General features: G+C 41.2%; 2 protein-coding genes and 1 non-coding gene across 8 annotated transcripts; all 3 read right to left on the reverse strand.

The window, feature by feature from the left end:
* Positions 1-32,298: 32,298 nt before the first annotated feature.
* Positions 32,299-84,617, reverse strand: LOC112581374 (pyrin domain-containing protein 3-like). Of its 5 annotated transcripts, none has more exons than XM_044934492.2 (4): positions 84,263-84,616; positions 81,551-81,610; positions 79,261-79,521; positions 32,299-32,529 (listed from the first exon to the last, which is right to left on the reverse strand). In XM_044934492.2, exons 1-3 carry the CDS (start codon positions 84,315-84,317, stop codon positions 79,346-79,348), a joined length of 291 nt encoding a protein of 96 aa, XP_044790427.2. In that variant the 5' UTR covers positions 84,318-84,616; the 3' UTR covers positions 32,299-32,529; positions 79,261-79,345. The 5 variants fall into 5 exon arrangements, with proteins under 5 accessions (XP_044790427.2, XP_044790428.2, XP_044790425.2 ...); XM_044934493.2 differs by lacking the exon at positions 32,299-32,529 and adding an exon at positions 77,186-77,613 and having other exon boundaries at positions 84,263-84,617; XM_044934491.2 differs by lacking the exon at positions 32,299-32,529 and adding an exon at positions 78,234-79,017 and having other exon boundaries at positions 84,263-84,613.
* On the reverse strand, positions 72,369-72,475 carry LOC112581474. Its single transcript, XR_003106057.2, has one exon. It is a non-coding gene; the product is annotated as a U6 spliceosomal RNA (small nuclear RNA).
* A 6,420-nt stretch (positions 84,618-91,037) lies between the features above and the next one.
* LOC102401100 lies at positions 91,038-110,594 on the reverse strand. 2 transcript variants are annotated; one of them, XM_044934856.2, is made up of 9 exons: positions 108,812-110,594; positions 105,868-106,089; positions 104,894-105,100; positions 103,133-103,363; positions 100,367-100,520; positions 98,272-98,381; positions 97,604-97,717; positions 96,198-96,344; positions 91,038-93,454 (listed from the first exon to the last, which is right to left on the reverse strand). In XM_044934856.2, the coding sequence occupies exons 1-9, from the start codon at positions 108,890-108,892 to the stop codon at positions 93,320-93,322; spliced, it is 1,401 nt and encodes a 466-aa protein (XP_044790791.2). In that variant the 5' UTR covers positions 108,893-110,594; the 3' UTR covers positions 91,038-93,319. The 2 variants fall into 2 exon arrangements, with proteins under 2 accessions (XP_044790791.2, XP_044790792.2); XM_044934857.2 differs by lacking the exon at positions 105,868-106,089 and having other exon boundaries at positions 108,812-110,591.
* Between the last annotated feature and the right edge of the window lie 15,576 nt (positions 110,595-126,170).

Here is a 126,170-nt window from a genome sequence, read left to right on the forward strand (position 1 = left end):
TCTTTGTGACCCTATGGACTACAGCACGCCAGGCCTCCCTGCCCATCACCAACTCCCAAAGTCCACCCAAACCCATGTCCATTGAGTCGGTGATGCCATCCAACCATCTCATCCATTGTCATCCCCTTCTCCACCTTCAATCTTTACCAGCATCAAGGTCTTTTCAAATGAGTCAGCTCTTCGCATCAGGTGGCCAAAGTATTGGAATTTCAGCTTCAACATCAGTCCTTCCGATGAACACCCAGGACTGATCTTCTTTACGATGGACTGGTTAGAACTTCTTGCAGTCCAAGGTGCTCTCAGGTGCTCAGCTTTCTTTATAGTCCAACTCTCACATCCATACATGACTACTGGAAAAACCATAGCCTTGACTACATGGACCTTTGTTGGCAAAATAATGTCTCTGCTTTTTAACATGCTGTCTAGGTTGGTCATAACTTTCCTTCCAAGCAGTAAGTGTCTTTTAATCTCATGGCTGCAGTCACCATCTGCAGTGATTTTGGAGCCCCCCCAAAAAAGTCTGACACTGTTTCCACTGTTTCCCCATCTAATTCCCATGAAGTGATGGGACCAGATGCCATGATCTTCGTCTTCTGAAGGTTGAGCTTTAAGCCAACTTTTCACTTTCCTCTTTCACTTTCATCAAGAGGCTTTTGAGTTCCTCTTCAATTTCTGCCATAAGGGTGGTGTCATCTGCATATCTGAGGTGATTGATATTTTTCCCGGCAATCTTGATTCCAGTTTGTGCTTCATCCAGCCCAGTGTTTCTCATGAAGTACTCTCAGTTGAGTTGAGTTCAGTTCAGTCCCTCAGTCGTGTCCAACTCATTGCAACCCCATGAATTGCAGCACACCAGGCCTCCCTGTCCATCACCAACTCCCAGAGTTCACTCAGACTCACGTCCTTCGAGTTGGTGATGCCATCCAGCCATCTCATCCTCTGTCGTACCCTTCTCCTCCTGCTCCCAATCCCTCCCAGCATCAGAGTCTTTCCAATGAGTCAACTCTTCGCATGAGGTGGCCAAAGTACTGGAGTTTCAGCTTTAGCATCATTCCCTCCAAAGAACACCCAGGACCAATCTCCTTTAGAATGGACTAGTTGGATCTCCTTGCAGTCCAAGGGACTCTCAAGAGTCTTCTCCAACACCACAGTTCAAAAGCATCAATTCTTCGGCGCTCAGCCTTCTTCACAGTCCAACTCTCACATCCATACATGACCACTGGAAAAACCATAGCCTTGACTAGATGAAACTGTTGGCAAAGTAATGTCTCTGCTTTTGAATATGCTATCTAGGTTGGTCATAACTTTCCTTCCAAGGAGTAAGCGTCTTTTAATTTCATGGCTGCAGTCACCATCTGCAGTGATTTTGGAGCCCCCCAAAAAAGTCTGACACTGTTTCCACTGTTTCCCCATCTAATTCCCATGAAGTGATGGGACCAGATGCCATGATCTTAGTTTCCTGAATGTTGAGCTTTAAGCCAACTTTTTCACTTTCCTCTTTCACTTTCATCAAGAGGCTTTTGAGATCCTCTTCACTTTCTGCCATAAGGGTGGTGTCATCTGCATATCTGAGGTGATTGATATTTCTCCCAGAAATCTTGATTCCAGCTTGTGCTTAATCCAGCCCAGTGTTTCTCATGAAGTACTCTCAGTTGAGTTGAGTTCAGTTCAGTCCCTCAGTCGTGTCCGACTCATTGCAACCCCATGAATTGCAGCACACCAGGCCAGTGTTTCTCATGATGTATTCTGCATATAAGTTAAATAAGCAGGGTGACAATATACAGCCTTGACGTACTCCTTTTCCTATTTGGAAGCAGTCTGTTGTTCCATGTCCAGTTCTAACTGTTGCTTCCTGGCCTGCATACAGGTTTCTCAAGAGGCAGATCAGGTGGTCTGGTATTCCCATCTCTTAAAGAATTTTCCACAGTTTATTGTCATCCACACAGTCAAAGGTTTTGGCATAGTCAATAAAGCAGAAATAGATGTTTTTCTGGAACTCTCTTGCTTCTCGATGATCCAGTGGATGTTGGCAATTTGATCTCTGGTTCCTCTGCCTTTGCTAAAACCAGCTTGAACATCTGGAAGTTCACGCTTCATGTATTGTTGAAGCCTGGCTTGGAGAATTTTGAGCATTACTTTACTAGCATGTGAGATGAGTGCAATTGTGCGGTAGTTTGAGCATTCTTTGGCATTGCCTTTCTTTAGGATTGGAATGAAAACTGACCTTTTCCAGTCCTGTGGCCACTACTGAGTTCTCCAAATTTGCTGGCATATTAAGTCCAGCACTTTCACGGCATCATCTTTCAGGATTCGAAATAGCTCAACTGGAATTCCATCACCTCCACTAGGTTTGTTCATAGTGATGCTTCCTAAGGCCCACTTGACTTCACATTCCAGGATGTCTGGCTCTAGGTGTGTGATCACACCATCATGATTATCTTGGTCATGAAGATCTTTTTTGTACAGCTCTTCTGTGTATTCTCTGCCTTTTCTAAAACCAGCTTGAACATCAGGAAGTTCACAGTTCACATATTTCTGAAGCCTGGCTTGGAGAATTTTGAGCATTCCTTTACTAGCGTGTGAGATGAATGCAATTGTGCAGTAGTTTGAGCATTCTTTGGCATTGCCTTTCTTTGGTATTGGAATGAAAACTGGATTTTCCAGTCCTGTGGCCACTGCTGAGTTTTCCAAATTTGCTGGCATATTGACTGCAGCACCTTCAGAGCATCATCTTTCAGGATTTGGAATAGCTCAACTGGAATTCCATCACCTCCACTAGCTTTGTTTGTAGTGATGCTTTTTAAGGCCCACTTGACTTCACATTCCAGGATGAAAAAGTTGGCTTAAAGCTCAACATTCAGAAAACGAAGATCATGGCATCCAGTCCCATCACTACATGGGAAATAGATGGGGAAACAGTGTCAAACTTTATTTTTCTGGCTCCAAAATCACTACAGATGGTGACTGCAGCCATGAAATTAAAAGACGCTTACTCCTTGGAAGGAAAGTTATGACCAACCTAGATAGCATATTCAAAAGCAGAGACATTACTTTGCCAACAAAGGTCCGTCTAGTCAAGGCTATGGTTTTTCCAGTGGTCATGTATGGATGTGAGAGTTGGACTGTGAAGAAGGCTGAGCACCGAAGAATTGATGCTTTTGAACTGTGGTGTTGGAGAAGACTCTTGAGAGTCCCTTGGACTGCAAGGAGATCCAACCAGTCCATTCTGAAGGAGATCAGCCCTGGGATTTCTTTGGAAGGAATGATGCTAAAGCTGAAACTCCAGTACTTTGGCTACCTCATGCGAAGAGTTGACTCATTGGAAAAGACTCTGATGCTGGGAGGGATTGGGGGCAAAAGGAGAAGGGGACGACAGAGGATGAGATGGCTGGATGGCATCACCGACTTGATGGATGCGAGTCTGAGTGAACTCTGGGAGTTGGTGATGGACAGGGAGGCCTGGTGTGCTGCGATTCATGGGGTCGCAAAGAGTTGGACACGACTGAGCGACTGATCTGATCTGACCTGTGTATTCTTGCCACCTCTTTTTAATATCTTCTGCTTCTTTTAGGTCCATACCATTTCTGTCCTTTATTGACCACATCTTTGCATGAAATATTCCCTTGGTATCTCTAATTTTCTTGAAGAGATTTCTTGTCTTTCCTAGTCTATTGTTTTCCTCTATTTATTTGCACTAATCACTGAGGAAAGCTTTCTTACCTCTTCTTGCTATTCTTTGGAACTCTGCATTCAAATGGGTATATGTTTCCTTTCCTTCTTTGCTTTTCACTTCTCTTCTTCTCACAGCTATTTGTAAGGCCTCCTCAGATAGCCATTTTGCTTTTTTGCATTTCTTTTTCTTGGGGATGGTTTTGATCCGTGTCTCTTATACAATGTCATGAACCTGTCCATAGTTCATCAAGAACTCTGTCTATCAGATCTAGTCCCTTAAATTTCTACTGTATAATCATTATTTCTACTGTATAATCATAAGGGAAATGATTTAGGTCATACCTGAATGGTCTAGTGGTTTTCCCTACTTTCTTCCATTAAGTTTGAATTTGGCAATAAGGAGTTCATGATCTGAGCCACAGTCAACTCCCGATCTTATTTTGGCTGACTGTATAGAGCTTCTTCATCTTTGGCTGCAAAGAATATTATCAGTCTGATTTTGGTATTGACTATCTGGTGATGTCCATGTGTAGAGTCTTCTCTTGTGTTGTTGGAAGAGGGTGTTTGTTATGACCAGTGGGTTCTCTTGGCAAAACTCTATTAGCCTTTGCCCTGCTTCATTCTGTACTCCAAGGCCAAATTTGCCTGTTACTCCAGGTGTTTCTTGACTTCCTACTTTTGTATTCCAGTCCCCTATAATGAAAAGGATATCTTTTTTGGGTGTCAGTTCTAGAAGGTCTTGTAGGTCTTCATAGAACCATTCAACTTCAGCTTCTTCAGCATTACTGGTCGGGGCATAGATTTGGATTACCGTGATATTGAATGGCTTGCCTTGGGAACGAACAGAGATCATTCTGTTGTTTTCGAGATTGCTTCCAAGTACTGCATTTCAGACTCCTGTTGACTATGATGGCTACTCCATTTCTTCTAAGGGATTCTTGCCCACAGTAGTAGATATAATGGTCATCTTAGTTAAATTCATCCATTCCAGTCCATTTTAGTTCACTGATTCCTAAAACGTCAATGTTCACTCTTGCCATCTCCTGTTTGACCACTTCCAATTTGCCTTTATTCATGGACCTAACATTCCAGGTTCCTATGCAATATTGCTCTTTACAGCATTTGGACCTTGCTTCTATCACCAGTCACATCCACAACTGGGTGTTGTTTTTGCTTTGGCTCTGTCTCTTCATTGTTTCTGGAGTTATTTCTCCACTGATCTCCAATAACATATTGGTCACCTACTGACCTGGGGAGTTCATCTTTCAGTGTCCTATCTTTTTGCCTTTTCATACTGTTCATGGGGTTCTCAAGGCAAGAACACTGGAGTGGTTTGCCATTCCCTTCTCCAGTGGACCACATTTTGTCAGAACTCTCCATCATGACCCATCTGTCTTGGGTGGCCCTACACAGCATGGCTTAGTTTCATTGAGTTAGACAAGGCTGTGGTCCATGTGATAAGACTGGTTAGCCTTCTGTGATCGTGGTTTCAGTCTGTCTGCCCTCTGATGCCCTCTCTTAGAGCCTACCGTCTTACTGGGATTTCTCCTATGTTGGACATAGGGTACCTCCTCTCAGCCACTCACCGCTCACCGCTCCAGTTGGTGAGGTGTATACACTGTTGGGACTTCCCAGGTGGCTCAGTGATAAAGAATCTGCATGTCAATGCAGGAGATGCAGACTCAAGCCCTGGGTTGGGAAGATCCCCTGCAGAAGGAAATGGCAACCCATTCCAGCATTCTGGCCTGTAAAATCCCATGAACAGGGGAACCTGGCAGGTATAGTTCATGGGGTCACAGAGTCAGATGCAACTGAGTACACACTATACACTAATCAATTTGTGAATAGTTAATAATTTTTGCATCCCTGGGAATAATCCCACTTGATCCTAGTGTATGATCCTTTTAATGTATTGTTGGATTTTGTTTGCTAGTGTTTTGCTGAATCTTCTTGCATCTATGTTCCTCAGTGATCAGTTCTGTTCAGTTCAATTGCTCAGTCACATCTGACTCTTTGCAATCCCATGGACTGCAGCACACTAGGCTTCCCTGTCCATCACCAACTCCTGGAGCTTACTCAAACTCATGTCCATCAAGTTGGTGATACCATCCAACAACCTCATCTTCTGTTGTCCCCTTCTCCTCCTGCCTTCAAACTTTCCCAGCATCAGGGTCTTTTCCAATGAGTCAGTTCTTCACATCAGGTGGCCAAAGGATTGGAGTTTCAGCTTCATCATCAGTCCTTCCAATGAATATTCAGGACTGATTTCCTTTAGGATTGACTTTTAGGATTGACTGATGATTGACAGTATCATCAGTGATATTGGCCTGTAATTCTCTTTTTTGATATCTTTGTCTGGTTTTAGTATCAGCGTGATGGTCCCACATTCTCATTTTTATAGTAACCATTTCCCTGCTTTTCTTTGTAGCTTTATACATGCATGCGCTGCTGCTAAATCACTTCAGTCGTGTCTGACTCTGTGTGACCCCATAGATAGCACCCCACCAGTCTCCTCTGTCCCTAGGATTCTCCAGGCAAGAACACTGGAGTTGGTTGCCATTTCCTTCTCCAATGCATGAAAGTGAAAAGTGAAAGTGAAGTCACTCAGTCGTGTCTGACTCTTCGAAACCCCATGGACTGTAGCCTACCAGGCTCCTCTGTCCATGGGATTTTCCAGGCAAGAGTACTGGAGTGGGTTGCCATTTCCTTCTCCGTATACATGCATATGCAAGTCTAAACAACTTAATCCCTCCAATTTTTCTTTCCACAAGTTTGAAATTTTAATATTTATCCTGGAATTTACAACTTTTCAAAATCTAAGCTTATTCAAACACTTACCATTCTCTAAGAAAAGGCAAGAATGTTGAACCCATTAATTCCATTTCACCTCCTCTTGGCATGTGTTCTATTGTTTCCCAGTATTTTAATTCTTTTCTGTTGAGGTGTTTCTTAATCTCACTGTATATTACTGTCACTGGTTTTACACAATTAATATTTATTTACATTTGCTTCTCTGTTTACCACTTTCTTTCTTATTCATTCTTGTGCCTCGAACTTTCCCTGTAGAATCACTTTCCTTCTGCCTGAAGTATATCCTTCAGAGTTTGCTTTTATGAGGTTCTGAGAGTGATCAATTCTCTTAGTTTTAGTCTCTCTTCAGTGTTGTTATTTGCCATATTTTTCCCTCTGACTGCTTTTAAGATTCTCATCTCACCTTTGAATTTTGATAGTTTCACTATAATAAGTGTAGGTATGGATTTGTCTTTATTTAAATGGCCTACACACTTCTGGGTGTCCTAAAGCTCTGGATTTATCAGTAAAATTTGTTGTTGTTCAGTCACTAAGTCATGTCCAACTCTTTGCAACACCATTGACTGTAGCACACCAGGCTCCTCTGTCCTCCACTATTTCCTAGAGTTTGCTCAAATTCATGTCCATTGAGTTGGTGATGCCATCCAACCATCTCATCCTCTGCCATCCCCTTCTCCTCCTGCCTTCAATCTTTCCCAGCATCAGGGTCTTTTCCAATGAGTCAGCTCTTCACATTAAATGGCCAAAGTATTGGAGCCTCAGCTTTAGTGAATAGGGACTATTCTGTTTCTTTTTATCTGTGTCATAGTTTTCAAGTATCGAATGAGGCAACACATGAAAAGTATTCAGTAAATGCTTGATGATAGAAAGTAATTAATAGGAACTTCCCTGGCAGTCTAGAGGTAAGGATTCCACATTTCAATGCAGGGGGCAGGGGTTCGATCCCTGGTTGGGGAACTAGGATTCCACATGCAACATGGTGCAAACAAAGAAATTTTTTAAAAAGAAAGTAATAAATAAATGTTCCGCCATTATATTATTATTATTTTCCTACTATCACTGCTTGTCAATTCACTTGTCTTGCTTCATCTACTTCTAGGACTTTGGGGGTAATTCTGTTTAATTTCCTAGCAATTAATATATTCCTTTATTATTTCCTCTCCCAAATCTTCTTTAACTTTTTTATTTTTTATTTGTTCTTCAGTTATAAAAGAAAAGTGTGCTGGATGCGAAGAAGTCACACAGAAGGTGAAAATCTTGCTCTGATCCCAACTGTGGCAATAGCACATTTCAGTTCAGTTCAGCTCAGTTCAGTCGCTCAGTCATGTGCGACTCTTTGCGACCCCATGAATCACAGCACGCCAGGCCTCCCTGTCCATCACCAACTCCCGGAGTTCACTCAGACTCACGTCCATCAAGTCAGTGATGCCATCCACCCATCTCATCCTCTGTCGTCCCCTTCTGCTTCTGCCCCCAATCCCTCCCAGCATCAGAGTCTTTTCCAATGAGTCAACTCTTCACATGAGGTGGCCAAAGTACTGGAGTTTCAGCTTTAGCATCAGTCCTTCCAAAGAACACCCAGGACTGATCTCCTTTAGAATGGACTGGTTGGATCTCCTTGCAGTCCAAGGGACTCTCAAGCGTCTTCTCCAACATCGCAGTTCAAAAGCATCAATTCTTCGGCGCTTAGCCTTCTTCACAGTCCAACTCTCACATCCATACATGACCACAGGAAAAACCACAGCCTTGACTAGACGGACCTTTGTTGGCAAAGTAATGTCTCTGCTTTTGAATATGCTGTCTAGGTTGGTCGTAACTTTCCTTCCAAGGAGTAAGCGTCTTTTAATTTCATGGCTGCAGTCGCCATCTGCAGTGATTTTGGAGCCCCCCAAAAAAAGTCTGACACTGTTTCCACTGTTTCCCCATCTATTTCCCAGTAACTGATGGGACCAGATGCCATGATCTTCGTTTTCTGAATGTTGAGCTTTAAGCCAACTTTTTCACTCTCCTCTTTCACTTTCATCAAGAGGCTTTTGAGTTCCTCTTCACTTTCTGCCATAAGGGTGGTGTCATCTGCATATCTGAAGTGATTGATATTTCTCTCAGCAATCTTGATTCCAGCTGATGCTTCTTCCAGCCCAGCGTTTCTCATGATGTACTCTGCATAGAAGTTAAATAAGCAGGGTTACAATATACAGCCTTGACGTACTCCTTTTCCTGTTTGGAACCAGTCTGTTGTTCCATGTCCAGTTCTAACTGTTGCTTCCTGACCTGCTTATCAAATATGCCATTGGAGATTTTTGCACAATTATAGTAATATAACCTCAGTATCAGAATTCCTCAGAAGAAATGGAATAGCCATCATGGTCAACAAAAGAGTTCGAAATGCAGTACTTGGATGCAATCTCAAAAATGACAGAATGATCTCTGTTTGTTTCCAAGGCAAACCATTCTATATCACAGTAATCCAAGTCTATGCTCCAACCAGTAACACTGAAGAAGCTGAAGTTGAACGGTTCTATGAAGACCTACAAGACCTTTTAGAACTAACACCCCAAAAAGATGTCCTTTTCATTATAGGGGACTGGAATACAAAAGTAGGAAGTCAAGAAACACCTGGAGTAACAGGCAAATTTGGCCTTGGAGTACGGAATGAAGCAGGGCAAAGACTAATAGAGTTTTGCCAAGAAAATGCACTGGTCATAACAAACACCCTCTTCCAACAACACAAGAGAAGGCTCTACACATGGACATCACCAGATAGTCAATACCAAAATCAGACTGATAATATTCTTTGCAGCCAAAGATGGAGAAGCTCTATACAGTCAGCAAAAACAAGACCAGGAGCTGACTGTGGCTCAGATCATGAACTCCTTATTGCCAAATTCAGACTTAAATGGAAGAAAGTAGGGAAAACCACTAGACCATTCAGGTATGACCTAAATCAAATCCCTTACGATTATACAGTGGAAGTGAGAAATAGATTCAAGGGCCTAGATCTGATAGATAGAGTGCCTGATGAACTATGGAATGAGGTTTGCTACACTGTACAGGAGACAGGGATCAAGACCATCCCCATGAAAAAGAAATGCAAAAAAGCAAAATGGCTGTCTGGGGAGGCCTTACAAATACCTGTGAAAAGGAGAGAAGTGAAAAGCAAAGGAGCAAAGGAAAGATATAAGCATCTGAATGCAGAGTTCCAAAGAATAGCAAGGAGAGATAAGAAAACCTTCTTCAGCGATCAATGCAAAGAAATAGAGGAAAACAACAGAATGGGAAAGACTAGGGATCTCTTCAAGAAAATTACAGATACCAAGGGAACATTTCAGGCAAAGATGGGCTCGATAAAGGACAGAAATGGTATGGACCTAACAGAAGCAGAAGATATTAATAAGAGGTGGCAAGAATACACAGAAGAATGGTACAAAAAAGATCTTCATGACCAAGATAATCATGATGGTGTGATTACTGACCTAGAGCCAGACATCCTAAAATGTGAAGTCAAGTGGGCCTTAGAAAGCATCACTATGAACAAAGCTAGTGGAGGTGATGGAATTCCAGTTGAGCAATTTCAAGTCCTGAAAGATGATGCTGTGAAAGTGCTGCACTCAATATGCCAGCAAATTTGGAAAACTCAGCAGTGGCCACAGGACTGGAAAAGGTCAGTTTTCATTCCAATCCTAAAGAAAGGCAATGCCAAAGAATGCTCAAACTACCGCACAATTGCACTCATCTCACATGCTAGTAAAGTAATGCTCAAAATTCTCCAAGCCAGGCTTCAGCAATACATGAACTGTGAACTTCCTGATGTTCAAGCTGGTTTTAGAAAAGGCAGAGGAACCAGAGATCAAATTGCCAACATCCGCTGGATCATGGAAAAAGCAAGAGAGTTCCAGAAAAACATCTATTTCTGCTTTATTGACTATGCCAAAGCCTTCGACTATGTGGATCACAATAAACTGTGGAAAATTCTTCAAGAGATGGGAATACCAGACCTCCTGACCTGCCTCTTGATAAATTTGTATGCACGTCAGGAAGCAACAGTTAGAACTGGACATGGAACAACAGACTGCTTCCAAATAGGAAAAGGAGTACATCAAGGCTATATATTGTCACCCTGCTTATTTAACTTATATGCACAGTACATCATGAGAAACGCTGGACTGGAAGAAACACAGCTGGAGTCAAGATTGCCAAATATCAATCACCTCAGATATGCAGATGACACCACCCTTATGGCAGAAAGTGAAGAGGAACTCAAAAGCCTCTTGATGAAAGTGAAAGTGGAGAGTGAAAAAGTTGGCTTAAAGCTCAACATTCAGAAAATGAAGATCATGGCATCTGGTCCCATCACTTCATGGGAAATAGATGGGGAAACAGTGTCAGACTTTATTTTTTGGGACTCCAAAATCACTGCAGATGGTGACTGCAGCCATGAAATTAAAATACGCTTACTCCTTGGAAGGAAAGTTATGACCAACCTAGATAGCATATTCAAAAGCAGAGACATTATTTTGCCAACAAAGGTTCATCTAGTCAAGGCTATGGTTTTTCCAGTGGTCATGCATGGATGTGAGAGTTGGACTGTGAAGAAGGCTGAGTGCTGAAGAATTGATGCTTTTGAACTGTGGTGTTGGAGAAGACTCTTGAGAGTCCCTTGGACTGCAAGAAGATCCAACCAGTCCATTCTGAAGGAGATCAGCCCTGGGATTTCTTTGGAAGGAATGATGCTAAAGCTGAAACTCCAGTACTTTGGCCACCTCATGCAAAGAGTTGACTCATTGGAAAAGACTCTGATGCTGGGAGGGATGGGGGCAGGAGGAGAAGGGGACAACAGAGGATGAGATGTCTGGGTGGCATCACTGACTTGATGGACGTGAGTCTGAGTGAACTCCAGGAGTTTGTGATGTACAGGGAGGCCTGGCATGCTATGATTTATGGGGTTTCAAAGAGTCGGACACGACTAAGCGACTGAACTGAACTGAATCTCAGTATGCTACTGCTGCTAAGTCGCTTCAGTCGTGTCTGACTCTGCGCGACCCCATAGATGGCAGCCCACCAGGCTCCCCCGTCCCTGGGATTCTCCAGGCAAGAACACTGGAGTGGGTTGCCATTTCCTTCTCCGAATCTCAGTATACTGATGCTATTTACCCAGAAGCATCTTACATGGCCATTACCTCAATTATGTCTCTTAATAGAGCTAGAACAATTCCCTGTAATAGAATATATGTCTACTTCATTCTTTCTAGTAGTTCATGCTGCTAAGTCACTTTAGTCGTGTCCAACTCTGTGCGACCCCATAGACGGCAGCCCACCAGGCTTCCCCGTCCCTGGGATTCTCCAGGCAAGAGTACTGGAGTGGGTTGCCATTTCCTTCTCCAATGCATGAAAGTGAAAAGTGAAAGTGAAGTCACTCAGTCGTGTCCAACCCTCAGCGACCCCATGGACTGCAGCCTTCCAGGCTCCTCCGTCCATGGGATTTTCCAGGCAAGATTACTAGAGTGGGGTGCCATTGCCTTCTCCAACCTTTTCAAAACTGCTAAGGACAACCAACCAACAGCCATCAGCTAGGCTTCCAGCTGTAGCCAATCAAATCATTTCTTCTTTTGTTTCTGCACTTTTTCTACCACAGTCTACCCTACCTCCTGTCTGCAGAGGGCTCCTAACTACTTCTGCTTTGGTGCTGCCCTGTTGGAATTGGTTTTTGACCAAACTTTTAAAATTTATAATATGCTTCAGTTTATCATTTAACTGTTCTGATGTGTGGGTTGTTATTTCAATAAATGGTCATGGTACATCAGATCATAGTGCTTTAAATTAAGAATCTGGCTGGAACTGACATAAACTGTGATTTATAAGTCAGAGAACCAGCATAAGTTTTTCTTTGCCCCACAGGCTGGTTTGTGGGGTCTTAGCTCAAACCGACTCCAGCATTCTTGCTTGGAAAATCCCACGGACAGAGGGGCCTGGAGATCTACAGTCCATGGGGTTGCAGGAGTCGGACACGACTTAGTGACTAAACCACAACCACAAGTTCCCTAAGTAGGGATTGAAACCGGACCACTGCAGGAAAAAAAAGTGAATCCTAACCTCTAGATCGCCAGGGAGCTCTCGCAGCATAAATCTTGTATTTGTTGGAGCAAAAGAGAAGCATGGGCAAGCCTTGAATCCTAGTAGTTCATAGGATTTCATTATTGGATAGTATATAGTTGAGTCTTTCTAGATTTTTGCTGTTATAAGAAAGCAGTAGTATAATGAAAATTAGTTAAGCATGTATCTTTGGAAGCATGCATGAGATATTAGGTTAACTATCTATAAAATGGATTTTCTGGGTTCAAAGGTGACATACTATTTTCATTTCAAAAGCAATGCTAACCTGCCCTCAAGAAGGTATCACATATTATACATATCCTAAGTGCACTTAAAATACAAAAGCATTGATCTCAGTAGTGATATTAGCTCTGTTTCTTTTTATCTTTTATTATGAAAAGAATATGTTTGTTATATAAAATTTGGAAATGAGAAAAAAGACAACAACCAAAATGATTCTTCTAAATCTGCTTTATTTTCTTTTCATTTGTTTACTGAAGAATATAGAAATTGAAAGTCACCCTTTTTTTACTTATTTCCTCCTTTTAATAACCACTGATAATAGTTGCAGAGATATCTTTCCAAACATCTCTGTATGCTCATGAGGTCACAGAGAGAAAGGTAAGGAGACTTAGCAAATAGCTTATTTGCTGCTGCTGCTGCTGCTAAGTCACTTTAGTCGTGTCCGACTCTGTGAGAACCCATAGACGGCAGCCCACCAGGCTTCCACGTCCCTGGGATTCTCCAGGCAAGGACACTGGAGTGGGTTGCCATTTCCTTCTCCAATGCATGAAAGTGAAAAGTGAAAGTGAAGTCGCTCAGTCGTGTCCGACTCTAGCGACCCCATGGACTGCAGCCTTCCAGGCTCCTCCATCCATGGGATTTTCCAGGCAAAAGTACTGGAGTGGGGTGCCATTGCCTTCTCCGAGCTTATTTATTTCACCTTAAATAATTTAACAGACAACTTTCTAATACTGTCCATAAAAATACTTACTAAACTATTTCTATGCTGATGAGTATTTAGATTGACCTGCATACAAATTTACAAAACATGGATGACGCTTTAATTTTCTCAAGTAGATATTCCAGAAGGGTGTTAGGACTGGCTCTAGGCATTGTTGACAAGATGTTAAATCCTGAGTCATTCGAGAATGTCCTCGCATCCAACATCTTGTCTCATAGCCTGCTCTCCCTGGTCCAGCACCCTCAGGTTCCATTCCCAAACATGTTCTCCCAGTTCTGCTGACACCTATTAGCCAGGCCCTGCAGCTCGTTGAGTGAATAATCCCTTCTATCCAATACAGGGACACATTACTCAACTGGGCCATGCTGAGACTTGACCTTGGTTATTGACCCATAAGCAGTGACAGATGGTTAGAACTGACCTTGTGGAGGAAAAGTACCGCTTTACAAGGCCATTACCTCAACAAGGCCTTTGCACAGTCTTTGGGAAATGGAAGGCTGCTTCCTCTAGCAAGCCAGCCCTTGAAATTCAGTGAAATCTGGAGTTTGATGTTTCTAAGTACATCCTCAGATTGCTGCTGCTGCTACTGCTGCTAAGTCACTTCAGTCATGTCCAACTCTGTGCAACCCCATAGATGGCAGCCCACCAGGCTCCCCCATCCCTGGGATTCTCCAGGCAAAAATACCGGAGTGGATCCCTTCCAAATCTAAGAGTCCTATTCCTTGTGTCTCAGATCCCTGACTTTCAATAGGAGATTGTTTCAGCCTCCTTTATAACTCTACCCCTCTCATATTGAAATCTGACTGACATCAGATCACTAACTGAAGGCTACTGTTGGAACCAAATATTCAGCAAAATCTATTGTGTTCAGGAGATGAATGTCTGTTAAAACAGAGCCATGGAGGCCTTCTGGTTTTCACAGAGTATCCCAAATTGATATGTGGCTTTCCCAACTCTGTCATTTTCTTTCTTTAAGGCTACTATGGCTTTTCATAACAACCGACCATCTTCACATGCTTTAGAGTTATCATTGTCTTAATATATTTCAAGCATAAGAGTTTATATAAGTCAGTGCATCTCATTCCACCTACATCCCATTACAATTCACTAGAGGTGAGGCTCCTAGTACCTATGATGCTACAGAGTGCTGGGGGATGTCACTGCCACACTTGTACAGCAATGAGGTCCTCATGGCCTTCTAGGTCCTTGATGTTGTCCTTGTTTTCAGAATCCCATCCTGAGGTTCCGCTTGATAGGATCACTTCTGATATCAAGTATCCTAGCTTGGGTTTCCGCAGAAGTAGACACTGAGATAAGAATTTGACAAGCAGCCTATGTAGGAAGCTATCGCAAATAGCACCAATAGAGCGTGAGAGAGTGAAGTCAGAAAGGGGGAAAAAGTAAATATGATGCCTAAAGTGAGCACGTTACCACATGTTGTGGGCCTGTTGTTGTTGTTCGGTTGCTAAGTTGTGTCTAACACTTTTGCGATTTCATGGGCTATAGCCAAGCTCCTCTGTCCGGGAGATTCCCCAGGCAAGAATACTGGAGTGGGTTGCCATTTTCTTCTCCAGGGGATCTTCACGACCCAAGCATTAAACCCACGTATCCTGCATTGCAGGCAGATTCTGTACCGCTGAGTCACCAGGACAGCCTATATTGTGGGCATCTGGGTCCTAATATTGTCAAAAATTTCTGGGGAACTATGTAGAAAGGGCTCTACAAACTACAGCTAAGGGCCAAAATCAACCACAGTTTATTTTTATAAGTGTTTTATTGGAACACGGGGGCACTCATCTTCTAGGTGCCATCTATGGCTATGTGTGCACGGCAACAGCAGGGTGGAGTAGTTGCAACAGAGACCACATTGCCCACAAGACCTAAGCTATTTACTATCTGCCCTCTTACCAAAAAAGTTTACCTACCTCTCATATAAGACTGCCCTCTGCCAAAACAAGGACTGAGGAAGCTGGGATATTACTCATCAAAGCTTGTCCATCCTTTACTGGGAGCTATTATTTAAACCATACTCTCCCCAGCACTTCCAGTCTGCCCCACACATATTCCAGGAACCAGAGGTAGCCCTCAGGTAGAGCCTCAGTTGCATATACTAAGAAACTATTGAAATGTAGGGGAACAGTTAATACTATAGAGGTTTAGATAGGACACAAAAGTGCCTCCCTACACCTTATATTTCTGATTTTATGAGAGCTACTTTTCAATCAAAATAGATGGTGAATTCCATCCAGTGCTTTGTCTACATCTATTGTTACAACTATAGGTTATTTTTCCCTTTAGCCCAGTAATATAAATTAATATAATGTTGGATGCTAAAGCATCCTTGGAAAAAGCAAGAGAGTTTCAGAAAAACATCTATTTCTGCTTTATTGACTATGCCAAAGCCTTCAACTGTGTGGATGACAATAAACTGTGGAAAATTCTGAAAGAGATGGGAATACCAGACCACCTGATCTGCCTCTTGAGAATTTGTATGCAGGTCAGGAAGCAACAATTAGAACTGGACATGGAACAACAGACTGCTTCCAAATAGGAAAAGGAGTACATCAAGGCTGTATATTGTCACCCTGTTTATTTAACTTCTATGCAGAGTACATTATGAGAAACACTGGGTTGGAAGAAGCACAAGCTGGAATCAAGATTTCTGGGAGAAATATCAATCACCTCAGATATGCAGATGACACCACCCTTATGGCAGAAAGTGAAGAGGAACTCAAAAGCCTCTTGATGAAAGTGAAAGTGGAGAGTGAAAAAGCTGGCTTAAAGCTCAACATTCAGAAAACTAAGATCATAGCATCTGGTCCCATCACTTCATGGGAAATAGGTGGGAAACAGTGGAAACAGTGTCAGACTTTATTTTTCTGGGCTCCAAAATCACTGCAGATGGTGACTGCAGCCATGAAATTAAAAGACCCTTACTCCTTGGAAGGAAAGTTATGACCAACCTAGATAGCATATTCAAAAGCAGAGACATTATTTTGCCAACAAAGGTTCATCTAGTCAAGGCTATGGTTTTTCCTGTGGTCATGTATGGATGTGAGAGTTGGACTGTGAAGAAGGCTGAGTGCCAAAGAATTGATGTTTTTGAACTGTGGTGTTGGAGAAGACTCTTGAGAGTCCCTCAGACTGCAAGGAGATCCAACCAGTCCATTCTGAAGGAGATCAGCCCTGGGATTTCTTTGGAAGGCATGATGCTAAAGCTGAAACTCCTGTACTTTGGCCACCTCATGCGAAGAGTTGACTCATTGGAAAAGACTCTGATGCTGGGAGGGATTGGGGGCAAGAGGAGAAGGGGACGACAGAGGATGAGATGGCTGGATGGCATCACTGACTCAATGGACGTGAGTCTGAGTGAACTCTGGGAGTTGGTGATGGACAGGGAGGCCTGGCGTGCTGCGATTCATGGGGTCGCAAAGAGTCGGACACGACTGAGCGACTGATCTGATCTATCTGATTGTGTTGGTTTCTAACAAACATCAAGGTTTTAGCATCTATGTTTGTAAGTGAGATTGTCAAATAATTTATCTTGCAGATATCATCTTTACTGGTTTGAAATTTAAGGTTCCAATAAAATTAGTTGGGCAGGTTTCTTCTTTTACTATTTACTGGAATAAACTTACAATAAAGTGTATTTTATTGTCTCTTCTCCTTCCTGACAAGTTGTAACATATAACTCTCTAGGAAACCTAATTATATGTAATTACATGCAGTATATGGAAAAACAGGACCAATGTTCAACAATGCTGTTATCCTAGAGGGTGGAATAGTGGAGAAGACAACTCTGGAGTCACACAGAGCTTGAACTAAATTATACTTCTGCCATTTGTGAGCTCTGTAACTTTGGCATAGTTCTTAGTTTCCATTTTATTTTTACATTATACTCTTCCTTTATTATGCACATTATTATGGGATATGATCATTATTTTATATAAATGATGTGAAATTTGGAACATAAAGAAGGCTGAATGCCAAAGAACTGAGGCTTTCCAATTCTGGCACTGGAAAGGACTCTTGAGAGTCCCTTGGGCAGCAAGGAGAACAAACCATTCACTCCTAAAGGAAATCAACCCTGAATATTCATTGGAAGGATTGTTGCTAAAGCTGAAGCTCCAATACTTTGGCCACCTGATGCAAAGAACTGACTCACTGGAAAAGACCCTGATGCTGGGAAAGACTAAAGGCAAAAGGAGAAGGGTACCGCAGAAGATAAGATGGTTAGATAGCATCACTGACTCAATGGACATGAATTTGAGCAAACCCCATGAGACAATTGAGGACAGAAGAGCCTGGCGTGCTGCAGTCCATGGGATCACAGAGTCGGACATGACTTAGCAACTGAACAACAACACGAATATTATATCATTATATATTAAATAATATCAAGGTGTTATTAAGTAAATTCAAAATTTTTCTCATTATAAATTTCCATCCATGAATACTCCTAAAAATAACTGTTAATAATTTATGTATTTCTTTCCTGTCTTTTTTCTATAAATACACAAATACAAAAGGTAAATAAATGTATTTTTACCAAAAAAATTCTACCAAATACATAATATAATGCAACTTGATTTTCACCATGAACAGACTTCTCTATATAACATGTCATAAAGATCTACTTCACTCCTGTATTTCGAGTGTTACAAAATATTCAACAGCATTAAAAATCTATAATTTATCAAAAACATTCCTCTTTTTTGGTTGTTTTCAATTTTTCACTTTTGTACAAATAATGATACAATGAACATCTCTGCACAAATATATATATGTGTACATATATATTTGTGTGAATAATTCTTTAAAATATATTTCTATAAGCTAAATTGCTAGACCAAAGGGTATGTGCATTTCTCATCTTTAATAGGTACCACTGAATTGACTTCTATAGAGGTTATACCAACAGCAGTATCAATCTTTTCACATTTTTCAAATCTGATAGGTAAAAAAATTATACATCATTGTAATGTTAATTTGTGTATCTTTTTTAGGAAACTGGCAACAAGAATATCATATGGATATATTGGCCATTTGTTATTTCTTCCACTGTAAATTATCTGTTTATATATTTTGCCTACATGTCTGTCATTTATTTCTTTCATTGTTTATTATAAGTAACCTTTTTACATGGCTGTGAATCCCTTGTTTTCTTTCAGCATTGTACTTGAGAACAAGGATTCTGGAATTAAACTGATGGGATAAAACCTGACTTCTGACACTTTTTAATGATGCACTCTTATACAAGTTACTTAATCTCCCTGTACCTATGTTCCTTCCTATGCAAATACTGATAGGAAGACTACCCACCTCCTAGAATGTTGTGAGAACTGAGACACTACAGTTTACAGTGATTGAACAGTGGGCACACAACTATCAATAAGCACTAGTTGTCATTTTGTTTCAAAGGGCATGATTGTGAGTCTCAATTAAATCTCAGTTTCCTCATCTATAAAATGAGATGATGAAATCTACATTCCTGGTTTAGAAATTACATAAAATAATGGGTTTAGGACAGTAATAGACCCTCATAATATAAAACAGTTCTTTTAATCATCTTGCCTAAAAATTGTTAAATAACAAATGAATGTCACAACACAGTGTCTGGCTGGATGTATTTGCAGGTGCTGCTTAAATAATCGTGGCAGAAAGTGAAGAGGAACCAAAGAGAATCTTGATGAAAGTGAAAGAGGAGAGTGAAAAAGCTGACTTAAAACTCAACATTCAAAAAACTAAGATCATGCCATCCAGTCCCATCATTTCATGGTAAATAGATGGGGAAAATGTGGAAATAGTGACAGATTTTATTTTGGGAGGCTCCAAAATCACTGCATCAGTGACTGCAGCCACAAAATTAAAATATGCATGCTCCTTGGAAGAAAAGCTATGATGAGCCCAGAGTATTAAAAAGAAGAGACATCATTTTGCCAACAAAGGTCCATCTAGTCAAAGCTATGGTTTTTCCACTAGTCATGTATGGACGTGAGAGTCGGACTACAAAAAAGTTGAGTGCCAAAGAACTGATGCTTTTGAACTGTGGTGTTGGAGAAGACTCCTGAGAGTCCCTTGGACTGCAAGGAGATCAAACTAGTCAATCCTAAAGGAGATCAAACCTGAATATTCATTGGAAGGACTGACACTGAAGTTGAAGCTCCAATACTTTGGCCACCTGATGTGAAGAGCCGACTCATCAGAAAAGACCCTGATGCTGGGAAAGACTGAGGGCAGGAGGAGAAAGGGACAACAGAGGATGAGGCAGTTGGATGGCATCACCAACTCAATGAACTTGAGTTTGAGCAAACTTTGGGAGATGGTGAAGGACAGGGAAGCCTGGCATGCTGCAGTTCATCAAGTCAAAAGAGTCAGACATGACTTAGAGACTGAACAACAACTTAAATAATGGTGTGGACTTATACTTCTTGAACATTTCATATGTCCCAGAGATTAAATTAACTGCTTCAGGCATATGGTCTCATGTAATTCTCAACACATATTAGGCAAGTACTGATATTACATCTATTTTATAGATGAAGATATTGAGACATGTATAAATGTAAAACTTGCCTAAGGTCACATGTTGGTAAGTGGCAGAAAAGAAATCCTGGATAATCTGATTCCAGAGCTCATGACCTTTACCACTACACTGTGTTGACTACTTGGCAGTGAAAGAACCTAGGACAGTTTTTACCTTTGCTTTTAGAATAATTGGGAAATAATTGTGTTGGGAAGATCCCCTGGAGAAGGGAAAGGTTATCAACTCTACTATTCTGGCCTGGAGAATTCCAAGGACTGTATAGTCCAAGGGGTCGCAAAGAGTCTACAACTGAGCGACTTTCACTTAGAATAATAGATGAAGTCTCCAATTTTATATGTAATTTAAAAAGAGGAATAAAACGTGACATATTACTAGGTTTAAGTTTTCTGTGGTGATTGGTTTCCAATACAGAAATATAACAACTGTATTTTCGATTTCTATTTCCATTAATTTGAGGCCCATTATAAAATCTTACATGGTTATCAATTATCTTTCCTATGATGACAAGTCTACCAAAAAACAAAAAGGGAAAATAGGAAATCAAAAAATTTTCATATAATTCATATTTATTTATAAATCAATTTTTACAAGTAAATTCTGCGTTTGAAATGAATTATCAAAATAATCTGCCTGTGTGTAGGATCTGAGGAGTCTTATGTTGTGTTAAAGTGCCATCTGCAGCAAACATTGAAATATCTACACAAAATGTGTCTGCGGAACATTCCTCTCCATGTTGATTTCAATAGCAGCTAAGACCTTAACATTAAGTCTCCCTCCATCAGTCATAGTCCATTTGTACTCTGCAGTTATTTCCATTCATTATTAACAGCTTTTGGAATGCAGGGACTATTTTTGAAAGGAAATGAGCCAGTCAGACATATCTGGAGGCTTCACAGATGGCATTTTTTAGAATAGTTTTGTTTTCATTTTGCTATTGAAAAGTCCTTTTAGACCCCTTTGCAACATGCAATAATGCACTCACATTAACTGATACATGATGTGTGCTTCTGCTGTTTTTCCTGTGCTTCACTTGGCAATTAAACACATGATTTCCCTGCAAATGACTATAATTTTTTGCTTCCATAATATTTATGTCAACTCCAGAGGAGCTGGGAGTTGGCATCCTGAAAACCTGACCATCTGAGGCAATGGCAGCAGCTTGTAATTTCAACTGTATCCACTAATTACTGGATGATCAGAACACCAGAAATAAAAAAATCATATGCTGAAAAACCGTAATACATGCCCTCAGCTGGCTAACTCAGTAATTTGAAGCCATGTGCAAATGAGCACATAACTTTCTGAGTGATTTATTGCTGTTTGGGGAATACACATTGAGCCTTGAAAATATTTCATTTGACCTGAACTCCAAGCTTCAAGTTGAATATGACTGAAAGCAGCACACAGATCTTGTCAAGGGGTCTGAAGAAGCGATTCTTTCTGTGTCAGAAGGTGTGATCGGAACGCATGTTCTACAGAACTTGTCAACGGGATTGTCAGAACAAGTGCATTTGGTTGAATGCAGAATTCAGACACTGAAACATCTGTGATTATCTGTATTTCTGCATTTGGGCATTATGGAAAGACTCTGAGGTGGGGTTTAAGCTTTCATTGCATTCCAGTGCCATCTCCCTCTCTTCGTATTCCAAATCCACTGGACATGAAACAGTAACCTAGCCCAACGACCTCATTTTACTTTTAAGAAAACTGAGATAGAATGATAACTTATTCTAAGTTACACATTTCAAGCAGTACAACCCAGCCAAGAGCCCCACCGCTTCATTCCTGACCCATTTCCACCTGAGTGTCCAGAGTCTGTGCAGTGCACCCAGTGTGCCTTCCCTGAGTAGCCAAGGCTTGGCTCCTTGCCTCACCAGGGAGGAGTCACCCGGCTAGTTGCACAGCGCCACCCTGACATGCAGTGATTGCTCCAACTAACAAACGGATCCCCAGGCTGTGGCCTAACAGGGCTCTTCCCTGTTCTGCACCTTGTCCCACATCCCTAGGTTTCACTGACTTGGCAAATATTTGGAAACTACTGACTATTCCAATAACCTCAGATAGGTAGATGACACCACCTTTATGGCAGATAGCAAAGAGGAACTAAAGAGCCTCTTGATGAAAGTGAAAGAGGAGACTGAAAAAGCTGGCTTAAAACTGAACATTCAAAAAACAAAGATCATGGCATCTGGTCCCATCACTTCATGGTAAATAGATGAGGAAACAATGGAAACAGTGACAGACTTTATTTTTGGGGCTCCAAAATCACTGTGGATGGTGACTGCAGCCATAAAATTAAAATGCACTTGCTCCTTGGAAGAAAAGCTATGACAAACCTAGACAGCATATTAAAAAGCAGAGACATCACTTGGCCAACAAAGGTCCAACTCATCAAAGCTATGGTTTTTCCAGTAGTCATGTACAGATGTGAGAGTTGGGCCATATAGAAAGCTAAGCACTGAAGAAATGATGCTTTGAACTGTGGTGTTAGAGAAGACTCTTGAGAGTCCCTTGGACAGCAAGGAGATCAAACCAGTCCATCCTAAAGGAAATCAGTCCTCAATATTCATTGAAGGACTGATGCTGAAGCTGAAGCTCCAATACTTTTGGCCACCTGATGCGAAGAACTGAAACTCATTGGAACTCATTGGAAAAGACCCTGACACTGGAAAAGATTGAAGGCAGGAGGAGAGGGGGACAACAGAGGATGAGATGGTTGGATGTCATCACCCATTCGATGGACATGAGTCTGAGCAAGCTCCAGGAGTTGGAGATGAACAGGGAAGCCTGGTGTGCTGCAGTCCATGAGGTCACAAAGAGTCAGACACAACTGAGCGACTGAACTGACTGATTGACTATTCCACTAAATAAGCATACATTGAGATTTACATTCTTCAGGTCCCGGAAAAACAATAATATACAGTTAATTATTGTTATTCACAGTAATAATGGCCTATAAAGTCACTGCGGAGAAGGCAATGGCACCCCACTCCAGTACTCTTGCCTGGAAAATCCTATGGATGGAGGAGCCTGGTGGGCTGCAGTCCTTGGGGTCGCTAAGAGTCAGACACGACTGAGCGACTTCACTTTCACTTTTCACTTTCATGCATTGGAGGAGGAAATGGCAACCCACTCCAGTGTTCTTGCTTGGAGAATCCCAGGGTCGGTCGGGGGAGCCTGGTGGGCTGCCGTCTATGGGGTCACACTGAGTCGGACACAACTGAAGCGACTTAGCAGCAGCAGCAGCATAAAGTCACTGCAATCACTGAATTAGAAAATACTGAACCACTGCTCCTAGAAGAAATAAAGGGTTAGGTTTCTACAAGTCTCTGGCCACAACATTTTCATCAACCTATCAATATGTAACTTTGTTTTATGTGTGTTTCTGTTTAAAGATATCTTCAGTTCAGTTCATTTCAGTCACTCAGTCGTGTCCGACTCTTTGCGACCCCATGAATCGCAGCACGCCAGGCCTCCCTGTCCATCACCAACTCCTGGAGTTCACTCAGACTCACGTCCATCAAGTCAGTGATGCCATCCAGCCATCTCATCCTCTGTCGTCCCCTTCTCCTCCTGCCCTCAATGCCTCCCAGCATCAGAATCTTTTCCAATAAGTCAACTCTTCGCATCAGGTGGCCAAAGTACTGGAGTTTCAGCTTCAGCATCATTCCCTCCAAAGAAATCCCAGGGCTGATCTCCTTCAGAATGGACTGGTTGGATCTCCTTGCAGTCTGAGGGACTCTCAAGAGTCTACTCCAACACCACAGTTCAAAAGCATCAATTCTTCGGCGCTCAGCCTTCTTCACAGTCCAACTCTTACATTCATACACGACCACTGGAAAAACCATAGCCTTGATTAGACGGACCTTTGTTGGCAAAGTAATGTCTCTGCTTTTGAATATGCTATCTAGGTTGGTCATAACTTTCCTTCCAAGGAGTAAGGGTCTTTTAATTTCATGGCTGCAGTCACCATCTGTAGTGATTTTGGAGCCCAGAAAAATAAAGTCTGACACTGTTTCCACTGTTTCCCATCTATTTCCCATGAAGTGATGGGACCGGATGCCATGATCTTCGTTTTCTGAATGTTGAGCTTTAAGCCAACTTGTTCACTCTCCACTTTCACTTTCATCAAGAGGCTTTTGAGTTCCTCTTCACTTTCTGCCATAAGGGTGGTGTCATCTGCATATCTTACATAATATATATTGTAGATTCATTAACATTGAATTTGCAGCCAATGGCACCCATGCCTAAACAAAGCATATCTAACACATGTATTTTCTCCATAAAGCACATCACAGCCTTCTTGAGCTTAAGAACACTAGATAGCACTTCAGCACTGCACTGGGGGTTATTTTAAACACTGTAAACAAAAGTGCAAAAAAAGCACAAAAGTGCAAAAAAAGAGCATGGCACTAAATAGACTATGAAAAGCACAGAAAGTATGAGAGATGAAACAGGAAGGAGAGGTGTCTCTTTGTTCAATCTCAGCTACAAACATGCATGATGACAGACTCAACTAGCTCAGTCGGTACAGAATCTGCCTGCAGTGCAGGAGACCCGGGTTCAATCCCTGGGTCAGGAAGATCCCCTGGAGAAGGAAAAGGCAACCCACTCCAGTATCCTTGCCTAGAAAATCTCATGGACAGAGGAGCCTGGTGGGCTGTAGTCCATGGAGTCACAAAGAGTCGGGCACCACTGAGCGACTAACGCTTACTTACCATTCTGCTCATGTTCACAGATGACTGCAAGAAACGCTGCCAGTACTGACACTGCTGAGTAGGTAAGTTTGAAAATATAGAGCCCAGCAATAATGAGGATCTACTGTGGCCCCTACGCCTGATGAATCCCTGGAACTGAATGCTGTGAGTGTCAGAGGAGAGGAGACACACCTGAGTGGGAAGCCAAGGAAAACGCCAGCGGGGTGGGGGAGACGACGGCAACAGGTTCTAAAGAACTGACGAGATCTAAAAGAGCAAAGAAAGGATCTTCAACTTGATCCTTCCATTTTCCTTCATTCTCTAGTACAGTAAGAGGATAATGTTTTTTTCTCTCCCGAAAATCTTTCTGTTTTAAGGGTCTTGCCACCTTCTTATGAATAAGTAAGAGTAACTAAGGTGGGGTCAGTGGAGGATGAAGTTTAAACACCTTGCATTTCTCTTACACAAGGGACAGAACAATAATATTCCCTTTAATGTCAAACACAATGTAGGACCATAGAATAACCTTCAATGGAACAACAGACATGTTCCCCATCAGCAGCTGCACTTCTGGGATGGAGTGAAGGAGCATAGCCTCGTGGTTATTGTCTGAGAGTAAAACAACAAAAGGGTGAGTATTTGGTACTTCAGAATGCTCCTGGACAGCCTGGGGCGTATCATAAGCTGCCGCAGAGGGGCCCTACAAGCCTCATTCATGAGTTAAAAATCAGATTCACACACACAATCATTTCCCAAGAAACAACTTCTGCCATATTAACTACCAGAAGGCCTCCATTGGTTATCAACATCAAATCTATAATCGATCCTTTGACCGAAAGCCTGTTCTCTTATGAAGACGGCTGTCACTGGTGCACTAGTAAAGAGCAGTCACAAGCCCATCACCCTAGATCCTAAAACCCTGGCAACAGTGAATTCTTTATAATTCCGGGTCAGCTGCCCAGACTGATGACTGCTCAGACACTTCCACAGTTCCCCTTCTCCCCCACGAAAAAGAGAGGGAAAAGAAGAGACTGCAATATTAGTATCAGTCACATATATTATTTAAAAGCTGCTTTGGTAGGCTGCAGTCCATGCGGTCACTAAGAGTCAGACAGGACTGAGCGACTTCACTTTTACTTTTCGCTTTCCTGCATTGGAGAAGGAAATGGCAACCCACTCCAGTGTTCTTGCCTGGAGAATCCCAGGGACGGGGCAGTCTGGTGGGCTGCCGTCTATGGGGTCACGCAGAGTCAGACACGACTGAAGTGACTTGGCAGCAGCATCAGCAGGACTAAAATTAGATAGTGAAAGTTGGAGTTAGAAGCCACATCAACCAAAGGTGATATTTCCTTCCCTGCCATGCCCTTCCCTCCTCCTCTATTCCTTCTAATCTTTACACTAAACAAAACCAACACTTTACAATTAAACAGAAGGTGCAGAAAACCCATTTTACATCCTTGCAAAACTTCTCTACTACCTGGTGACTCTGGGTTAAGCTAACTAAAAAGTATTATCTGTAAAATAATCGCTTAGCGTATATGTTCCAGTAGGTGTGGGCGCGCTCAGTCACCCAGTTGTGTCCGACTCTTTGCAGCCCCATGGACTGTATAGCCAGCCAGGCTCCTCTGACCAGGGAATTTTCCAGGCGAGAATACTGGAGTGGGTTGCCATTTCCTCCTGCCGGGGATCTTCCCTTCATCTCGACTCTCCTGTTTTGGCAGGCAGATTCTTTACTACTGAGCCACCTAGGAATCCTGGCTCAGATAGTAAAGAATCTGCCTGCAATGCAGGAGACAGAGGAGACATGGGTTCGATCCCTGGGTTAGGAAGATCCCCTAGAGCAGGAAATAGCAACCCACTCCAGTATTCTTGCCTGGAAAATCCCACGGACAGAGAAGCCTGGCAGGCTACAGTCCACAGGGTTGCAAAGAATCAGACATGACTAAGTGACTAACACACCTGAGAAACCCAGACTAGTCATTTACATCCCTCCTTTTGTCATCCAGTGATATAGCCAAGGATCTTATTATCTTTATAAGGATAGGTGAAGAGACAATTAAAATTTATCGAAAGGCCACCAGAGTTAACAAGGAGCACTGACTTTCTTTTCTTCTTCTTCTTTTCTTTCATTTAGATTCCCACAAAGAATAAGGCCTTAGGCCAGACCTTTAATCAAATATGCAGCCCTGAAGCAGTTTCCTCCTGAGAGCCTTCTGTTCATTTCATTCTTGAAGGCAATTTTTAAAATGATTTGGAAGCATATGAAGGGTTAGATCTTAATATCATGTACTATGTTTGATTTATGCTTCTTTATTTAAAGAAAGCATAAAGAAACTTCTTTATGGTTTCTTCTACTCCTGTTAGAATCTATCTAAGCTAAAAATTATTTTGTGGGTCCCCAAACTGCTCTATTCTCAGCACTTTCATTTTAACCTAAATGGTCATAATTGTTTCTAATAATAACTGTAATTATCCTTCATACTTATATTATTTTTTCACACATATTCTCTTGCTTGATCCTCAGAGCAATCTCATAAAGTAAATCCAGTTTATGGGGAAGGAGATTGTGACGCCCATAAGGTTCAGGGGCTTAACAAGGTCATACAGCATGTAAAGTGGGGAAAAAATCAGAACTGAAACGTGACACTAAGATCTTCTTAAGGCGAATTTTCAGATATTTTTGGTGCTGGTTTTACTTTTTGTAGAGACGTGATTCATTATTTATACATCTCTGAGACTTAGGCTGCAAGAGGATTTTTCCCATGAAATTTTCTCAGGTTTAAGTAGTTTTGTATGCTTACCAAACAAACCACCTTTTAAGTCTCTCTGTCTATAAGTTGGCAAAGGCAAGGATTGGGGATTATTCAGGAGTGTCTAGTTAAATTTCTGGGACACAGTAAATATATGACATACTTTGATGAATGAATAAATGAATGCAAATTTGTTTCCAGCCTTTCATAATACCTTTATGTGGAGGCAATATAAAAGGGACATGCTGTAGAAATTATTTGTCTTATTTTATTGAAGAGGAAATTTATGCACTAAAGGAGTCACCTTGGGTCAGCACCGTTCAACAGAGATATAACCCAAGCCCAATAAACAATCTTAGATGTTTTAGTAACCACATTTTAAAAAAGATAATTAAAAACCATGAAATTAAACAATATATTTATCTGACCAGAGATCAAACTGCCAACATCCATTGGATTATAGAAAAAGGAAGGGAATTCCAAAAAACATCTATTTCTGCTTCATTGACTACGCTAAAGCCTTTGGCTATGTGTATCACAACAATCTGTGGAAAACTCTTAAAGAGATGGGAATACCAGACCACCTTACCTGAGAAACCTGTATGCAAGTCAAGAAGTAACAGTTACAACCAGACATGGAAAAACAGACTAGTTCCAAATTGGGAAAGGAGTCCATCAAGGCTGTATACTATCACCCTGCTTATTTAACTTATATGCTGGGCTGGATGAATCACAAGCTGGAATCAAGATTACCAGGAGAAATATCAACAACCTCAGATATACAGATGATACCACTGTATAATGACAGAAAGTAAAGAGTAACTAAACAGCCACTTGATGAGTGTGAAAAAGGAGAGTAAAAAAAGCTGGCTTAAAACTCAACAGTCAAAAAACAAAGATCATGGCATCTGATCCCATCACTTCATGGCAAATACATGGGGGAACAATGGAAACAGTGACAGACTTTATTTTCTTGGGCTCCAAAATCACTGCAGATGGTGACTGTAGCCATGAAACTAAAATGCATTTGCTCTGTGGAAGAAAAGCAATGACAAACCTAGACAGTGTATTAAAAAACAGAGATAATTCTTTGCCTACAAAGGTCCATATAGTCAAAGCTATGGTTTTTCTGACAATCATGTACAGATGTTAAAGCTGGACAATAAAAAAGGCTGAGTGCTGAAAAACTGATGCCTTCAAACTGTGGTGCTGGAGAAGACTCTTGAGAATCCCTGGACTGCAAAGAGATCAAAACAGTCAACCCTAAAGGAAATCAGTCCTGAATATTCATTGGAAGGACTGAAGCTGAAGCTCCAAAATTTCGGCCACCTGATGCAAAGAGCCAACTCACTGGAAAAACACAGATGCTGGGAAAGATTGAGGACAGGAGAAGAAGGGAGCAACAGAGGATGAGAGGGTTGGATGGCATCATGGACTCAATGAACATGTGTTTGAGCAAAGTCCAAGAGATGGTGAAGAACAGGGAAGCCTGGCGTGCTATAGCCCATGGGATCACAAAGAGTTGGACACAACTGGGTGACTGAACAACAACATTTTATTTCAAATGAACACTCCCAAATGGTTTCCAGCACTCTTTCAGCAAGAGATAAAAGAAAGGAAACAAAAATGTTTTCTATGAAATAAAATAACTATGGCTCAATCAAGGGTAGTTTAAATAACTGTTCTCCAATTTTATGTTTATTAATAACCATTTCATCCAGGCAAACAACTTTACCAAGTTTTCATTGAATTAAATCTGAATTAACTTTCATTCACTGCTGAATTTAAGATAGTTCAAAAGCCGGAATCCAGAGTGTTTTCTTCTCTCTACTTGGGTACCTACTAAAATTTCACTAAGATCATTTTGTAAATCTTGGAAAACTACATCAACTTACATTTTACACTTATTTGAGTGCTGTGTGTTTTTAAACTGTTCTCTCATTAAAGTACTTCAATTTATATGGATTTTCTTCAGCTAAGAAAAATAGATAATTAACTGGACTATTTGGTAAAATAATATATGAAGTATTCTGAGATCTGGATCCTATAACTAGATGCATCCAACTTAATTCACCTTCATAACAGGTTAAGCAATTTACTTGAGAAATTACTTCAAAAATTTCTCAATTATTAATGATATATATGCTCTTACTATCTTTTTGTTGCTTGTATCCTTGGAATTCTGATATCTTACTCACCTAACATCATAAAATCCAGGATCATCCAGCCAATTTGAAGTGATGGTATAACAGCATGTCTACTGATTTCACTTAATGATACAAAGTCGAGCTTACCTTTGAAGACCCTTATTTAAATAGTGCAGATATTTTAATTGCATATTTTATAAAATTCTAATATGCATTATCAAAATGAATATTCTAAAACTGTATATTTATCAAAATAAAACTGAAAAATAAAAGTCTTTGAATTCTTTAAACTGAAGTAACATCGAACACCAAGATGTTATTATTTTTCTGAATTTCTGGATAACTGCAATAGAAGTTACACTCCAAGCAATAACTATCTGAAGAGTCAGTATTCTTTTATATTATACGATGCAAAAAGTAAATTTTCATTCAGAGTTTGGCCACAAATCAGATACCTCTTTGTCCCTGTGGGTTCAGATAATTTTATAGTCCTTGAAAATCATTCCATTTTTCTAAAGTAACACAACCCATCACCAATGAACAGAAAACAATAATCCTTTCTTAGTTTACCGGTTCAAAGAACAATTCACACCACACCTGTGTAAATCACCGTTCTAAGTGCAAGGGCTTCCCAGAATAAAAAGACCATCTTTCCTGATTGTCTGGCTGACTGTCTGGGTCTCGCACAATCTAAAAAGGCTTTCCTCAACTGGGCCTGAAGAGCAAATTCCTGGAGATCTGGGATAAGAGAGCACAAAGTTCAGACACAAGTATAGCTGTTCATCCAGAGAACAGCTACGGAAGGAACCCGAGCACTCTCAAAGGGCTGCCCACAGAGTCTACACACAGCACCCCACACGGCCCTGTCCAGGCTCCCTGTTTTCTCGCTCTTCTCATAAAGGTTTCTCAAGGATGCCTCTTCCTGGAATTTGGATCATAAATTCAGGAGACACTCATCCTCTCCATCAGTATGGAGTTCAGTTATTCCTTCCTCCCCCTCATTTACTTAATCCTCAGTCAGGCTCTTACCGAGACCCTTCAATCTGTAAGTCTCTGTTCTTTTCCTCTCTCAGTGTCTATCATCACACATGTATCTTACCTTGTTTCGCATTCTTTTTCTATGTATTTTGTCTCCCATATTGGCCCAGGAACAGGGACAACCACTGTACATTTAGCTGTTACACACAAGAAACCAAAAATACTTGAGGTGGTAAAAGTCATCCAAAAGAATGTTTCCTAAAGCCAGGAAAGGGGAAGATTTTGCATGGGTTTACAACGTAGAATTTAAACTATTAATTCTACTATGCATGAGTGCATGCTAAGTCGATTCAGTTGTGTCCAACTCTTTGTGATACTATGAACTGTAGCCCACCAGGCTCCCCTGTCCAAGGGATTTCCCAGGCAAGAATACTGGAGTGGGTTGCCATTTCCTTCTCCAGGGAATCTTCCCAACCCAGGGATCAAACCCACATCTCTTAAGTCTCCTGCATTGGCAGGTGGGTTCTTTACCACTAGCGCCACTTGTGAAGCCCAAATTCTACTATATAAATTAACTAAATTATAAAAAAAACTGTATCATAAAAATGTGTAATGGATTAATTAGCCACAAAGCTCTAATCCTCTAAACAGCACCTTGTTCGTAAAAAAAAATGTATTACCTGGAGTTCTAATACATGCATTAGTTGATAGTTCTATTATAAATCATATAAAAAACTTGGTCATTTGGACTATTTGAAACTTTCAAGAGGCAATGCAACAAGTCCAAGATCTTATATAAATCTTTGCCTCTTAAATATGTTGAGCTCTTCTTAACTAGGAGTCATAGCTCTCTACTAATGTTTGATCAAAGTGAGAGGAACAGTCTTTAATCTCTTTTCAAACTGTGAAGTACACTATGAAGTCTCAGCAAACATCAAAGATTTACACAGTCCAATCAGAGAAAAAGACAGTTTAAAACACCAGAAAATACTTCCAAATATATAGGGTAGACCAAGAGTTAATATCCTAAAGTATAAGAAGGAAGACTGAGGTTTCCTTGATGGTAGACACATAGATGGTATTGGTGTGAATATAAATTGATAAAAATTTTCTGGAAAGTCACTTGAAATAATAGATCAAAAGTCTCTTTTAAAGGTGTGTAATCTTTGACCCAGCAATTCAACTTCTAGGTATTTCTCCTAAGGAAATATCTGACAAGTAACCAAAGATATATGTATGAGACAACATTTATGTTAGCAAACATCTGGAAAACATTCCAATCACTCACAAATGGTTAAGTAAGTTACAACATATCCATTAATATAAGTATTAGTAGTCAGCCATTAAATATAAAGTTATGAGTCTGTATTTATTAAGCTGAAAAGCTTTCACAGCTGTATTTACTGAAAAACAAATAAGTTTTTTTAATCCCAATCTTTTTTATTTTTTAATACCTATATATATTTATGTGTATGTGTGTGTGTGTGTGTGTGCATGAGTGCTCAGTCATGTCTGACTCTTCGTGACACCATGGGCTGTAGCCCACAAGGGTCCTCTGTCCATGGAATTTTCCAGGCAAGAATACTGGAGTGGGTTGCCATTTCCTTCTCCAGGGGATCTTCCTGACTCAGGGATCAAACCCATGTCTCCTGCACTGGCAGGTGGATTCTTTACCCCTGGAAACCCCATTTATGTGTATAGTTATATATGTATATGTCTACATATATGTGTGTGTATGAGTAGTATACTCACATACAAACCTATATGCTCAATTTTCTGATCATCATCTTCCCGTCTTGCTTCTGGACGATGCACAGCTGACCACCCTGTGGTCCCACTCCAGTCTGCATTCCAGAGTCTGCTTCCATCCCACCTTCAGAGGAAGACAAACACAGATATTCTCCTCGGAGTCTGGGGCTGACCTGACATGTTTCACAAACCCCCGAGAAGGCAATGAAGGCACCAACGATAACCCAAACATCTCCCAAAGAAACATAACTGGTTCACCCAACACATGCTGCATGGGAGGATGAGCAAGCCAGATAGAGAAGACAAGGCTTCTGCTGTCATCCTGTAATTGACTTTACCTAAATGTATACTTCTTCCAAAATCATTGCAAATCAATGAGAAATTTTTGTAACACATTATAATGTATTGATAGTTGGGGGGAAACAGGTTGAATTTACTCTGCACTGTCATACACATACAGGCATTTGAGCCTCACGAGCCAGTGAGGTAGGGAGGAAAAGGATGCCCTTTTTTCATTTGAGGAAACTGAGGTTCCTAGAAGTTATGCTGCTCACACAGAACCTCTCAATAAGTGAGCACTGAAGCCCTGATTCAGACTCAGACTTTCTCATTTCCAGCTGTGAGCCCTTCGAGGCACAACAGGGCATCCTAAACTGGACTGATTTTAAGAATCCCCAGAGAAGCTTAGGAAAAAAATTCTAAACTTCAGATCGGCCTTTTCCCTGATGATTCTGATCCTGCAGGTCTGTCTGAGATGTAGCCTGGAAATCTGGATCTCTATAGAAACCTCCCCTGGTCAGGTTGAGGAATGCTACACTATTGCACACATCCCTTACAGAGAGAAGTATTTATTCTCAGTCACTACTCAGATACTAAGATGAACCAAGGGCAGGGCTTCTGCCTGGGGAGTGGTCTATTCTACTCCAAACGTGGGCTTCCTTGGACATTTTTTTGGTGTACATTTGACTACCTTTGTTCGACTGTCCTCACCAAAGGCAGCAGAAATCACATCTTTGTCCTGACAGTGTCCCTTCCTCAGCGGATCTCCCCTCCCCTGTGGTTGAGTCTGCTTTATGCACTGGCCTCATTTTCTGGTCTCTTCCATCTCTCCTGGGACTCTAGTGTATGAATCTCCCTCACCACCTTTTCCTCAGAGGCTAATCCACAAGCTGACTCAGCTTCCTGTCCAGATCGGCAACAGTTTAGCCACTGAGCAGTGCCTCCTTGTCAGGAGAGCAGCTTTCTTACAACTGAGGTTTCATGACCTGAGCCCCACCTCACCACACACTGAGTTACTACTTCCTTTCTTCTAAAGAAATGAGGCTGCACCAGGACATGGAAGCACCCTAAATGTCCATCAACAGAGGAATGGATAAAGAGATGTGGTACGCATGTTCAGTGGAATATTACTCAGCCAGAAAAAGGAAAGAAACTGTGCCATTTGCAAAAACATGGAGAAACCTAGAGACTGTCACACAGAGTGAAGTCAGAAAGAGAAAAACAAATATCATATATTAATACATATATATGGAATCTAGAAAAATGGTAGAGATGAACTTATCTGCAAAGCAGAAATAGAGACACAGAAAGTGAAAGTGAAATCACTCAGTCGTGTCCGACTCTTTGCAACCCCACTGTAGCCTACCAGGCTTCTCTGTCCACGGGGTTTTCCAGGCAAGAATACTGGAGTGGGTTGCCATTTCCTTCTCCAGGAGATCTTCCTGACCAGGGGATTGAACCCGGGTCTCCTGCATAGAGACACAGATGTAGAGAACAAATGTATAGACACCGGGGGGTGGGGGATGGATTGGGAGACTGGGATTGACATGTATACTCTGCTGCTGCTGCTAAGTCTACGTATAAAATAACTAATGAGAACCAAGTGTACAGCACAGGGAACTCTACTCAGTGCTCTGTGGTGATCTAAATGGGAAGGAAATCCAAAAAAGAGGGGATATGTGTATATAAAGGCTTCCCAGGTGGTGCTAGGAGTAAAGAACCTGGCTGCCAAGGCAGGAAACATAAGAGACATGGGTTCAATCCCTGGGTTGGGAAGATCCCCAGGAGAAGGAAATGGCAACCCACTCCAATATTCTTGCCTTGAGAATCCCATGGACAGAGGAGCCTGATGGGTTACAGTCCATAGGGCCACAAAGAGTCAGACACAACTGAAGTGACTTAGCACTCACTCATGTACACGTATAACTCGTTCACTATGCTGTTCAGCAGAAACTAACACAACATGATAAAGCAAAACTATATTCCAGTTTGAAAAAAAATACCAATGAAGCTGTTGACAGGATTGCGCACTGTGCGTGACTGGCTGAAAGGGCTAATGGGAGGCCAGTAATCCGTGGAACAAAAGACCCCCTCAGGGCTCTGAGGCAGCCTACCCGCTGGCGTGTCGAGGGGCCTCGCCGTGACTGCCCCGGTGGGGCAGGTCGTCTGAAGTCGCTTCCCCTCGGTCCTTGACCAGGCTGTGTCGTGGGAAAGCTGTCCTCTGGGCCAATCCTCAAGGCTCCACCATTGTGTCAGTCATACCCAGCTGCTTTACAAATCTGAGGAGCTCGTGAGAGGTACAAACCAAGTGCCTTGGACGTTACAAGAAGGGAGTGATTCACTCTACTCAAGAATTTAGAAAAGCTACCTTGGCTGCATTTGATCTGGACCTTAAATTCTGAGTTCAATTTGGACATGTGATAATGTCTAGAATATATGAATGGAGGAAGAAAGCATAAGGAACCACAGTGGAAAAAAAAAAGTAGGGGGTGGTGACGAGCTTTTATTATTCTGTGACTCCAAATTAAGTCTTAGCTAGTTGGTTTTTAGTATAGTCTGATAGCTGCAGTTCTTTTTGGAAATCCAAGATTGTGAGGAACTTTACCAAAAAAACTAGGTTAATGAGGGAGAGGGAAGGAACTAATAGTTATAGAATACCTTCTATGTGCCAGGTATCCTAAATAATCTCACTAATCCTCAAAACATCTGGGAGGGTGGTATTACCCACCTACCCATTTTACAGATGAGAAAAATAAGGCTTAAAAAATTAACTTGTCTAAGGTCACAGTGCTTACAGGGCAAAAAAAATCAGAGCAGGTATGTAGACTGAGGTTTGATTGCCCCTAAATCCCACATGGTATCCACTAGACCACACTCCTCCTTAGGATGACATAAAGAGGGTCACAGCATTATTGTAGAGCATTCCTCAGCCAAGATCTATGCACCTGGGGTTGAAAGTTCCTGTTGCAAGAGGCAATTTAATTTCAGTAATACATTATCCACCACATGAAATCAATCATGCTCATTTGGATTTTGTTGGTTTTAAAGTACTGGTTTTATTTTATTTGTAAATCTATTTTGGTTTTATACTTGTTTTAATAGCTAAGAGTATAAAGAGAATACAATAGTGTCATACTTATACATTTTTATAAAGTTTTTAAAGGATACACTTCCTTTTCACTTTTCACTTTCATGCATTGGAGAAGGCAATGGCACCCCACTCCAGTACTCTTGCCTGGAAAATCCCATGGACGGAGGAGCCTGGTGGGCTACAGTCCATGGGGTCACTAAGAGTCGGACACGACTGAGCGACTTCACTTTCACTTTTCTCTTTCATGCATGGAGAAGGAAACGGCAACCCACTCCAGTATTCTTACCTGGAGAATCCCAGGGACGGGGGGAGCCTTGTGGGCTGCAGTTTATGGGGTCTCACAGAGTCGGACATGACTGAAGTGACTTAGCAGCAGCAGCAGCATTTATAGTTATTACAAAATACTGGCTATATTCCCCATATTGTATAATAATCCTTACATATCTATACATTTCAAGTAACATTATAATAAAAATATTTTTTCAACATTCAAAGGATTGGAATTTTTTCCACTAAAAAGACTCCATGTATGTCTCAGTTCTGAGAAAAGACTGTATTAATACATGGCTCAAACATAACCATCAGCCATAACATAGACTCTTCATGTTGACAAGTCTGTGGAGGAACAATATGATGGTGTGATACAAGAGCTGAGGCTTTCCTATAGCTTCACCTTAGTCTTTGCAGAAAAAAAAGCCCAGGATGGTGTGTCATGTGAAACTGTGAGTATTCCACTCATGTCCTGATGAACTGAAATCAAAACTAATTGGGGAAGAAATTCCTTTTTTATATTTATCACCTATACATTTCAAAATTTTACAGATGGTGAAAGACACTGAATTTTTTCTAGTTCTTCGTCCCGATTAAAGTAGTAGAAATTTAATTCCTGTCTTTTAAGTACCACAAACACTATAAATGTAAGATACTTAAGTCACTTTAGTTATCTGGGGGATATTCTCCCAATACATGTTTTATATTTTTGTGACACATTTTATAATGCACATATTTTAATATTTGTCATTTATATCCCCCCTTTTCTTCTTATTCTCTTTCTCATTTCCAGTCTGTTTCATCTATTATGATAAATGGAACTGAATATTTAAGAGAAGATTCCTTTTTTAAAAAAGGAACACATGTATACCTGTAGCGGATTCATTTCGATATTTGGCAAAACTAATACAATATTGTAAAGTTTAAAAATAAAATAAAATTAAAACAAACAAAAAAATAAAGCCATCAGACCATAGCATATATATATATATATATATATATATATATATATATATATATATAAACACATAAAACAAAAAAAATAAATAAAAATAAAAAACAAGTCATATCCTGACTGGCAAATTTTCAAAAGTAGGAGACACAGAAGGAACTGATTTCATCACTAGATTAGGATGAATAGCTTTAATTACTCAGCAGGTATAAAATTTGACACATGCTTTAAATCCCTTGTGTGCAGGTGCTAAGTCACTTCAGTGGTGACCGGCTCTTTGCAACCCTATGGACTGTAGCCCACCAGGCTCCTCTGCACACGGGATTCTCCAGGCAAGAATACTGGAGTGGGTTGCCATGCCCTCCTCCAGGGGATCTTCCCGACCAGGGATCGAAACCAAGGTTCTTACGCCTCCTGCACTGGCAGATGGTTTCTTTACCACGAGTGCCACCTGGGAAGCCCCTTAAATCCCTTATTCAGATCCTTAAACAATGCACCTCCTTTTTATTATTTTTTACTCATTTTTTTATTCAACTATAGTTAATTTACAACATTGTATTAGTTTTAGGTGTACAGCAAAGTGATTCAGTTATATATACATGTGTGTGTGTGTGTGTTCAGTAGCTAAGTCATGTCCAACTCTGCAATCCATGGACTGCAGCATGCCAGATTTCCCTGTTCTTCACTATCTCCAGAGTTTGCTCAAATTCACGTCCATTGAGTCAGAGATAACTACGTCATCCTCTGCTGCCCTCGTCTCCTGTTGCCTTCAATCTTTCCCAGCATCGGGGTCTCTTCCAATGAGTTGGCTCTTTGCATCAGTGGCCAAAGTGTACATGTGTGTGTGTGTATATATATATATATATATATATATATATATATATTAGGCTTCCCTGGTGGCTCAGTGGTAAAGGATATGCAAGGAAATGGCAACCCACTCAAGTATTCTTGCTTGGAAAATTCCATGGACAGAGGAGCCAGGAGGGCAACAGTCCATGGGGTAGCATGAGTCAGACACAACTAAACAACTAAACCGTCACCACCGTGTGTGTGTGTGTGTGTGTGTGTGCTCACCTGTACGTGTGTATACTGTTTCAGATTCTTTTCCATTAAAGGTTATTAAAAGATATTAAATAGTTTCCTGTGCTATACAGTAGGTCCTTGTTTACCCATTTCATATACAGTAGTGTGTACATGTGAATACCAAACTAAACCCTGTGCCTTCTGACCCAAATGACACACACATACATCACACAGTCAACACCCAACTCTACTTATGATCCATGTCTTGACCTGTCATCTCATTTCTGTTTTATGTTTTTTTTCTAGTTATAGAACTCTAGAAAGTTCCCCACATTTGCCCCCCTCTCCACCATCCCACTCCTCTGACAACCAAATTGGCAAATCTAGTTTTGATACTAGATGTCTTCTTCAAATATGGTTTTGTCTTTTGGCTCCATCTTTCTGGCTATTGAGGATGACTTGTAGCCAAAGTGCTGCCCATGTCCCTGTGTGACCCCAACAAGAGCAGCAGCCTAGTTTCCTTTGACGAGAGATCACAAACATTCACACTTGAAATCTGAAGTAAAAAAAAAAATGTTTAAACATGAGCCAGCATAAAATACCACCTTAACGTTTGATAGGGCAGAAATAACAGAATGTGTATAGAACAGACACTGCCAGACAGGCCTTTATATTATTAAGTCTGAACATAAGAATGACGGGCAGAGGGGGCATCTGCTGCCACTTGCACGGGCCCCACAAAAAAATACCCCAGCCCAAAACCAGAACAGAGTGACGTGACTGCCTCACTTACCACTGTTTTCCTAGTGCCTAGAAGCCTTCTCTAAACAATCAAAAAGGAAGTTATGGAAATTTCCGTCTTGACCAATTCCACTGTATTTAAACATTCTGGAGGACATTATTATGACCTAAATCAAATCCCGTATGATTATACAGTGGAAGGGACAAATAGATTCAACAGATTAGATCTGATAGATAGAGTGCCTGAAAAACTATGGATGGAGGTTCACAACATTGTACAGAATGCAGTGATCAAAACCATCCCCAAGAAGAAGAAATGCGAAAAGGCAAAATGGTTGTCCGAGGAGGCCTCACAAATAGCTGAGAAAAGAAGAGAGGTTAAAGGCAAAGGAGAAAAGGAAAGATACACTCATCTGAATGCAGAGTTCCAAAGAATAGCAAGGAGCAATAAGAAAGTCTTCCTCAGTGATCAATGCAAAGAAATAAAGGAAAACAATAGAATGGGAAAGACTAGAGATCTCTTCAAGAAAATTAGAGATACCAAGGGACCATTTCATCCCTTGGTATGAACATTTTATCTTGTGCCCCAAAATGGGTACAATAAAGGGCAGAAATGACATGGATCAAACAGAAGCAGAAGATATTAAGAAGAGGTGGCAAGAATACACAGAAGAACTATACAAAAAGATCTTCATGACCCAGATAACCACAATGGTGTGATCACTCACCTAGAGCCAGACATCCTGGAGTGTAAAGTCAAGTGGGCCTTAGGAAGCATCGCTATGAACACAGCTAGTGGAGGTGTTGGAATTCCAGTTGAGCTATTTCAAATTCTCAAAGATGATCCTGTGAAAGTGCTGCACTCAATATGCCAGCAAATTTGGAAAACTCATCAGTGGCCACAGGACTGGAAAAGGTCAGTTTTCATTCCAATCCCAAAGAAAGGCAATGACAAAGAATGTTCAAACTACCACACAATTGCACTCATCTTACACGCTAGCAAAGTAATGCTCAAAATTCTCCAAGCTAGGCTTTAACAGTATGTGAACCAAGAACTTCCAGATGTTCAAGTTAGATTTAGAAAAGGCAGAGGAGCCAGAGATCAAATTGCCAACATCCGTTGGATCAAAGAAAAAGCAAGAGGATTCCACAAAAACATCTACTTCTGCTTCATTGACTACAGTAAAGCCTTTGACTGTATGGATCACAACATACTGTGGAAAATTCTTAAAGAGATAGGAATACCAGACCACCTGATCTGCCTCCTGAGAAATCTGTATGCAGGTCAGATCAGATCAGTCGCTCAGTCGTGTCCGACTCTTTGCGATCCCATGAACTGCAGCACGCCAGGCCTCCCTGTCCATCACCAACTCCCGGAGTTCACTCAGACTCATGTCCATCGAGTCAGTGATGCCATCTAGCCATCTCATCCTCTGTCGTCCCCTTCTCCTCTTGCCCCCAATCCCTCCCAGCATCAGCAACAATTAGAACTGGACATGGAACAATGGACTAGTTCCAAATTGGGAAAGGAGTACATCAAGGCTGTGTATTGTCACCCTACTTATTTAACTTATATCCAGAGTACATCATGCAAAATGCCAGGCTGGATGAAGGACAAGCTGGAATCAAGATTGCAGGAAGAAATATCAATAACCTCAGATATGCAGATGACACCACCCTTATGGCAGAAAGCAAAAAGAAACTAAAGAGTCTCTTGATGAAAGTGAAAGAGGAGTGTGAAAAAGCTGGCTTACAACTCAACATTTATAAAATGAAGATCATGGCATCTGGTCCCATCACTTCACGGCAAATAGACTGGGAAACAATGGAAACAGTGATAGACTTTATTTTCTTGGGCTCCAAAATCACTGCAGATGGTGACTGCAGCCATGAAATTAAAAGATGCTTGCTCCTTGGAAGGAAAGCTGTGACAAACCTAGACAGCATATTAAAAGGCAGAGACATTACTTTACTGACAAAGGTCCATATAGTCAAAGCTATGGTTTTTCCAGTAGTCATGTATGGGTGTGAGAGTTGGACCATGAAGAGAGCTGAGCGCCCAAGAATTGATGCTTTTGAACAGTTCAGTTCAGTTCAGTTCAGTCGCTCAGTTGTGTCTGACTCTTCAAGACCCCATAAATTGCAGCATGCCAGGCCTCCCTGTCCGTCACCAACTCCCGGAGTTCACCCAGACTCACGTCCATCGAGTCAGTGATGCCATCCAGCCATCTCATCCTCTGTCATCCCCTTCTCCTCCTGCCCCCCGTCCCTCCCAGCATCAGAGTCTCTTCCAATGAGTCAACTCTTCACATGAGGTGGCCAAATTACTGGAGTTTCAGCTTTAGCATCATTCCTTCCAAAGACACTTGCGAGTCCCTTGAACTGCAAAAAGATCAAACCAGTCAACCCTAAAGGAAATCAGTCCTGGATATTCATTGGAAGAACTGATGTTGAAGCTGAAGCTCTAATACTTGGCTACCTGATGCAAAGAATTGACTCACTGGAAAAGACCCTGATGATGAGAAAGATTGAAGGCGGGAGAAGGGGACGACAGGATGAGATGGTTGGATGGCTCACCAACTCTATGGACATGAGCTTGAGTAAGCTCCAGGAGATGGTGATGGACAAGGAAGCCTGGTGTGCTGCAGTCTATGTGGCCACAAGGAGTCAGACACAACTGAGCTACTGAACTGAACTGAGAGGACGTTATTCTCCAAGAACTTTTACTTGCGTTCCACCTCCTATAGAATTAATATGTTTCTTCTCATGGAGAAGACAGAAAATAAGGAATCATTATTCATACAGTGTCTACTGCTTTTTGTGAAGGAAGTTATTTCCTTCTTCAGATTTCAATCTGAATCTATGTAACAAACTTTGCTAACTAGTCCTTGTCTTCCATTAGTTTCTCATGTATTTGCTGTTCCACAATATGCTGTCCCTAGAAACTCAAGGCCCTTTTCCTTTGTCTTGTCACTCCTCTAAAAATGTTTAGTTCCTCTGCTAAAATGCTACCAAAACCTGCAAGTTCTTCACCTCTAGTACTCCATGTGATATATGCATGGCACCCATGTTAATAAACATTGTGTGTCTTTCCCTGGCTAATCTGCCTTTGGTCAGTGTAATTATAAGTCTTAGCTGGAGAACCTGAGATGGGTAGAAGAGATTTTTCCTTCTCTATTTACATCAACTATGTAGAAATTAAAATGGAATTTGTGGCAAACCCCCAGTATTTTTGTGTCCGCTACAACTGATATTTTGCATTCTTATTAGGTTTATGCATAAAATAATTATTCACAAGTTTTTTTTTTTGTTTGGTTTGTATGTTTTCAATTTAATCCTCACTTCCAATCATTAAGACAGTATGGCTGGGGACTTCCCTGGTGGTCCAGTGGTAAAGAATCTGCCTGTCAACGCAGGCGACACGGGTTGGATCCCTGGCCCCGGAAGATTTCATGTGCTGCAGAGCAACTGGCCCGTGAGCCACGGCTACTGCAGCCCGCTCATCTTAGAACCCATTCTCTGGAAGAAACTCCAGTGTGATGAGAGGCCAGTGTGCTGCAACTAGAGAGCAGCCCCCTCGCACAGCAACGAAGACCCAGCACAGTCAATAAATAAATATTGTTTTAAATAAAGAAAGTACAGCTGAGAGTAATATGCTCAGGAAGAACAGAGTATGTGGGAAGGTAAGAAAATAACAATAAGAAGACTACTCTGGACAAAGACAGTGACAGTCCACCATCCACTGTTGATTTTTGGGATCAAGTCATGGAACAGCCATTAAAATGCTTGAATTGTTATAGCTAGATAACTCTTCAAAAACACACAAAATTGAAGCACTCCTTGAAAGGGTATTGGAATTTTATAGTAAAATAAGTTTGCTATAAAAATAGGATACAACTGAATTTTTTCTGTCCACTCCATATCAACTTATTGGTGAGCTGAACAGTGTTCCCTGGACAAATAAATAGTATGGCCTGTTTTATATGCATTGCTTTAGAAAGGAGTAGTTCCAAGGATTATCCTTCTCATAAGGCCCTGTGCTGTAGAGATAGGCATGCCACTTAAATTCTGTCATTTTCTTTGTCAGTTCTAATGATGTGTCTAGACATGCAGAAGGAAGTAAAAAAAAATTGAAGCAATCAACTACATAATTTGGATGGAAAATCACATACAGCTGAAATATTGAGTTGACTGGGTAAAATAAAATAAACTTCCTGCCAGTCCTCACTTTTTACTGCCTGCTCAGACACAATTCTTATCTGGAATGCAATAACTGGGCTCAAAATTGGCATAAACAGATATTTGAAAATGTATGCAATCCATCTAAATTGTTGGTAATCAGTTCATCCTCACTATAGAAGTAGTACCACTAGTCATAACAAAATAAACCAGCAGTTCTCTGTGGTCACAATACTTAGCCATAACCTAAATTTGCAAGTACATGACCCCCAAATAATTGGATAGGAATCAATGTTTTGACTAAATATGCAGATCTGATGAACATGAAGATACACTATCTGATCTTTGGATATTCAGTTTCTCTATACATTTACAACAGATCTACTAACTAAATCTTTTTCTACAAATACAGAAGCAAGACTGTAACTACAACTTTTCCAGTGTGTTTGATGGGGGAGACAGGAAGTAAAGAAGGTTCCTAGAATCCAACATGTAAGTTGTTTCACATAATCCTCACAAAAATCCTTCACTCTTCCATTCAACAGAAAATGACTGAATGCCCACTATGGCAATGCAGTTAAAATAAAAAGAGAGATGGCCCCTCCTCTTGTAGAGCTCACAGGGAGATTGGCACAGCAGATAATCACCATTAAGCTCCGTGCTCTCATGAAAAGAAATTTAATTCTCTGAGAGTGTATGACAAAGGAAAATGATTTCGACTAAACATCTCTCATTTCAGAGGTGAGACCATAGAGGTTAAGCAACTTGATCGAGGTTACACAGCCAAGGATTCCTTCCCAGTCCTGTCTGACTCCAGAACCCTGACTCTTTGCCCTGTTTCTCTCGCACTCATTAAGACAACTGCACAAGAAACAAGAGGCAGTCACAAAACCAGGAAGATGCTTTGCAGTAGATTATACTTCCTTTTCTTCCAGCCTTTTCTAGTTTAATATTTCCTTAAAACATCCCTCTACGTTTGAGGAGAAGGTTTACAAATCCTTGCAGTATTAATTAACTGCTTTCATTTAGATGTTGCACCTTTATGGCTCCATGCTGGAATCTGATGTGGCAGCAGAGTTGGTCCACAAAGTCTTGGTTATCACTCACTGTTGTATGTTATAAATACCAGGCAGAGGATAATAATGAAAATAGTCCTGAGACCTAGGGCAACCACAGGTCTTATGGTAGAGAGCATAGCTACTGCTCTTTCGTATAAATTAACATCAGTATTTAACATTCAGTTGATTTCACACTTCCCATACTAGTATTGAAGGTGGAACATATTCACCAACTTTTTCACATCTCGTTATGTCACCAGTAAGATGGCCGACTCGTCGAGCTTTTCTGGAACTTTCTTGATCTTAAGACTGGAAGTCCAGGGTGGGATGACTTAGGAGAATGGCATTGAAACATTTATAATATCATATAAAAAAATACAAACAAATATTTAATCATTATACTATTAAAAAAAAAGACTGGAAGTCCTGATCTTGAGAAACTCCTTAGGCTCGGGCAAACAACGATGGTTGGTCACCCAAGTCCCTGTGCTGTTCAGGGATCAGAGAGCTATACAGGGTTACCATTTATTTTGAAAACACGGCCAAATATATATTTATTTGATGATACAGCATAGAAGTACATGAGGTGCTTAATGCATACATGAAAGTTTAATGCATATTTCACTACAGTAGGGAAAACAGCAGTGAAAGTAGTACATTAAATGCAGCATTTCCATCGATCCCTGCATACAAAAACACACATCCATAATGCACTGCCTCGGGTGATCTGTACCTCTAGTGTTCACTATATAAAGCTGTGCTTTTAGCCTACCTGGGAAGAAATAAGCATGGGCTTCCTGTCTGAGAAGCATGTATCCCACTCCACAGTCACACAGTCCAGTACAGTTTGATAGACTTCGTCTCACCAGTCCCTTAAACACTCCAGGGAACTTCCCCCAGCAGGTCAATGCAGTCATTACTGGGTGTCTTGCCAGAGTCCATGAAGTGTTTCTAAACTTCATAGTTACACTAAAAAGTTTACCATTGGCAGGTAAAGTTTTTGTTTGTTTTTATATTAAGAGCCAGCTCATTGGAAAAGAACCTGATGCTGGGAAAGATTGAAGGCAGGAGGAGAAGGGGATGACAGAGGATAAGATGGTTGGATGGCATCACTGACTTGATAGACATGAGTCTGAGCAAGTTCCAGGAGTTGGTGATGGAGGCCTGGCGTGCTGCAGTCCACGGGGTCACAAACAGTGGGACACAACTGAGTGACCGAACAACAACAAGAGAGAACAAAGTTAAAGGTTCAAACCCGATATACATTTAATTCATGATTCTCTGCTTAGTTCAATTTTACCAATAGAAAAAGCTGCAAAAATGTTAAACACCAAAGCCAAATTGTTACATTAGTGGACCTCTACAGCTTTGACAAATTGATAATCACATTATCAGTTTCTTCCAGAGCAAAAAATGTATTTAATTATGGCATCAGGAGCTCTAAATGACAAAAAGGCATGTACATGACTACATGTAGTTGTGTTATAGTTCACCATCTGAGTCAGCATCTATTTTCCAACAGGTACAATTTCCAGATTCAACTGGGATATTATGTTATGGGGAAAATTCAGCCTTTTGGAATCTAAGCACACCTCTAAGGTAATCAACAGAAATTGTATGCAATTAACCAAAAACAGATTTGGGGCAAAAGTAAATAATTATTTCAGGGTGTTACAGGAAATAAGCCAATGGCCTGAAAAACATGTTCATCATGATTATTATAAGTGATTAAGATATTTTTTTCTCTTCCTTATACAATGTTATTTTCTTAATGTTAACTTACTTTTGATGCTTGATATAAGCAAAAAACAATACTTAATAACTCTTGCTATTAAAAATAGAGTTCAGTTCAGTTGCTCAGTCGTGTTCGACTCTTTGCGACCCCATGAATCGCAGCATGCCAGGCCTCCCTGTCTATCACCAACTCCCAGAGTTCACTCAAACTCACGTCCATCGGGTCAGTGATGCCATCCAGCCATCTCATCCTCTGTTGTCCCCTTCTACTCCTGCCCCCAAACGTTCCCAGCGTCAGAGTCTTTTCCAATGAGTCAACTCATGACATGAGGTGGCCAAAGTACTGGAGCTTCAGCTTTAGCATCACTTCTTCCAAAGAAATCCCAGGGCTGATCTCCTTTAGAATGGATAACTACAACCAACTTCATCAAGAAGAGAAAAAGTCAGTCAACCAAGAATCTCCTTAGAAGAAAGAGCCAGCCTGGTTTGCTGTCAGTATTACTCTGCTTGCTCAATGCAGTTTACCAAAGGTCCTTTGAGGATTCGTGTTCTGCACACTTTTAGGCTAGCAGAGGCATATGTTATTGGTTTTGCTATTAATACAACAGCCACCATTTACAGAATATTTAATGGGTCCCAGATTTTGTCTCAGGCTAGCTGCATACTGTCATAAATCTTTACAACTATGTATGGTAGGGTTTTTGTTTTTTTTTTAATTTTACAGACAGAAAAGAGGCACAGAGGGTTGATTAACTCTGCAAAGATCACCCAGCAGGAAGCAGCAGCAACTGGATGAGAGCATGAGTGTGTGGGATCCTGTCCATATATCCATGTACAAAGCACGATGCTTTAAAGCGTTATAACACAGAATAAATTAATATTTTGCTTCTCTCAGAATTCTCTTTAGAAAATAGACAAGTTCTAAATTTTATAAAACACCAGTTTAAGTGGGGCATGAATCAGTCATCTAGCTATTTTTCCTGTGATATTTTAAATACTCAACACTACAATAAAAAACAGAAAGTATACCTATTATTGGCGTCTCGTTGGATTTTATTTTTATGACATAAAAATAAAGTCACTTTGTTTGAATGCATTCTAATCTCAGGAGTTGAAGGCTTACAGCATTCTTTCTTGTTTTGTTTTCATTATCCTCATCTCCTTCTAAAAACCACTTGAAGGTGATCAGAATGCTAAAACCCAAATAAAGCAAGACATCTAATTTTTTACCATTGTAAAATGACTGGAAATAGGTGTGTTAAGTATCTAGAATAAGATGATTACTGAAGCTAAGCACTAAATTTAGCTTTGAGTTTCTATCAGTTATATACAACAAGTAAACAACTGAGAATATGTAATTCTCATCATTCATTTTATTAAAAAGCAACAAGTTTCCTAGAAGAGTCAAATATTTTTTTGACAATAAATCTTAGAAGAGATTGTTTTAATTACTACCATTTAGTTAGTGTTCACTCTATACTAGGCCCTGAACTTGGCAGAATACGTATATTTCCTTTTAAGAACAAACATTATTTCAACACTTAATAGTCTTACAGCATAAAATAAAATATCTTTGACTAAAGTTTTGTAATTCTGAGTCATCTTCAAATGAGTATTTTTTATCTGCCTTCCTTTTAAAAAAAATAAAATAGAGAGAGACAATATTGCATTAACTATTTATTAATGCAGGAACAGCGTTTCTGGAAATTGAGACAAAAGGTTCTGATTTTTTATTTCAGAGGAGCTGGCCTAGTGCAGGAATAGAGTGAAGGAAATGAGAGAAAGGAAGAAAGCTCATCCTTTCTCCAGTTCTGTGAAATATCAAACACCTTAAGTTAGTGTTTGACATTTGCAAGACTACAGTCAGTTTATAAATGAATTCCTTAATATGTTCCTATCTCATGATGCTCTTTGTTGCCAAAAAAATCTTTGATATGCAAAAAGTAGTGTTAGAATTCTGTGGTATTGCTAAAAATTCTCATGAGTAGAATCTGTCATCCTGCTTTTGTTTTAAATAAGTTGATGCATATTTTATAACTTCAAATAGGTAACATTCACTTTAGAAATTGAAAATATATACTGACTGACCTAAAATGGGAGATCGCATTACTTAGGATGCAATTTACATCATTGCTATAGATAAACTTGAAATTTGCTTTTATATTTTATACTCCCCTTCAGTTTTCTGCTTTCAGTATTTAAAAATCCTACTTTAGGTGATTTCTTTTCCTTTGTGCTTTTAAAAATAAAGTGAAGTAATTATTAATAAGGCATTTTTACTTTTGTATTTTTTGTATCGGAGAAGGCGATGGCACCCCACTCCATTTTTATGTTGACTCACTCAATCCTTCAAATACTTGAAGGAACTCAAACTCAAAGCTTCTGAGGACCACAAACGATTATATAGAAATAATTAGAAAATATACTATTCTAGAATACTAAATACACACATTTACACAGTAGTACATATACTAGACATACGTATATTATTAAAGTGATTCAGAGTGTCAAGTTTCTGGTGAGAACTAAGACATCTTTGCTTCTGGGCCTCTTGCCCCACCCCTTCCTTGGTTCTGTAAATGTTTTCCTGCTGTGTGGCTCAGTTCTGAACGTGGGCATTTTGATCTTATATTGGAACGCTTCTTACAACAGGCAAAAACCACTTAGCTTTTCATGAATTTGCTCAAGGCTCATTTGGAGGCACTATTTGTAATTGATTTGGGGGAAAGTTTACATCCTCCAGGAATCACACTCAGATACCTCCCACCAGTTATTCAGAGCCAAGGTGGACCGTTCTCTCTTTAAACAGAAAACAATGAATCCTCCCTGTGTGGGCGTCTTTTGTGGACCGGGGAAACAGTCCCTCCCAGATCTCCTGCAGGTGGGGTCTGAGCTGATACTGGGTTCTCTCTTGGCAGGAACGTGGAATCCTAACATATCTAGGTAACCTAGTTAAGTCTACTTCTCAACTGCTCTTCAGCTCAGGACACTCTTTTATAATCATTTCAAGCCCTCTCTATTGTGAGCTATCCCTTATCTGCCCATTTGAGAAGTGAGTTCTTCACTTGGCAATGAACTCCTCTTGGTGAGGCCCATAACTGATTTCTATACACACATATGTGAGTATACACACTCACGTATCCTATTAGTTCTATATCTCTGGAGAATCCTGACAAGTACAGAGGCCTTAAGTAACAAGCCAGGTCACAGAACTTTTCTTTTGTAGGTGACAGGAAGACTTTGAAGAATTCTGAGCCAGGTGTGGCGTGACCAGGGCCAAACTGAACTGTAGGAATCTGAGAGCAGAAAAGAGGATCCTTTAGAAAGAAGAGACCAGAAAAGAATGATCAGTTAGGAAGTTACTATGAGAGTTTTGAGTGGTGACATTAAGAGATAGATGGAAAATTTCAAAAGTAGAGTCAACAGAATGTTGGTCGCTCAGTCGTGTCTGCCTCTTTGTGACCTCATGGACTGTAGCCTACCAGGCTCCTCTGTCCATAGGATTCTCTAGGCAAGAATACTGGAGTGGGTTGCCATTTCCTTCTCCAGGGGATGTTACCAATCCAGGATCGAACCCAGGTCTCCTGCATTGCAGGCAGACTCTTTACCATCTGAGCCACTAGAGAAGCCTCTCAGAACTTGGTGGCTAATTAGAGATGACATCTGAGCAAGAGTGAGGGCATAGATTTGACATGGATCTTGAAAAATGGTGACGCCAGACTTCCCTGGTGGTGCTGCAGATAAGAGTCTACCTGTCAACGCAGGGGACACAGGTTCGATCCCTGGTCCAGGAAGAATCCACGTGACAAGAAGCATTTAAGCCTCTATGCCACAAGTGCTGAACTTGCCCACTGCAACTACTGAAGGCCGCCCACCCTAGCGCCCGTGCTCCCCAACAAGAGACGCCACTGCAATGAGAAGCCTGAGCATCGCAACAAAGAGTAGCCCCTGCTCACAGCAACTAGAGAAAAGCCCACACAACAAGGGAAACCCAGGGCAGCCAAAAATAAATAAAGGGTTACTACTTGGTGAGGAAAATAGATTATCCTCCCACTGGGGTTTTTAAAAAACAGAAAGCTGGTGATGTCCTTCACCTGAGTAGGAGTGCCAAGAAAAATAAGTGGTTTGTTAGGAAGCATTTATGAGTTCAGGTTGGAAATACCAAATTCAATCTGCCAGGGAGACATGAAGGACATGTGGAGAATTGAGAGTAGTAATAAAAGACAAACAATGTTAAAAAATTATTAATAAATTGCTGTAGGCTAGGCACAAGGCACAATACAAGCCTTAATCCATTATAATCTCCGCAAGCAATGTGAGACAGAAACTCTCAACTACACAAATATCCCCTTCAAACAATGGAACCAAAGCAGCTTCAGGAGGTTAAGTTGCTTGGGAGACAGTGAGTCAGAGGGGCAGTAAGAAGGCCAGCGTGCTAGAGAGTTTTGAGCAAGAGGTGACAGGGTAGAAAATGAGGCTAAACACACACCAGGAGCCGGGGCAGGGAGGGGCCCCTGCAAGGTGTTTGCCTTGTTTCTAAAGAAGATAGATAACTGGAGAAGCCAAGGACTTAGGTTCTTAGTGTCACTTAATGTTTCAGAAGAATCACTCTGCTATGTGGAAATAGACTATAGCAGGCAAGAGAAGCAAAATGTCAAGGAACAAGGCTCCTGGGGGAAACCCAGGCCACAGAAGGTGATGTTTGGACCAGAGATTAGGAGAGATAGGTGCGATAGGGATACGTTTTGAAATGAGAGCCCCCGGGCTTTATTTAGGAACTCAGAATGGATAACAGTGAAAGAAAGAAGTCAAGGACGATGCCAGGGTCTCTTAACTCCGCTAGTTAATTTCTTAACACTGCCTGGCAGTGTCATTTACCAGTGGGGGTGGCAGGAGGCAATAGGGAGGAGAAATCATAAGTTCTTTTTTAGGCATGTAAAGTTATCATGCAATTTAGTAAAAAGAACAATATCCTGCTTTGCTGTTTGGTTTCTCCCTGTTAAGTTGTTTGGAACAATATCCTATACTGTTATAAAGGGTGAGCACTGGCTAACAGAGTAGAATTTGAAATACTCAAAGGTGATCTGGACTAAGATTTTCTTCCTATTGTTACCCCAGTGATTATCACTTTGGGAACTGAATCACTTTTTTGTGTGTATCACAAAACTAACCTGACCCTCACTATCCCACAAACTGTGAACCAAACAGACCTGCCTAATGGGTTATATGTCAGACTCTAAACAAAATCTTGAAGGCGTGCAATTGATGGATGCGAAACTAACTTTTCCCTCCTAGATAGGGAGAAGCCAATGGAGGCTCTAGAATAACAGCAGGATCCAATATTTAATGGGAACTTAACCAACATTGAACAGGAACTTACTGTGCTAAGTCTTTACCTGCATTTAACCATATGATCATATTCTGGTCTTCACTCTGCGAAAAAATTCAAATAAGCAACATACTATTAATACAAAGATTTATTTGTTTGTAATTTGCCAAACAGAATAAGGAAAGAAAGTTGAAACTAGGAAATACATCTGGCTACAATAGCCCACATTTATTAATGAGGGATGGCAGTGAAAATGAGAAAAATGGGAACAGCATGGAAGAGATACTGTAAGTCCCAGGAGGGCAGGAACCTCATCTCTCCTGATCACATCTGTCTTGCTGCACTCTGAGCGGGAACAACATCTGGAATATAGTAGCTATTGTTGTTTAATCGCTAAGTCATGTTCAACTTAATTTTGAGATGCTATGCACTGTAGCCTGACAGGCTCCTCTGTCCGTGGGATTTACCAGGCAAGAATACTGGAGTGGGAACAAAGTCTGAAACACTCTGAGCAGGAACAATGACTGGAATGTAGTAGACACCCAATAAATATGTGAGAAAGAATGAAAGGAGAGAAGAAAAAAAAAAAAGGGAGGCCTTTGAAGGAAAGAAGGAGAAAGGAAAGGAGATAAAACCTTTTTTACATGTGTGTTTACAAAGTAATATTATGAAGCAATAATTTTGAGAATTCTGGGAATTTTTAATGCCTGATTTCTCAAATTTTCTGAATGTCCGTCTCATTCTTAAGTTCCAGTTTCTCCATTTAATCTTGCCACCTAGTATCATGTGTGTTTTTTTCAGTATTACAATCAAATAGGTGTTGGTGATTTAATGCAATTATCATTAATTGTATTAAATTGTTTCCTAATTTCTTCCTCATTCCTCAGAAGTGCCCTAAGTGTCTGAAGGTATGTAAGGCTTAATGTAGAAATAAAACACCCAAACCAATTGTCCATCACAACTGTAAAATCTTATTATTGTTTCTCATATAATAGCTTTACTATAGCTATCCGTATTTTAAAAGATGATTTATATAATTTTACATGTGCATTTGTTAACAAATAGGAATTAAGCATGAACAGACCCCTCTGCCTGGAGACCTAATATTTTTATTCAACAACGTTTGCAATACAAATGATTTATTTCTTAAGGACACACGTAACTAATTTGGTCCTAAAGGTAAGTATCTGGACATGCAGATACATAGCTTTAAATTAAAATTAAAGGATGTACCAAAATATTCTCTGGGAATTCAAAAATCTCAATCAAAACTGTTCACAATATGCACTGAATTCAAGTGAGTTGTATTAAAATAAATCTGACATATGTTGTTTTTCTAGTCTGTCTTTTCAAGACCTCATTCTGTTTCCCTCTTTGTCTCCGTTTTTTTTTTTTTTCTTTTTCTTTTTCTCTTCTGCCACTTTTGTGTGAGTGTAGGACTCACAGTTCCAGTATCATCACTCTATAGAATCCCTAGCACAAAGGAAAGTACTGATCTTCCTGGGATAGTGTCTTCACCGATGGCGCCAACAATGAACAAACCAACTGTCACAGATACTCTCACTTTAAATGAAATAAGACAATGTTTCCCGAAAAACTCTCTTTGAGAACTTTCGGTATTCCACACTCTACTGGATACAAATTTCATTGTTAGCAAAAAAGTTTAGAAATCAGAGATGTTTCTGTTTCAGCAGCAGCATAGAATACTGGTTAATACGGAATACTGGCCCTGGAATCAGGCTGCCCAGGTTCACAGGTTCAGGCTCAACTGTTTCCAGTCCCTCTGTGCCTCAGCCTCCTCTCTACAGAGCAGGGATACTGGTGGTCCTGATGGGGCCTAACTCACTGGACTGTTGTGAGGCTTAAATAGGCTGATTTACGCCAAAAATGGTGACTTCTAGCGTTTACTATTATTCCTTTCAGAAACACTCACTTTCAAGAAATCAAAAAGCTAAGAATCCTAACTGATCAAGGATTTAACACGCGTGGAGATTCTCACTCAGAGAAGTTATATGCGTTTTCTGACTAGGATGTGGACTGTTTCCTGCTATGATGATATATAAAGTTCCAGGGGGAAAAAAAAATAAAATTTTTAAAAATGGAAGATCATCTGGGTTTATTGTGGCAGATTTTAGAAGGCTTGGCAAATAATTTATTTAATGTCATAATTTTTTAATACTATGCCCCAGCTCTTTTTTTTTCTGTCCTGCCCCAGTAAGACTTGTTGTTTGAAAGTTCTCTTTTGCTCAGTGTCTGCTGATCGTTTTTTGTCCTCAACTGAACAAAAAGTCCACTGAGACCCAGAATCATCTTTGGCTCCTCTCATCTCTCTTCTAGATCCAACCACCATATTTCAGGCCTCAAAAATCTATATTGATTGATTGCTAACAAGGCAATTTGCACAATACTTTACAATTTACAAAGCACTCCAGCATACACTATTTCATTTCATCATCTCTCTCCGTATCTCTCTCTCTCTCTCTCACACACACACACACATACACACTGAGAAAAATCAAATAATTTGCCAAAAGTCATAGAAACTAGTAAGTATTAAAAGTCAAACTTTGAGTTTTGGTCCTCAGAGAAAGTCTGTTGTTCCTCACTCCACACATTTCCCCACAAGCGACTCCCCGTCCTCGACCATTGCAACTGGGGGCTCTTGTGTACGCCAAGCCCCTTGGTTTCACTATTTAGGAGTAAAATGGCTCACCCAAGGTCAAGCTTTGGAATTCAGGGTCCTGGTTCCCAGTCTAGCGTTCTTTTCACAGATGAGAAAGTGCATTAGTTGGACAGGAAAGGGAAAGGACAACCACCTGAGAAATAAGTCAATGACTCCCTCTCCAGTCACACCTAAAACTTGCCCCAAATGACTGCAAAGTCCTAGAATTTAAAATGTATATATTCTGTAAAAGAAACTCTGACTAGGGTTTTTGAACCCTGAGTTTTTATAGAAAAACAAACCCTATACACTTATGCTTTTTCCTTCTCCCTTAATACGTGAAATTAACACAGTTCCTACTTTTGTGGGGCTTACTCAAATGTTTGCCTTTGGTGTGAAAGATCAATATTTTCCCCTCGAATCAATTAGCCATGTACTAATTCTAGTGTAGCAGATATGAATCTCAGTCCACAAGCTCAGGTGTTCAAGAAATATTGCTGTTTTATTGCCTTTTAATCAACTTAATACGGCACTAAGCCCACATTTCATCCCAGTCATGATGAGCATCCCCTTCACTCCCAGGTGGCACCAGATCAGTGGGGTCACTGGGAATGCAGCAAAGGCAGGAGGCACTCTGGGTGAACACCCTCCCAGCCCAGAGAGGTCCTGTAAGGGCAGGAGACTTGGCCCCTTGCTATGCGTGGGCAGTAGGGATCTCCCCCTGAACTGGCAACCCTCACGTTCAGTCTCTTCTCCCCTAGGTGCCACTTTCCTGGGGTCTTCTCAACTCCTCAGCTATTGCCCCTAAGCAATGTGTTTATTCTCCCCATGATACCTCAAACCTCTTACTTACGAATTTGGGGAGAATCTTCAGCCTCAATTTCCCCAAGCCATTAAAGGCTTTTATTTATCTCCCTTTTCCTCAGAGGACATTACCATTAGCTCTTTCTTTTTTAACTGAAATATAGTTGATTTATAATATTATATTAGTTTCAGGTATACAACATAACGATTCAGTATTTTTATAGATTATACTCCATTTGGCGCTACTACAAAATAATGGCGATACTTCCCTGTTCTGGCAATTAGCTAAAAAAGAAAAGAAGGAAGGGGAAAGGAAAGAAGGAAGGATTGCTTCTCCTTTCCATCCAACAAAAATCTCTGAACCAATTAAAAAGAAAAAAAACTAGACCAAGCTATAGTCCTCAAGTACAGAAAAAAGGAAAATAACCAGAGAAAATAATCAGCTGATATTTCACTAATTTATCCCATCACACTTTTTTGCTCCTGGGTCTTTGACATAAAGAAGGGATTGATGCTAAACTATTTCTCATGAAACAAGATTTAACAAGACTGGTTCCTCAAAAGTATGAAGGTGAGCTCTGTTGAAAGCACTCATTAAGAAGCATTATGCAAATACAAACTTCCAACAGGCCCTGCAGACACGGTGCAAAGCTGCTAGATCTCTGTTGGGAAGGAGGCAGGTTGCAGGTGGTGCTGGCTGAAGCCTTGCTTAACAAAATCCCTGACACACCTACCGCCTTCTTCTCCCAGATCCTCTCCTGATCCCTTTCACGCCTTCACATACACTCATCTCTTCTAGGGCTGTCCGAAAGGGAAACAGACACAAACTCTGGAGAATAGGTAACACATACTTTTCATTTTTCCAAAAATATTTTCTTTAGCTACAGGAAGAGTTGATGAATAGCCATAAAATAATATTCTGCTGGGCAGGAGAGGGTGGGGGATGGAGAGAAAGGGAAGGGATGACGTTGTCAAAGTCTACTCTCTTTGACATCAGAAAACAGAACTACTCCAGCCTCGTTTTTCTAAATGAAAAGGAAAAATAAAGGCTCTAAAGGATTAGCCAACACTGTATTACAGGAATGCAAGTTTAAAAGTCACTTAAACGTGAAAAATTTCGGGTTTTGTAAGAAATCACCGTAACGTGGAAAAAACTTTCGGTCTTGCAAAATAGAAAATTATCAATGTTTTTATAGTATTTGAAGAGAGAATGTTTCCCCTCCAACATTCCTGACTTTTCCATATTTAACTTGTTTTCATTAGGTATTAAGATTTCTGGAGGATATCCCAAGGTTTGTTCGTTTTTCAAATGAATGTTTGTTTTGTTTACCATCAGACACTTCAGACCTGGGGTTGAAAAATGCATTAGCCTTGGGAATTATTTGCAATTCTTCTGCACAGATTTGCTTAGTCTCCCTCCATTTATTAACAAATCATGTATCAATATTTATGTCAGTATTGATATTTTACTTATTTTATACTTTGAGTTTTAGTGCAGTATTATTTTATATGTTGTTGCCCAAATTGTTCCAGCATTGTAAAACAGGTTTTTGTAAAAACCAAATAATACTAATAATTTTTAAAGTAGCAATAAAGAAGGCAACCCTATAAAATAAAGACTATTATTATCCCCACTTCACAAAAGAGAAACTGAGGCTCAGAAATCTTAACTAATTTATCAGAGAGTTAACCCCTAACTCTTTGATAAATTTGATAGTTAACCCCTAACTCTTTGATAAACTCTTTGATGATTTGAACCCCTAATTACAGGGATCCAAGACAAGAATAAATTTTACACACCGTTTCCTCTAGTGTCCACCAGAAAAAACTGGAGAAAAGCCAAACTCAATGCTTATACTGCACTTAAATGAAAAATCTAATGTCCTAGGAAAGCAGACTATTATAAGACAGAAATATGATATGAGGCAAAACATAGTCACTTAATATTATCCTCCTGTCTGGACATAATCAGATCTTACCCACTATCGAAGAGCAACTAGATGCAGAAAAACACCAAGCAAATGTCTACAAAGAGCAAAAATGACTTTGGGGAGTAAAGTGAAGCCAGGCTATTACTGTTCATCCAGGCATTACCAGCTAGCTCCAGGTCTTCAAACGTTAACAGGTCAAAAGTGACCAATTTGAATTTTCTCTCCTATTCCTCAACTTCTTCTACCTATCCCATTTTTAAAAGCTCGCTTTAAAACTCCTGGATTGCAGAGATGAATGACTGGGCAAAACAGTAAATAGGGATTTAGGAGATTTTCCAATTCCAAGTCAAAACTTGTCTGAGTAGGAACTGTCCGTTACCTCCTGCTCTCAGTAGGAATTGTCCACGGTCCCCTGGCGGAAAAGCCTGGAGAGAAGGGAGGGAAAGGTGGGTGTGTCCAACCTTCATTTTCTCAGCCCCTCAGTGCACACAGGACCAGCCCAGCAGCTCTGAAAGAGGGGTGCTTGACAGAGGGGAACTCTAATTCCACTCTCGCCCCTGGGATTCCTGCTTGCCTCTGCACTGTTCCAAAGTCCAGAGTCAATCTAAATCCTCCAGTTTAGAATTCACCTCCGAAGGCTGGAGAAGCGGAGCCCAGCCCTTCACCCTTTCCCTCCTGTGTCTGCCTCCCTGATGTGTGTCCTCGCTCTTATCTTGCTGGGGTCAGCCACCTTGCCTCCCACCCAGAGCACACCTGTGTCTCACTTCACTCTGGATCCAGAGGACTCGGCATCTCAACTTTATTTCTAATTCTACCCAATCCTCAATGCTGCTCACCAGTTTGTTCTCTCTACCAGCCAAGCCTAAGTGCTCTTAGAACCATTTTAAAATAAGTCACTAACTCTGAATTGCATCCTCTGGGAAATATCCCTGTGAAAAGATGGACAGCAGATTTCCAACAGCAGCTCTGCACTAAAACCACCTATTAAATCCTGGGGCCCAGGCCATGATCAGGACCAATTAACTTAGAAGCCCTGGAAGAGACACTTAGGCACTGACATTGCTAAACATCCCCCTGGGGTTCCCAATCAATGACTTCTGTGTGGAGACTCAGAACCTGCCGGCAGAAGTTGAGCAAGGTAGACATTCACTTCTACTTTGTTTCTGGGGGAAAAAACAAACAAAACAAAACACCAATGATGTGAAGCAAAAAGCTACATGTGGCTGCATTTGCAACACTCTTCTAGAACATCTGGGGTGTTCTGCTTATGTGGCATATGGGTAACTCTAGATAGAAAAACCCAGAATTTGGCAAAGGTATGGCTGCAGGTTGTCATGTCTAAGGATGATGGTGGAGGAGGTCCAAGGGTGAGATCTACTTCTTGGAAGGAGGAGCACCCAGAATCCTTTAAAGGAATGAAGGTGCATGTTAGGACCTCTCTCTCTCTCTGTCTCTGTCTATCTGAAAGAAGGCACAGCTGAGAGCCAAGAGTGTCCCTAGACAACATCTATTAGAGGATTGCCTCCCTTTCCAAGCCAAGGATTTTAACAGTTTGGTCTTTTCACACTTTGTCTCCTTTTTTAATCATTCCCTCTGTGGCAGAGATTGCTAACTCTTCCTCAATACTCATTCTCCTCTTCTCATGAGAACCTTTGAGTTTCAGCTGGCCATATGATAGATTAAATTAAATGATGTCTCTTTAAAAAAAAAAAAACTCCAGGAAAAAAAAAATCATTACATTACCTCAAAAAACAGATATCATTAGCTCCTGCTTTGGGTCACAAAATATCTCCAATCCTGAAGGAATCTCTTCTTCCCCTCCCTGCAGTTCAAGCCCACACAGAATCCTATCTTCCTCATCAGGCCTTAGTTGATCATCCTCTCCTTTCTCTGAACTCTGTAGACGTACCATCTTGTCTATATCACTCCCTGCCACTTAATCCCACACTATTTTTCATTATAACACAAGACTTGCAAGTTTATCAGGTCTGTCTTCCATTAGAGTCTAAATACCAGAGTTCTTTTCTTTTAGTTCACACATCCTATTTAGCCCAACATGGTGTGCTCCTAAAATACTCATTAAAAGGATAAATGATATCCTTCAAATAAGTGTGCATGTGTAGCTCACAGAGAGCCAAGCAGAATAAATGTCATTCTATTCATACACTGAGTAACCAAATGGCAGAATACCTTAAACTTTAAAAATCAAATTAATGGAATTTTGACATTTGCAATCATGCACGAAGCCAACATCACGTACTTTAAATTTTGCCTTGACAGGAATAGATGTTTTCCTTGACTCACCTCGCTAACAATAAGTAAGTTCTAGCTGCAAACTCAGCTCCCCGCACAGCTGTTTCCCCTGCCATTTCAAAGCCCATCATGATCCTGTATTTTATTGGGCTTCATTGAAATAATATTCATTATTTTTCAAACATTTGTATGCTAAATGATAACCTGGAGTATCACAAATAAATAATTCTAGGAATTTCCAATCTAGTATAGTTAGATGGTTCACCTACTAGGTGAGCTTTAATATTTGTGCCTTATATCCCAAGAACAAATCCGAGAGGACAAAAGACATCTGCTTCTGTTATGGGTCTAACTTCATGAGAAGGTATGAAGTGTCACTCAGCACAGGAATTGACAATAGAATGAATGTTTTGAGTGCCTGAGTCAATCTGTGTAAATCACTTAGAAAAATCCCCAGCAACACAGTAAGTATTTGACAAGTGTTAGCTACTATTAGTAGTATTATTCATATTATTTACATATAAAATCATAATATTCAAGGTAATGTCAAAAAAAATTCAATCCCAGCTGTAAGTATTGACAACATTTGAAACCTAGATGAGTGTGGGGGTAAAAAGCAGAGTGTGATGAACTTGGTGCAGTTGTTCATAACTGGGAATTTACCAATTAAACTTTCAGGAGCATTAATGAGGAATGCAAAAATTAAAGTGTAATGAATTTATTATGTAAATATATTCCTTATCCGTATTTTCACTGTTATCACAAAAGAGCTAAAAGGAAACAACAATGATCCAATAGGACACATTTAATGAAAAATATATGGAACTCTATACATTTATGAAATATTACAAATGTAAAAGGAAATAAATGTACTCAGTTTATTTATCTCAAAGTCTTGGAGATTTTTTTTAAATAGACAAATGGTTAGGATGGTAAATTATATGTTATACATATTTCATGAGAAAAAAATTTTAAGTGTACATAAAACAATGCAATATTCTTAAAAGTAGCAACAACCATGCTGATACTTTGAAATTTTGTAACTTCTAGATAAACTACATTTATGAAAAAGTGTTAGGAGTCCATCAGAAGAGGAACTAATTTTTAAGCAAAATGGCATTAGGAAGAATGACTTGCTGACAAGTTTGAAAGGAGAGAAATTTACAGGTGCACGATCAAGATTTCCTTGGCTTTAAAAGGAAGCCCTACCCTAAATGTATAGTTAACTAGACTCTTCTGTTTGAGAAAAGGGGTACTGAGTTGAATTTGAAGAGATATAAAATATGATGTCATAATATGAAACCATCCCACCAGGTCAACCATCAGCTATTCAAAAAGCAACGTCTGCTCACTAGTGAAATGAGTGGTGCAGATCTTAAGCACTACAGGAGTCTGACATGAAGGCGATGGGGCTGGTGGCAGGGGAGGCTTTTTAGAGGCAGGCTGTGAGCCACGTCCTGAAGGACGACAGAGGGGCAGGAAAGGAGGTGGAAGATGCAAGACTTTGAGGGACAGTGAGCATGCAGAGAATTAACAGATGAAAGCTCACAATGGTGTGGCTGAATTTATCCACCCCTTTCCATTTCCTTTTCCATTTCTAGTGGCTGTAATCAGGTCCATGCGGTCCTGGGAGATGTACTAGTGTCTTGAGATTTCCACCCTGCCTCAACCCCTGCCGCCGACCCAGAGAACAACAGAGGCTGAGAGAGAAAAGCAAGAGCATAAAGTGAGACTGTACCCGTGGGATCCTGCCAAGTTTTACAAATGCAAACGGCGCTCATTGCTTCAATCAGTGCTTTATTATCATATTACTTTTAAAAGAATTAAAAACTGTATTACCAAAGTAGCCTCAGTGGCACGACATGCCTTAACAGCAAAGCAAGTTGGTGAGTAAGAAAAGAGGTGTTTTTTCATGTTCTGATTGTTGGTGACTAAGCTATGGCTCCAGAGTTCCTGCCTCGTGCCTGGTGATGGGTTCCCAGCTCCTCCAGGCAGTCGGATCCAGGAGCCCTCTCCGTATTTCCCCTTCCATCGCAGGCCTATTGGACTCTAGTTCATCTTTTTACATTTGTGTTCCCCCTCTCCGCCCCCGCCCCTCCTACTAGGTGAGGAGCTTAGATCAGGGACCCTGTTAAGACCCAGGTTCCGGAGTCAGAATGCCGCTATTCTCTAGCAGTGTGACCTCAGGTTAAATCACCCAACTTCTCTGGACCTCACTTTTCTGATTTATCAACAGAGATTGTGAGTCTATAAGTTAACTCATTAAAAGCACTTTAGATAGTTAGTGCATGCTTATAGTGAACATTCAAAATGTTAACTGTTTGACCCAGAGCCTAGCACAGGGTCTGGCATATAACGTGTGCTCAGGAAATACTACTGGAAGAAAGGAAGGAAAGAAGAAAGAAAAGGAAGGAAGAAGGAAGACAGGAAGGAAAAAAATTTTTTACTGAGTAGAAAAAACTTGTATTCCTCTTTGCATCTCTCCCAGAACCTAGCACAGCAATGAGTAGACCTGTGTTCAAAGAAAGGCTTCAAGGCAAAGATTCTACATAAAATGAAGAAACAAAGCCATTGATGGGGTGGAATTCCAGGTCCCCCTGAGAGATTTTTTTTGACCAGAGATCTTATCTTCAAGAAGTTCTATTCAGGCACCAACACAGGAGATACCCTTGAGAGCTCCCTGAACTTCACCTCCTGCAGGGGTGGGGTGAATATAAACGGGAACATGAAGAGCTGCACTCGGATTCCCGAAATATGGACCTCCTACAGTATGCACAATGCTGCTGTCACACCCTTCCTGAAATTTTGGACTCGTCCTTTCATAACAATTCACAGAAGCATTAGAATTTTGGAGCTAATCACTGGCTTGTGAAACACACCCAAGAATCAGCAATTGGCAGGTGTAAACCTGTCCAAGATTTTATGGGTGGAAAATAGGTGGTATGGATAACTTCACTTGGATTAACACCAGTGTTATCGAAAAACAACTTATTCCCCACAAGACTGCACTGGTTTTCCATCAGACATATGGACTGTATCTCACCTAAACTCTCCAACATATTGAAGAGAACTTTTATAAACATAAAGATGAGACTTTAATTTTAAAGACTGAAATATTTTAAAATTTTTGGGGGCAAAAGTCAGGGTTCTAGTTCTAGTTCCATTACTTTCTGAACCCTAAGGCCAAGGACAAGTCAGTCAACATCTCTGAAACGGAGCAGGAAGCCCTGCTGTGCCTACACTGGGTGGGGGACTGTTGCAACCATTTATTCATGCAACAAACATTTATTGGTTACCGACTATGGGCTTCCCTCGTGGCTCAGACGGTAAAGAATCTGTCTGCAATGCAGGAAACCCGGGTTTGATCCCTGGGTCAGGAAGATCCCCTGGAGGAGGAAATGGCAACCCACTCCAGGATTCTTGCCTGGAGAATTCCCTGGACAGAGGAGCCTGGAAGGCCACAGCCCATGGGGTCACAAAGAGTGGGACACAACCAAGATCTGAAAGCACTGAGGCTATGTTCTCTCCCTCTAAGAAGAAACAGGTTTGCTCAGGGCAAGTGATGTGTCCAAAGTACTTGCACTCTGGGTTTCCCTATAGGTCAGCACTGATTCTCGTTCCCAGATAATACTCTCTTTCTCTAGCTCTCTTTCTCTGCTTTTCTGCTGGTCTTTTCCTTCTCTGTAATAAAGCTGTTTAAAAGGCACAAAGACCAAGCAAGAAGAGACAGTGTCACTACGTTGACAGAAACAGGATTTGACCTTCAACGCAGCCTGAGCTGGATGCTTTACAATCAGGTGTGTGTGTGTGTGTGTGTGTGTGTGTGTATTAAGCCTGCCTTTGGAGAACTGAGCTCTGGCCCAGACATCTGAAAGAAATCAATTTGCCGTAGAATTGTGCAGACAACCACAGCTCTCCGCTTTGGTGAAAGAAACCAGACTGAGGCAGTTTGTAAAAACTTCTCTAATGGTGTGTGAGCGCCATCTGATGCCCAGAGGCAGGGGTGGCTTCAGTCTTTAGTTTCAGGCTCAACATACTAACCACAGAATGTGGTTATCAAAATAAGGAGCCACGCTCTAAGATCCATGAATTTTCTTGTCAATTTTCTTGTCAATAATGCATAGCTAGTAGCAGCCATTATGACTGCTAAAAACCTCGGTTGTAAGTGGGGTGTTCATATTTTTAAGTCTTTATTGAATTTATTATAATATTGCTTCTGCTCTATGTTTTGATTTTTTGGCCATGAAGCATGTGAGATCTTAGTTCCCTGACCAAGGATGAAACCCGCTGCCCTTGCATTGGAAGGTGAAGTCTTAACCACTAGACAGCCAGGGAGGTTCCCCCGTAGTTTTATCTGTATCAATTTTATGCTATACTTGTGGCCTGAGTCTTATCAAGATATAGATCATATACTTCTATGTATATTATATCACCTCCAATTTCACTGATTGAACTAACTTGCTAAGTACCTACTATGTGAGACACCCTTTCTTGGTACTTCGAGGAAACACAAATGAATAAGGAGAAAAAAACCTTGCCCCTAGGAGTTTCCCTGCTTGCAAAGGAGATAAAACATCTTGACAACTTAGGAGGAAAAAGCAATATTACCAGTGTTATGAGAGGGAATTGAAGGAAGCTCGGGGAACACTCAGACAGTGATCCACTCTCTTGTAGCTGAGAGGCTGAGAGGGTCTGGGGAGGTTTTTTGAAAGGTGGGTATGAGATCGTTTGGGGTGAGTGCTGCCCTGTGGTAGGGGGCATTCCTCTCCTTGAGACCCTGGTGGGCTCGGCCAGGGGAGAACTGTGGCAGGTATAGATCAGCCCACTACACTGAACCCTGGGGCTGGGGGTGGAGGGGCTCCTGATAACAGACGCAAGGGTAAAGCAGGAGAGTGTGCCTTGGGCACAGGAAGAAAGCTCAGGCGCTACTGACCACCCGTTCCCTGCCAATCCAAATGCCTATGGCCCTCAGCTCTGGACTCATCATCCAGCAGATTGATCCCTGCCCCCCAGGTGGGCTGAGACCACTGAACGTGGGCTTTGAATTCAGGAGTGCCTCCAGAGAAAGAACAAAGGTTGGGAGCCACTGCCTGGAGCCTGAACTTAATCAAACGCGCCTTCTTTTCACTACCCTCTGGTGAGCTCACCAGTGGGGTTTTAACTGCATACAAGTACGCTAGGACCTAGAAAGGCTTTCGGGGACATGCGGGCATGGACACTAGACCCTCAATTTCCGTGTGCTTCCCTAAAAGTGACTGCCCTGCACAGGCTCCGGGCTGGAGCAGGGTCACCCCCACCTCCCCTCCCACAGTCCTACCCCCTCACAAAGGAGAGATGTGGCCTTCAGCCCGGCGGACTGGAGCACTGCCCCAGGTTACCAGACTGGTGGACAATGTGAGAAAGCACCTCCTCTGAGGGCAAAGCAGAGCGAGTGAGGCAGGAAATCCTGAAGGATTTTGTCTTCTATGGCTGCGTGCATGTTCCCTCCACTCTATGACAAGAATTTAGACGTGGAATGCTGTCAAAGGAATGCATCTGAATGGCACTGAGAAAGAAAACCACTGTGTGTTAGAAAGATTTGGCTGCGTGGGGTGAAAATGAGGAAGAGTTTTGTCCATTGATTACATGGTGGGCATATTTTATGACTAGATAACTCAAAGCAATAGTTTCAAAAAGACATTTGAAGCACACATGCGATAATCTGGTAACTGCATATTTATAACTACTGAGCTTATATTTAAATATCAAGTATGTATGTGAGAGGGGAGATATAGATTTTCACATAATTTGGAGGCAATGAAATCAGAAAGAAAGGAAGGGGAAAGGAAGAAGAGAGAAAGACAAGGGCTCTGGAGGGCAGGAGCAATTCAGAATCTCTTTCCACTCACCTCACCCCTATTTGGGATTTTTTTTTTTAATTATTGGCTGCTCTGGGTCTTCATTGCATCGCAAGGGCTCTATAGTGGGCGGGCTCGGCAGCTGTAGCAGGCAGGTTCTCCAGTTGCATTCAAGGGCTTAGTTATCCCAAGGAATGTGGGACATTAGTTTCACGACCAGGGATTGAACCTACATCCCCTGGGTTCAAAGGTGGGCTCTTAACCACAGACCACCATGGAAGTCCCTATTTGGGCTTTATTGCGCAATTAGGAACCTTTTCTATGATGTGTATTGTTTCTTTGTTTCAACTTGTTTAATGTCCTTTAGTCAGAGACCAAATAGCCATACCTCACCCTTCCCAGCTGTCCTTCCACTTCTTTTCCTTTGGTATTTCAGTATCCCAAGCATGAAAGGTGTTAAAGGTATTCCTCCAGAAAGGATTCATGGCATGAGTCTGGGGAACGCTGAACACTCCCCTCTCTCCTAGAGAGTCATAATGCACAGCAGCTCTGTCTCCCCGTCTAGGCTGCAGGGGCCATGTCTATGGTGCTCACCACTGTGCCTACTTCACAGAGACCGAGTAGGCAGCCAGTGAATATGATGCGAATGGATCAGGGTACCAGAGGCCCTTAATAAAAGGGTATATATACGAAAACCTCGGCAATGTTCTTTAACCCCATGTTTTCCTGAGTATTTCACCCTAGAACTCGTGCGTGTGTGTCCTGCTAGAACACTTTTCCTGCAGAGACAGTCCCAGCAACAGTGGCAAATGGTTGTCTTATTAGACCTATTTAGAGACAGTTTCTTCACCTGGTAACACATGTTGCCTCAGGTACAGCCTAGCTCTTGGGTGCACAAGGGAACATAGGAATACTCACCACCCACATTTTGCTGGCTCTTACATTTAACTGCCACGCAAGACCTTAAACCCCTTGAGGCCCCTTCGTGTATTTCTGAGAATCCCCCAAGCCCCGTCTTAAACATAATCACAGGAGAGCCTGGTCAGGTATCAGGTGGAGCCCCCGGCCATCTCCTCTGGTGACATAAGATACCACCGCACCCTGGGAAGCTGCCTTCTCTGGAAGGCACCAGTGTCATCCCCTCCAGGCTGTCCCTGAGCATCATAACCACACCTGTTTCTTCTGCCAGCTACTGCCCCATTTGCCAAGCACTGCAGCCTGATAAACACCTTGTCCACTCTGCTGATGTTCTGGAATGACTGAGAAGCCAAAACTACTCTGCATTCTTTGGAATCTTCAGTGTGCCAATGCCACCTTGCATTCCATATCCGACTGGGGAGATCCTTGGTGGGGGTTATACTCTGCCTGCCAGGAAGTGCCTCATCCCCCAACAGAAGTAGGCTAAGATGTGGTCACCCAGAGAAGAATTTCCCAGAGATATATCTGAACATGGATACTGTGTGGGTTTGAGCTATGAACCACCCACCAAGTCAACAGACAGCACGGTGTTCAGCTCTATCCTCCCTGCAGAGCTGCTCTCTGCCTTCTCACCTCCCACTGGCCCAGCAATCAGCCCTCCTCTCACCCTCCTGTGGTGGAGCCTCTCCTCAGAGAGCACCAGAGGCCTTCTAATTGCTGACATCAGGGCACTTTTCATTCCCAGCTCAATAGACCACTCTGTGGCGTTCACCTCTGCTGATAACATTCTCAACCCTTGAGCTGTCTCCATTCTGGTGGCTTTCCACCTACAGTTTAGCTTCATATGTATTTCCCCTCCAATCCACCCCCCGCCACCCCCCCCCCCAAAAAAAACCCTCTTTATTGTGGCCAGAGTGATTTGTCTGAGTCTTGAAACATTAAGAACATAAGTAGCATATTCACACATTTAAATCTCTCTGAATTTCAGATCTGTATACTTAATGATCCAACATATAAGTCTATTTAAAGTTCCACAGACATTTTCAACTCAGTATGTTCAAATCTGAGCCTGTGTTCTCCCCCATCCACCAAAGCTCTTCTTGTATTTCCTGTTCCTGTTCATTTATTCAGAAATTCTTCAAAATGCTCTTATACATATATTATCTAATCTCTCCAAGAAACTCATAAGAGGTTGACTATTAATTTCCAGATATTCAGGAGAATAAACTGGAAATTTAGAAAGGTGATGTAAATTTTTCAAAGTCCCACAACAGGCAGGACATAAAGCCAAGGTTTGTTTTTATCCAACTCCAAAGTCTGTACAATATAAATGGACTTGCTGCTGCTGTGTCACTTCAGCCGTGTTCAACTCTGTGTGACCCCAGAGACGGCAGCCCACCAGGCTCCCCCGTCCCTGGGATTCTCCAGGCAAGAACACTGGAGTGGGTTGCCATTTCCTTCTCCAATAAATGGACTTAAAGGGCCCTAAAGCTGGGGATCAGGGTTTCCCTGCTGGCTCAGTGGTAAACAATCCGCCTGCCAATGCAGGAGATGCAGGTTTGATCACCAGGTCAAGAAGTTTCCCTGAAGAAGGAAACGGCAACCCACTCCAGTATTCTCACCTGGGAAACCCACAGACAGAGGAGCCTGGTGGGCTACAGTCCATGGAGAGGCAAGAGTCAGACACGACGTAGTGACTAAAACATGAACAACAATAACAAAGCTGGGGAACCTTATCTTAATCTTTGCACCACAGTTCCCTTTACAGTGTCCAACACAAAGAAGGTCTACAATAAGTATTTGGCCCTTAAATTACTAAATATTTCTTTATTGCCAAATATAAGCAAGCATTGTGCTAAGAATCAAGGGAGAAAGAATAAAAGAACAAGACATGGAACCTGCTCTCAAAGAGTTATTTTCTTGTTTAAAAAAAACAATACAGGCAAGAGTCAGAAAAGGGTGAACCATCACCACTATTCTTTAACATTACTCTGAAAGTGCTAACCAAAGTAATAAGATGCAACAATAAAATAAAGAGGAAAACACTGGAAAGGAGAAAAAGTCACCATTACTTGCAATGATATGATTTGCATAGCTGAAAAATCCAGTTTAAAAAAAAACAATTTTAAACAATTTTCTAGAAACAGAGAGTTCAGTTAGGTGGTCAGTTAAAAAATTAATATATTGAGATGGATAGTTTTCTTAAAAATCTAAAGTAATCATATAAAATATAATGAAAAAATCTTCCTTTTACTGTAAAATACAAATACCCAAGCATCAATTTAATAAGAACTATGAGAAAGCTACACAAGGAAAACTATAAAGTTCTTCTGAAATATATAAAATATGACAATTATTCAAAATATTATATTTCTAGATAGCTCAATATTTTTAATTCAATACTTTTCAAAGTTTATGTTTCATAACACTCCATTCAAAAGCCCAACATATATATTTTTGCAAAATGAAACAATAAAACCAAATTCATCCAGAAGAATAAAAATATAAGAGTAGTTAAGAATTGTAGGAGATAAGAGAGACCTATCCTTCCAGATACTGAAGCGTATCATTGAGCGAATCTATTACACAAAGGACAGACAAATCAATAGAATTTAATGGATAACTTAGAGGCAGAATCAAGATAAAATATTTGGGAGAAGATGAACTATTAAGTAATGCTATTAGGCCACAGGCTAACTCTTGGATAAATAAAATAGAATTCCCTACTTCATATATCAGCTACCTTTTGCTATACAACCAGGAAAACTCCAAAGCTTAGGGGCTTAAAAACAGCTTCCAATTATTTAGTTCACTTTTCTGTGGGACAGCAATTCAGGCTAGACCCAGCAGAGCAGCTCTTCTTCAAGTCTTGATGCTCTTGATGTCAGCTACTGCTCAGCTGATACCTTGGCTAGGGACCAACTGTTCTAAGATAACCGCACTGACATTTCTGGAAGTCAGCTGGAGTGATGGAGAGCAATAAGGCCACATGCTCACCCAGCAGGCTTGATCACCTGGTGGCCCTGGAGAGTTCTCAGAGAGCTAGGAGAAGCACCAAGGATCTCATAAGTTCTAGCCTTAGAAGCACATGCTGTCATTGCCACTGATTCTATTGGTCAAAGCAAGTCACAAGGCCAGACTTAAGTGCCGGGTAAACAGATTCCACCTTTTCATGGGTAGAGCTGCACCCTGACACTGCAGAAAGGAGTGGTCCTGAGAAGGATGGAGAATTGAAGATTGTAGCCATTTTTGCAACCTATCACAACTATTAAACCTGAATAAACATAGAACATATAATGATTTCGGTGAAACAATAAAATCACAGAAAACTTAGATGAAAATACGGAGAAATATTGATGGGAAGAGAACTGAGAGACAGTTTTTAAGCAAAACAACAAAACTAGATCCCATAAAAGAAAAGATGGATGGTTAATTCTCTAAACATTTAACATTTTCAGAAAAACACCATAAAAATATAAAAAGTAAACAAGGAGAGAAAAATTAAAATGCTAGGAAAGGGTTAATGCATAAAGAGTTTTCATAATTTTCCAATGTTAAAAAACATACATAAAAGTAAAAAATGTAAATTATCAATAATGATGTAAAAATATGTCCACCCTCAATAGTAATCAAAGGTATATAAACTAAACCGGTAATAACATATAATTGTTGGCCTGTATCGCAGTAAAGAATCCACCTGCCAATGCAGGAGAAGCAGGTTTGATCCTTCCCTGGATCAGAAAGATCCCCTGGAGAAGGAAATAGCAACCCACTCCAGTATTCTTGCCTGGAAATTCAATGAACAGAGGAGTCTGGAGGGCCATGGGGTCCCAAAGAGTCAGACACGACTTAGTGACTTAAACAATAAGAATCAGCAAAGATGTTTCTTTCTAATAAGACAGTGTTATCAAAGGTTTGGAACAAGGAATGAACACATGGTTGATGAAAATGTGAAGTAGAAGAATCTGGATAGTGGTTTGGCAATAGCTGGCAAAAAATTAAGGACATATATTTGATATTAAGAAGAGGTGGCAAGAATACACAGAACTGTACAAAAAAGATCTTCACGACCAAGATAATCACAATGGTGTGATCACTCACCTAGAGCCAGACATCCTGGAATGTGAAGTTAATTGGGCCTTAGAAAGCATCTCTATGAACAAAGCTAGTGGAGATGATGGAATTCCAGTAGAGCTATTTCAAATCCTAAAGATGATGCTGTGAAAGTGCTCCACTCGATATGTCAGCAAATTTGGAAAACTCAGCAGTGGCCATAGGACTGGAAAAGGTCAGTTTTCATTCCAATCCCAAAGAAAGGCAATGACAAAGAATGCTCAAACAAACTACCACACAATTGCACTCATCTCACACGCTAGTAAAGTAATGCTCAAAATTCTCCAAGCCAGGCTTCAGCAATACATGAACCGTGAACTTCCAGATGTTCAAGCTGGTTTTAGCAAAGGCAGAGGAACCAGAGATCAAATTGCCAACATCTGCTGGATCATCAAAAAAGTAAGAGAGTTCCAGAAAAACATCTATTTCTGCTTTATTGCCTATGCCAAAGCCTTCGACTGTGTGGATCACAATAAACTGTGGACAATTCTTCAAGAGATGGGAATACCAGACCACCTGATCTGCCTCTTAAGAAACCTATATGCAGGTCAGGAAGCAATAGTTAGAACTGGACATGGAACAACAGACTGGTTCCAAATAGGAAAAAGAGTACGTCAAGGCTGTATATTGTCACCCTGTTTATTTAACTTCTATGCAGAGTACATCATGAGAAACGCTGGACTGGAAGAAACACAAGCTGGAATCAAGACTGCCGGGAGAAATATCAATCACCTCAGATATGCAGATGACACCACCCTTATGGCAGAAAGTGAAGAGGAACTACAAAGCCTCTTGATTAAAGTGAAAGAAGAGAGTGAAAAAGTTGGCTTAAAGCTCAACATTCAGAAAACGAAGATCATGGCATCTGGTCCCATCAGTTACTGGAAAATAGATGGGGAAACAGTGGAAACAGTGTCAGACTTTATTTTTGGGGGTTCCAAAATCACTGCAGATGGTGATTGCAGCCATGAAATTAAAAGACGCTTACTCCTTGGAAGGAAAGTTATGACCAACCTAGATAGCATATTCAAAAGCTGAGACATTACTTTGCCAGCAAAGGTCCGTCTAGTCAAGCCTATGGTTTTTCCAGTGGTCATGTATGGATGTGAGTGTTGGACTGTGAAGAAAGCTGAGTGCTGAAGAATTGATGCTTTTGAACCGTGGTGTTGAAGAAGACTCTTGAGAGTCCCTTGTACTGCAAGGAGATCCAACCAGTCCATTCTAAAGGAGATCAGTCCTGGGTGTTCTTTGGAAGGACTGATGCTAAAGCTGAAACTCCAGTACTTTGGCCACTTCATGCAAAGAGTTGACTCATTGGAAAAGACTCTGATGCTGGGAGGGATTGGGGGCAGGAGGAGAAGGGGACGACAGAGGATGAGATGGCTGGATGGCATCACCGACTCGATGGACCTGAGTTTGAGTGAACTCCGGGAGTTGGTGATGGATAGGGAGGCCTGGTGTGCTGCAATTCATGGGGTTGTAGAGTCAGACACGACTGAGCGGCTGAACTGAACTGAACTGAACTGATTTGAACCCAGTTGTTCCTTTTTTCCTTTTTTAAAAAAATAAATTCTTTTTTTTTTTTTAATTTAACGAGTGAGGCAATTTACTAACCCAGCATCACTTGCTCGAACGCTCCTTGCTGTCAGCCATCACCTGTCCGGCGATGCCATCTGGACCCTCCCTCCATGAGGTGTCAGCCTGTGGGCCCCTCTCAGAGCTTTCCCGCCTTTTTCAGAGGGCCCTGCGCTCCCGCCTGCACTGAGGAGGCAGGATGCCGGGTCCCTGTGCACCGCTATGTCTCAGTCACCAAGCCTCTCCAGGTGTAAGGGACAGGGACAGGTGTAAAACTGGTTCTCATGGTCCAGAGCAAGTGCTTGAAGCCAGCTGGCTAACACTGCCTACCTGTTCAGTGATTTCGGCCTCTCAGATCCTCTAAGCAAGGCTGCCGGGTGCTGACAGACTCCCAGGGGCCTCTCCCCATCACTTGGTTTCTAGCTGCCTTCGCCCCCTGCCAGGGCACCGGGAGCAACAGCGTTTCCCACGCAGCTTCCGGGCATTGGGGGTCTCAAGAGAGTTCCCCGTGTTCTACCGCTGGTCTCTCTCTGGACACACTGCTGTGCTTATCCACAGACAGGAATGGGTAGGGAGAGACATTTGTGGGTGGCAGGATTTTTCCTGTTTAGCTAGAATTATTTATTTTCTTTTTAAATTTTTTTAATTTTTTTAAATTTTATTTTATTTTTAAACTTTACATAATTGTATTAGTTTTGCCAAAAATCAAAATGAATCCGCCACATATTTTTTCAATTGAAGTATGGCAAAAGAGTCGGACAGGACTGAGCAACTGAACTGAACTGATAACTGCTGTTGAATATATATATCACAGGGGTATAATGTAATGTGGTATTGGAGAAAACTCCTGATAGTCCCTTGAACAGCAAGGAGATCAAAGCAGTCAATCTTAAAGGAAATCAACCTTGAACATTCATTGGAAGGACTGATGCTGAAACTGAAGCTCCAATACTTTGGCCACCTGATGCAAAGAGCCAACTCCTTAGAAAAGACCTTGATGCTGTGAAAGATGGAGGGCAGGAGGAGAAGGAGGCAACAGAGGATGAGATGGTTGGATGGCATCACTGACTCAATGGACATGAGTTTGAGCAAACTCTGGGAGATGGTGACAGACAGGGAAGCCTGGCAAGCCGAAGTCCATGGGTTCTCAAAGAGTCGGACATGACTGAGCAACTGAACAACAACAAATAATATGAGTCACAATTTTTTTTTTTTAAAATATGGAACACTTCACGAATTTGCGTGTCATCCTTGCGCAGGGGCCATGCTAATCTTCTCTGTATCGTTCCAATTGGTTATATCCCATTTTTAGTTATATGAATGTTGGCTGTATTCCCTGCAATGTACAATATATCCTCATAGATTATTTTATACCTAATAGCTTTTATCTCTTACTCTCCTTTCTTCTCCCCACTAATAATCACTAGTTGTCTATATCTGTGTCTGCTTTTTTGTTAATATTCATTAGTTAGCTGTATTTTTTTGATTCTCTATAAAAGTGATAGTGTACAGTATTGGTTCTTCTCTGTATGACCTACTTCACTTGGCATAGTGCCCTCCGAGTCCATTTATGTTGCTGCAAACCGCATATTTTTGTTCCTTTTCATGGTTGAGTAGTATTCCTTTGAATATATACCATATCTTCTTTGTACGTTCATCTGTTGATGGACTCTTAGTTTGCTTCCAAATCTTGGAGGTTTGTAAATCACGCTGCTATGAACATTTGGCCACCTGATGCAAAGGGCTGACTCATTGGAAAAGACTCTGATGCTGGGAAAGATTGAAGATGAGAGGAGAAGGGGACAACAGAGGATGAGATGGTTGGATGGATCACCAACTCCATGGACATGAGTTTGAGTAAACTCCAGGAATTGGTGATGGACAGGGAGGCCTGGTGTGCCACGGTTCACAGAGTTGCAAAGAGTCAGACATGACTGAGCGACTGAACTGACCTGAACTGATGAACACATTGGGGTAGTATCTTTTCAAGTTAGTGTTTTGTTGGGGCGGGGGCATTTCTAAGTGATACGGTAGTTTCATTTTTAGTTTTTTGGGAAACGTCCATACTGTTTTTCACAGTGGCTGCACCAATTTACACTCACCAACAGTGTAGAGGGTTCCGTTTTCTCCACATCTTCACCAACATTTGTTGTGTCCTTTTTGGTGATAGCCATTCTGACAGGTATGAGGTGATATCTCATTGTGGTTTTTATTTGCAGTTCCCTGATGATTTAGCAAGGATGATTACTGAGAAAGGGACATTGGAACAAAGCCCTGAAGTTGTGAGGGAGTTAGAAATCTGACTGGAGCAACCCATGCAGAGGGGACCACCAGTAAATGGTCTAATTCTGAAGCATGCCAAAAGTGTTTGAGGCTCGGCCCAGAGGCTGGTGTGGCTGGAGTGGAGTGACCAGGAGGAGCAAGAGTAGTGGAGCCATAAGGCCAGAAAAGTTACGGGGATGAGGCACAGAAGCAGTGACCATGGAAAAGGAAAGGTATGGAGGGACTTGGGGGCAGCTTGGACAGGTGTAGCTTGGAGAAGTGGGATATGGAAGAGGGTAGGGGTTGGAGGAGGAAGATCTTTTAACTTCTGAGTGAGATGGGGAGTGTCTTGAAGAAAGGATGACGTGACCTGCCTTACTTATAAAAAGGACCTCTCTGACCACTCCAAGAATAGACTGAAAGCAAGAGTCATAGTCAGAAAGAAAGTCAAGTTAAGAAACTCAAGCTAAACAGGAAAGGAAATGATAGCGGCTTAGTCCGAGGCGATAGCAGTGGAGGGAGTGAGAACTCGTCAGATATAGAGTGGACAGAGGATGTGAGACAGGAGCAAGATGACTCTGAGCATCTTGGCCTGAGTAAGCAGAAGGACAGAGTTGCCACTGTGACATGATGTATGACATGTGCTCAGTCGCTCAGTTGTGTTGGACTCTCTGCAGCCCCATGGACCACAGCCTGCCAGGCTCCTCTGCCCAAGGACTTTTCCAGGCAAGAATACTGAAGTGTGGTGCCATTTCCTACTTTAGGCGATCTTCCTGACCTAGGGATCAAACCTGGGTCTCTTGAGTCTTTTGCATTGGCAAGCATGTTCTTTACCATGAGCGCCACTTGGGAAGCCTGGCAAAGTTGCCATTAACCAAGATGAAAAATGTTCAAATGGAATTGACTTGGGAGAGAAGACCAGAAATTCACCTTTTGTCATGTGAATTTGAGATGTTTCCTAGACAAGCAAATAGAAATGTCAGGCAGACTGTTGATAAGTCTAGGGTTGAAGAGGGAGGGTCTAAAGGAGAGATGAGTTTAGGCAGGGGGAGGGGTGACAGCAGATTTCCAGCACCATCACAAGTCAAGCTGCCATCTAGGAACTAGGGACGTGGATTAGGCATGCTTATCATTTCATCGGACTTCCCTGGTGGCTCAGACGGTAAACCGTCTGCCTAAAATGTGGGAGACCCGGGTTTGATCCCTGGGTTGGGAAGATCTCCTGTTGAAGGAAATGGCAACCCACTCCAGTACTCTTGCCTGGAAAATTCCATGGATGAAAGGGCCTTGTAGGCTACAGTCCATGGGGTCGCAAAGAGTTGGACACGACTGAGCAACTTCAATGTCAAAAAAAAATGTCAGTATCATTTCATCACAGCCTTCTCTAAAGTGTGAAAAAGAAGCTTTACACTAAAGATAGGCCTAAAGTCACAGTCTTTGCCATAGTAGCCCATGTTTAGCCTCACATTGCCAGGAGAAGCACTAGTTTAAAGTTGCTATTGAATTTTTTCCTGAAACAGCATGTACAATTCTCTAAGGTTGTGTTCCCAAAACAGAGAATCCAAAGAAGGTGGCAAGCATATCCTTCAGTTAAGTTCAGTTCAATCTCTCAGTCATGTCCGACTCTTTGCGACCCCATGAATTACAGCACGCCAGGCCTCCCTGTCCATCACCAACTCCCGGTGTTCACCCAGACTCACATCCATCAAGTCAGTGATGCCATTCAGCCATCTCATCCTCTGTCATCCCCTTTTCCTCCTGCCCCCAATCCCTCCCAGCATCAGAGTCTTTTCAGGTGAGTCAGCTCTTCACATCAGGTTGCCAAAGTATTGGAGTTTCAGTTTCAGCATCAGTCCTTCCAATGAACACCCAGGACTGATCTCCTTTAGAATGGACTGGTTGGATCTCCTTGCAGTCCAAGGGACTCTCAAGAGTCTTCTCCAACATCACAGTTCAAAAGCATCTGTTCTTTGGTGCTCAGCTTTCTTCACAGTCCAACTCTCACATCCATGCATGACCACTGGAAAAACCATAGCCTTGACTAGACAGACTTTTGTTGGCAAAGTAATGTCTCTGCTTTCGAATATGCTATCTAGGTTGGTCATAACTTTCCTTCCAAGGAGTAAGCGTCTTTTAATTTCATGGCTGCAGTCACCATCTGCAGTGATTTTGGAGCCCCCCAAAATAAAGTCTGACACTGTTTCCACTGTTTCCCCATCTATTTCCCATGAAGTGATGGGACCGGATGCCATGATCTTCGTTTTCTGAATGTTGAGCTTTAAGCTAACTTTTTCACTCTCTTCTTTCACTTTAATCAAGAGGCTTTGTAGTTCCTCTTCACTTTCTGCCATAAGGGTGGTGTCATCTGCATATCTGAGGTGATTGATATTTCTCCTGGCAATCTTGATTCCAACATGTGTTTCTTCCAGTCCAGCGTTTCTCATGATGTACTCTGCATAGAAGTTAAATAAACAGGGTGACAATATACAGCCTTGACGTACTCTTTTTCCTATTTGGAACCAGTCTGTTGTTCCATGTCCAGTTCTAACTATTGCTTCCTGACCTGCATATAGGTTTCTCAAGAGGCAGATCAGGTGGTCTGGTATTCCCATCTCTTGAAGAATTGTCCACAGTTTATTGTGATCCACACAGTCGAAGGCTTTGGCATAGGCAATAAAGCAGAAATAGATGTTTTTCTGGAACTCTCTTACTTTTTCGATGATCCAGCGGATGTTTGGCAATTTGGTTCCTCTGCCTTTTCTAAAACCAGCTTGAATATCTGGAAGTTCACGGTTCACATATTGCTGAAGCCTGGCTTGGAGAATTTTGAGCATTACTTTACTAGCCTGTGAGATGAGTGCAATTGTGCGGTAGTTTGAGCATTCTTTGGCATTGCCTTTCTTTGGGACTGGAATGAAAACTGACCTTCTCCAGTCCTGTGGCCACTGCTGAGTTTTCCAAATTTACTGGCATATTGAGTGCAGCACTTTCACAGCATCATCTTTTAGGATTTGAAATAGCTCTACTGGAATTCCATCACCTCCACTAGCTTTGTTCATAGTGATGGTTTCTAAGGCCCACTTGACTTCACATTCCAGGATATCTGGCTCTAGGTGAGTGATCACAACATCGTGATTATCTTGGTTGTGAAGATCTTTTTTGTACAGTTCTTCTGTGTATTCTTGCCACCTCTTCTTAATATTTTCTGCTTCTGTTAGGTCCATACCAAAGGTTAAAATCTCCAAAGGAAACCAAAACTTTACAAAGTTACCTTTTAACTCACTCCTTCATTAGCGAGGGCTGGACTTCCAGTTCCTAGAAATTACCCATTTCTAAAACAGTTCTGTCACTACCACACTCCAGCGCTTTGTATCTAGGAAGTCAGCTCTTCAAGCTCCAATTTCCTTACCTGGAAAGGAAAGCAACTGGCCTAGCTCACTGAGTTTCAAACCTTGTACTGATTTGTTTGAAGCGGGGCAGGTGAAAGCTGGTACGGGCTTTGAGCAGACCCCAGTTTGGCTCACCTCTGCTCTGAGTCCCAACTCTGTGCAGATGCTTAGGCACCACAGGAGCACAGCTTGCAATTACTGGACTAGCTGGTCCCTTCCCAGCTCTGAAGTTCTCTTTCTCTCTTACAACCTTCCTGAATATGGCTGTAGGGTGAAGTCAAGCAATAGTGAGGATCAGGAAGGCAGAGAGTATAGCAGTGTTGGGGATTTTCTCCCCGGGACTTGGAAGCAACGAACCTGAATGACACTTGGACAGTATCTTGCAAGGACTGACCAGTTTATTTCTGCAGTCAAGCCTTTTTATAGAAGCAGGAACAAAGAGCTTAGAGTATACAGCCAGCAGAGCGTGTACAGGGTTAACACCTAATCAGTAAAAATATTTCAAGGACAGCGCACTCTAAGTGACCCATGTGCTTATCCCATAACCCGTTTTCTCAAGCAACATCCTTAATATTTATTATTAAATCTTGGCGCCAGGCATAACCAAAGGCAGGAGATGTTTTTCTGCCCGCAGCACCAAGCTGGAGTACTTCTGGCCCTTCGCCATTTTCCCAAGGACTTCCTCCAACCGGCTATTTTGTACTGGGCTTCCCAACATATCCTCCTTTTGTTTTTAATTTAAGCATGGCAGCTGCTAGTTAGACTCCGTTGTGAGAGGCATGGAGTCTTGAGTAGAGACATCTATGTCCTATAAGCAATGACAGAAAAAGCAGGGTGATTAATTCATATATAAAAATGTTGCTTCCTGAAAACCAAGTTTTAGGGTCTAGAGACGATAGGGTTTTGGTTAAAGTATCATAAAATTGAGTGCTGTACAATTCCTTAGGTACCTTAACTTGAAAATTAGCAACTTGTTGTTTCAACAAGTTGATGTCTAACCTTGAGTTATCTGTGAGATCCTGCAAATGTGCTTTAACTTTATCCCAAGGATATTCAGTGCTATTATAGGGCATGTTAGTCAGACAAAAAGAAGTAAAATTCCAGTGACAACGTATACGTGTTTGGAAAGTCAGTTGCTGCACTTGATCTCCTAAGTGGATAACCACAGTTCGTAACTCATTAATTCATGTTTGTAATTGCTGATCTACTTGAGCTTGTCGAGTCCAAAGATCATGAGAGTCTTTGTGCCAAGCAGTGATAAAATCATGATTTTGTATAGAATTATGTAAAGCCATACGGGACAAAGTTCCTACAGTCACAATGGAGATAAGGCTTAGGATGCCTGCAACAATCCACCCAATGATGCGTTTAGATCGCCTAAGTCCAGTTTTCAACAATACAGAAAGAAATACAGGATCAGTCCAAGGCTCAGTTAAGTTTACGGGAAGCCGTAACTCAGATCTTTGTTTAACTAGTGCAATGCTAGCATTGTGATATGAAATGGTGTGATTAAGGCAGGTATACAATGCACATGCAGTACAATTGACAATCTTGGTCGATAAGTCAATATCAAAATCCCTACAATAAACAAGTACGGAAGATGAACACATGATTGAATATAGCCAGTACTATTGTATAGGAAGGTATAATTAGAAGGACAAAACATACCCACAGTCCCATAAACACTAGTGAAGTGCTCTAAGGCTGCTGGAATTTTCCAAATGTGCCATTGCTCTGGCCCCACAATGGGGACGACAATCCTGGGTCATGGGGGTGATAAGCCCCCATTATACCAATTCAGCAATATGTCCTTATTAGTCCAGAAACTTGTCTTAGATTTATGAAAACCTCCAATGCTTGATCTATTAAACCAGGAGCAGTTATGATGTTCCTCCTGCTCTTCAGAACAGTTTACAAACAACCCGTGAGGTCCCCAGTCAACAAATTTAAATGTATGATTAGTATGATTTTGCTGAATTACAGAAACTTTCCCAAATTGGCCTCAACAATCAGACCTATGTAACAGTTGTATCTCCTGTTTTCTTCTCCAAGATACAGTATGACATGAAGGTTCCTCTGGTTGAAAAAGCGAGTTCGAATAGTTGGCTATCTGGCCTGGATGATGTCACTCAGAGCCATCGAGTAAGAAAGATGCCGTAGCAAACATTCCCAGACGCAAAGCAGTCCCACTGTTGGCAGAGTATGCCCAGCACTGTGGGAAGACAGTCATGCAAAGGGGGTGAGATCCGAAACAGATAGGCAAGGTTTTGAATTCCATGGAAATGTTGATTGGTTTTCCCTCATCTTCTTCATGAATTGGTTGCTTTATGGACCAGGGACTTGGAAAATGCATGCTATCATTAGTAAAGATCATAGGGGTTTTATCTACCCAATCCACTATGGAGAGAAGTGGTGGGTTGGGTATGTATGCCCAATAAACATATTCTGCACTTACCCCAGAGGAAGAGGAAAGAACAGCTAACATTGCCAGAAACAGCTTATCTGGAGTCATAGGAGTTCCAGTACTCTTCAGTGTCTGCTCAGCCTGACAAGTCATGTTTTTCACTTGAGCCCGTGTCGGGTAAGGATTCAGACGATGGCGTTTCCTCATTGACAAGACCCTTCTCATCAACTTCGTCACTTCCCGAGGGAGTCCGGTCTTGGGGTCCCTCTCGGTAACGGACATGGCAAAGGGGAACCCAGATTTCCTCTCCATCTGCAATGACAAGACCATAACCCTTGCCTAGGAGTCATAAGATTCCTGGCAGCCACTGATTAAATTGCTTATACCATATTAGTGTATTGATTTCTAATTTGCTGTTTTTGTCTCCTGCAAAATGTCTATCTGCACGACTGTCAGAATTTTTTTTGTTAAGTTTAACAAATTTAGGGAATAAAGAGTTAAAGATAATAATAATTGAGGGTTCATAGGATAAGAAGTGTATCTCCTCTTCCATATTCCCCCTTTCTGTTATTAAATGAGTTTTTAGGGTGTGGTGGGCTCTTTCAATAATGGCTTGACCCTGAGGATTATAGGGTATTCCTGTAATGTGTGTTATGTTCCATTCTGATAAAAATGAATGAAACGAGTGTGAGGTAAATGCAGGCCCATTGTCTGTTTTCAGGACTGAAGGAATCCCCATAACAGGGAAGGTGAGTAAGAGTGCAGAAATGGCGTGTTTGCTGGATTCTGAAGAGATAGGTATTGTCCAGATAAAGTCGGAAAATGTATCAACTGAGACAAAAAGCAAAGAAAACTTTCCTAAGGAGCAGTGATGAAGTCAGATTGCTGAAGGAAATTAGGTTGTTGCCCCCGGGGGATTAATTCTTGAAATAGTAGTCCGTAAATGCAGAGGGGCGCAGACATCACAGGTTTTAATAATATGCCGTGCTTCAGCAAGAGGAATATGGTATTTAGAGTGCAATCTGTTAGCATTGGTATGAAGATTAGCATGTTCGTCACTGGCAGACGTAAAAATGGGAGCTATGAGCCTGTCAATAGCATCATTTCCTGTAACCAGAGGGCCAGGTAAACCTGAATGAGCACGTATATGTGCAATAAAGAAAGTTCCGTATGTGAGCGAATTAAAGCTTGAGTCTGTGAAAAGAGAGTATATAATTCTTCATCTAGGTTATATAAAAAGGCAGTAACAAAATCAGGAAAAAGGGAAGCAAGGTATTTGGAATCAGTATATACATTGAAGGATAATTGTTGAAGCAACAAAAGAGCATATAAAGCATACAACTCAACTCTTTGTATTGAAGAATAGGTGGCGGGTAATTTCTCTTTGATATCAGGGCCGACAATCCCTGCTATGCCTTTCTTGTTGCCATCAATGAAATAGGTGGGTGCATTGGAAATAGGCTGGGATGCAATATTAGTTACAATGAATTTAGTACATTGTAGAAAGTCCCATAATTTTCCTTTCGGCAAATGAAATGAGATAACATTTTGAAAATCATTTCATGCCATTTGCATGGTCAAGTTATATTGTAAGGCAATTTGCAATTCCTTTTTTGTCAAGGGAATGTGTATTGCATATGGATCAAATCCAGTCAAAGTTTGTATATGGCTTCTTCCTGACACAATTAAGTGCCCTATTTCCTCAATATATGATACAATTTTTTTAGACTGTTTAGTATGTAAATATACCCATTCTATTGGGCTATGTTGAGCTATAACTGCAGCGGGCTAATGTTCAGTGGGGAATATATATATAAAGAAACTGGTTGATCATAATCTAACCGAGTTGAAAAAGATTGTTGAATGCGTTTCTCCACTAAGGCCAGTTCTTCTTTGGCCTCTTTTGTTAGTTGCCTAGGGCTATTAGGGTCAGGGGATCCCTCTAAAATTTTAAATAGATTTTGTAAGGCATAGGTGGGGATGCCAATAGATGGCTGCAGCCAATTAATATCTCCTAGCAATTTTTGAAAATCATTCAGTGTGTGTAGAGATTGCACAGAAATTTGAATTTTTTGAGGTTTGATTTTAGATTCTTCCATAACATGTCCTAAATAATTAAAGGGTGCTTTCCATTGAATTTTATCTGGCGCAACAAGCAGGCCATGATTTTGAAGAGTAGTAGTAACTTCATTGTATAACTGTTGCAAACAGAGTTCAGATTCCATAGAAAGAAGTATATCATCCATGTAATGAATTATAAACACAGTAGGACATTTATCTCTAATAGGTTGTAATAAAACAGATATGAGATATTGGAAAATGGTAGGAGAGTTCATCATACCCTGAGGTAGCACCTTCCATTGAAATCTTTTAACAGGAGCCATGTGATTTATAGAAGGAACTGAAAAGGCAAAACATTTTCTATCTTTAGGGTGCAGAGGTATAGTAAAAAAGCAGTCTTGTAAGTCAATGATAACTACAGACCATCCTTTTGGTACCATAGAAGGGGAGGGCAATCCGGGTTGTAAGGGCCCCATAGGTAACATGGTATTATTAACATTTCTTAAATCTATCAACATTTGCCATTTTCCTGATTTCTTTTTTATTACAAAAATAGGGGAATTCCACGGGGAAAATGAAGGTTCTATATGAGCTTTTTGTAATTGTTCATTTACTAATTGCGTAAGAGCTGCCAATTTTTCTTTAGTTAGGGGCCATTGAGGTGTCCATACTGGGGTATCAGATTCCCAATCAAGAGGCAGTGGTGTTAACTCAATGGCCCCCATTAAAAAGGTTCATTTAAAGAAATTGTGGCTTTCGTTTGTTCAAGAAAATCCCATCCTCATAAATTGATAGGGATATTAGTAATATATGGTTTAAGATAAACTACAATTTGATCAGGGCCATACACTTGTAAATAGGATGCATTGACAAAAGTTTGTGTGGCATCAGTTTCACCCACTCCTAATAGTCTAGAAGGAGCCACAACCTTACCCCAATCAAGGGGCCATTCTGCAGCTCTAATGATTGAAATGTTAGCTCCGGTATCTAACATGCCTGTGAATATTTTTCCCCGTATGCATAAAGTAAGCATGGGTTTCTGATGTTCCTTTAATAAGGTGGATAGTGCAGCTGTAAGGTTGGTACTGCCAAGGCCTCCCTGCCGAACTTTATCAGATGCCTTCATTGGTTTGACATATGGCAAAAGTAATAATTGTGCAAAACGTTCCCCTTTTTGTAAGTATACATTTCCCATTTTCACAACATTTACCATAACATGTATTTCCCCTTCATAATCTTCATCCACAACACCAGTCAATACCACTAAACCTCTCATTGTGCAGCTACTACGTCCCAAAATTAGTCTCACAGTCCCAGGTGGAATCAGGCCATAATATCCAGTGGGAACTTTGTGGGGGTTGTATAATTCTATTAGTTCCATATCATAAGGACTAGGTATATCAATGCAAGCACTTTTAGATGTAGCTGCTTGTAGCGTCGTAACGTTAGGTCCTCCTTTTGTAGTGGGGCTAGAGGACGGCCCCTTTATCAGTTTCCCTGTCGTTTTTGTTGTGCACCAGGGTTCAAAGTGTTTCCATCCTTATCAAATTTAGAACGACATTCATTCAGCCAATGGAACCCCTTTTTACATCTTGGACATACTCCTGGGGGTCTCTTCTTATTAGTAGTAGTATTATTTTTTCCAGCCTGTGTTGGCATGCGACATTGTTTTTTCATATGGCCGGGCTTCCCACAGTTAAAACATTTGGCATTAGCAGCTTTCTGTACATTAAAGGTTTCCAATGCTGCCAATTTTGCTCTATGGGACACAGATCTGATATCCCTACATGCTTTCAAATATTCCATAAGAGAGCCAGTCTCTCGAATTGGTCTGAGCACGGATCGACATTCCTCATTAGCATTTTCAAAAGCAAGTTGTTTTAAAATAATATTTTGTAAAGTCACATCCTTAATTGATTTCTCAACTGCACCCTTTAATTTTCCTATAAATTGAGAATATTCCTCCTCATGTCCTTGAATAATCTTAACAAATGAACCATCAGAGTTAGCGCTATCAACTTTTGCCCATGCCCTGCAGGCAGTTTTTTTAATGAAATGTAACATCTGAGAGGTAATATTAGCTAATTGCGCAATCATATTCGCCATGGCTCTTGTTCCGGTGAGTCTATCATAGGTTAAATTGGCAGGGTTACCATGAGATTGCTGGTCAATCAGCATTTGTTGGGCCTCATCATTAACCCATATTTGCCACTGAAGTAATTGTTGAGGATTCTGAATTATCTTTGCTATTTGAAAAAAATCATATGACATCCAATGGTCAGCCCATCCTCTGAGAAATTCTATACAGTAAGGAGAAGTAGGTCCATACAGAGTGCATGCTTTCTTAAAGCTAGACAACATGCCAAAATCTAGATTAGCCCAAGTATTTTGGCCTTGGGCAGGTTGATTAAATTGCATTGGGAAAGCGAAAGCACAAGCAGGCATCTCCGGAGGAGGAGTGAAATGATTAGTACGAGCAAAGTTAGCAATTGCTGTTACAGGCGGAGCAGAAGGAAAAACCTCAGATTTGGGCTGTCCGTTGAATGAAATGACCTCCATTCTAAGTGGCTTCAGTTTTGACACATCCTTATATATGTCTCTAAGTTGTTTTTCTAAGGATTGTGTCTGATTGAGCATAACATTCTTATATTTCAAAGCACCTTGCATATCTTGCTCCTTATGCTCATATTCATGTAAAGATTGAATAGTTTTTTACTTCCAAATCAACGTTATGCCCTTCAATTTGTTCTATGATAGCCCGTATGAGTGACCATGTAACCCTTGCCGATATGCTTGCAAAACATTATTTTTAACCCTTTTCTATATGTCTAGATTGAGTGTCCCCTCTTCTGGGAACCATGAATTGTTCCAGTAAAATATGATAGCAGTCGTTCAACTGATCTCTTGAAACATTAACACTGCTTTGTTTCAAAAAATGATGCATTATGGAAATGAAAGGAATTTTACTGCTATGTTGTCCCATCCTGCTTACCTCTTTCTGCAGGGCTCGTCGCTTTGTTCAGCCTTCCTTTCAAGTCCCTGTTCATGGCGCCACTTGTTGGGGATTTTCTCCCCTGGACTTGGAAGCGACGAACCTGAATGACACTTGGACAGTCTCTTGCAAGGACTGACCAGTTTATTTCTGCAGTCAAGCCTTTTTATAGAAGCAGGAACAAAGAGCTTAGAGTATACAGCCAGCAGAGCGCGTACGGGGTTAACACCTAATCAGTAAAAATATTTCAAGGACAGCACGCTCTAAGTGACCCATGTGCTTATCCCATAACCCGTTTTCTCAAGCAACATCCTTAATATTTATTCTTAAATCTTGGCGCCGGGCATAACCAAAGGCAGGAGATGTTTTTCTGCCCGCAGCACCAAGCTGGGGTACTTCTGGCCCTTTGCCATTTTCCCAAGGACTTCCTCCAACCGGTTATTTTGTACTGGGCTTCCCAGCAAGCAGCACATGGGAAGGGGCTTTGATGAAGGAAGTGGGGTCACCACAAGCAAGAATTTTCCAAAACACAGTATAAGCCATGTGGCACTCCAGACAGTTGTGGTGATGCCATTGCAGGTGACAGATTAATCTGATCCATGACACTTAATGGAGGGGGATTTTCACTCCGTTAAACAAAGGTACTTTGGGGAAAGGCTTCAGATACTAATTTGAGTTCATATTGATTTCTTAGATGCCTATTGTGGATGTGTGACTGGTGTTTGGACCCCAGCCCTACATCTAATCCATCGTTCAGATCATGATATCCTTATTAGGAACTGTCCCTAAACCCGTCGTACAAAACAAATTCAAATTTTCCACACATATTTTATAGCAAGGCCTCAAAAGGTGACTCTCTATTCTATTTGACCTTCACATCTTGGGTTTGGGGAATTTTTAGTGCCCACAGATGCAGGATTCTCAACATTTCATTTTACAAATGGAAATGGTTCTCATGCCCCAAGCAGAGGCACGTGGAGGGACCTCTCCAGATGAGCTCTGCCTCTGCAGTCACTTTTCCAATCAGGCAGCCCCAGGGTCAAGGACTGTGAGGAGGGACTTGCCAGAAGGCTTCAGCAGCCCCTGCACCATAATCCACCTCCCGGACAGCCCTCCTTGCAGTCACTGCAGAGTTACAGGAGGGTCTGCATCTCCCTTAGCGTCTAAAACCACAGCAACCATTACACTCTTCCTCCCACTTCCTCCTCCATTTCTCCCTGTCCTGCAAACCCTGATAATAAATATAAAAAGAAATATCAGAAAACAAATGCACAATTCTCTTGTCTTTGTTATATAACCACTTTGACTGCAACCTAAGAATCTAAGTTGACTTGATTCCAGTGAATCAGTTCAGTTCAGTTGTTTAGTCATGTCTGACTCTTTTTGACCCCATGGACTGCAGCACGCCAGGCCTCCCTGTCCATCACCAACTCTCAGAGCTTGCTCAAACTCATGTCCATCGAGTCGGTGATGCCATCCAACCATCTCATCCTCTGTCGTCCCCTTCTTCTCCTGCCTTTAATCTTTCCCAGCATCAGGGTCTTTTCAAATGAGTCAGTTCTTTGCATCAGGTGGCCAAAGTATTGGGGCTTCAGCTTCAGCATCATCCTCTGCCTTTTAGGTCAGAAGAATAAGTTGGAAGAGTGTTGAAATATCCTATTGATTTTCTTGATACTGCATTAGTAATTGAAGTAGACACATTCAGACAGCTATTGGCTTTACTTCTGCACTATGCATTAAAATGAATGAACTGACACATATTTAGTAAAAAGAGGACCTTCAAAACTACAGAGCTACTATTATAAATTTCATTCTGCAAAGAGCCCAGGGGAAAAACTCTTGATAAAATCAATTGCTCAAACTTGAAAGGGTTATTTCATCTAAGCTATATGTTTGTGAAGTTTAAATCTCTCTCTCTTAAAAATAGCTGCTGTTAAATTTATTTTTATGAAGTACTAGCTCATTTCTCATGGACAAGGAAACCAGGAGAGGGAAAACAGTTATGAACAACTTGCCAACCAAACAAGAATGATGTTTTTTTATGAAAGCTGGTAATAGGTCACCTTCCTTTATTTCTAGGTCACCTTCCTTTACTTCTCCCTCCCTAATTAAAGAAAAAGGACTTCTGTTTGGGGGAAAGTGTCACCATGGAATTGAACCTGGCTGGTGTAGCCAGCATTGATCACATTCCTCCCACCTGATGGACTGGGGTGGAAAGAGTTGGAGTAAGGAGAGTGTTAAAGGAAAAGAAACTTCAGACAGAAAGTGCTAAGTTTTTAGCACTTCTCTCTTCTTAGATCTCAGTTCTGCCCAGATAACAACCATGTAGAAGAAAAAAAAAAGCAGGGACAGCCCCAGCGATGAAGGCCACCAAGAGGACCTGACTTCGAGTCACTCCACTTATACACATGTCATGGCTCGCTACACTGAATCAAGGAGGTGACACATGAAAGCAACATGTCTATCTGAAGAAAAAGAAAAAAAAAAAACTAAGTGAAGAGGAGGAGCAACAACATGAATGAGTTTTGAAAACATAATCTTATGGAAAATAAATCAAGTCCCAAAAAGCACACAGACTATGATCCCATGCATACAAAGTTCAAAAACTGCTTATCATATTGGGGGTGGTGACGGAAGCTGGCCCACAAGAGGACTTGCAGGTAATATAATATTTCTTGATCAAAGTGCTAGATGAATGCACATGTTCTGTTTGTAGAAATCACCAAGCTGTACACTTGCAATTGGACATTTTGCTTCTGTATGCTTTATCTAAATGAGGAACTAAAAGTTAAAGACCTAAGGGGTAGTAGCTAAACATATAGGCCAAAGTAGATTATATCTGGCTAGAAAAGTTTTCCAGTCAAAAGCAAATATTTTAAAAGAAAACTGAACATGTCTCATGGAAAGGAAATTCAAGATTTCTACTCCAGCCCTTAAAACTATAGCTTTCCCTTTTCTTGTATGTGTTCCTGCTTCTCTCTGTTCTGGAACTATCTGTGTATTTAAGAAAGCCTTCCCATACCCAGGCGAGGTGGGAGCTCAGAACTATATAAACTTGTAAACTCATCTCCAATGGTTTATTTTACATTAGAGAAAGTACATTTGAAAGGACAATCCATCCTGGTTGACAGAAATTTCTTCTTCTTGGCTTTTACTATCTAAAACGCTTTACAAAGAGAGACAAAATTATCTCCCACGACAGCAATCCTCTGAGCAGTGCTGATTCTGGAGGAAAAGTTATCTAGGTACTGGAGACATTTAAAGGCTTTACATGAATCACTTGAGACCAACCTTAGGAGTAACTGTTCTATTTTTATTTAATTTATTCTCGACACTTACTAACAGCTGCAGCGTACTGCATGCTTAACACCAAAACAAAAACAAATTAAAAAACACTGCCTCTTAATTGTCCAATTTCCTGAAAAGACAAAAAAAAAAACCAAAAAAAAACCCACAGATACTACTCTTTCCTTTGCAAATTTTTCCTAGGTGATGATTTAAATATCTTAAAATTTTCATTGACCCTACATCCAAAGTGGTCTTTTGGGATGTGGGCTAACGCCTTCACTGAAGTTTCGTGAGTCCAGGCTCCCTCACTACAGCTGGCCCTTCTGGTACAACATCCATTTAGCCTGCACATCAAAGCCTGCTCCCTTTCATTGAGAGCTACTCCACATTCTGAACAAAGGAAGATGGAATTCAACAGGCTAACATAATAAAACAATAGGTATATTGCCAGTAGGATGAAGTTGGGCATTCCTGAATCAAGATAAGAGATGTAAGGGACACCTGCTGAGGCTACATGGGGTTTCTTGTTAATGTTTAAAGAACAGAAGTCAAACACTCTTATCTGGATGACTAAACTTCAGGGACTAGAATGAGGTGCCTTCAAAAAAAAAAGTAGAGGAAAAGCAATTTTATGAGAGTTATGAAAAATTTGAGGACCAAGAACTGTTATGACAGTCTCTGGAATGGGAACCACCAAAAAGATTGCCTTCTCTGGAAATACGAATGCTTAATATAGACTCATCTCTTTCATTTTTTTCAATTCTGCTACTATGTACTCCTTGTGTGTGTGTGTGTGTGTGTGTGTGTGTGTGTGTTCAGTCGTGTCTCTGCGACCCCATGGACTGTAGCCCGCCAGGTTTCTCTGTCCATGAGATTTCCCAGGCAAGAATACTGGAGTGGTTGCCATTTCCTCCTCCAGGGGATCTTCCTAATCCAGGGATCAAACCCTTGCATCTCCTGCATTGGCAGGTGGATTCTTTACCACTGTGCCACCTGGGAAGCCCCTTAACGTAATCTAAATGAATAAACATTCTTTTGAATACTCATGATAAGGGCTGGATTCATACAGGGGTGGGGAGGGAAGAGAAATATAGAACTAAATAAGAAACATTTAAATTATAAATTTGTAGAGACCACATCTTCATGTCTCTTGTGTATCCCAGCACAATGATAAGAATATAGTAAAGGCATAATTATTGAAAATGAGTAAAAAAATTCATAAAAATAAGGCCTGAGTAACATTGTATGACTCCACTTATATGAGTGACCTAAAATAGACAAATTTATAAAGACAGAAAATAAAGGTTACCAGGAGCTGGGGAGGAGAAGGGAATGGGGAGCTAGTGTTTAATGGGTATTATGTTCCTGCTTGGGATGATGGAGAGTTCTGGGAATGGACAGTGCTGGTGACTACGCAACAAGGTGAATATACTTAACGCCACTGAACTGTACACCTTAAAATGATGACTTTTATGTTATGTACATTTTATCAGTATAAGTGTGTTAGTCTCTCAGTCACGTCTGACTCTGCGACCCCATGGACTGTAGTCCGCCAGGCTCCTCTGTCCATGGAATTCTCCAGGCTAGAACACTGCAGTGGGTCGCCATGCCCTTCTCCAGGGCATCTTCTTGACCCAGGGGTCGAACCCGGGCCTTCTGCATTGCAGGCAGATTCTTTACCATCTGAGCCACAATATAAAAATTGTTTAATAAAACTTTAAAATGAAAACTCAAGCAGGGAATACTTGGCTACATAGGGACAGTGATCTCAGGGGGCTCTGGTCACCTCTTTACAGAAGCTACAGGTGGTTGGACACCGGGCACGTGCCAGGCACAGAAAAGGAGAAGCGCTGTTGGCACTGGAGCTGCTGAAGTGCAGGTGGCAGAAGCCACCTCTCCCACTTGAAGACGGTCCATTTCCTAGTGTAGAGTTCTGCTTCAGGTGGAGGAATTTTGTATATACTTGAAAACAGTAATCAAAAAACTCTACAAGGATACCACAGAGCAACTAACCCCGTGAGCCGTAACGACTGCAGCCTGCACTCCACAACAGGAGAAACTATCACCGATGAGAAGCCTGAGCACGGCGACTAGACAGCAGCCCCTGCTCCCTGCAGCTAGAGAGAGCCCACGTGCAGCAACCAAGACCCAGTGCGACCAAACATACAGTAAAGAAAAATAAATAAACAAAACATTTACTAGCTGACCCTTTAAAAAAATAAACTCCCCAGGGGAGGTGCAAAGCACCTCAAAAGATCCGGACTTTGTCTCAAATATCTTACTTACAATCTGGGCACCTTGTCGGGTATCACTTTGTCTCTCTGCAAACTGAAGCACTGAGATCACATGATACATGGCCTCTATCAGCTGTACAACTTCATTGATTCTACGTCATCCCTTAACTTCTTTTTTCCGACAGTTCCAACTTAAGTACACTGAAGAAAACATAGGTTTTCATCTCTTTAGCATCACTATTCTTTTCTGGACTCTCCAGTGTCCTACTGTTCTGTATAAAGGAACAGTGCTCCAAAGTGAACATACGAGTTTCATGAAGCTATGGTGAGTGCAGAGAGTGGAAGAAATACCACTTCTCACTTCTAATTATAGCACAAAGTCACTGTGGCTTTTTTTTTCCACTTTCTTAGTTTTTTTTTTTTTTTTTTTTAACAGTAGTAATGCTATATAACTGAAAATCACTTGCAACCGTTGGTAAATTACGGTCATTAAGAATCAAGTTATATAGTAAAAGTAACTATTTTCCTTTTTCTAAATTGGTTGGGCGGTAAAAAGCAGCCTGATTACTCTGTAATAGGAAAGGATAAGAATATGAACAAAGAAACTTTTTATAACCGCCTTGTACTATTTATAAGCAGTAAGGAACACACAGTGGTATTTACCTAACCTTGTAGCTCCTCTAGGCAAATCAATTCGCTCCAGTTATTCAAAGCTGTTGTTAAAAAGTTCTAAAGATTTAAGAACTTTTTATGTACAATTCAAACCATTTCAAATGAATCAAATGTAGCTGTATTATAGACTGGGTGTGTAAAGTGAGTAAGGTAGGTTCAGTTTTAAAGGAGGTTTTCAGTCAAATGCCTGGGTTTTGCCTAAATGATGCCAAATAATCAGTCTGATTGAGCAATTCACTCTTCAATCTATTGATTTGATAATAAATAAAGTAGGTATACCAAAAAGCTTAAAAGCACTTGAGTAGTAATGGATGCAATTACCCTAAGGAATAAAATGGTATTAAAATTAGACATCAGCTTTCCAAACAGGGAAAAAGGACTGAAATTAGAACCACCAAGTGAAAACTAAGAATATATCCTCCCCAAGGAATTTCCTGGCGGTCCAGTGGTTAGGACTTGGCACTTTCACTGCCATGACCCCAAGTCCAGTTCCTGGTCAGGAAACCAAGATCCTAGAAGCTGAGCAGTGTGGTCAAAAAGAAAAAAATCCCCCCATAAAATAATATACCAACAACATCCAATTAATATGTCTTCATTAGATCATTCAATTTTATTTTTACTAGTTTTCTTTTTTAAATACATAGTAGGCTGGAAACCTAAGTCAGGAAACCCAGAGAGTTCCAACACCATAATATTTTTTCTTTAGATGATGATATAGCATATTTCAAGGATGCATAGAAGGAATCCAGTAATGTGCCAAATTCATAAAACTGCAAGAACAGGCTTCATTTAAAATTAAATGACAAAACAGTGGGAATTTGCTGTATGACTCACAGAACTCAAACCAGTGCTGTGTGACAACCTAGAGCTGTGGGATGGGGTGGGAGGGAGGCTCAGGAGGAAGGGAATATACGTACACCTATGACTGATCCATGCTGATGTATGGCAGAAACCAACACAATATTGTAATTATCCTTCAATTAAAAATAAATTTAAAAAAGAAGAAAAAATTAAATGACAAAATAATATGCAGATACACAAAATCTTTATTAAATGACCACATAGTAATCAGATACACTTCCTGATTCAAGAAAAGGGATTATCACCTAGTTAATAGTATATTTTTAAAAAGTCCCAAAGTAAAACAAGATTTGCAGGTAAGCTCTGTCCACACACACCGCCGTCTCCTTTTATGATTACTCTCCCTCTCTTTGGACATCCACCTTCCACACACCTATTGTCCTATGCTCCTCCCTGCATCTTCTCAACCATGCGCCTCCTCCTGGATGGTGACAAACTCCCTACAAAGTCTCTTCAAAGCAAGACTACCACCACAAAATCCCCTGTGCTACTAAGCTCTAATCTCAGCTGGCTCTCCTGGAAAATGGCAATAAGGTAAATACACCTTGGTAGCAAGGGATGACAGGCCTTTCATGACCTGATCATATATAATATGCAGACGACTACTCCCCCATCAAAGGGGGTCATTCCTGATTCTCTGTCTTCTATAAGGTCAACAGAGCTAGTTATCTAAAGAGAGAAACACACATAGAGAGAGAGAGAGAAAGGAACATATAAACAGATTCCTTCTTCAGCTAAGAACCAACATCCTTAAAATATCTAAAAATTTCATTATGAGTCAGGGAAATATAACTGAAAGAGGGTGCTGGCTGAAAGCATTAACAAGTGTCAATACTGACTAGAGCTGTATATAGTATAGCCCAGAATTGACAGTGGTACCCAAGCAAAACGCAGAGGTACCAGATACCTATTAAGATAAACTATAAAGAAAACTCAGGGCTTCCCTGGCGGCTCAGTAGTAAGGAATCTGCCTGCCAATGCAGGGAGCACAGGTTCGATCCCTGGGTTGAGAAGATCCCCTGCAGGAGGAAATGGCAAACCACTCCAGTAATCTTTCCAGGAAAATTGGACAGATGAACCTGGTAGACTACAGTCCATGGGGTTGCAAAGAGTTAGAACAACTTAGTGACAAAACAACAAAGAAAAATCAAGCACTGATTAGATTTGAACAAACTCTTTTCTACTTAAGACAATGACCCCCAACTTAGAGACCACCAGCTCCTACCAGTTTCCAAGTGATGAAAAGTAGTCTTCAAATCCACATACACACCCACCCAATAGACTAAAGAAACACTTGCTTCTCAAATATACAGATGACTGTTCCTCAAAAGTAAATAGTCTGTGATGTGATTAATAAAATTCAAATACATTCAAAGAAAATATTGAATTTATAATTAGTTTGCCATTAAGTATTTCCTCAGCTAATATACAATATGTAAACTACTCATGTGAGTCCTTGAAATTTTGAGCCTTATAAAAGGTATCTTCATGTCGACAAAAGCATTGAGAGTGGATAACCTAAGATTCTACACTAAACTCTCCAGACAAGGTTAGATGCACCTGGCTTCTTCTGGCTGCGTCCGTATGTATGTACATAAGTAGGCTGATCTCCATACTTCCTTCCACAGTGATGAATAGCAAAAATACAAGCATGGCACTAAGTTTCACTCATGTGCAAAAAAAAGAATGGATTTTCATTTGGAGTAATAAATCTGATGCAACAAAAGCAAAATAAATATATACATGCATACTAAAATCCATTAAAAAATAGTAATTTAATTGAGCAGAGCCCCTCTGTAGATAAGCTGCAGAGTACACGGAAATGTTCGCTTAGCACGAGTTGCCTATGATCTTAGCTAAATGAGCCCGTGGGGCTGCTTTCACACCTGCTTGACCAATGTCACTCTGTAAGGAGCTCCAAGTTCATGAGCCAAGTGGACCTTGTTTAAAAACAGTAATAACATATGAAGAAATAAAAATAGATATGAACACGTCAGCAAATCTAAGGCAGGTTGACTGCCTGGTCTTCCTTAAATTGGGGGATCTTCTTAAACTCACTTTGCTTCTTGAAGAAAAGCTGAGCCAGGATGTGGTCTGCGGTGGCCTGGAGATAATCATCCATGTCAAGGGTTTGCAACTGATAGTAGAAACCAAGAGAAGAGATGTCAGCGCCAAAGTACGGCCACATAGATCCTACAGCCAGCGGGGCATTTTCAGGACGTTAGCTGCGTGGCTATGTAACACCAGGAGCTGTGAAATCCTGCAAATGGTCCCCTTGTGCTTGTCTTCTCTTGCCAGGGGGAGCTCACTTTTTCAACTCCAGAAATAAGGAAAGTGACTGATGGCTAGAGATGCCGAGGCATCTCTTTAGGAGGGATCTCCATCCCACTGGGAGCTGGTTCTCTTTAAAGAGGGAGCACGAGCTTCTGCCCACATAGAAGCAGGGATTAGTGCCCAAAGGGCCTCTCCGGGCTCCATGCCCAGAGGCACATGATGGAGGCTCACCTGGCAGCCAGGTACGCGGCCCTCCTTCTCTGTAGCCAGAGACAGTCGTTTGTCTCTGCCTCTGGGGCAGGGCTGTCCAGCTGGTTTGACTCTGTCCGCCCTCTCTCCATCACTACCTTCCTGTCCTTCTCTCTGCTCCCCTCCCCCTCTGACACCACCTCCTTTCTCAGCCAGCCTCTCAATTTCTGCATGTATGTGGGTCTCTCTGTGTGGCTCACTGTGCTTCTCTTTCTGTCTGCATGTGTCTCTGAGCTCGTATGTCTTTGAATCTCTCCGTGTGTGTCTCTAGGTCTGCCTGCCTTTCCCTCTCCTGTGTGCACAGGTCTGTCTGTGTGTGGGTATGTAGTGTCCGTGTCTCTCCTCCTGTGTCTCTCCCTGTGGGTCTCTGTCCCTCTCTCTATCTGTGTTTGTGTGTTTCCTTCTGTCCGTATGTCTCTGCGTTGCTTCTCTCTCTGTCTGTGTCACTCTCCTTGTGGTTCTCCATTTCTATGTCTGTGCATGTCTCTGTCTCTGTGTATGTGTGTGTTTCTGGGCACGTATGTCTCCTCTGTGCTCCCATCTCTCATTCTGTTTCCTTCTGGGTGTGTGTTTCCATCTCTCAGACTGTCTCTCATCCTCCCTCCCTCCTCTCTTTTGATATTTTTCCCTTCTTTTCCTATTTATATTGGATTTGATTTTGCTTCGTGATTTGTTCTTATAATAACTGTAGAGAATAAAGACCAAGGCGGGGGGCAGTAGCAGTGAAAGTACCAGCTGAGCCAGGGAAGCCAGTGTATACCTTGTTTTGCATCATGTCCCCATGACTTGTTTATTTTATAACTGGAAATTTGTATCTTGTGAAAAATGAAAATGAAAGTTGCTCAGTCGTGTCCGATTCCAGTGAGACCGACTCCAAAAGTATGGGACACCAGAATCCTATCCCCCACCTTCCCCCGAGCAGGTCTACAGCTGTTAATAGTTTTCTAGTGCATATCTTTCTCAAAGAGCTCTCCATAAACCTCACCCCAGGTACCACCAGAAAGGTTTGGCGACTCAGAGAAGCAGACTCTGGAGTTTTCCAGTCTCCCTTAAAGAGGGGAAGTGTCATCATGGAAAATGAACATCACTCAGCAGGGCAGGCTCGCCTCTTGGTATAGGTCTTGTTGATGAAACTGCTGAATCTACACTGCGCTCCCCGCTGGAGATCTTGCTGGGTCTCCACATGGGGAGAACCATGGCCTGTCTGTTTCTGGACCTGTCCCAGGGGTCCCCAGACTCATAATTCTCACCCTGTCTCGGCAGGGAATCTAGTCCTAAGACCTTTTTCTAAAATCTAAGTTCTACTATTTATTCTTATTCTTCAAACACATTATTCCATCTAATTAAGGAACACTGGGGTGAATTTTTGAAAGCAAACAACTATTTAATATAATAAATAATTTCTCTTAATATGGGTTTTATAATACAGATCATGGTATATCAGATTTGCTTCAAACAATGATGGGAGGGAATGCTACTCCTTCTCAGGAGCACTGCTGAGTCATACTTCATGCTACTTCGTGTCTCCTATAGTTTCTTTTCATATACAAGAGACTTTCTTTTCCTTCCTCCCTCTTCCTCTTTCTCTTTCTCCCTTATCTCTCTACCATAAATTTCAGAAGAATAATTTGGCCATGCTTACTTTACCTCCTCCCTCTCTGTTTGGGAGCTGGCAAAGCTTCAAAACTCAGGCTGTGTTTCTGTTCCTCTATGCCATAAAGTGTGTAAGAGCTCACCTCAACACCAATCCTGGCCAACCCAGTAGATATTAGGAAACCCACCTACCCACAGATGCTAATCATATTCCCAAATATCTTCATGATTAGTAATAGAAATGATTTTCTAAGTCTCTGTATGCTGCTCTTTGGGCTTCCCAGGTGGCACTACTGGTGAAGAATCCATCTGCTAATGCAGGAGACTTAAGAGACACAGGTTCGATCCCTGGGTTGGGAAGATCCCCTGAAGAAGGCCATGGCAACTCACTCCAGTATTCTTGCCTGGAAAATTCCATGGACAGAGGAGCCTGGAGGGCTACAGTCCATGGGGTTGCAAGGAGTCAGACGAGACTGAAGCAACTGAGCACGCACATGTTACTCTTTCATCTTTTTTCTCAGTTGGTTGAGAATTTGGGGAATTGAGAGAGAAATGTGATGTATTGGATTCCTTTATAACCAAATAAAAAGATTATTTGACTTCCAATTCTTCTCTTCCCACATGGGTTCAGCCAGTTCATTAAACCAGTCATCGATTCAATATCCATGTGCTGAGTCCCCTCTATGACCCAGATACACTGCTTAGCAGAGGACTCTGCACATCACTGGCACTCACCAACATCTCCGACACTGGCTTATTCTCACCTGGTCTCCAGTGCTGAAGGCAAGAATGAGAAGCAAATCCTCATCGCATGTGCTCTTAATGTAATGCTGGGTTCCAGTGGGGAAAAATATCACATCTCCAATGTGAATGTTAAACTCTGTGAAACTCTGAGCATTGATAATGCCCACCTAAGGAGGGGGGAAAAAACTATGCTGAACTGAAGCACATAAAATCATATACTCAATAAGGATAAGTATTCATAGTGAACAGATCAATAAAAGCACGTAGTTATAAAGGGACTTCTTAGAGAAGGTAAACAGTAAAAAAGAGGCAATCCTTCATGTTCACGCTCCTGTTTCTGAGACAGAGTTCCACAAAAATCAGAAGATACTCTATTGAAGTAAATGTCCCTCAAAATGCATTAGTGAAATCAATACTGCAGAACTTCATACAAAAAGAGCATTAACTGCCATGTTCTAATTAAGGGTGTCAATGACATTCATTCACTAATTAGGCAGAGGATTTAAATTCCAGTGTTTTACTACCCCTACACCCTCCTTTCCACTCATTTGGGAAAATTCAGCCTTCTGGGAGAGCAGCATCCTAAGGGTCTTCCTTTAAGAGGGTTGGAGACTGAATGCACATAAACACACACACATGTGCACAAAGCACCTCACAAAGAACATCTGATCCTTGAAAGGAATTCTGTGGAGGAGTAATGACAATGCCCTTTTCCAGTTTGTTAAAGCTGTTGCCTCTAAAAACTTAAAACTTTTGCTCCAGATGACATAAAAGGTGAATTTCAGTCTGGTCTGATTCTATCTGTCACGACTGAGGCAGATATACGCTAGAGAAGCCCATTTTTACCTGTAGATCTTCCCAGGATCCCTATGAAAGCCCAGAGGAGCTTCTGTCAAATCACTGTGGTAAGATGATACTCTGTGTGGCTTTTCTTATGGTAATCATATAATTAATTGATCACCCAAACCAGGACTCTCTGTAGAGTCAAAAGGGGTGCTATTAATAATTTCACCAAGGGGACATATGGCCACCCTACTGGGGCTCCACACCTCCCCACCACCCCCACTCATATTACACTGAGAGGCAAACAGCCAATTTCATGGTCCCCAAAGCAGAGCACATTAAATGCTTGCATTACCAGAGAATGCAAAACTCAGAAAATGTAAGCAGGTATTCCAGCCCTTCACCATTAGTGATAAGCCTCTCTATCACTTCTGAAATGTTCTTAGAGCCCTTCTCGTGCTAAGAGCAAATTTGGAAGTTACCTCACAGGACATGCATGGTACCCTCTAAGGAAACCATGCCCAGAAAGCCATGTGCACAAAGTCCTATTCTATTACCAACAACTGAACCAAAACAAAGAAATACCTCCTGTTTGCTTCCTTCTGCACTGAAAAGGAAAAAAAACTGTTCACAGAGAAATTACCTTTGCACATCCACTTATTACGTATCCCATTTCATTTGCGTTAAAATGAAAGTGTGGCTGTCGTAATCCATTGTTATAAATCCTGAGTGTACTCAAAGTGAGGGCTTTTTGATGCTTAAGAAAAAGAAAAATGAATTCCAACATTTAGCCAACATTCAACTCAGCAATTTAGCAATTCATATAATCATTGCGGGAACTAATATTTATAAAGCCCTCACTGAGAACAGGCAATTTTTTATATCCTTTACAGTTATCATGTCACTTATCCCTTATAACACTCTTGCAAGACTGCCACTAACCCTATGAGATGAAAATAAAGTCTAGGTTGCCTGAGTAAACTAGGGACACACTGGCAGAACTGGGGCTTGAATCACAGGATGTGATGCCAGAGCGGTGCTCTTAGTCATTAAACAATACTGCCAGGTGAGCATTTAAAACACATGAAAAGAGAAATCTCACAAGCCTCCAGGCTCTTTATTAATGTAACCATCCATGCCAAGAAGTTAAGCTTCCAAATTCATAACGAGGCCTCAATCCATAGTTTGCACTGATCAAGTCAACGAGTGTTTGACTAGCTCTTTCCTTTTGCTTTGTCCAAAAAAACTGACCCAACCTAAAGCTCATATTTCATCCATTTTGATAATCATCAAAACATTTTTCTCAATTACCTGATTCAGGAATTCACTAAAAATTTTTTCATTGTGGCTCAGTTCACTTCTATTTTTCCAATATTGTGCCAACTGTATTATTCCTCCAGGAAATCGATGTTCTTTTGAGTCTGAATCAGATGAAATTTAAAAAACAAAATAAGACAAAACTACTTCAAAATGGTACCACAAAAGGAGAGTCAAATGCAGTCCCAGGAACAGCCCTTCTACAGTCACAGAAGTTTCTGTGGTAGGAAGTGCTATAGCACATTCTGTGTGCTGCCAAGATATTGACCTGATCCCGCCAGATGCTATCCTACCCTCCTCAAGTTCTCCTGAAATTTCTAACATACAGTGACCTCTTTTAGGACGTTCAACTCAGGGGACCTCATTGTACAACTAGCCATTCAGTTGTATCCAACTCTTTGCAACCCTATGGACTGTAGCCTGCCAGGCACCTGTGTCCATGGGGATTCTCCAGGCAAGAATACTGGAGTGGGTTGCCATTCCCTTCTCCAGACGATCTTCCTGACCCAGGGTCGATTCTTTACTGTCTGAGCCACCAAGGAAGCCATGGAAAACGTGAGACTCATCCCAAATACCAATCTCTACCTCTCTCCTCGATCAGTCAATGAAGTCCTGTCAGTTAGGCAACTCTAAATCCCCTGCTTCTTAACAATTCTGTCTCACAGAGTGAGGCCACCATCATTCCCTACCTGAACGACTGCAAGAGTCCCTGACTCATCTCCCTGCTTCTCAGCTGGCCGCTTTCAATCATTCTCCACAATTCTGCTGGTCATCACTTCAAAAACAAAAACTAACACCAGCTCAGAGAGACAGCTGTGCCCTCGTTCACTGCAGCATTATTTACAATAGCCAAGATACGGAAACGATCTACATGCCCAAGCTCACAGGTACAAGGAACAGAGTGGTAGCTGCCAGAGGCAGGCAATGGGGGTGGTTGAAGTGGGTGAAGAAAGTCAAAAGACACAAATTTCCAGTTATAAAATAAACAGGTCATGGGGACATGATGCAGAACAAGGCACCATAGTTAATAACACTGTAAAGCATACACTGGCTTCCCTGTGGGTCAGCTGGTAAAGAATCCACCTGCAGTGTGGGAGACCTGGACTCGATTCCTGGGTTGGGAAGATCCCCTGGAGAAGCGAAAGGCTACCCACTCCAGTATTCAGGCCTGGAGAATTCCATGGACCCTATAGTCCATGGGGTCGCAAAAAGTCGGACACAATTGAGTGACTTTCACTTCACAATGCATACATTAGAGTTACTAAGACCTTGTAAGTTCTCCTAAGAAAAAAAATTGCAACTACTAATATGTACAGTGGTGATGTTACTAATAACTAGACTTATTGTGGTGATCATTTCATAATATATACAAATATTGAATCACTGTGTTTTATACCTGAGACTAACATAATGTTGTATGTCAATTACACCTCAATGAGATAATATAAAATAAATAATAAAAATAGGTAAATTAAAAACCACACTGTATCACTCTCCTATTTAAAACCCCTTAATTGGGACTTCCTTGGTGGTCCAACAGTTAAGAACCCAACTTGCATTGCAGGTTCAATCTCTGATGGAGGAACTAAGATCCCACATACTGCGAAGCAACTAAGCCTGAGCACCTTCACTACTAAGCCTGTGCATCACAACTGGAGAGTCCATGTGCCTCAACAAAAATCCTGCGTGAAGACCTTCACAGGATCTTCACTGCACAAAGATCCCATGTAGCCAAATTAATCAATTATTAACTTTAAAATAAATAAAAATAAACCCCTGAATTGCTACATGGTTGGACCCCTCCTCTCTCATCAGGCTCTTCTACTACAGCATTGCCCAGCCCCAACACACACCCCCTCATGCTCTGAATTTTTTCCTACATTCTCATTTGCTTCCAGGCCTTTTCTCTCATTTCCTACTCTGTTGAGAAATGTGTTTTTTCAAAGTTCTCTTGACTATGCCTTGCTGTAAAAAAATAAATAAATAAAACAAAAACACATTACATCTTAATCCAATACACCCATGTAATCATACATATATAAATACTTAACCAAAAAGTAAAAAGCTTTCACAAAATAACATACTATACCTTTCAAGTCATAGAAGTACCTCCACACAAAGTTATCTGGAGACTGTGAGTAATTAGCATTGACAACCAGTTCTGCCAAGTTGGGAGGAAGATTGACCCCCTGATCCTCCTCTTGCTTATGGAATGTTCTGATGAAATTAATTCCACCTTCAGGCTGAAACACATAAGAGACCACATGAGTGAAAGTGAGTGAAATTTGCTCAGTCGTGTCTGACTCTTTGTGATCCCATGGACTGTATAGTCCATGGAATTCTTCAGGCCAGAATACTGGAATGGGTAGCCTTTTCCTTCTCCAGGGGATCTTCCCAACACAGGGATTGAACCCAGGTCTCCCACATTACAGGCAAATTCTTTACCAGGTGAGCCACAGGGAAGCCTAAGAGACCATATAAGATATCTGTAAACTAAGACTCAGCACAGCTGAATAAATGTTTTAAATTTTAAAAAGGAACAAAGTGCTGATACATGCTACAACATGAATGAACACTGAAAACTTTATGCTAAGCAAAAGAAGCCAGACACAAAAGGCCACATATCATATGTTTTCATTTATATGAAATAGACAGAACAGGCAAATCCACAGAGAAGGCCAACTAGTAGTTGCCAGGGCCTGGGGGTAGGAGAGAATGGGGAATGAGGGATTGAAATTTCATTTCTTTTTGAGGGAATGAAAGTATTCTCAAACCAGACAGTGGAGACTGTTGCACAGATCTGAAAACACACTAAAAGCTTTGAAACTATACACTTTAAAAAGGATGGATTTTACAGTACATGGATTACATCTCAACAAAGTTGTTATATTTTAAAATGTCCAAAAAAAAAGGTATTTGTGAAACATTCTACAAATTTTAACAACAGAAGAGGACAGCTGAGGATAGGGCAGCATTGACACTAGTGTGATTTTCAATGGCCCAGTCAAAAGAGCTGACCTCAACTATCCCACGATTTGTGATCTTTATGAAAATCTTCCAAGTGTTCAATGGATTGGCACTGGTACTTTGCGGTCAATATAAACTCCTGCAAAAATATACACTGGTTCCCATGCTTAACAATACTCTCACTCTAACGACTCATTTCTTCTACTTCTCCCTAAAACGTTAGAGCAGGATCTAATGCAAGATAAATCTCAGAATCCCACTATTGAAGTCCCGAAATTTACCACAGAAGCCCTCCAAATTGCCATGCCTGGACCATCTCCAATTCTGATCACCGATTTGTACTTTCAGCATCTACATGTGACCCTCTAAACCCAGCACTATCAGCAGTTTCTCCAGTGATACTGAGAGAGATCAAAGGCAGCTATTCCTCAAGAAAAACTGTGGGCTCCTCTGCATTAGATTAAGAAAACACAATTACATCATCTGTAGCAAAGTTCTCCCTAGATGAGTTTATGGCTTTCCAGAGACGAAAAATTATAGCAATTTTTACTATCATAACCTTTATACCAATTCATTATATCAGTAGTTTCCAGGACTTCCCTAGTGGTCCAGGGGTTAAGAATTTGCCTTCCAATGGGATTGGAAGAGACTCAATTTGATCCCTGGTAGAGATACCACCCTTATGGCAGAAAGTGAAGAGGAACTAAAAAGCTTCTTGATGAAAGTGAAAGAGCAGAGTGAAAAAGTTGGCTTAAAGCTCAACATTCAGAAAATGAAGATCATGGCATCTGGTCCCATCACTACATGGGAAATAGATGGGGAAACAGTGGAAACAGTGTCAGACTTTATTTTGGGGGGCTCCAAAATCACTGCAGATGGTGACTGCAGCCATAAAATTAAAAGACACTTACTCCTTGGAAGAAAAAGTTATGACCAACCTAGATAGCATCTTCAAAAGCAGACATTACTTTGCCAACAAAGGTCCATCTAGTCAAGGCTATGGTTTTTCCAGTGGTCATGTATGGATGTGAGAGTTGGACTGTGAAGAAGGCTGAGCCCCAAAGAATTGATGCTTTTGAACTGTGGTGTTGGAGAAGACTCTTGAGAGTCCCTTGGACTGCAAGGAGATCCAACCAGTCCATTCTAAAGATCAGTCCTGGGTGTTCTTTGGAAGGAATGATGCTAAAGCTGAAACTCCAGTACTTTGGCCACCTCATGCGAAGAGTTGACTCATTGGAAAAGACTCTGATGCTGGGAGGGATTGGGGGCAGGAGGAGAAGGGGACGACAGAGGATGAGATGGCTGGATGGCATCACCGACTCAATGGACATGAGTTTGAGTGAACTCCGGGAGTTGGTGATGGACAGGGAGGCCTGGCATGCTCCGATTCATGGGGTCCCAAAGAGTCAGACACGACTGAGTGACTGAACTGAACTGAACTGAGAGGCACTAAGATCCCACACACCACAGAGTAACTACTGAGTAACTACATGCCACAGAGTAACTACTGAGCCTATATGCTCTGGAGCACATGCACAACTAGAGAAGCCTGTGTAACGCAACGTCTTTGCATGCCAAAACTAAGACCCGATGCAGCCAAAGAAATAAAAATTAAAACAAAATATTTTTTAAAAATACTTTCCTATAGAAGCCCTTCACAGGGGAAAATAAAGAGCAATTCAACCTCAAGGAGGTTTATGTGTTAAATAGGAAGCAAGTCATGTTCTTGAGCCCGTTACCCAACTGTTACTTTGTTGACTGCCACCTTAGAAACTCAAATAGCCATGCCCTCTTGGTGCCCATGGAATGCACACGCTCTCAGGATCTGTTCTCAGCAGTGGTACACACCTTTAAGTGACAGGGAAGTATTCTCAGCAGTGATACAGACCTTAAGTGACCTGGAAGCAATATCCTCAGGTGTAGAAAAAAATACATCATCAACATCCAGGGTCTGAAGTTCCTCATGTGTAGAAAAGAAGAGCAAGAAAAAGCAGTCTTCACTCCCCACATTCTTTATCCAGTGCACTGTGTTTTTCGGGAAGAAGATCACTTGGCCAGCTGTAACATTGTACGTGGTAACGACAGCACCATCATCAACCACCCCTACCCATGCCGTCCCCTGAAATGGAAATGGAAGAGCATATCCCAACATCAATTTAGAGCAGTGCTCTTCAACCTTTTTTCATTACCTGCCTTCTAAGGTACCATGCTAGACTGTTTTTCTAATCCCCACCCTATGAGACGTTACCATTACAGAGGTACTGGAGACCTGTATATGGCATACACATACTGCTCATGTACTACACGCACATCTATGCTGTAGACATAAAAAGAGTGATACTTTCACCCTGCTAACAACCAGTTTTTGCCCTCTTTGGGGTAATACCACCCCACTGAGCATTTAGAGCTCTAAGATCATGCTAGTTTGAAAAGACTGCAAGCACATGTGTGTGTTCATAGATGGTTGCACAGACATGCATGTGTATGCTTGGGTATGTTTGTGTGTTTGCAAACAGATGTGTATGTATTTACCAGGTAAGAAAAAGCCTACATATAATTTTAATAATAATAATAGTAATAACATAGTGCATTTACTGTTATGTCCAAGTATTCTGCTGCTGCTGCTAAGTCACTTCAGTCGTGTCCGACTCTGTGCGACCCCATAGACGGCAGCCCACCAGGCTCCCCCGTCCCTGGGATTCTCCAGGCAAGAACACTGGAGTGGGTTGCCATTTCCTTCTCCAATGCATGAAAGTGAAAAGTGAAAGTGAAGTCGCTCAGTCGTGTCGGACTCTTAGCGACCCCACGGACTGCAGCCTACTAGGCTCCTCCATCCATGGGATTTTCCAGGCAAGAGTACTGGAGTGGGGTGCCATTGCCTTCTCCCAAGTATTCTTCTAAGGAGGGTTTAATCTCATAGATGAAGCTCTAATCTCTCTTCTTGTAAATTCTAAAATCCAGTGAATTGCCAAGTATAAAAAAGGAATTTTATTAGCAATCAGAAATATGTCACACATAAAAATTGGCTGATCTATTAACAAAATTACCAGGGTAAGACCAAACTCTGAAAGTTCTATGAAAGCTTAATCACTCCAATTTCCCCAGTGTCTGGAACACAGAAGCCATAAATACATTTCAGAATTAATGAATTATTTGCAATTCAGGGAAGGACACTCATTTCACTTCCAGCTCTATTTCACTTCACTTCCAAAGAATTCGGAAAAGTAAAAGCCACAAAAGGGCATACCATTGGCTGATCTCAGGGACTCCAGGTTGAACATCAGCAAACTAGTTCGTTATTCCAGTCCCTGCTTTTTTCCCTAAAGGGAAGCTGTAGTCTCTTTGATCATTAGATCAGAGCTACCTGGTTTAGCTTTGGCTCAAAGGATGCAACAGTGATCTGAGCTTAACAATGTATGAAAAATGATTTCAATACTGAAGAAAGAAGTTCAAAGTGATGCCACGAATAATTAAAACAAACAGTCTAATGTTCCAAGGCACTGCTAACTGGTCTAATTGGGTACACAGCCAAAGCCTAGATGTTGTCTATCATCCTATTAGTTAAGTAGGTTTTGCAACAACCTAAATAATAGCCTGAGGACACACAGCACAAATGCTCAAGCACAGAATGTGGGCAAACCAGTTATACCTGTACAAGATAGCCATGTTCGTTGGCATTGAAGTGCCAGTGAGGGGCCCGGAGGCCACTGCTTTTTATTCTCAGGGTCCCCAGGCTCATCTGTGATCTCTGGCTGTTCAAGCTGCTTCCAAAGGCCTCCTCTTCAATGCTGAGGTAGTCATTGGCGTTGTTCCTGTACCGGGCCCACTGGATTGCGCCACCAGGGAACTCAAACACCTGAAAAGTCATAGGCGAACCATCAGCATGGAGGCCATTTCCTGAGGAATGTGAGGCCACCACGGCCCCCAGAGTGAGAGGGCAGCACAGGGGAAAAAGAAACGGGGGTGAGTGGATATGGGGGTGAGTGGATATAGGAGGTCCCCCCAGAAAAGAAGAGAAAGAACAGGTCTGCAAGGCTCCAGGAGACAACAGTGCCATCAGTCCCTGTTAGACAGAAAAACGAACACCTATCTTGACAAGAGAACACAGAGCTTTCCATCTGTCCGCCTGCACCTCCCCCGTCCAGCCATAGAACCAGCTACTAAAGCAAAGTTCAGCCCAGAGCCAACATCCACCCACCTTTCCCCTTTTCCATCCCTCACTTCCCTTCATCCAAACAGCCCACAGCTACTTCTTTCCAATGAAGAGAGAACACAGCTTAGTAAACAAGCAATGGAAACTTCGAAATCATTTATAATAGATGATTCTTTTTCTTAATACATGTGATCCATACCACGGAGAAGGCAATGGCACCCCACTCCAGTACTCTTGCCTGGAAAATCCCATGGACGGAGGAGCCTGGTAGGCTGCAGTCCAGGGGTCACTAAGAGTCAGACACAATTGAGCGACTTCACTTTCACTTTTCATTTTCATGCATTGGAGAAGGAAATGGCAACCCACTCCAGTCTTCTTGCCTAGAGAATCCCAGGAACGGGGGAGCCTGGTGGGCTGCCGTCTTGGGGTCGCACAGAGTCAGACACGACTGAAGTGACTTAGCAGCATACCTTAGATTTAGATAAATGATTAAGAAACTGAAATTTTGGATCAACAGCCTTTGGCACCATGGGAACTGCTGTTTGCAGAGATTGGGCTCCGGGTTCTGAATGAGGCTGAGGGTTGTTGACATAAACCAAGGAGACAATCAGGACTCCGATCACCGTGGTAATGGTGCAAGCCAAAAGACACACCAGGAAAATGCTCATCAGTGACCACTGCTTCGTCTTTTCCTAGAAGAAATTAGAAATTATTCTCCACTCTTGAGGCATCAGAAACATTGCCAACTGTCTGAGTTTGGTTTATTTCCTCTTTTATTAAAAAAAAAAAAGGCACATTTGTGGAATAAACATACTGAGTAAAATGAGAGATGTGTAAATCAGTACACACACACACACACACTCGCAGTATGGTCAGGCCCCATTAAGATGGCTGCTCTCCTGCTCTCTGTACAGCCCTTGCCCCACTCTGCCTCACCCTTACCTGATGCGCACAACTTCCTCCCCTCCTAAAGGGAAACTAATCAGTAACCACATGCATGATCGGCCTGACCCCCACTAATGATCGTTCCAGCCCTTGGACCACATCAGCTCCGGTATGTTCAGTCATCACGGAGGAACAGTGGCCCTTGCAATGGTTGCTACCCAGAGCTGTGAGGAGATGTATTCCAACAGTCTCCCTGCAACCCAGGAGCCCTTCTGACATCATGCCCCTTATAATTGATAGCCCCCTCCTCCCCTGGGCAGGGAAAATCGAGGCTGTGTCCTGCCTGCCCTCGGCAGTACCCAGTGGGTGTCCTTCAGACCCTCAGCCTCTGACCTGTAGGACGCCTTGTCCAGTGCACCACTGATGTGTCTGCTGCTGACTCGGGTTCTCTCTTCAGTCTAGCAGCTGGGCAAGTGCAAGGACTGCAGGACATTCACACATAGCCCATACATCAGATGACACCCAAATAAACAAGAATAAAGATAAACATTTGAGGACTGGGGCACAGAATAAATTAAGGAAATTAAGTACTAGGAAATTAAGTACCCAGCTAAGTACTTCCAAGTCAGTCAATTAGCCCCTATTTACCAGTTTCTTCACCTGAAAATCAATGAGGTTTTAAGGAGCTATTTTCTAAGAATGTTTTGGTTCCAGAATGTACAAATGCATTTATGTGTACAGGTACATGCATGGGAATAAGTAACATATCAGTAATCAATGAGCCTGACCTGACAAGTCTCTGTCTTTCCCTCCCGCCTTCATTTAAATAGCTTCAGTAAATTCCCTTCAATAATAATACATATTATCATGTGTGTTACCTATATGAGGTCCTAAGTCATCACTCAACTCTAAGTCACGGTATTTCCATGTATTTCTATGTTACTACTTCCTGGTTTCATGTCACAAATATATGCTATAAACAACAGTATTATTTCTGAGTTACAATCCACATTACTGAAAGCTGCCAAGAAAATACTCACCCCAACCTTTGAACCAACTTGCCCTTTCTCCTCTGACCACTAAAATGACAATTATCATCAATGACGGCAAGGAGTCCTTTTCCACTGCTCTCTGAGTTCCTAGTCTTGCTCTCTGAGCAAGTACATTTTTGATCACTAATAATTCTAACATAGATAGTCTTACTTTGAAAGTGAAAGTGAAGTCGCTCAGTCGTGTCCAACTCTTTGGGACCCTGCAGACTGTAGCCTACCAGACTCCTCCATCCATGGGATTCTCCAGGCAAGAATACTGGAGTGGGTTGCCATTTCCTTCTTTAGGGGATCTTCCCGACCCAGGGATCGAACCCAGGTCTCCTGCATTGGAGGCAGATGCTTTAACCTCTGAGCCACCAGGGAAGCCTTACTTTAACACTCATAAATATTCAAAAGAACACAAATAACAAAGGTTGGCGAGGATGTGGGAAAAAGGGAACCCTGTACACTGTTGGTAGGAATGTAAACTGGGCAGTCACTGTGGAGAACAATACGGAGGTTTCTCAAAAAACTAATGATGGAACTACTATATGACCTGGAGATTTTACTCCCAAGTATATATTTAAAACAAAAACACTAAATCAAAGGGATACATGCACCTCAATGTTCATAGCAGCATTATTTACAATCTCCAAGGTATGGAAGCAACCTAAGTGTCCATTAACAGATGGTTGGATAAAGAAGATGTGGTATATATACAATGGAATACTACTCAGTCATAAAAAAGGAACAAGATTCCTTGCCATTTGTAGCAACATGGATGGACTGGGAGGGCACTGTGCTAAGTGAAAAAAGTCAGACAAAGAAAGACAAATACTGAATGATATCACTTATATGTGGAATCTAAAAAAATACAACAAACTAGTGAATATAACAAAAAAAGAAGCATACTCACCATATAAAGAGCAAATTAATGATTACCAGTGGGTAGGCAGGGAAAGAGCAATGGATTGGGGAATAAGAGTACAAACTGTTGGGTGTAAGACAGGCAACAAGGATGTATTATTATACAACAGAGAGAATATTGCCAATATTTTGTAATACTTGAATGTAGTTTTGTTAATGTGTAAAAAAAAATTTTAATGTTTTAAATTATTTAATGATATGTTTGGTAGAGCATAATCATTTACCAACATATTCAGTTTAACATTGTATGAGGGTATTATATTGAACAATAAATAACTCATTAATGCCAGGAACAACAATTCATGGAAAGCTGGGCCCCTAAACAGCTACAGGAGTTAACAGTTTAGGAGAGAAAAGGCAGGTCAGGAGATTTTCAGAATAGGACATGCTACCTTTCTTTAGAAGGTCACTTGAAGAAAACTGGTCTAAGGAGGGGCTCTTTCTTGAGATCTGCATAAAGGTTTTGAGGCAAGTAATCTCAAAACTAATACAATTATGTAAAGTTTAAAAATAAAATTTAAAAAAAAAATTAAAAAAAAAAAAAGATGTAAATCCCCATTTACATTCTTACCATTCTGGAGGTGTTCACCTTCCCCTCAGACACAACCTTCCGTTTTGCATCTTCATGCATTTCAAATGCTAAGTTGTCCATTGGCTAAGAGGGTAAGCAATCCACAGAAAAAGAACAACAGGGGAGGGATGCAGCTTTAGCAAATGCAGAAACACCTGAGAAGAATGATCATTCTTAAGTAAGGAAGTGCTTATATAAAGCTGAAAGTCAAGGAAATGAAATAAGGAAGCTGTTTCTTAAACAATAATCTTGGTTGGGGAAAAAAAAAAAACAAACCCATAGAAAGAACTGCCAAATTAGAGACCAATAAACACTTCTGGTCCACCACTCTTTGCTCACTGATGACACACACAACAGATAATAACAGTCGCTACTAACGTTTATTTCCTCCCTTCCACTAAGTACCGAGCACAGTACTAAGTGCCTTCCATACATCATGGGATTTAATCTTACAGCAATCCTGTCAGGTATTCCGGTGATTTATTCCCATTTTGTAAATTAGGAACCTAGGCACCAAGAGGTATGACACCTGCTCCAAATCACACACCTAGTTTTAGAGTAGGAGCAAAGATACCCTTTATCAAAAGATTCTCCCATAACATTGGGTTCTCTGCAGAGTTTGATGTGAGTACAAATGTTTTTTCACCCATATCAGTCCTGCCAGACAAGAATACTGGAGTGTGTTGCCATTTCCTCCTCCAGGGGAGCTTCCAAACCCAGGGACTGACCCATGTCTCTTGTGTCTGCTGCACTGGCAGGTGGATTCTTAACCACCGGTGCCATCTAGGAATCCCTGTCTCTTGACAGTGTGATTGATTGTTCTATGTGGTTTGTTTATTGGATAATGCTGTTAAAGTTAAATCTTTAAAAGTCATTTTACATCATCTTTCCTGGTGATGAGTTGTAGCCTGACTAAGCTAAAAATCTACTACTATAACCCACAAAACAATCAACCATCTGAATCCAGTCGGTGGTGTTTTGGGGGTTCTAAGGAACTCTGGTCTTTCATGTCTCAGCACAAAAAGAATTCAGCGAAGGGCAAAGTGACTAGAGAAAGTCTGTGAGCAGCAACCAAGACCCAGAACAGCCAAAAATAAATATATTTAAAGGATAAATTATTTATTAGAATAGGACATTTGTGAGGCTTACACACAGCTGGGTGAGAAGGTGCCACCCCGGGAACTTGGTGGGCTACATTCTTTTCATCAAAGGGAAAGTGGGCAGGGGGAATAGGCTGCCTCCTCCCTCATTCTTGAGTGGACATCATGCTTCCATCATCAGCTCCTTCTCCAAACTGAGCACAGGAGTTTTCTTGTCCCTACATGGTCAAGCCAGGACTATCGGGGCTCCATAGAAAAATTATTTCAGGTCTCAGTACAATGAGCGTCTTTCAACTGTCACCTTTCCATAAATTATTGAATTTTAAGTGTGCAGAGAGCATGTCATAGGGGTCATTTCCTTACTGAGCTCACTGAGCAGAATGTGGGTCTCAGGCCACCATTATTTTATTGTTTTGAGGCATATCTTGTGCTTCTGTGGCATGGTTTGTTGCTAAGCAAGCCTGCTTAGTTTTGTGGTTAAACAAACCTACTTTCTTGAGTAACCATTAACTTACAGGTGTCTCCTATACTTTTTTCTTTATCTACCATTCTCTAGAGGAATTAACTATTTAATTATCTACTTTGTCCCTTTATACCTTCAATAAACAGGACTGAATGCCTACTCTATTTCAGGCTGTATACCATTCTACACATTAAGAAGGCTTTTATTACCATGTAATCTAGTAGGAAAAACAAAAAGGAAAGCAAATACTTTCCCCCAACAATGTGCTGAGTTATGATAGAAGTATGCACAAGATCTTGGGAGGACAGAGTTAGGGTAACTCTGTCTAAGAGAGAAAGAAAAGACAGGGCCAGTCTGAAAACATAATTTTGAGCTAAGATTTCGAGTCCTGACACAATTTCACTTGTTAGGCATTCTTACTTCCATTCTATTTTATATGTCTGGCTGCCGAGAAGTAGCTTATTAAGAGAGGATATAGTAAAAATATAGATCCTATCTGGGTCAGGCAGCTCTGACTCTGACAAGGCTGAAGGTTAACCTGTGCTCAAATGATGGGGAGTGACTCTGTGACTTTCCTACCATATCTCGCCAAATCTAAAACTTGTCAGTGACTCATATCAATTTAGCCTTTTCCCATAAAGACCTGGAATTTAAATGTATGGCATTTGATTTTTGAGATGATAAAATGTTCAAAATAATTTATCTGTGGCACTAGCAAGGTGATTTTCTCATTGTGCTATTACAGTACCATAAAACATATTTTCCTGTTCAATTTTCCTGGTGCATTTGTCAAACAGAAAATTCTACATTTTAACATCTCTAAAAAGGGGATGTGCTTTACAATGAGTGATCAATAAGATTCAAAGGAAATACAGTTGGTGTGGCCTCACCAGTATATACTAGATGAGTATCAGTCCTGCCAGTGGCTAAAACCAGGGCACAATCTTATAGTGTACGATTTAGAGTGAAAATTCTGGAGCCAGACCATCAAGGTTTGAATCCTAATTCTGCTACTTAATTGTGTGAGCCAGGGCGAGTTATTTAACCTACTGTGCCTCAAGCTCTTCATTTTTTTGTTGTTTGTTATTTAGTCACTAAGTTGTATCTGACTCTTCTGCAACCCCATGGACTGTATAACCCACCAGGCTCCTCTAGCCAAAGGATTCCGCAGGCAACCATACTGGAGTGGGTCGCCATTTCCTTTTCCAGGGGATCTTCCCAACCCAGGGATCAAACCCATGTTTCCTGCATTGGCAGGCATATTCTTTACCACTGAGCCACTTGGGAAGTCCTCTTCATCTTTACAATGGAGATAATAATGTTGCCCTCATAAAGGTTTGAAAAGATTGAGCCAGTTAATATAAGTGTTTCATACAGACCCTGCACATAATAAATGCCCAATGAATCCTTTTTAATAAGCACAAGTAGACTCACTACTTTAATAATTTGCTTATTTTATTTTATTTATTTTTTTTTATTATTATTATTTTTTTTTTTTGCTAAGGGAAAAGTTGCTGCTGCTGCTAAGTCGCTTCAGTCGTGTCCGACTCTGCGACCCCACAGACAGCAGCCCACCAGGCTCCTCTGTCCCTGGGACTCTCCAGGCAAGAACACTGGAGTGTGTTGCCATTTCCCTCTCCAACGCATGAAAGTGAAAAGTGAAAGGGAAGTCGCTCAGTCGTGTCCGACTCTTAGCAACACCATGGACTACAGCCCACCAGGCTCCATCCATGGGATTTTCCAGGCAAGAGTACTGGAGTGGGGTGCCATTGCCCTCTCCGGATCCTATGTCCTAGTGAAAGCTAAATAAGAGATGAAAAACCAAGACAGACTGGAGATAAATCACCGTGAAAACTCAACAGAAGGATGAAGTAAACAATATAATGTGTATCATTAGCTTCAACATAACCTATATTACGGAGAAGGCAATGGCACCCCACTCCAGTACTCTTGCCTGGAAAATCCCATGGACGGAGGAGCCTGGTAGGCTGCAGTCCACGGGGTCTCGAAGAGTCGGACACAACTGAGCAACTTCACTTTCACTTTTCACTTTCATGCATTGGAGAAGGAAATGGCAACCCACTCCAGTGTTCTTGCCTGGAGAATCCCAGGGACAGGGGAGCCTGGTAGGCTGCCGTCCATGGGGTCGCACAGAGTCCGACACGACTGAAGTGACCCAGTAGCAGCAGCAGCAACCTATATTATCCCTTCAATTTTGTGTAATTATCTTTTAACTCATTTTGTTGCCTGTATATAAGTACAAAGGTTTGCACTGCAACTTTCAGTGTGAGTAGTCTTTTTCAATTTTAGCCTTTTTAATGGTGGGTCATGGTGTCACACTGTGGTCTTCATTTGCATTTTCCCAATGACAAATTATATTGAGCACATTTTTGTTTTTTGTGTTTTTTTTTAATTTTATTTTATTTTTAAACTTTACAAATTGTATTAGTTTAGCCAAATATCAAAATGAATCCGCCACAGGTATACATGTGTTCCCCATCCTGAACCCTCCTCCCTCCTCCCTCCCCATACCATCCCTCTGGGTCTTCCCAGTGCACTAGCCCCAAGCATCCAGTATCGTGCATCGAACCTGGACTGGCAACTCATTTCATACATGATATTATACATGTTTCAATGCCATTCTCTCAAATCTGGCAGGACATCTGAATTCATAAATCACCTATTGCCCCTCTTAGTAAGTCAAAGTGCTACATCTTCATCCATTACCTTGAATGATTTATAGAACTGTCCTTATTCTACAAATTAGAAAATCACAGTAAAAAACCTGCTTACATTAAGATAACAGAATTGTAACTAAAACCCAGGTTTTCTTATTGCCAATACAATGAGCCTTCTATCTAGACTAGCTGGATACAGTTATGCACTGGGGTGGGGGAGTGGGGGGGGGGGGGAGGGGGCAAAGCCACTAGAAGGGAAAGAGCCTACTTCTCTGATTCACTATGTAGAAGAAACCCACCTGCCAACCAAGAACACTCATCTCAAACTCTTGCGTAAACAAATAATAAATTTCTGACATATTGCAATATTCTACATTTGGGCAATCTATTTTTTTTTTTTTTACCACATACTGAAACAAACTTGTATCCCTATAAAGTTATATCTCTAGTCCTAGTTCCACTAAAGTATGCCACTAGGTTTATTCTTTGAATGTTTATCTCTATCACAAGGGCTGCTGCTGCTACGGGCATGCTAAAAATACATTTGGGAAGTGCAAAGAACTGACTAATTAGGAGACCCTGATGCTGCAAAAGACTGAAGGCAGAAGGAGAAGGGGACGACAGAGAATGAGATGGTTGGATGGCATCACTGACTTGATGGACATGAGTTAGAGTAAGCTCTGTGAATTGGTGATGGACAGGGAGGTCTGGCATGCTGCAGTCCATGGGGTCTCAAAGAGTCAGACACGACTGAGCAACTGAACTGAATAACTGCTGATTGCAATATCTATCAAATGAATACATATTAAGATATAACTCTTCATTAGATGACTGGAGTTTATTTTCCTGGAACACATTCAATCAAAAAATACTGTTTGTCTTTGAAAACCTGAGTCAAGTAGGTTCTTCCTTTATGCCATGTTGGTGGATGAGAAAAGGAGGTGCTTCTATGTTCCAGTAAGAACATTTCCCCAGCTTCCCCACCTCCAAGTTATCTGAATTATATAATGATTCAGGTGGAGAAAGCTGATAAGACAAAGTTGGGCAATCAGTTTTGATTACTTCCTTTGAAATGTCTACCAGTAACAAGATGGATCAATGCTCTTACTATGCAAATGTTTCTTATCTATTTCTCAGCTTTCAGATATCCAGACACTGGAGACAGTTACCAGCATCATAGAAGATATAGACCCTCGCCTCAAAGACAACAGAGTAATGATTCACACCAGCTAACAAATGCACCAGGAAAATTAAATAACAAGAAAATGATGTTGTATAATATCCTGATAACAAGATGAGGCTTCCCAGGTAGTGCAGTGGTAAAGAATCCGCCTGCCAGTTTGGGAGATGCAAGAGAGACAGGTTCGATTCCCTGGATCAGAAAGATCCCCTGGGGGAGGACATGGCTACCTGCTCCAATATCCTTGCCTGGGAAATACCATGGACAGAGGAGCCTAGAGGGTCACAAAGAGTTGGACACAACTTAGTGACTGAGCACGCACACACGCACACACAATAACAAGACAGGGACATCACCTTACTAGCCCCACAGATAAAACATTTTAAATATTTTGTCACCCCAAAATCCATGCCATACGTGTAAATTTCAGATATTTGTGGGGAAAGGCTCAATACATGTTCCCATTGCCCCCACTGCTACCCATTCCAGAATGTTCTCAAGAACTCGAACACTACAGGTGTTTGGTGGGTATGGGCCCCTAAAATAAGTGTCAGCAAAGGGAAGGAGCTGGGCAGGAGCTCTGAACTTGTACAGAAAACGAAAACATTCTATTCATGCAACTCTACATGATGATCTGATCTTGGCCTAGCTCCTTAGCCTTGTAAGTCAGTTTTCCTCATGTGCATAAAATTAAGGCTGGATTAAATAACCCTTAATACCATCTAGCTCTACCCACTTGAATTGGAGGTAAAATTATCTTGAGAAATAATATTCCTAGATTCCCAACACTCCCATTTTTTCAAGATTCTATTGACATAATTCAAGATATTCTACAGTTCAGCTTTTGTTTGTTCCCCCCAAATAAGTGCTTTATCTGTAATTTTTAGTGTCAATCCAACATTAAAAGAGAAGGCCACTGAGTGTTGATATGAACAACAAAATCAGCTGAGTGCAACTCTAGAACCTGTTACAGCTCACATGAATTCATGCAACGAATACTGACTGAATGCTCACAATGCCCAGGCAATGTTTTAAGTGCCTGAGATAGATCAGCACACCAGACAGTAATTCCCTGCCTGATGTGCAGCTTACATTTTATTAGAGGAGTCAGGACAAATAAACCAATAAACAAAAAGAGGTGACATACATACTGTATTAGAAAGTGATAAGGACTACGAGAACAGACTAAACAGGAGTAGGCAGGAGGGTGTGGGGTAAGAGGGAGCAAGTTTAACAGAGTGATGAGAACAGGTTTTGTCTGGAGTTGGGTAAAATTTCCTAGAAAACAGAGTTTTATGCTAGTCTCAGCTTCATCGGTGACGAGCCACATGCCCATGGATAAGAAATACAAATTCTTTGTGTCTTACTCTTCAGGTAAATGGGTAAGATCATAAGACCTTTCCAACAATACACTTCAGAAGTTTATGGCAAAAATTCAACGACCTGTAGAAGAAAATGTTTTGGAAACTTTTACACTCACCATAAAACTAAAGGGATTCGCAGTTTCCTGTCCTCCCCCTTCAGACAGAAATAAACATACATCTAGGTTTCTTGCTTCCCTTACAGTGCTTCCACATCACTTTTCCTTCAAATTTCATCTGTCCTATCTGCCTTCTGTCTGCTCCAGAGAGATGTGTTATGATCAATCCTTCAAATAAATTGGAGAGAGGTTTTAGGTGATCCTTCCGACAGATGATCTCTAAGCCAGGTTAATTTGCAGACATGTCATACTTTACATTTCATTTGGTACCACACACACCTGGAATGGTCTCTGCCTCTGACACCGTTTCCTGAACTTGTGTACCACAGACTGAATTTTTTTTGTTAGACAAAAGCCAAAAACCCGCAGTGTTAAGAATAAAGCAAATTACTGTGTACAAGGATCAGTCCACGGACACCCTCAGCCAGAAACCATTACAGCCAACTAACAGATCAACTGATAATGCATCAAGCACTCGTCTTATACAAACAGTGTGCTGAGGGGCTGAGAAGAGTACCGGAAAACATGCACCATGATTCCTGATAGCCGTACACCTGAAACTAACACAAGACTGTACACCAACTATATGCCAATAAAAGTTAAATAAATAAAGTAAAAAGAAAGAAACTGAAATTTTTCATTTTCATAACAGCTGACCTGGGGAAAAAAGAAACATACCCCAAAACATGCGTGCTTCATTCTAAAGACCTGCCGACTAGTGATTCAAGTACCTACCATGAGACCATGGGTAAGGAAGGCAACATCTCTGAGGCAACCCTACACTCACTCGGGGAGCTTGTTTTAAACAACGGCAGCCCGTGTTTGCTGACAAACACTGACACTATGATTGCCAGTCACTACAGTGGTGCATCCTCAACTCTTTTGCATCCTTAGTCTAACTCAGTCTGTAAACTTTGATCCTTTTTTATTTTAATTCACAAAGATTTGGAACAAAATGTAATAAACTATTTCTTTAAAAACTATGAGGGGATTTCCCTAGTGGTCCAGGGCTATAGCATCTGCCTGCCAATGCAGGAGACATGGGTTTGACCCCTGATCTGGGAAGATCCACATGCCACAGAGCAACTAAGCCTGTTCGCCGCAACTACTGTGTCTGTGCTCTAGAGCCCAGGAGCCACAACTGCTGAAGCCCCCACACCCTGGAGCCCATGCTCCACAACAAGGGAAGTCACCGCAGTGAGAAGCTCACACACTGCACCTGGAGTGGCCACTGCTCACCCCAACTACAGAAAGTCCATGCAGCTATGAGGACCCAGCACAGTCAAAAATAAACAAATAAATAAAAAAGTTTTTAAAAACCAAGACATTATGCGTCTTCAGTAGCTACAATTTTATTTCCTGTGTGGGCCTTATAATGTCTCCAAATACAGCAAGTTCTTTGGACCTTACATCCACCTGCCGAGCGCCTTTTCCTTTCTCCCATCTATCTAAACTCTACTACCCCAACTGGGTTAAGCACTCCTATATGCTCTCAGAACACCTGTGTGTTGACAGTCTCATTTCAGTTATATGTAAAATTATTTGTAGCATGAATAGCTCCACTGCCAGATTATAAAGAGCAGAGGCATCATCATTAAAGTTGACCACTAGGTCTGACACTTAGTAGGCTTCAACGAATAAATGCTTAACTCTTACATGATCTTTACATTCAACATAATCACATCTCTTTCCCCCAAACCATCACCAACTAGTGACTAGGCTTTATCTGTCATCCTTTATCTTTACCCTTCTACAATGTTGTTAAATAGGATAACATCTAAAGGATCAGTGAAATCATATTATAGAACTGTTTTTTAAAAAACAGATAGGAATGCACGTGTTCCAAGTTGCTTCAGCCATGTCCAACTCTTTGGAATCCTATGTACCATTGCCTACCAGGCTCCTCTGTCCATGGGATTCTCCAGGCAAGAATACTGGAGTGGGTTGCCATCTCTCCTCCAGGGGATCTTCCTGACCCAGGGATCGAATCCACGTCTCTTATTATGTCTCCTGCGCTGGCAGGCAGGTTTTTTACCACTTAGCACCACCTGGGAAGCCCACAGTATAGAAATACGAGGAGCTAAACAAGAAGTACAAATGTGAATTCATGTAAACGGTTCCAGCTCTTCACTACCAAAAACAGCCCAACACCACCTTCAGTCACTGTGCTTTTGCCCTCCATCCACTCTCTTTTGCTTCTCAAGTGTCCAGACTTTGATCTCTAATGTAATTCCCTGCTATGAGGAACAAGAACTCCTGGTTCCTTGGGAGGAGGTTATAAATATGTCCTATGGCAGGAAAAAATCAGGAAGGTCTTGAATATCCAGCTGTTTCCAGAAAGCAGTGATGATGTCAAGAATGTCAACACGAAGGAGGCTTTCAAGGGACCTCACAGGCCAGACTGTGATAACTGGAACCTCAATAATAGTCTATTGGGGTTAGACTGTATTACACCTATAGAAGGTTCTAAGGTCATAACAATGCTTAAAAGATAAAAGGTAATATAAACTGTTGATAATAATAATAGAATATATTTCTATATTGTAATAAGAGTGCTAAGTTGCTTCAGTCATGTCTGACTTTTTGCGACCTGGTGGACTGTAGCCCACCAGGCTCCTCTGTCCATTGAATTCTCCAAGCAAAAATATCGGAGGGGGTTGCCATTCTCTTCTCTGGGGGAATCTTCCCAACTGAGGAATCAAGCTCACATCTCTTATGTCTCCTGCATTGGCAGGCAGGTTCTTTACCACTAGTGCCACCTGGAAAGCCCACTGTAATAAGCAGAAGAATATTAATATATTAATATTATATATTAGGAAACAAGGAACCTTGTTTCTTCTATTAATGATAATCTGTTTAGAAGGGCATGGTAAACATCTCCAAGAAGCAGACAACAGAAAACTCATGAGGAATAACAATGATCTTAGTTAAGTATGATCAACACTCTATTGCTTTGATGCAAAAGAGACATAGAAACACTATACCTAGTTACTAATAACAATAATAGTATTGAATAATAATGTACTAGTTAACATTTATTGAGGCCTCCTTTATGATCTATTTTACTGTTCCATGAGATATTTATGAACAATCCTAGGCTGTAGCTACAATCACTAGTCCCACTGTACAGATGTGAAAGGCAAAGTATACAGAAGTTAACTAAACAAGGTCATATAGCTAGCATGTGGTAGAGCCTCAAACAAAGACAGGTCTGACTCAGAGTCCCCACCTAGCCCTTAGAAACAAAGAAATCCCCAACATTTCTTGTTACACACAACCCTGGTTTTCTGAAACATATGTAACTATGAAGATCTCATTGGTCAGCATTAAAGGATGAAAATTTACAGCATAAAAGGGGGTGTCAACTTCTTTTTGTCTCCAGAGACTGACACGTGCCACATATGATCCTTCCTCACAACCCAGTGATGGAGTTGACTAAGGAATACCACCCACCAATCCTGATACACCTATCTTGAGAATTCCACAGTATACACGCCCATCTCTTTATTTGTGAGCAATACTACTTATGAAAGTGAAAGTGTCAGTTGCTCAGTCGTGTCCAACTCTTTGCCATCCCATTGACTGCAGCCCGCCAGGCTCCTTTCCCAGGCAAGAATACTGCCATTCCCTTCTCCAGGGGATCTTCCCAACCCAGGGATCAAACCTGGGTCTCCCACCACTGCAGGCAGATTCTTTGCCATCTGAGCCACGGAAGCTCAAATACTACTTATGGCTCTACCCAAATCTTGCTTGTGGCTCTAAAAGACTTTTAAACAAGATGTATATTCAAAGATTTTTGCCACATTTCTCTCATGTAAGACTCATGTTAAAAAAATTTCACCACATTCTTCAGTATCAACTTATATGAAAGAAAACTGAATTAATAGAACATAATCTTAAAATGATATATCAGTTTATAAATTACAGGTATATTACTTCTAGGAAGATACTGAAATAAACATAAAGAAAAGAACAATGAATGAGAGGAGGAATCCTGAGACAAACAGATACTGTATCCAAGTCAGGAAGGGCTGAGAGGCATCAATGGTTACATAATAAGTAGAAGGAGGAGGGTTCAACAGATAATCAGCACCTATCATTACACACTTGTCAAAAGAAGGGTTCCAATTGTGTGTTCCAAAAATATCTGTTAGCTAAATTTCTGAAGAGAATAGATAATTACAGGGCCAATCCTCACCTACTAGGAGAAGAAAATTCCCTAGGTGGCTCTACTAATCACAATTAAATTATTTGAGAAATGCATGTTTTTAAAATGTCAACACATCAGGTCAACAAAATATAACAGGACAATGGCTCAGGTACTGCTGGCCAAGGGAAATTTAAAGACTGAATTATTTCTGGGATAAATACCAAGTTTCACAAGTTAAATCTGTATGGAAAAACAAATACTTTAAGGTCTCATAATATAACAGGCAAAACTCATGAAAAGTGAAGTCACTCAGTCATGTCCAACTCTTTGGGACCCCATGGACTCTACCGTCCATGGAATTTTCTAGGCCAGAATACTGGAGTGGGTAGCCTATCCCTTCTCCAGGGGATATTCCCTACCCAGGACTCAAACTAGGGTCTCCTGCATTGCAGGCAGATTCTTTACCAACTGAGCTACAAGGAAAGCCCCATTTAAAAAAAAAAAAAAAAACAAGAGGACTCCTTCTAATGCTCCTATAAGCAGGCCCATTATCACAACCAATAATTGACTGTTGATACTCAGTTCCTACAACATTTTGCTTCATTAGGATCCAAAGTCATTGCTCCTTATCAGCAAAACCAATCACAAACGTTCATTTGTTAATGCTGACCTATTTGAGATTTTACATATTTCATCTTTAAACACGTCTTTTCACATAGATAGTTACTGACAAACACTGATACCAAGCACACTATTTTAATTGAGAATATTCACCATTTGGAAAGCAAGTAGACAATTCTATTAGGTTCTTTTCCTGCTAGTTGCCTTTTTAAAATACATTCAGTTCAGTCACTCAGTTGTGCCTGACTCTTTGCGACCCCATGAATCACAGCACGCCAGGCCTCTCTGTCCATCACCAACTCTTGGAGTTCACTCAGACTCACGTCCATCAAGTCGGTGATGTCATCCAGCCATCTCATCCTCTGTCGTCCCCTTCTCCTCCTGCCCCCAATCCCTCCCAGCATCAGGGTCTTTTCTAATGAGTCAACTCTTTGCATGAGGTGGCCAAAGTATTGGAGTTTCAGCTTTAGCATCAGTCCTTCCAATGAACACCCAAGACTGACATCCTTTAGAATGGACTGGTTGGATCTCCTTGCAGTCCAAGGGACTCTCAAGAGTCTTCTCCAACACCACAGTTCAAAAGCATCAATTCTTCGGCGCTCAGCTTTCTTTAAAATCCAACTCTCACATCCATACATGACCATTGGAAAAACCATAGTCTTAACTAGATGGACCTTTGTGGGCAAAGTAATGTCTCTGCTTTTGAATATGCTATCTAGGTTGGTCGTAACTTTCCTTCCAAGGAGTAAGTGTCTTAATTTCATGGCTGCAATCACCATCTGCAGTGATTTTGGAGCCCCCAAAAATAAAGTCTGACACTGTTTCCACTGTTTCCCCATCTATTTCCCATGAAGTGATGGGACCGGATGCCATGATCTTCGTTTTCTGAATGTTGAGCTTTAAGCCAACTTTTTCACTCTCCTCTTTCACTCTCATCAAGAGGCTTTTTAGTTCCTCTTCACTTTCTGCCATAAGGATGGTGTCATCTGCATATCTGAGGTGATTGATATTTCTCCCGGCAACCTTGATTCCAGCTTTTGCTTCCTCCAGCCCAGCGTTTCTCATGATGTACTCTGCATAGAAGTTAAATAAGCAGGGTGACAATATACAGCCTTGACGTAGTCCTTTTCCTATTTGGAACCAGTCTGTTGTTCCATGTCCAGTTCTAACTGTTGCTTCCTGACCTGCATATAGGTTTCTCAAGAGGCAGGTCAGGTGGTCTGGTATGCCCACCTCTTTCAGAATTTTCCAGTTTATTGTGATCCACACAGTCAAAGGCTTTGGCATAGTCAATAAAGCAAAAATAGATGTCTTTCTGGAACTCTCTTGCTTTTTCAATGATCCAGTGGATGTTGGCAATTTGATCTCAGGTTCCTCTGCCTTTTCTAAAACCAGCTTGAACATCTGGAAGTTCACGGTTCATGTATTGCTGAAGCCTGGCTTGGAGAATTTTGAGCATTACTTTACTAGCGTGTGAGATCACCTTCAATTGAAGACCAGGTGAAAGCTCTTCAGCTGTACAATTAAATAGGTTTTTAAATTTCAAAGTCTTCTTAAGTCAAACAGAGAAGGAGAAATACTGTATGACATCACTTATATGTGGAATCTAAAAATAAATGATACAAATGAACTCACAAAACAGACTCACAGACTTAGGGAATGAACCTATGGTTGGAGGGGTTGGAGTAGGGAAGGACTAGGGGAAAGGGATAGTTAGGGAGTTTGGGATGGACATGTGTACACTGCTATATTTTAATGGATAATCAACAAGGACCTGTTTATAGCACATGGAACTTTACTCAACGTTATGTGGCAGCCTGGATAGGAAGGGACTTTGGGGGAAAATAGATACATCTATACATATGGCTGAATCCCTTTGATGTTCACCTGAAACTACCACAATATTGTTAATTGGCTATACCCCAATACAAAATAGAAAGCTTTAAAAAATGAAAATAAAATACATTTGAAGAACCTATCAAAAAAAAAATTTGGAAATCTTTGTATTTGCAGAGAGGTCCAAAAAATGCTACTGCCTTAAAATCTGTCTATTAAATTTGTGGAGTAGAACTCTCCTTTCTTGTGTTAACATTTGAAAGCACGAGCAGTGTTTGACATTAAAATGCAAGCCACATTAGTTGCCATCAAAATGATGATATCACATATAAGATATGCATATAGCTGATGTTTTACCTTGCAACTTTAGGTTGAACTCATTAAGAAGCTTAACTGTCTCAAAAGCTAATTTCCAAAGCCGTTCAGTATTTACAGTAGAGGAACACGGGCTCTTCTCATTAACAAATTTCAATTTTGGCCCTAAGATTTAAAAAAAAAAAATCACAGTAAAACTTAATCACTGCTGAGTCATCAAATTGAAGTGTGATAGGGCAAGAAAGAACAATCCGCTTCTATTTCTGATAAAAGTTCACAGAACTGATAAAGGTTAAGTCCACAAGGGCAAATGAAGTTCACCATTGACGCTACTGGCTCAGTTACACGTGGTAGACTCAAATATTTTCTGCAAAGTACATGCTAATGAATATTACCACAGGCAAGCTATAAACATCTTACATTTCACAACGCTTGTCAATTTGTACAACTAAGCTTTTTTCCTCTGCTTGATGCATGTTTTTGTCACTGTAAGTTGTAATATGTCTCAACAGATTCCACTTCATGTTTACTGATTAGTTTTTCTAAAATTCTTTGAACTATTCCCTTTTTACTTGTAACATGCAGACTATTCATAGAGGCTAATTCTTTGACACTTTAAACTCATCTTTGACCCCTGGAATAAAAAAGAAAGCAATTTAATAGTATCAATAATACCTTTTGGACTCATTAAGAGATAAAAAAAAAACAAAGAATCTCTATCAATATCACTAGACCAATTTTTAACTATCAATGTTGCTCCCCAAAATCATCAACTCTTTGGTCAACTGTTCTCCCTAAGAGGTTAATAGTATTAAACAAGTTTATCTCCTCTGGACAATTTCTTCAGGTGTTTCAATTAAGCAGAATTTAATAAACCCACTGTCCATAAGCAGTTTTCCTTATTTGGCTAACAAACAAGCCATTCTAAACTTACTGTGACTTCAGCCTCATTTTTATCTTTTTATATTTTTGAAGAAATTATGTTGTGATTTAAAAAAATTGTTTCTAATTTGCTTTTCTGTATAAGTTGGAAATATTGAGTGCTTGGTCTAGTAATGTTGACAGAGACTGTATTCTTTATGTGTCATAAAATATTCATCTTTTAAATTTTATTCAATCATTTAAAAACATACATTCTTAACTGTGGACTGTACAGAAAACCAGCGGCAGGCCAAATTCCAAAAATGAGCCATAATTTGCCCATCCCTACTCTAGACAATAGGCTTCCCTGGTGGTTCAGTGGTAAAGAAGCCACCTGCCAATGCAGGAGACACGGGTTCGATCCCTGGGTAAGGAAGATGCCCTGGAGAAGGAGATGGCAAACCAGTGTTAGTGAATCTGAGACTCTGGGTCATGGAGAATGCTATAAAAATTTCATGCTATAAAATCTAAACATTTTTAGAATCTAGAATTAGGATACAGAGACTCCAGTTTTACAATTCGGAACTCTACAAACGTGACTCAAAGGGGAGCTCCCCGTCTATCCCTACTGAACAGAAACCCCCACCTTTTGAACATCCTGGAAGATCCTCCCCTCTTCTCCTCATCCCTCACCTGTATACCTTACTCACTCACTCATGTTTGGGGGTTCCTCTTTGTGGCCATGGCCAAGTAGAGCCCTGACATAGAAATCGGGACCCTCAAATTTGACATTACATTGTATACAGAAAACAAATCCTAAGTCACAAGCAAACTAGGTTATAACCTCCCGTGTGTAATGTTACATTGTAGGCATGGTCACTAGTTAGCAAACTGAAATTTCTACTAATCCATGAAAAGATTAACCTAAGCAAGGTCTGTTAGTTCAAAATCGTGGTGTTACCAACGTTTGTTCATATTTTTTTTTATTTTTAAACTTTACAATATTGTATTGGTTTTGCCCAATATCAAAATGAATCCACCACAGGTATACATGTGTTCCCCATCCTGAACCCTCCTCCCTCCTCCCTACCCATACCATCCCTCTGGGTCGTCCCAGTGCACCAGCCCCAAGCATCCAGTATCGTGCATCGAACCTGGACTGGCGACTCGTTTCATATATGATATTATACGTATTTCAATGCCATTCTCCCAAATCATCCCACCCTTTCCGTCTCCCACAGAGTCCAAAAGACTGTTCTATACATCAGTGTCTCTTTTGTTGTCTCATATACACGGTTATCATTACCATCTTTCTAAATTCCATATATATGCGTTAGTATACTGTATTGGTGTTTTTCTTTCTGGCTTACTTCACTCTGTATAATAGGCTCCAGTTTCATCCACCTCATTAGAACTGATTCAAATGTATTCTTTTTAATGGCTGAGTAATACTCCATCGTGTATATGTACCATAGCTTTCTTATCCATTCATCTGCTGATGGACATCTAGGTTGCTTCCATGTCCTAGCTATTATAAACAGTGCTGCGATGAACATTGGGGTACATGTGTCTCTTTCAATTCTGGTTTCCTCAGTGTACATTTCACCTTTCTGCGTTTTTTTGCTTTCTGTCCTTCCCCAGGGCTTCCCAAGTGGCTGAACGGGTAAAGAATTAGCCTGCAATGCAGGAGACAGAGGAAACGTGGGTTTGATCCCTGCATCAGGAAAATTACCTGGAAGTGGGCATGGCAACCCACTCCAGTATTCTTCCCTGGAAAATCCCGTGGACAGAAGAGCATTGTGGGCCACAGTCCATAGGGTCGCAGAGTCAGACATGACTGAAGCAACTGAGCACACACATACTCCTTCCCCATCTCACACCTTTTCTCTGACTTGAAATTAAGACTGTTGGGGAGGCTCTGGCCACTGGATTTGTCTACCAACTAAACTTACTTTACGTATGGGAAAGAGGACTGAAGGGTAAGTGACAAGGGTACTTCCCCTGAACCTCCACTCCCAACTCAAGATGTCAAGCCTGTATCTTGTTGAAAACCCAAAGCCAGGTGTTCCTTTTAAGGGCCCCCACTTTACAAAGGCAAACGCATGTGCCTAGGCTAAAACACCTTTCCATTATGTGAGTGTTGGGACAGTAACTAGGAAGAGACAGAACACAAAGGACATTAGTGGTCTAACAGGAACCACTTCAGGACTGAAGCCTCCTGAAGAAGGAGAAGAGAATAGGGCTCCTAATCATAATGACTACAGTCTAAAGAATACATCTGGTTTACAGAATGGGGAGAGATGCTTCTTTCTAAAAGGTTGTAACTTGATGTGAGAAGGAAGAGGGAGATAAGATCATCTCCTAACACACCCCATCAGCTTTCAAGAGCTGTAACTGAGAATGAATGCCAGGCGCTAAGCTCAAAACCCTGGAGACAGGAAAGGCCACCCACTCCAGTATTCTGACCTGGAGAATTCCATGGACTGTGTATAGTCCATGGTGTTGCAGAGAGTCAGACACAACTGAGTGACTTTCACAAGCTCAAAACCAGATTAAGGAGTAGCAGGACTCATCGGAAAAGACCCTGATGCTGGGAAAGATTGAGGGCAGAAGGGGATGACAGAGGATGAGATGTTTGGATGGCATCATTGACTCAACAGACATGAGTTTGAGCA

This window comes from Bubalus bubalis, chromosome 22, assembly GCF_019923935.1.
Source record: "Bubalus bubalis isolate 160015118507 breed Murrah chromosome 22, NDDB_SH_1, whole genome shotgun sequence".
NCBI classification, from domain to species: Eukaryota; Metazoa; Chordata; class Mammalia; order Artiodactyla; family Bovidae; genus Bubalus; species Bubalus bubalis.

Bases quoted from the DNA above. Each gene is read 5' to 3' on its own strand.
- LOC102401100 (XM_044934856.2), bottom strand. From the start codon at position 108,892: ATGGACAACTTAGCATTTGAAATGCATGAAGATGCAAAACGGAAGGTT. The intron at 105,101-105,867 runs GTATGCTGCTAA...ATGACTTTTCAG, and splicing joins ATCATTTATCTAAATCTAAG to GTGTTTGAGTTCCCTGGTGG. The intron at 100,521-103,132 runs GTCTGTATCACT...TATGTGTTTCAG, and splicing joins TTGCTTCCAGGTCACTTAAG to CCTGAAGGTGGAATTAATTT.
- LOC112581374 (XM_044934490.2), bottom strand. From the start codon at position 79,539: ATGGTCTTGTCATTGCAGATGGAGAGGAAATCTGGGTTCCCCTTTGCC. The intron at 77,614-79,260 runs GTAAGTGCAGAA...CATTGCTTATAG, and splicing joins TTCTTTCCTCTTCCTCTGGG to GACATAGATGTCTCTACTCA.